We start from the raw sequence: 144,179 nt of genomic DNA, 5'->3' as shown, positions 1-144,179 counted from the left end.
TATAGATGTTCCTAACTCTTAACTTATACTCTTGGATCAAACTTTAATATATGTTGATGATGTTTTTCAGGATACTCTGTGTGTTTGTACCCATGTGCTTTTGTAAGCTTTTAGGGTTATTGTTTTATGCATAGTTTGTAGGCTTTATGGTATGTACCTTACTTAAGTGCAGCCTTTATGCTATGTTGAAATCAGTACTTTAATCTAAATGTTCTGCATTTTGGTTTTTGTACTGTCACTCTTGTGCCCTTGTAGGATTGTTCCTAGATGCATATGCCTTGTATGCTATGCATTGGTTGAGTGTTGAGCATACAAGTGTCTTGCCTTGTGCTTGTTAACTTGTATGTCCTTGTGATCATTCCAAGTGTGAATGAGCACTGTGATCACTACCTTGTGGTGTTCACTTGGTTGATCAAGCCATGGTTTGTTTATTAACTCCATTTTTGCTTGATCACATTTTGCCTGTTTCATATGCATTTATAATTTTCTGCTTACAATGATCATGGTGTATTGTTGTGTTTCAGGAGTATTATGTTCATATGATTCAAGTACTTCATAGCTTCTAGAGTTAGGTGTGAGTGAGTTTTGTTCAACTGTTCCCAACTCACATGTTAAGTCTAGAGTCTGTTTTAGGGTTTTGTCACGGAATAGCCAAAGGGGGAGATTGTAAGGTTGAATTTATTCAACCATCTAATTGGTTTTATTCCGTGCCAAATTTGCTTGTAATTCAGCATTTAGTAACCCTGTACTTAGGTGGGTTTGTTGTAAGGGTAGTGAGTGAGATAGAGTGAAGTTTGCTCAAGAGTGTGCAAGAAAACAGAGACTCGCGGCTGGGACTCGCAGGTGGACTCGCGGGTGCAAGCCGCCAGAAGCAGCACATGTGTCAAGCATGCTGGAAGATGAACAGTCATGCTAGCTGGAGCACTACAGGACAAAACAGGACAATTGGTCATACGGTTAACTCGCGACTGGATCTCGCGACTTGGTCAAGCTGCGAGGTTAAGCCGCGAGCCACCCCTGTTTTGCTAAAACCTAACGTTTCACATTCCTCTCCCACTCCAGTATAAATACCCCTTTAACCCACGATTGAAAGAGAGCTTCCAGAGAGAATTTTGAGAGAGAAACCCTAAAGAAAAACCAGATTGCTTCACCCACAATCTATACCTTAGAGTCTCTTCAAATTCCCTTACTCTCTTCCTCTCCATTGTCAAATCCTTGAGAGGCATTATACCAAACCTGGTTCTCACCATTATCATCTCTGTGAGACAGTCGTTTGGAGTTCTGGGAAGCAGTTAGGAAGGAGCCAATCTTCATTGGTTGATGCTACGGTCTAGTAGCGGAATCCGGGAAGCTAGAAAAGAAAAAGGTTCGGCGCAACCTCGTTGGAGCAAGAAGCTTGGAGGGCTTAGGTGCACTGGGTAGATTAGGCTTGGAGGGTCTATTGCTGTCCTTGTATCCCAACTGTATTTTCTAGTGGATTGATTACCGCTTGGAGGGCGGCGGAGAGGTTTTTCGCCGAGGACTTCGGTTTCCTCTTCGATAACACATCGCGTGTTGTTTGTGTGTTTGCATCTTCCTTCCTCTCTATCTCTGCCTTTATTTTATCTGCTGTGATTTTATTTTGTTATGGCTTAGATAGTTGTTTAACCAATTTCATATTATAGCATGTGTTAAGTTTCCGCACACTAGTTGTTTGACATATTGCTTGAGTTGGTTAAGTTGTTTTTGGGGGTCTAAACGTTCAAAGGTGTTTTGTACACGTTTTTGAACTTTCAGTCTACCCTTTTTCTAAACTTTTATGAATGAATGTTTATTTCCATCACTTTTTATTTACTATTGAACATGCTATTGTATGGATGAATTTCTCTTTATTTACATCATCCATGTCATACTGGTTTTTAAGAGTGGTCCGTCCACCCACGAAGGAATTTAGCTCGTCCATGTTTAGATAATTTCCTCATGTTATACCTTTTTACCATCCTTTAAACTTTACAAGTATAACTCGTCTTATGAATGACATTGCTTTCGCCAGCTTTACTCATCCAGAGATTTGAATTAGCTAGTTCTACTTTTCGTCATGAGCTAGACAATTTATACTCGTCTTTATGCAAGACGTTTCCAGGTTTTACTTGTCCAAAGGTTGGATTGTTTTGGCTGTTTATATTTATCCATGGATTTGAATATTCTTGTGCACGTATTTTCTCATCCATTGGTTGGACGAATAAGCTTTTGGCTTTTTCCTCGCCCATTAGTTAGATGAATATGCCTTAAGCTTATTTTTCTTTGCTTTATCCTTAGTTTAAGGAAAGCTTATAGACGTTACATCTTTGCATCCAGAGATTTTATTCGTCTTGGGCCTTTAGTTTTCTTGTGGATGAAGTTATGTAAATTAGAAATTCATACATCATATACATTGGGAATCCAAATCGTATATACATAACATAAGCATCGTCCACAAGCATGGCACATGCTTAGAAACTAGTTCCTTTTAGGGAATTAAAAATACTCACATACAAACAGATCTCTAAGTCCATGACTTCGTCCATAATCTGTAAATAATGCACGGTTTAGAAATTGATGCACCTTTAGGGAATTGAAACACAACATATATCACTTATTACAAACACAAGTAAACACAAGTAAATGCAAGTAATAGAAAGCAACATAACTTTGGCTTGCCTAGTGTGACAATGTCTAGGACGATCTTGTCCAGTACGATGCTCATCCAAGTTGATATCTTATTGATAATATCTTTTTAAGTGCTTAACATTCTAGGGGTGCTCTAGCTTTCTCTTGTCTAGGGCTTCTAAGTAATATGATCCTTGTCTCTTGCAATTAATAACCCTATAAGGTCCTTCCCAATTAGGTCCTAGTTTCCCATGGGCTGGTTTTCTGGTTGCTAAAGAGACCCTTTTTAGGATGAGGTCCCCAATGTTAAAGTGCCTGGGTTTCACCATTGTGTCATATTGTCTGGCCATAAGGTTTTTATACCTTGCTATCTTTTTCTCCACGTCCATCATTACCTTGTCTATTAGATCAAGGTTAAGACGATGTTGCTCCTTGTTATCCTCGTCCCTTTACTTCATCACCCTGTGGTTTGCCATATGCACTTCTGTAGGTATCACTGCTTCACTTCCATAGGCCAATTTGAAAGGATTTTCCCTTGTGGGGGTCCTCACAGTCGTCCTGTAAGCCCACAGAACACATGGTAGCTTGTCTGGCCATACTCCCTTTGCCCCCTTAAGCCGAGTCTTGATGATAAGCCTTAGCATCTGCTTGAATAGTTGGCCAGTAGTAACCTGGACGGACGACTTTATGGACTAGTGCTCCTGCTCCTGAGTGGTTTCCGCATGCTTCTTCATGAACTTCCCTCAACACATAGTTTGACTTATCCAGAGCTAAGAACCTTAAGTAAGGCTGAGAGAAGCCTCTTTTGTATAATACCTTATCTATGAGGACATACTTGGCAGTTTTGATCCTCAACTTTCTAGCCTCGTTCTTGTCCTATAGAAGCCTTTCTTCTTTGAGGTAAACTACTATTGGAGTCATCCAATTTTCTTGTCCTTCAATTTGTTGTACCTCTGATAAATCTATACTCAGCATGTACTGGACTTTGTCATATTCAACCATAGCCCCCTTTGCTGAAGCTGCTTTTGCCAAAGCATCTGCGTCCATGTTTTCCTCCCTTGGTACTTGAACAAAATTGGCTTCTTTAAACTTTTTGACAAGCTGCTTCACCTTATCAAGATACCTTTTCATACGGTCTTCCTTAGCTTCACATACTCCATTCACTTGATTTATAATCAACTTAGAATCTCCTTGGACGACTATTGACTCTACCTTTAAGGACTTAGCCAATTCCAGCTCTTTAAGGAGAGCTTCATATTTAGCTTCATTGTTTGTTGTTTGATATTGTAGACGAGACGCATATTTCAACTTGTCTCCTTTAGGGGATTTTAGCACAACTCCAATTCCTCCTGTATGTAACATGGAAGAACCATCCACATGGACGATCCACTTTTAAGCTCCATCGACCTCGTCTAACTCACCTTGGTTAGGAGTGAACTCTGCAATAAAATTTGCCAATGCATGAGCTTTTATCGCGCTTCTTGGTTGGTACCTGACATCAAACTCCCTAAGTTCTATGACCCATTGGATTAGTTGTCCCACGGCTTCCAACTTGTTCATTGCCTTCTTAAGTGGATGATCTGTCAAGCCGTTAATGACATGAGCCTGAAAATAATGTCGTAACTTCCTAGAAGTTGTGATCAAAGCAAAGGCTAAGCTCTCCATCATGGGATATCATCCTTCTGCTCCTCTTAGCGCTTAGCTTGTATAATAAACCAGCTTCTGTATCTTCCCTTCTTCTCTAGTTAATGCTAAGCTCATTGCGTATGGAGATACTGCCAAATACAAGTATAATTCTTCATATGGTATTGATGGGCTTAGCAGAGGAGCTGTTGTGAGGTAGGTCTTGAGGTCTTGGAAGGTCTTTTGACACTTGTCTGTCCATTCAAATGCCTTTTTAAGAACCTTGAAAAGTGGTAAATACTTGTCAATAGCTTTATAGACGAACTTGTTAAGGGCAGCAACTCGCCTAGTGAGAGATTAGACTTCTTTGATATTCCTTGATTTCTCCATTTCCAGTATTGCTTGAATCTTATCAAGATTTTCTTCAATTCCCCTATGTGAAACCATGAACCCAAGGAATTTTCCTGACGAACTCCAAAAGCACACAGTCCAGATGCTTTTCCTCTTTCGGGCTCTTAACCAACATATCATCTACATAAACTTCCACATTCCATCCAATCTATGGACGAAAGATATGGTTAATCAGCCTTTGATAAGTTGCCTCCACATTTTTCAAACCGAAAGGCATCACCTTGTAGCAAAACAGGCCTTGACTGGTAATGAAGGATGTCTTCTCTTGATCCACCTCATCCATCTTTATTTGATTGTAACCTAAGAAGGTGTCCATGAAACTTGGCAATTTATGACCAATAGTTGAGTCCACCAGCTGGTCAATGCGTGGTAATGGATAGCTATCCTTGGGGCAAGTCTTGTTCAAATTGGTGAAGTCCATGCACATCCTCAATTTGCCATTAGCCTCTTGACCACCACCATATTAGCCAACCAGTCTGGGTAATAAAGTTCTCGGATAAATTTTGCTATGGTCAACTTTTGAACTTCTTCTTTAATGGCATTATCTCGCTTAGGAGCAAACACTCTTTTCTTCTGGCGTACAAGCTTGGAGGAAGGATACACGTTCAAATGATGGGTAATGACACTTGGGTCAATACCTGGCATGTCCTCATGACTCCATGCGAACACATCAATGCTCTTCTTTAAGAATTGAACAAGGCCTTGCTTTGTCTTCTTTTCCATGCTTGCTCCAATCCTTGTAAACATTTCAGGGTTATTCTTGTCCAAAGGAACATCTTCCAGCACTTTCATGGGTTCTACGGTAACCCTTCTCTCATCTATACTCATTGTCTGCACATGAACGCCCATAGCCAACATGGCTAGATAGCATTCTTTGGTGGCTAACTGATCCCCTTGCACTTGACCTACTCCATAATCTATTGGGAACTTGACAAATAAATGGTAGGTAGATGTTACCACCTTCCAACTATTTAAAGTCGATTTTCCAATGATGGCGTTGTATGAAGACGAATAGTCCACAACGAGGAAATTCACTTCTTTAGTTATCTGTTGTGGATACGCTCCTACCACCACAGGTAATGTAATGGTACCCACAGGCTGCACTTTTATCCCTTCAAATCCTACCAAGGGCAAATTTGCTAGAAGAAGTTGATCTCGCCTAAGCCTCATTTGTTGGAAGGCAGGGTAGTATAAGATGTCCACTAAACTCCCATTGTTTGTTAGCACCCTTCCAGTTGTATAATCAGCAATGAGCAAGGAGGTGACGATCGCATCGTCATGTGGGTGGTGAACACTTTCAGCGTCCTTGTCCGTGAATGTAATGGCTAGCTCATCTACCCCCCTGGTCCTTGGGGATCGTCCAGAGAGTTGAACGTTTTGTACCACCTTCAAGTACGTCTTCCTTGACTTGGAAGATTGCCTTGCTGAGGTTCCTCCTACAATAACTCTTATTTCTCCAAGTGGGGGCCATGACAACTCTTCTACCTTTGCCTTCAACTTCTCATCCTTGTGATATTGTCCAAGAAAATTTCTTAATTTTCTTTGCTTGATGAGATTCTCTACCTACTGCTTCAAGTCAAAGCACTCGTCTATGTCTTGCCCGTGATCTCTATGGAAGTAGCAATACTTGTTTCTATTGCACTTATTGGGATCTCCCTTCATTTTTCCCGGCCATTTCAAGGACGGGTCATCCTCGATTTGCATAAGTACTTGTTCAAGTGGAGTGTTCAAAGGTGTATAGTGTTGACTCCTTGCTGAAGATGAACTAGCTTTCCTGTTGTCCCGATCTTTCTTTTCTCCTATCCAGGCCTTCTTTGGACAAGAACCCTGTTCAGTATGGCGTAGGAGATCTACTTCCATTTGTTCAGCTCTTTTCCTTTTGCTTAGCAATGAATGCATCCCCTACATTCATGAAGCTTTGGGTTGAATGGACGAGTTCAGCCATGGTCTGTGGCTCTTGATCATAGAGTTTGTGAATGAACAAATTGGAACTAACTCCAATGTGGAAGATTGCTAATAGCAACTTGTCGTCCATCTTGTCTACCATCAGGGCTTCTTTGTTAAAGCGAGTAATGAAGGACCGTAAGTTTCATTTTCCCCTTGCTCTATGGTCAACAGGCTAAATGAGGAGTGCTTATGCCTTTGTCCTCCAATGAAGTTGTTAACAAACAACTTACTCAATTCTTTGAAAGAACCCATAGTGTTTGAAGGTATCCTGCTGAACTACACTCGCGCTGGCCCCTTAAGGGTGGTAAGGCAAGCCCTACACATAATCTCGTTTAGAACCCCTTAAAAATGCATTATAGTCTTGAAGGTTGCGATATGATCACACGAGTCGCACGTTCCATCATATGAGTCCAAGGGAGGCATCTTGAACTTAAAAGGCAGGGGATGGCTGTTGATGGAAGCTGTAAAGTTTTGATTTACAACTATGTTTTATGTTGGCTTTATTCTATGACAAAAAATATTGTAATTGCTTTAATTTATTTCCTTGTATTTAGTGGGATTTTATTGTATTGGTTTTAGTATTACGTTGGTGAAGATTCAAGCTAAAATGAAAAATCAGTGGATTTCCCGAGAAGTTCGCGAGAAGCTAACCCGCGAAAGAGCAACATGAGAAGCACATGCTAAAAGCTAAAGAGTCATGCCAGCTTGAAGGATTTTGTGAGTGTCTCGCGAGTAAGGCCTTCCCGCAAGATAGTCGCGAAACATTCTGCCTGGAGGATTTTTAAGTGTGACTTCCCTACCCTTCACCCATACAATATATACCCTCACTACCCACAAATGTAGAGAGGCCATTTAGAGAGAAAAACCCTAGATAGGTTTTCTACAACACACACACCCATCTTTTAGAGAGAGAGAGCTACTTATCCTTAGTGAGAAATCATTGTAGCCTCTTTTCCTTCCCTCTCCCATTGTCATACCTTGAGAGAAGATTTGTATCCAAACACAACCCATACCTATTCAAAGTGTAGAGAGTGTTTTGGAGCGTGAAAAGCTTTGGGGAATTGCCAAAAGAAGCCGATGAGGCTTGGTGGATGCAATCAGGCGTATTGCGGGATCCGAAAAGCTAGACAAGACACGGTTCCAAGAAGCCTTGTTGGAGTAGGAGCTTGGAAGGCTTAGGTGCATCGGGTAGATTAGGCTTGGAGGGTCTCTTGCTAACCCATGTATCCCAACTAATTGTCTAGTGGATCGATTACCGCTTGGAGAGCAGTAGAGAGGTTTTTCGCCGAGTTCTTCGATTTCATCTTTGATAACACATCGGCGTGTTATCTTGTGTTCGCATTCTCTCTTCCCTTACTCTTGTGCTTTACTTTTATTGTTTGTTGTTCATGTTTATGCATTAGAGTAGTATCGGTTTATTGCACTTCATTTACTCTTGTTTCCGCACTTAGATAAGTTAGAGTAAAAGCAATCTAACTGTAATTTTTAATTAGGGGTCTAAACAGCTCTTGTGTTTTTAACACATTTTTGAGCTTTCAGAAGCAATGAAAGGGGAATCAATTCGATGAACTAGATCATCTACAAGGTTCATCCTTCTGATGTTCTCCCTCATCTCGTCCATAGCCTTTCTCATTTGATCCATCTCCCTTTCCAAATGTGGCATTGAATGCTCGAAAATGTGTGAAAACACAAGAGCTATTTAGGCCCCCAAATTAAAGTTACGACTCGATTGATTTTACTCTAACTTAATACTAAGTGCGGAATACAGCAAATGCGAGCGGATAAACAAACAAGCTACTTTAACCTATAAACATTATAACACAGCAGTAAAATGAAAGGTAAAAGAGCGGGTAAGAAGAATGCAAACACAAGATAACACGTCGATGTGTTATCGAAGAGGAAACTGAAGAACTCAGCAAAAAACCTCTCCGCCACCCTCCAAGTGGTAATTGATCCACTAGACAATTAGTTGGGATACATGGATTAGTAAGAGACCCTCCAAGCCTAATCTACCCGATGTACCTATGCACTCCAAGCTCCTCCTCCAACAAGGCTTCTCGGAACCATGTTGCATCTGCCATCCTTGGCTTCTTCCAATGCTTCCTAGTAGCACCAAAACCTCTTTGAACACTCTGAAAGGGTGTGGTAAGTGTTTGGGCTACCAACCTTTCAATGGTATGGAAATGGAGAGGTAGGAGTTGAGGAAATCCACAAGCAATTGTGTAGAGAAATGTGGATATAACAATCTCTAACTCTCAAGTTTGTGGCTAGGGTTTTCTCTCTGAAGCACTCCTTATCTTTTGTGGGTAATGTGGGTATATATAGTGTGGGTATAGAAAGTGTGAATCAGATAACACAATCTGGCAAAACAGAATGTTTCGCGAGTGTCTCGCGGGAAGGCATACCTGCGAAATACTCGCGAAACACAGCTGTCTCCATCTGTCCTGACTCTTCGTATTCTAGTCATGTGCAAGGCATATGCATCATTTCGCGGGATGCTTAGTCGTGAGCTATTGGTGAAAAATCTTCTGTTTTCAATTGCTTAAGTCTTCACACACACTCTCTCTCTCTATCACATAATCCTTACAATTAAATCCCACAATAAATACAGGGTACAAAAGATTGAATAAAATTACAATAAAATTTGGCACGGAATTAAAGCCAACAAAACATATAGTTGTAAATTACAACTTTACAATCTCCCCTTTTGGCTATTTCGTGACAAAACCCCTAAAATAGACTCTAGACTTAAACGTGAGTTTGGGAACAGTGGCAAAACTCACTCACACCTAATATAGAAGCTGTGAAGCACTTGCACGTATATACCTATAACCTGAAACACTTGCACACAAACAAAACTTTCATTAAACTTATGACAAGTTGAATACATGGTACGTACATAAGCAAGTAAAATGCGATCAAGTTTGTAAACATTATAAAACATGTAAGCATATCTTGATCATACAAGAACAGTCATTAAAGAATAACTACAAGCTCATCCGAACATGCAATGCAATGAAGACCAACCACAATGATCAATTGCATGTCCAACACACAACTAATGCAAAATACGCAAAGTATATGCATTTAGGATACAAGATCCTACTAGGGTACAAGTGTGAGGTACTTAAGACATATTAGCAATATCTTAAAAGCATAAAAAATTGCTACAAAGCATTGAGATAAACACAACTACTGAATATAAACTGAAATTAAAAGTAGATTAATAAAGCTTTAAATGAAAGCTAAAAAAACAATAAACAAAACAATAGTTACTAGCTTCTCCTCCCCTTATCACTACACTCCCCCTATCAACGACACCATCTTCCCCTTTTTGTCATGGAATAGCTAGTCTTCACGTTCCTCTAGCTTCCTCTAAATTTGGTCCATTTGAGTCTGGAGAGATGTGAACTTGGTGTCGAAATGAATGTGTTGGGAGTGCATGATGGTAGCTAGTCCAGATATTTTGGTAATGATCTCTTGGAGAGTAGCCATGATGTTGTCTAGTTGTTCATCATAAACATGGGAGGTAGAGCTTAAGCTTCCCTGAGTAGCATGACTTTCTTGCTTGGTATTCTTCTTGGTGTGACTTATGCTTGCATGGAGAGTGCAGATATTAATTGGACTTGGCCTTGGATATGGGGGCTCATCTTCCGAGGGATGCACACCTTTGAGCTTCAAAATCCTTGAGATAAGGCGACAGAAAGGAATACAATTCCTTGAAGCAATCCGATCAACCGTTTTTGCCATAATATGGAAAATATGAGAGCACACATCAATCTCCATGTTAGTGATCAGATCATGCAAGAATAATGCTCGACCGAGATTCATGTACTTGGTACTAGACAGAGGATAGAGGTTGCTAAACATGATCATTTTGAGCAGTCTTAATTCGGGAGAAAGAGGTGCCACACTTGTTGACTTCCTATTGGAGGAGAATTCCAAATTAGCTTCTGAAGCTTCCCGAAGAACCTCCTCATCTAGATTCAGTTCATCATATACCGGTGGAATAGGTAATATTGGCCTATTGATGTGTAGAATATCGGACAAGTAGACGGGTGTAACTGAGAACCACTTTCCTCTCACCCAGCACTTGATTTCCTCTCCTTCAACAATGGCATGGCATAAAATTCTTTCACCAAGTTTTCGTATGCATCCTCAAGATTTGAGAGAAGAAAGTTCCAATCCTTGGTGGCAAACCATATGGGAATATTGGTGTCTAGGAGAGATGGCTGTTCAACAGCCCTTTCAACCAGCAATGCAGCATAAGATCTGAACAAGTCAGGGTCATACACTCCTATTGAAAAACGTGTCCTCTTTGACCTCGATGAAGGGTCATCAACATCAATCACCGGCTCTTTCCCTTTGCTGCTGCCTCCTTTCACAGTTGAGCTTTTAAACGGAGACATCTGCACATTTACACAGAAAATAAAGAAAAGAAACAAGTGTATAAACACAAAACAAAACACAAGTGCACCTCGGTGAAGGGTCATCAACATCAATCACTGGCTCTTTCCCTTTGCTGCTGCCTCCTTTCACAACTGAGAAACGGAGACATCTGCACATTTACATAGAAAACAAAGAAAAGAAACAAGTGCACAAACACAAAAACAGAACACAAGACTTGATTAGATTCAAGTTAGTTCTAAAACAGAGCAAATAGACTTAAAGCAGCATGCTATAAGTGTTAAAACATGTAAACAAAAACACAATGCATGAATTTAAGTGACTGTGCATGTGTGTGCATGTTCTAGGAGGTGCATGGGGTGTGCCTAGAGGATGCCTAGTGTGTGCATGGCATGGCATTGAGGCACAACTTGGGCAAAGTGTGTAGAACACACATTCATTGACCAAAACATGTTAAACATGGGAAAACAGGAGTAAACCCAAGCAAAGGGACTCACTTAAGTCCAATTCAACCCAAGAATGTCTCTAGGACATTCTATCAAACACCTAACATGCAACAGTACACAACACTTATGAAAAATGCATGAACATGATGAAATTTTCCTCAATATATGATTAGAATGCCTCTTGGGGCCAACATAGATACAAACACATCAAATGGGACTCAGCCTAATCAAAATTTTGAAAAAACAAAATTCACAATAATAAGAACCCCAACCCCTTTTTTGAAAATCCCTAAGCTAAAATCTACATAATCTAAGACAAAAATGAAAACAATGTTTAGGAAAACATACCTTGAAGTGATTTTGCAGAGATTTTTGCTTGATGATGGGGTTTGAGTGAAAATTGATTTTGAGTTGAGAGGGTTTCGAGAGAGGCAGTGCGAGGGAAAAACAAAGTGTTTGAAAAACTGTCACATCTGCTACATAAAAACTGAAAACACGCATTTTTCGCAGGTTAGGCAGTCATGATATTAGTCGCGAGACACATTGAAGCTTTCACAAGAAGCTTTTAGACGCGAAATAGTCACAAGACAGTTGCAATAGCCTCAGTATGAAATTGAAAAAATTCCAGTTTTTGCCTAAAAACATTTCATGAGAAGAGTGTAGTCACGAAATACTCGCGAGGCAGTAGCGAGACTTTCTTATGAAAATGTGACTTTTTAATTTCCCTTAAACACATTTTGCGGGAAGCTCTAAGTCGTGAGCTTCTTGCGAAACAGCCTCTAAACCAATTTTTGAAGAAAAATACAAAAATGCATTTTGAAACAAAAACTAAAAGCATGAAAGTATAAAATCACTTTTGAAAATATATAAAACACTTAAAAATATTTTTGGGTTTGATCGACATGTGATTGAGCATACACATCACATTTGAACATGTACAATCACACAAATGAGACAAGCATTAATTGAATCAAAGTCTTATGTGTTGTGGTTGAGTATCAAATGTGGAATAGTCCTTAGACCAGAGTGAAGTTTCAATGATCAATTCAATCAAGTCATACACAACTAGTACTCAGTCAAGTGGACTATCTCAATAATAGAAATGAGCATATATGACCTCCCACAAGAGAATAATTACAAAACTTAGAAGCTTTTCATTTGGCTTATGCATAAAAAAAAACAAGTGATCAAACTTTTTGAAGAAAACAACATGTGATATACACAACACAAGTGATCAAACTTTTTGAAGATTTTTCAATTTTTATGGGTTTCTGAATTTTTAAACACACTCAAAACAGAACAAGTAAAGTAAGATCAACAAAAACAAGTATAAAACAAAACTTGTAAAAGAAACATGCTATAAACCGACAGCAATGCATGACATGATGCATGAACCTATGACCCTAAACATTGGAAGTATTAATGTATGGACATAGGAAGAGATTATGCATAAGTACCCTTTTGCACCCACACTTTACAAGTGTATTGAGTGAGAGCCTTAGGTGGCGGGGTACGACCAACATAACTTTCAAATCTCGGAGTGAAGTTAGCAAGGCATAGGGATATATATTTTCAGCATTTCCATCACATTACCAATGAGATGTTGATAGGCCAAAAAAAACCCCTTGTGATAAATTAACCAATTAATTTAGCCAAGTAAATTTATTAAGTTAATTAACATGTAAACACGTGGTAGCACAAACAAATCACCAATAAACTAAGGATATAGCGGAAAATAAATTGACACGGTGATTTGTTTATGAATGGGGAAAACCAATACGGCAAAAATCCCATCGGGTAATTTTCAGGTCACCACTCCCAAAATTCCACTATTATCACAACAAGCGGTTACAAGTAAAGGAATCCCAGTACCTTATACCAACTTATAGTTGAACCCTTATCCCAATACCCAATTGGACTTGTTTTGTAGTGACAATTTCTCCTTTCGATGCACGGCTCCCAAGTACGTGACTAACCAATTGCGCAGATTCCAGTACGCGACTTCAATCACCAACTAGAGAAGGTTGTTGGCTAAAATGTTCTTCAGTTCATCCCAACGATGAAGATCAAGAAGATGCTTGGTCAAAAAACCTTACAGTGCACGTACACAGCAACTTCTTCAAGAATGATGAACTAGGGTAAATTTCGTCTCCGGTCACAATTTGCTTGAATAAACTTTGCTCAACACTTGTGCAACTTGTGAACTCTTTGACGGCCTTTAAAATAATCCTTTTATATGTCTAGGGTTAGGAGAAAAGAAGGCCCAAAGACACATTCACGGATTCCAAGGAAACAGATTAGAATTTCTGTTTCTTTCTTAAACCTCGACAAATAGGAGGTGTCGAGCAGCTGTCGAGCTTTAATGAATTTACATTTCTCAGCTTGTTTCTTGGATAGACTTGATGACTTCAACACTTGATCTTCTAACCCAGTTTCTTGAAGTATTAAAAACACCCAGATCTACCCAATTATAAGTAAAGTGTGTTTTGTCAAAGGATTAGTCAATTACATAAAATAGTGACATATGTTCCTAGCAAGTGAACCACATATGTCCTAACAATCTCCCCCTTTGGCAATCTGTGACAAAATCACAACAAACAAATGAATATATGAGAGAAGTCATAAATCACTCAACTCATAGTCACTTGTTGAATACAATAAAATCTATCCTAACACAAACTATTGAAAAACTTTGCAAGAAGAGAGTTTATGGCAAGTAGACTTTGACAACCTGTATTTCTGAAATACTTTAAACAAAACTCATCAAGGCATATTTTTGTGAAACAGAAATAATAGATTGCATGCAAGTAATAAGAAGCATGTGCATAAAGAGAGAAAATAAAAAATACATGTAAGGGGTAGGTGAAAGAAAAAACATACATCCACATATAGAGAAGAATAAGTACAATGTATGTCAATAAATGGTCACAAGACCTAAGGTACAAGAACAATGTATCTATAAAAGAAAGAAAAGAAAAGATACATAAAATCCTCACTACATCCCTCAAGATATCAACACTCCTCCTAACAAAAATGTCCTATACTAACTCTCCCCTTAAGTATGACTACTCTTATATACCAAAACTACTTCCCCTTTTTGTCACAAGTGACAAAGGGTAAGAGTGTCATGTAGACATCTCACCGATAGAGCTAGCATCTCCATCATCATCGTCAGAAGCATCATTGTCATCACCATCATCCTCATCCTCATCCTCAGAATCAGAATCAGAAGCCATTGGAGGTGGAGTAAAAGCCTCAGGAGCAAAACAACCCATGATCACTTGCCATCTAGCAATGCGGCCAACACGGACATTCACTTGATACAACTTCGTAGAGAGTGTATCTAGGCGAGCATCCATGCACTGAAGCTGTGCCATGATGTCTCCTAGTGACACATCACTCATGGAAGAGGAGGGAGCGGATGTGGATTGAGCAGATCGAGATGGAGCCGGACAGGTGAAAGCTGCTGAATCCATCTGTCGCGACCTGAACTGCGCCTCGCTACGTTTAACGGTAGCATAGTCTATGGCACAAATATGAGTAAAGTGGTTGGACACAGGAAAAAGGATAGAAAAATGGCATAATATCCTCGTGATAGCAGAAGGAAAGATGAGCTTATCACGGGACGCCGAATCTAGATGAACATCTATAATGGAAAGAATAAAATGAGAAGGGAAATCAATAGTAAGATGCTCAAGGAGGGATAACAAAAACTGAGTACAAGGCTCTGTAAGGGAGTTATAATGAGAGAGAGGATGGAGTACAAAGGTCATCACCAAGTTCAAAAACCGAGGGCCTTTTGCAAAGCCCGAACAGTAAGTGAACTGGCGCTCACCCCACTCGGAAGGACACTCACAAAAAGTAGATTTGAGCTCATCCTTGGACACAGTTCGCAGACACTCACAACGAGGGTAGTCAGGGAACTTTACCCTAGGAACTTGAAGCACATCTACAACAAGCTGCGGTGTGACAGGAATGCACGTACCTCGAATATCAGTGAAGAAAAGAGGTACTGAACGATCAATCCTGTGCATGTTGGAGTAAAACTCCTGGATAAGCACGAGAGAACAAGTGGCCAGGACGTCACACAGTGACTCCCATCCCCGACTGTGAATAACATCGGGAAGGTCGGTGTTAGCGAAGTCTGCCAGAATGACTTGGCATTTCGAATGAATGCCGCATCTAGAAAAGTTCTCTGAGAATGCCTTGTGGGCATCATCATCATGGAACCGAAGAGAGATAGGAGCAGAATCAGAAGATGAAGAGGCTTCGGAACGAAGAGGGTTCCGAGTTGGAGTAGATTTACACTTAGGTGCCATAGACACGACTAACGTAAATAGAAAGAGAGGGAGAGAAAAAGAGACAATCAAAAAAGCTCCAAAACAATTCAAATATAGCAAGTATATTGAAATGAAGTATGTATGCGTGGGAAATGCATGAACATGTGACATGCAAAGTAAATTACATCATGGGCTTAGCCCAATCCAATTCTACCAGCACACAATCAATTGCACACATCTAAAATGCATGATAATACTGTTATTATGCTAATATGATGCAATACATGAGATTTTAAACTTATTTAAGTAAAACCCATCCCAAAATTTCAACAAACACTTATCAATTTTGAAAAACCCCAAAATTTTTCAAAATCCCCAAAACCTAGGTTTCAAAACATGAAATGCATGAAGAATGAGAGATTAGAAGCTTACCAAGTGAAGAAACTCTTGAAAAAGCTTGAAGAAACCTTAAGGAGAAGATTGGGAGTAAGATTAGAGTGTTTGGGAGAGAAGAGATAGAGTTATCGAGAGAGAGATCGAGAGAAATGAGGTTTGTATCGCATGAGGAGAATATATAGAACCTCAGTACTCGATAGATGAAGGTGTTGAGAGGTGTCGAGTAAGGTGTCGAGCCAAGTGTCGAGGATTTGGCCGTCGACAGCTACAGGTGTCGAGGTACAAAACATCAGACATAAGAGATGAGGCTCGATCGATCCACCAGGTGTCGAAAAGCTATCGAGGGGACAGGAAATTTCTCGATCGACCCACCAGGTGTCGAGATTACGATTAGAAAAAGCTGGAAGCTCGACAGATAGCTAGGTGTCGAGAAGGTGTCAAGCAAGCTTTTAAAAACAGTTTTTCGAGAAGAGAAAAACACAGACATGAATGCAATCAAGCATGCAACTCAACCAAAGATCCAAACACCATATTAACCTCTCAAAATCATCTCTCAACATCAATTTTAAGCACATGGATCCCAAAAACACACACACACACACATACTAAACAGGTCTAACCAATTTTATATTTCAAAAATAAGTCAATACAATTTAGTGAGTATACATTAACACATGTAAAAACTTGTGATGACTAAATCACATTGTACCTGCACATGTATTAAGAGTAGCAAAGAATATTGCGTGTTGTGTGTGAAAAACATCACAAGATTGTATAAGTGTATACATGTTATGACAATTTGAGATATGAGAAAATCATTTTAACTCACACACAATCATAACTGTTTGATGGGGACTATCACCTTCGAGGTACATCCTATAACTCCCACACCTCCTAGAATACACACTTGCAATCATATTTAAAAGCATTTATGATCTTTTTTCTTTTTATTTTTCTCCGCATATTTTTTCTTTTAAGCAAATCATGCATGGGCATATAAGAGATAGAAAAGAAATACCCAATTATGTTAAGCTTTTGACATTCCAATTTTGCTATGCCAAAACACACAAATGTCATTGACATTACACTTTTACTATGCTGAAGCATACAAATGTCATTTCATGATTGGCGGGCATTAGTGGTGAGATGGTTATTTATGCCTTTCTCTTAGGATTTTCTAGTCCTTCCTGTCAAAAAGAGTGATATGAGTGTTAAGTACAAGAGATAACTTAATCTTACTCATCACAAACAAGAGCTACAATGCTCACTTGCTTAGTTGTGCATAGAGATGCTCATCTAAGCTACAAGAGATACAAAGTTTAGAAAATTTTGTTTCAATGGCCATCCAAAGTACACAAGTACCAATGTACACAAAACACACATTGTTTTTGTATTTTTCTGATTTTTCATTTTTTTTAAAAAAAATTATATGAAAAACAAAACAAAGCAAAACTAAAAAATAACCAAACAAAAACATGTTAAACAAAGCAAAACGTAAAACTAGACTGACTCAAAACTTGAAAGCAAAACACACAAGTAATGCACACACAAAAACAAGAAGAGAGAAAGAGAAAAGTGATAGAATCACTTGGAGTCCTTTTTCTTCCACACCTTGGAAGAACCTTTCCTTTGATTAAACCCTTGAATCGGCGATGAGGGGGAAGAATTGAAACCGTTCAAGTTCAAAGGGAACATGAGGGTTTTGAGAAGATCTCCAAGGGAAGCAAGAGAGGATTGAAGCTATCATGCTATTAGAGAGGATTAAACCAGATGCTATCATGTCGTTGCTCTGTTGAGTGGCTAGCCATTTATAGCAATTTGGTCGAGTATGACCGGCAACTCCACAATGATGACAGAGATGCTGCTTCTTCTGTTTAGGCTTTTGAGAGTTAGCCTTCTTAGCTCTAGGGTTTTTAGCTTCCTTCTTATCTTGCTTAGGGGGTACTCTTAAGATAGATTTACCTTTGTCTAAGTTCTCACTAGCTAAATCAGTTTTAACATCATTGTTCTCAATTTTAACATTATTGCTAGGAGGAACAAAAATAGTAATACTAGTTGAAGCAATATTAGAGAAAGAGAAACCATACCCTAAACTTGTTCGATCAGAAGCAGTTTTTTGAAGATCGAGCATCACATTAAGCTTTACACTTGGAGTCCTCTCCAATTGAGCTCTAACTTGAAACAGCTCCGCTTCAAGCTTCTTAGTCTTTTCAGCCAAGAAATTGTTCTCAAACCTCAGTGCTCTAATAGTCTAATTAGCCTCATCAAACTTTGTGGAAAGCTTTTCATGATCAAGTTCCACATCATTGAGCTTCTTGGTGGTCAGCCTATAAAGTTTCTCATGTTTCTCAGAAATCTTGTATAATTTCTCATAGCCTGTATGGATATCATCTTGATCATCCATCTTCTCAAACTAGGACTCCACCAATTCCTCTTCTTTATCCATATCTTCAACAATCCCATCAGTAGGATTGACAATGACAGTGAAGGCATTCAAGATTTCGTCATCCTCATTGTCAGAATCATCCTCAGGCTCGATGTTGCTCAAAGTAGTAGCAAGTGTCTTGCTCTTCCTAATGCTCTTAAGATATGTAGGACACTCCTATTTCATGTGACCGAAACCTTGACACCCAAAGCACTTAGGTCCTACAGGAACAGTGTACTGACCGCTATCCCTAGCATCCTTCTTCCCTTTGTCTTGGCTCTTGAACTAAGAAGAATTGGATTGCCTACGGTCTTTGTTAAAGCCCTTCCCATTGGCATTCTTCATGAACTTGTTGAATTGCCTGGTGATGTAAGACTTCATCTTAGAATCTTCATCATCTGAAGACTCATCTGTGTCATTGCTCTTGGCCTTCAGTGCCATGCTCTTACCTTTACCCATTTTGCCAATTCTAGTTAACCCAAGCTCGTAGGTCTGTAGATTACCAACCAGCTCTATCAAAGGAATCTTGTCAATATCCTTTGATTCCTCGATTGCCGTGATCTATGCATGGAATGCCTCGGGTAGAGATCTGAGCACTTTCCTCACAATCTTGGGTTCAGGAAAGGTTTCCCCAAGATTGAAGGCTGAGTTCACTATGTCCTTGAGCTTGGCATAGAACTCATCTAACGACTCATCCTCCTCCATCTTGATTTCTTCAAAGATTGTAATGAGCCTCTGAAGCTTTGAATCTTCGACAGCCTTGGTTTCCTCATAGGTTGTCTGAAGAATGGTCCATGTCTCCTTAGCAGTTTCAATAGAGGATATCTTCTTGAACTCCTCATTAGTGACTGCACTGAATAAAGCATTCAATGCCTTGCTGTTGAAGTTTACCGCCTTGATCTTGGCATCATCCCAATCAACTAGTGCTTCCTTTAGCTTGGTCCAACCAATCTCTATAGCTTGCCACACCTTCTCATCTAAAGACTACAAGAAAGCTCTCATGCGTACTTTCTAGTATGCATGGTTAGTGCCATCAAATAAATGAGGTATAATTAATGACTGTCCTCTATCCATGACAAACAGGGGTTAATTGATCAACACAACAAAGATAACTCTAATCAGAGTGTGCCTGCTTTGATATCACTTGATAGGCCAAAAACGAATTGACCCTTTGTGATAAATTAACCAATTAATTTAGCCAAGTGAATTAATTAAGTTAATTAACATGCAAACACGTGGTAGCACAAACAAATCACCAATAAACTAAGTATGTAGCGGAAAATAAATTGACACGGTAATTTGTTTATGAATGGGAAAAACCAATACGACAAAAACCTCATCGGGTGATTTTCAGGTCACTACTCCCGAAATTCTGCTATTATCACAACAAACAGTTACAAGTAAAGGAATCCTAGTACCTTATACCAACCTATAGTTGAACACCCTTACCCCAATACCCAATTGGACTTGTTCTGTAGTGACAATTTCTCATTTCGATGCATGACTCCCAAGTACGTGACTAACCAATTGCACGAATCCCAGTACACGACTTCAATCACCAACTAGACAAGGTTGTTGGCTAAAAAATTCTTCAGTTTATCCCAACAATGAAGATCAAGAAGAAGCTTGGTCACAAAACCCTCCGGTGTACATACACAACAACTTCTTCAAGAATGATGAACTAGGGTAAATTCTGTCTCCGGTCACAATTTGCTTGAACAAACTTTGCTCAACACTTGTGCAACTTATGAACTCTTTGACGGCCCTTAAAATAATCCTTTTATATGTCTAGGGTTAGAAGAAAAGAAGGCCCAAATACACATTCATGGATTCCAAGGAAACAGATCAGAATTTCTGTTTCTTTCTTAAACCTAAACAGATAGAAGGTGTCGAGCACATGGGCTGAACAACTTTCTTAAGCTTGATAGATGCAGCTGTCGAGCTTTAATGAATTTGTACTTCTCAGCTTGTTTCTTGGACAGACTTGATGGCTTCAACACTTGATCTTGAAACCTAGTTTCTTGAAGTATTAAAAACACCTAGATCTACCCAATTATAAGTAAAGTGCGTTTTGTTAAAGAATTAGCCAATTACATAAAATAGTGACATATGTTCCTAACAAGTAAATCACATGTGTCCTAATAGATGTCCTTCACTATTTCCCTTAGTTTGTGCTCCCCTTGGTCTTCTCCTTGAAGTTTCAGCCTTTTCGAGTGCATGAAGCTTGAAAAAATTCAGCCTTGTGTGTCCTTGTGCGCCACAATGATGACACAAATGCTTTACTTGAGGCCCTCTTTGATTTTTGGGTAATGACTTCCCTTTTTCCTTTGGTTTTGCACCAACGGTCCTCTTAACTACAGCAGAGGTCTTAGTCTCAAGCTTCACTTCTTTAAGTTTCTCATCATTCTTGGCTGATACGAATCGTATTTCCTTCTTGGGTTCGCTGCTAGAACTTCCTTCTCTGGTATAACCCAAACCGGTCTTATCATGTGAGGATTTCTGAGAAGATAGCACATTGTCAAGTTTCTTGGTGGAAATGCGCTCAACCTTGACATTTGCTTGAATGATTTCAAGTTCAAGAAACTTGATCTTAGAATAAGGTGCAACCAACTCTCCTTTGAGTCTTTCTTCTTCACACTTTGATTCCTTAAGTTGCACAAGTATACCCTTATGTTCTTCTTCAACCTTTTTCATCTTTTTCACATCAAGGTTAGCAACTTTGGCGTATTTGCCACAATCTTCTAGCAGAGAATCATAGGCTTCTTGAAGGTTGTTCTCCCCTTCATTTTGGCATATATCTTCATCTTCGAATTCTCCTCATCCCCAGAAATATTACCAAGTTCATCAACTAAATTGCTCAAATCATCTTTTGACTCAAATGAGGCAATAGCCATAAAAGCCCTATAATTCCCTTCACTGTCACATTCTCCTTTAGTGGCTTAGTCTTAGCTATCAGAATCACTAAGGGTAGTGGCAAACACTTTACTCTTCCCTCTCAGGTAGTTAGGACACTCCTTCTTGAGATGCCCATGACCATTGCATTCGTAACACACAATTCCTTGAGGGGATTGAAACTCCTTCCCATCTTTCTTTTTAAACTCCTTCCTATCACCCTTGGATGATGAAAACTTTCCCTTGCTGAAAGGCTTCCCACTGTTTTTTTATTTTCAGAAATTTTCGGAATTTCTTTGCAAGGAATGCTACTTCCCTCTCCACATTATCCTCTTCGAAGGAGTCATCCATTCTCTTGGTGATGGTTTTAAGAGCAAGAGATTTGCTCGATTTATGAGAAGGCAGTCCCAGCTCATATGTTTGGAGAGATCCAATTAGCTCTTGGATTTTGATCTCATCCAAGTCTTTATTCCCTTCTATAGCTGTGACTTTTGTTTGGAAACTCTCCGGTAAAAACCTCAAAATCTTTCTCACCTACTTAGAATCTTCAATCTTCTCTTCGAGATTGAGCTTAGCAATTACAATTTCATTGAGCTTTCCATAGAAAGAATCGAAAGCCTCATCATCTCCCATTTTAAGCTCTTCAAATCTGGTGGTAAGCATTTAGAGCTTCGTGTCCTTGACTTTCTTGGTACCCTCATAGGTACTCTCAAGAATCGTCCAAGCTTCCTTGGCTGTCTCCACATGCGAGATCCTGTGAAACTCATCAGGGGACACACCACAGAATATAGCATTAATGGCATTACTATTCACATTAGCTAAAGCAAGAGCTACCTTGTCCCATTCGGACTTGGCTGTTGTGGGTTTAACATACCTATTCTCAACAGAATCCCATATGGACTCATCTATAGCACACAAGAAAGCCCTCATTCGAACCTTCCAAAAGGCATAATTGCCCCAATCAAAGAATGGTGGGGCATTGAGAGATTGTGAACAATCCATCACAAAGTGTCAAGGATCACACTCAAGTAATTAAACCATAGCGAGTGTACCTGCTCTGATACCAATTGAATGCTTGAAAATGTGTGAAAACACGATAGCTATTTAGACCCCCAAATTAAAGTTACAGCTCGATTGATTTTACTCTAACTTAATACTAAGTGTGGAATAAAGTAAATGCGAGTGGATAAACAAACAAGCTACTCTAACCTGTAAACATTATAACACAACAATAAAATGAAAGGTAAAAGAGTAGGGAAGAAGAATGTAAATACAAGATAACACGCCGATGTGTTTTCGAAGAGGAAACCGAAGAACTCGGCAAAAAACCTCTCTGCTGCCCTCTAAGTGGTAATCGATCCACTAGACAATCAGTTGGGATACATGGGTTAGCAAGAGACCCTCCAAGCTCCTACTCCAACAAGGCTTCTTGGAACCGTGTCTTGTCTAGCTCTCCGGATCCCTCAACAAGCTCCATGTTGCATCTGCCATCCTTGGCTTCTTCTAATACTTCCCAGCAACACCAAAACCTCATTGAACACTCTGAAATGGTGTGGTAAGTGTTTGGGCTATCAACCTCCCAATGGTATGGAAATGGAGAGGTAGGAGTTGAGGAAAATCCACAAGCAATTGTGTAGAGAAATGTGGGTATAACAATCTCTAACTCTCAAGATTTGTGGCTAGAGTTTTCTTTCTGAAGCACTCCTCAACCTTTTTGGGTAATGTGGATATATATAGTATGGGTACAAAAAATGTGTATCAGATAGCATAGTCTGGCAAAATAGAATATTTCGCGAGTGTCTCACCGGAAGGCGCAAGATACTCGCGAAACACAACTGTCTCCATCTGTCCTGACTTTTCGCATTCCAATCATATGCACATGCATAATTTTACGGGATGCTTAGTCGTGAGCTACCTGCGAAAACTCTTCTATCTTCAATTGCTTTAGTCTTTACACACACTCTCTCTCTATCACACAACTCTTAGAATTAAATCCCACAATAAATACAAGCTACAAAAAGATTGAATAAAATTATAATCAAATTTGGCATAGAATTAAAGCCAACAAAACATATAATTGTAAATTACAACTTTACAGGCACTTTTCGTGAAGCGGTACCCCTTGACTGGTTTTCTTGATCAGCGTTTTCTCCTTCTCTAACTTCTTGACTCTGGGCTAGTCCTTCCACATATCTTTCATGACGCTGTCTCCTTTAAGTAATCTCCCTGGTCAACTCTTGGTTCTGACAAGTTAATTCTGCCACGGCGGCTGCCATGGATTGCCCTTATTGTATGGAAGGCAGTTGCATGACAGGTGTTGACTGGTGATCACGGTTAGGATGACTAAAAGCATTCCCACTCTTCTGGTGGCCTAGATTAGTGGCCATCGATCTTGTCCGAACCATGCAGCCTTTTGTCAAAGAAAGATAAATTGCAATATGCAAGTTTAATCTTCCCACAGACGGTACTAACTAATGATGCAAAGAAAGTCAGTTGGCTGAATGCTTCGGGCTTAAATGGACTAGTGATTGTTTGGGAGGTTTGAAGAGAAAAAGACACAAGATCAAAGGTGACCGGCATGAACCGGCCAAGAACCCTTAAATGCTTAAGTTAGTTTTTTCTCTAGAATGTTAGAATTCTAACTTTGAGAGTAGTGAGAACTTACCTCCATTTAATGTGTATGAGTCCTTATATAGTGAGTTTTGGGTGGTTACTTGTTTTGTAACTTCCCCAATATTTGTGGAAGTTAGAAGGTTCGGACTAACCTCCACAACCGCTATAGAAGTTAGAATGTTAAATCTTATCTTCTACAACTACCATTGGAAGTTAAGTACTTAGTAGGAAGTTATAGTGATCAACAAGAATCTTGCTCATGTTTCAAAGTAGCAACACGTGGTCCGATTCACAAGCTCTTGTAGATAAACCTTTCTGGAAAGTTCCTAAGTGCTGGGGGTCATCCAGATGCTTTCCTGATGGATGACCTTCCTATGTTAAGATAACCTTTTTGATCTGGACGACTCTTGTGGACGAATTAGAGTTGATTCAATTTTTAGTTCACCATCACTATTCATGGTTCTTGAGAATCATGAAAAATATATGGAAAAATTGAAATAGTTTAATTAAATAGTTTTGGGAATAATTACTATTTTAATCAATAATCAATTAGTGTTAACTGTCTTACATTTTGATTTCTTTACAAGTTTAAATGATAGATTAAATGTCAATAGGCCTTTTTTTTTTTTAATGTCAAAATTTTCATTCACCCCAATTTGATATTTATGTAATTATTTGATTACATTTATGCTTTGATACTCATTGATTTGTGTTGACACCCGATTTTGCAACTTACATTTAACCTCGCATGGAGGGTAAAAGGGTAATTTCACCTTGAAAATAGGCATCTTGATTGTGACCATTAGATCCTTAATTTCATTTCATCAAAATGATCTTAATGTTGTAACGATCAAATTGATTGGTCATAAGCTCTAATCAGACTATTAGATTGAAAGTTATAATTAAATCAAGTATTAATGGCTGAGATACACCATCACAAATTGAGTCCGACTATATGTGATTATAAACAATTGATTCCAATTGGTTATAATTATAATTAATTTGAGATTAATGACATGTCATAATTTGATTGGCTAGGACTGCATGTTGCACACACTTAATTAATTAGATAGTCAAACATTAATTATTCAACGAGTAATTTATGCAATTATCTTTTTAATTATGATAAATTTGGAACTAATTAAGTCTGAAATGGGAGTGATTGGAGCCTATTAATGTTAATTGGAAACTAATTTGAGACCTATTAATGTTAATAATGCTGAAATTATTTTCTAACAAATGACTTCTGCTTACCATTTCGTTGATATCTCTCAGAATATTTTGAATTTGTGAATGAGGCTATTTTTCCCAAAAACTAGACATCTGAGCCTTCAATTTGAACACAAGAACGAGATACTTCCAATCGGAATTAAGTAAGATATGATTTTTTGAATTAGGCTCTTCAGGCTGTTACAATAGCTATGGGATTTTGCTTGCTCATCACTCCCACCAATCTCTACATGTAATGCACTAGCTTTCCCCAAAGTCTAAAATAGGATCTAGGTTCAAGATTCCTTTTGATCCTTTTTCAACCATCATTAAATGACCTTCCATTAATATTTTCTCCATCACTACTATATAAACCCCCCTTCTCCTCCATTCCAAGACACAAAAACATCCTCTCTTCTCTTGTTTTGAGTTCTAGTGAAGTAGAGTAGTCTTGTCATATCTTGGTCTTCTTGAGACTCAAGGTATTGAGTGAGACTCACTCTCCCTCTCCTAGTCCTTCTTTTTATTCCACCCTTAGGACTTTCACTAAGAGTCTCCTCCACCAACGTGTGGATCTTGCATAAAGGTATAATCCATTTTCCTAACTTTTTTTTTTCTTAATATTACTATGATGAGATTAAGATTAGAGCATGCTAGTGTCTATTTAAATTCCTTGAATATGTTTGAATGTTCTTAAATGTTCGAATGTTCTTAAATGTTTATATGTGTTCTTCACATGTTTTTGGTTGTTCATTACATGTTCATGCATAACACTAGCTTTGATCTTAAATCCACATAAAAAAAATATGAAAAACATGTTTGTTTCATAATTCTCTCAAATCATTGAATCTAAGATATCACCATCCACACACATTCACTATAATTTATTTTCAAATCCAAATGCGATGCTTAATAAATTGAATTAGGGTTTATCACATGCGCACAAATTAAATTTAACATGCAAATTGATTGATAACATATTGGATAATATGATATGAATGTTGGCCACCATAGTCTAGAAGACCGATTTCACCGGGCAAGGTGGGTGCCTAACACCTTTCCACCTTGTAACATAGCCTCCGAGCTTAGACCAAGGGTTGATAGATCAATGCTTATCCTTGTAATTTTCAATTTCTAGATTGTAACTAGAAAACAAAACCATATACTTTATCTTAGATTGTATCTAGGACCAAAGCCATGTAATTTCTTATGATCAAAGTAAATTCGTTTGCAAATCAATAAAATAATGAATTTTTCAATTTTGGTCTTCGTATTTATTCCAATAATTAAATAAGTGGCAACTCCATTATAAAACATTTAATTTAAAGGGGAAAATAGAATTTGTACGTTTTTAGACCCCTGTAAACTAGATTGTTTAACCTAATTAATTAACCAAGTGAATACTTAGGTTTATTATTCAGATCTAGGTTAAAACAAAACAATCATATCACGTAAAGTAGTGGAAATATAGAGAACACAATGATATAATGACCCAGGAAAACCAAATCGGTAAAAAACCTGGGGAGGATTTAACCTAGCTACCCTTAAGGTAAAAAGCAAATCCACTATGAAAGAATTGAAGTTTGTACAATAGAACTTAGACCACTAACATTCTATTCTTACCTCGAATAGAAAACTTTCTATCACGACCCCATGATAGCTCCAAGTCCATGACCTACTTCTTTCATTGGCCTTTGCAACAACACAAGCTCACCTGCTTGTGACTTTGAGACTCCACTCAAAGGTTTTAGATCTCCTTAAACGTTGATCTTGTATGCAGCAACTTCTACAACACCTAATTTTGAGATTCTTCAAGGAATAACACTGGTAGAAGACATTAGAAAGCTTTTGGGTACAAAACCCTAGATCTACAAAAGAGCATAAGATGCACTCTAATCTCTCTAAAAAACTTTGAAAACCCCCTTCTAGGGTTTGCTTATAATGTCCTTTAAATACTGGAAAAAATGGCTTGCGATTTAGGCTTCAAACGGTCAAGTTATGGGCTTTTTACATTTGCTAATTTTTTGCTGATATTCGACTTTTGATCGATCGAGTACCAATCAAATGGTTTTCGATTGATCGAGTACCAATCGAATGAAACATCTTGTAATTCATTTTTTTCATCCCGAACTTGAGATTTTTGTCTTGGACTTCAATGTAGACCATTCTAAACCAATGAACTTAGTTTTTGTCATGGTTTGCCAACATTACAAACTTAAAACCTAAAAATCTCCCCATTGGCAATCCGTGACAAAACACACATACAACATAATGCCCATATACAATAAAATTCCCAAATACATCACAAATCCCAATCTAAGACTCCTAACCTAGAAGTTGCAAGAAAAGGTAGAAGGTCTTGATCAAAATGTACCTGTCTTTCCTGAAAACACTGAAAAGAAAACATCACCGCATGTGTGGAAAGAAAGACATATAAACAATAATATGAAACACAATATAAAAACAAAAGTAAACTAACTCTCCCCCTAAGTTAGATACAACAAAAAATTTTATATTCTCCCCCTTTCAAAACAATTTTATTTCCCCCTAAACAAAACATTTTAAAAACCTTTTTAGCCAAGATTCCCACATTTCATCTATTTCTCCCCCTTTTTGTCACGTATTGACAAAGACAACTCAAACAAAAAGTAAACAGAAAACATATGCAACAAAAGTCAAGAGAAAATAGAGAATCAAGAAAACAAATGAAGAGCAACAACTCCCTCTAAGAACAACAAAGGTAAAAAAAAAAAAAAAAAAAAAAAAAAAAAAAAACTTTTCTCCCCCTATAAAAATAGGAAAAACAAAACACGCTTTGGGAAAAACAGTTTTGGGGAAAATTTAGGAGGTGGGGAAAATAAAGACACACAAACCAAACTTAAAAACAAAGTTGAGGATACACATGAACACAAATATTCTCTTTTTTAATAAATGCAAACTTGACACTATGTGACCTATAAACAGATGGTGTTTGAACTCAAATCAAGTAGAGAAAATATTTGCACATTGATTATCCATCATATCTCTTAAGAAAAATATTTTCTGCAGTTTACATATAAAAATAGCATATACTAAAAAATACATAACTTAAAAATTAATCAATCAATTTTTGAATAAAGTTGAGTACCCAATTTAGCAAAGTGTGTGCATGTTATGTGTGAAAACAATAAAAGATATGACTGCAAAACTACAAGATGGATACTAAAAACAATGCAATATATGTGAACCCTAATTACAAATGATGCATGAAAAAAAATTTGGTCAAAAACTGAGAAACTGAAAATTTTCCAATTTCGATCGGTCGAGCATAGATTGAATACCAATCGAGCCAGGTAGAAAGTCATGATTAAAAATTAAGGGATTTTCGATCGGTCGAGAAACACATTTGATTGATCAAAATTCTGGAAATCTGAATTTTTTGAAAAACTGTAGAAGTTTATGTAGAAAACACTCAACCTAAATAATTTCATGAATGAAATACATGAGAATGAGTTTAAAAGTTTTTCAAAAACATTTGTTTTCAATCCAAAACTTCAAAAACAAGATTTTCAATCATCAAAAACACAATTTTCGCCAACCCTTAAACATATTTTGCATCAAACACCATAGAAAACATAATCTTGGATGGCCAAACTAGATTCACACACAATTCCATGTACAAAGCTTAGCAAATAATAACTTGTGAAGTGTGTGCAACTAGTAAAAGCATGAGATACATGTGAGGTGATTTGTAGATAGTAATCAAGCACAATTTCTACATTATTCATCACACAAATTTGAAAGTGATTGTCACCTAAAGAGTTACATCATATAACTCCCACATTTCCTAGAAAACAAGTTTGCAATCATGTAATTTCTTTTTGTTTTGCCTTATAATGTACACACCAATTTTATTTGATTTGGAATAAATTATAGCCCAATAATGTACACACCAATTTTATTATTTGAACCAAGGCTACACCTTATGTTCTTTTTCTGCATATGCTACACTTTCTTGAGCACAAAATCTTATGATATGCACTAAGGTGTTCATGATTGGCTAGTAAACAATGGTGAGATAGTTATTTATGCCTTTCTCTTAGGATTTTTTTAGTACTTACAATCAAAAGCATGTGACTTCAAAATCAAGATCATGTGATCAAAAACTATGAGCAACTCCCACACAACATGCACTACATGGCTAAAACAAGCAAAATTCAGTAAAAAAAAAAAGCCCCTCCAAGCTAAACAAGATACACAACATGTTATGTAAAGATAATAGGTCAACCTTAATTACTAATCCATGATATGTAATACAAAACACAAAAATCTTTTTGGTTTAAAAAAAAAAAATTATGACCAAAACTAAAAGCACATATTATGCTATATGATTAAAAATGTAATGTATGACAGTGCTTAACTAAGCTATAAAGAGTACACAAACATGAAATATCAATTTCTTAATTAATTCTTGAGTACATGTACAAACTAGTACATACTCACACAAAATCAGAAATAGCTTAATACTTATGATAGTTTTTAGACCCCTTAAAAACACAATTGAATTAACCTAGGTAATTAGCCAAGTTATTACTTAGTCCAAATTTCAAATCTAGGTTATCACAATCAAACAATCATATCATGCATAGTAGCGGAAAGATAAATAACACAATGATATGATCACCCAGGAAACCAAACCAGTAAAAACCTGGGGAGGATTTAACCTAGCTATTCTCAAGGTAAACCTGAATCCACTATGAAAGAATCGAAGTTTTACAATAGGACTTAGACCACTAACATCCTATTGCTACCCACCAGTAGAAACTTACTGACACGACCACGTGCAAGCTCCGAGACCACGAACTCCTTCTTTCTTGGATTCTCTAGCAAGTACACACCCGCTTGTGTTTCTTTAAGTTCTTATGGCAGCAACTAAATGATCATCAAGCTTTTGAAAAATTCTCCTTCTTGATAATCCTAAGCTTGTGTAAAGGAAAGCTCCTCACAGATTTCACAAGAGATTTACACAAACAACAATATGAGCAACACTAAAATATGACTAGGGTACCTTATATACCTAAGGCAAAAACACAAAACCCTAAATGTTTTAAATAAACTAGGGCTGAGTTGGAATTCTATAGAAAAACGCATTCTGCCTGAATTTCGATTGATCGAGCCTAAGCTTCGATTAATTGAACCAGGCCGAAATGCACTTTTAATTCTGCATCAACTTAAATCCAACTTTACATAAATGATACAACTTTGAGCAAGTCTAGACACGACTAAACATCTTGTTTTGATCATAGTTTGCCAACAATACACATTAGAGTTCTAAATACATAAGTTCCTAAGTCTTTAGAACCTAACAAACTCCCCTTTTGGCAATCCGTGACAAAACACAACTAAAAGCTCAAAGTTTACCAAGAAAAGCCCTTTACAAAAAAATGCTCATAAAAACAAATCCAATCCTAACTACTATCCATCAGTTGCAAATGTAGACAGCAGCTTAATTGAATCAACCTGTATATTTCCTAAAACACTTAAACAAAATGCATAACCGCATGTGTGGAAAAGACAAGTAAACAAAATAAATTCTTGATTTCACTCAACACAAAATAAAGACATATATCAATGAATAACTCATAAATATAAATCAATAAGTAGTTGAAGCAAGAAACATATAAAACAATAAATGTATCTCCCCCTATCATGAATAGCCAAAAAAAAAAAAAAAAACAAGAGCTAAAAAGGTAAATACAAAGTGAAGCACCTAGATACAATCTAATCTCCATAAGCTCCAACAAACAAAAATGCTCTCCCCTTAAAAACAAAAACTCTACAAGTGCTCAAATCCAAAATGTACTCCCCCTTTTTGTGACGGAATGCCAAAGGGCAATCAAAATCCATCATCAAAAGGAGGTGGCGGTGAGGATCGTTGAAACTGTGCCAACTCTGCTCATAAAGCACAGATCTCATCGAGCATGTCCACCAAAATCTGTCCATGAGCCGCCTGAACGGTCAAGACATGATCCAACGTACGTCGAATGTCTGAATCATCCGAAGTAGTCGGTGGAGGAACATCAGCATTAGCAGCAGTAGCACCAGACGCCTCAGCCGTATCAGCACCTGTAGAAGACGGAGGAAGAGGAACAGCACCAGATGTCGCACCTTTAGGACGTGTAGAGCCAACTCTCAAATGAGCAGCCCTCTGCCTAAGGAAGGTGGCACCTATGGGAGCTATGACATGAACGGGCTCACTGATGTGCATGAAATATATAAAATAAAGTACTCATATATCTACATATTTAGCCTTACTTTTATGTTATTTTGTGACTGATTATATAATATCTTTGTTTTGTAGGTAACAAGGGCTTTACATGCAAAGTGGGGCTAGGCCAATTGAATCAAGCCAACTTACATCCAGCCATGCATGAATTCAAGAAAAGACCAACCCAATTAAATTTAAGTCCAATTAGAGCAAGGAATCAAAGGAAATTTGCTCCAAACCCAAGTCCAATTCGGATTAGGATTCCAGACTACACATCAGTTAGTATTTTTGGCATAACTTTTGGCTCAGATGTCCAATCGAGATGATTCAAGTTGTCTGGAACGTTAACTTAAAGGGCTACAACTTTGTAGTTTACCAAAAGTCCAAATTATGACATTAAATGGGCGAAAACTGTCGGTTAAATGAAGCCTAAAAATCTGAGATTTTCTCCAAACGGGAATTCAACTTGTAGTAGGATTCCTTGACCTATTTAAGGGCTCTTTAGGGCAAAATTCAGGGAGGCTAGTGCTAGGGCTGAGAGCTGAATGTATAGAGAGTGCGGCTACTTCTTTGGTTTTCTTCTATGACAGTTAGTTTTATTTTATTTGTCTAGTTTAATGTTTAGTATTTTATTTTTGTGTTTTCTTTCAATTACTATGAGTAGCTAAATTTATAATTAGGGTTGAGGATGAAACCTTGTTAAGGATTATCAATAATATTTATGTGATTTGATTTTTCCCACAATAGTTGTTATTTAATGATTTAAATTGTTCTTGCTTCATATCAATTGACTAATATGAGATTCTAGATATGAGTTCAATCATGTTTTTCTCATGATTTAGGATTTGTCTTAATTAATTGAATGCTTGGTTTATTAATTCTTGATTATAAAATTGGATATCACTTGTGATTTGTTTGTCAATGGATACAATTTATGATTTGATTTTTAGAATTGGATATATCTTGTGATTTGTTTGGCTACGGATACAATTGATTATTTGATTTTATACTTAAGAAGCGAAAAAGAACATGCTTTTGATTTTTAAAATAAGGATTTTAATGATGATATTTTCCATGATAGCAAGATTGATTTCTAGATTATCACGCAGTGGTTGGGAAAAATTAATGATCATAAATATATGCTGATATGATTTACAAGGCGGATTCCAAAACCTTAATTCCTTTCTCTTGATTGTTTACATCTTTTTATTGCTTTATATCTTTTGCTTAGTTTAACTATTTGCTTAATTTTATTATTTGTTTAGTATATTTAATTGCAAAAAACAACCAGTTTTTATTAAACAAGATTATGATTAGTTTGGTTAAGGTTTAATCAATTTTCCTACGTTTATTCAAGTCCCTGTGGGTTAGACCTCGTTCTTGTCCAACTATACTTCGGTACGGTTCGTACACTTGCGAGTACTTTAAAATTTCACAACACTCATCGGCAGGGAAATTAGCTAAATCGAGAAACAACAAAATCCTATGAATGAAAATAGGATGGATAAGAGCATGAGCTACGAAAGAACTCCTATGAACTTCGTTCAAAGAACGAAGAAACAAATGAGGAAAGCTGATAGACACATCTAAGGGTGTGCAGAAAACCCACCGACCCGCCAAACCCAACCCAACCCAACCCGACCCACCGGGTTGGGTCGGTTTTTAAGGCTTGGTGGGTTGGGTTGGGTTACCAAAAAATTTTTTATAGCGGGTCGGATTGGGTTTGGGTCATAAAATTACAAACTTGCCAAACCCGACCCGACCCACCCATATTTAATATATATTTAAAATATATTTTATATTTAATAATTTTTTTTTTATAAAAAAAATCAATTGTAGGGCACTTATATATATATATATATATATATATTTAAATATATATTATATATTTAATAATTAAAAAAAAAAAAAACCAGCAATAGAGCAGCATTTCCTTAATTTTTCCTACTAATACTAATTTAATATATATATATATATATAAAATATATTATATAATTAATAAATTTTTTTAAATAACCAATTCTTCCTATCTTATATAAAAGCCAATTAGTTCACACAAATCCTAATAAATTACTATTGTTGTTTAGTCATTAGTGTTGAGCCTTTAAGGAGTTACATTGATACTAATCTTTAGGTTTTTTTAATATATTACTATTTATATTTTTTTTCTACTCAATTTAATGATAAAAAAAAAAAAATTTGTCAAACCCATGGGTTCAACCCAACCCAACCTGACCCATGTGGGTTGGGTTGGACTTATGTGATGGGTTGGGTTAGGTTGAATTTTTTTTGACCTACCATGGTGGGTTGGGTCAAAACACCCCCTCAACCCGACCCATGCACACCCCTAGACGCATCGGAAACAAAGGCGTACAAAAACACACATCGCTCAAGAGGGATGGTGTGGAGATGAGAAATAGGCCACAAAGAATGACATGCTATCCTAAAGAAAAGATAGGCAGTCTCAGTAAGCTCAGCAGACATGATCTGAGGATCAGAACCCACTGGATAGAAGACCCAGTGATGTAAGACATAATGTCATCTAGGGGTAGAGACTCCTCATAAGGATAGACAGGCTCCCAAACAACCGAAACCCCAAGAGCTTTAGCCACTATCCGAGGGGTAATGGTGAACTCAACACCTCGTATCCAACTCCTAATCAGGGTGTTGGAATCATAGACGTGTCAAGAGAGATTCGAAAAGAACTCTCTAATTAGGGCAATAGGGAGTGGATGATCTACCTCTAACAAAGGCAACCAACCTCTACTCTCATGGTTTACCCTAATGGCAGGATCAACCTCATCTAACACAACAGAATGCTCAGCCCAAATCTTTCTCTTACAGTTCAGTTTCTCATAGACCTCTTTGCTTTTGTCATTCTTGAACAACTCACTCCTAGAGGGAGACTCAGAGGAAGTGGAAGGGGTCTTATGGGCTCTAGTCTTCCTAGGCATGGTGCTAGGATAAGGACAAAGACACAAAGCAGTAAAAAGAACAAAAACCAAGGGCAGACTACAAGTTAGCACCAAAAAAAAAAAAAAAAAAACAATATATAACAAAAATCTATATGATGCATGAACAATTTAAATGTCATGATGCATGCTCTAATGTAGTGAAATTAAGTTCAAATGAAGTTCAAGTTCACAAAATTGGCTTGAGCATAGAGTTTCTTACAAAAACCCCAAAAATTTGAAAACCACTTGTTCAATTTGTAAAATATTGACCAATTGATCATCACACAAGATTGAATACATAAAATAATGATCAATTACATCAATTCGACAAGCCAATTTCATCAATTGAAACCAATTTGAACAAAATCCCCAAATTCGGATAAATACAAGCCCTAGAATTTTCAATTTCTCATAAAACACCAAATTGATCAAATTAAACATCATAGACCATGATTATAACATTATAGGAACAAAACTCAATGATCAATTTCAGAAAAAGTGGCTTGAATCATCAAAAATCCCAATTTGAAAAGTTCTGAAAATACCCAATGAAATGTATGAAAAAATGCATGAAACCATGAAATAAAATGCAAAAGGAAGGGCATAAAGGACTTACCGGCTTAGAGAGAGGAAAACCTTGCAAAAATTTCGGAGGAAAATGAAAAAAAAATTTGTTGGTGAGCCTTGTCCAATTCGGAGAAAGAGAAAAGTTTGAAAAACTTTCTGAAAAGTGAGTTTGAACAAGTCAAACTTTGATTCTAAAAAAACCTGATTCATGATTTTCAATTGATCGAAAATTAGTTTCGATTAATCGAAACAGATAGAGGCTTCTTCAAAAAATTTTAAAACAATTTCGATTGATCGAAAAACAGATTGGATTAATCAAAGCAGACAGAGGCTCACAAAACTTTTGAGAAAAAATACAGTTTTTGAAAATAACAAAGACACATTTTAGAAACATCTCAAGGCATTGAAATTGATGAACAAAATGCATGAGTATGTGATGAAATGTATTTCAAAACACCTGTTTTAAACCCAGTTTTCCCAAAATTAAGATCATCAAACATTCTCTATAAATTCTCAAGCGTCAAATCTGTTTTGCATAAAAACTCAAAATATTTGCAAACTTGGTTGGTCAGACCAAAGACACACACAATAACATGTACAATGTTTAGCAAAGAGTAACTTGTATTGTGTGTGTAACTAGCAAAACCTTGAGATACATGTGAGGTGATATGTGTATAGCAATTAAACACAAAGTCTACAAAATTCATTACATAGAATTTGAAAGAGACTATTACCAAAAGAGTTACATCATATAACTCCCACATCTCCTAGACCATAAGCTTGCAATCATGTAAGTTTCTTGATTTTGCCTCATATTGTATACATAAATTTTAATTATACAAAAACTTATTAAAATAGCCGGGATAATGTACACACCAATTTTAGCATTTAAATCGAGGCTACACCTTATGATCTTGTTGTGCATGTGCTACACTTTCTCGAGCACAAAATCTTACGATATACACTAAGGTGTTCATGATTGACTAGTGAACAGTGGTGAGATGATTATTTATGCCTTTCTCTAAAGGTTCAAGTCTGACAGTCAAAGACATGTGACTTCAAGATCAAGACAAAGTGATTAAAACCATAAACATCTTTCCGACACAACATGCACTACAAAGCTTTAACTAGTAAAGTGTAATAAGTAAGCTCATCAAAGCTAAACACAGTACAAAAGACATGTTATGTGAAAATAAATTGACCAACCTTTTTTTTTTCTTTTTTTATTTATTTTATTAAAAAAAATAAACAAAAACAACCTAGAATGAAATGCATGAATGTTATGTAATGCAAATCCTAGAAACCAAGAAAACAAAACCAAAGAACAATGGTCATAAAAAATAGCAATGAAGCACAAGGACCATGTCAGAAGGACTCAATTAGATTGAGCCTTTTGCATCCAAAACATTTTAGATGCACCACGAGCATTGGATTTCTTATTCACATGGGAATGATTTCCAACTGTAGGATTGGAATAAAGGTTTAGAGCCTTTACCAATTCACCAAAAAGTACCATGAGATCTTGTGCTTGAGGCATAGATACTTTTGGTTTGTTTGCTCTTTTAGCAGCTTGCAGCTTGTAATAGTTTGGATGAATGTGTCCAGACTTTCCATAAAAATGACAAACCCATGCAGGCTTATCAAGCAAAAGCATGTTCTCAGTCTTCACATTATTCAAAAGTTCAATAGCATCAAACAATTTAACAAGCAAATTTTTCTTATCAAGCTCAAGAGATGCAATTTTCTTCAAGCCTAATACAACATTCATAGCATCCTTTGCAGCAAATTTGTACAATTTATTGTAGGCTTCTTGAAGATTTGCATCCTCAGAGAGTTCCCCATCAAAAGGGTTCTCTTCAGCAGATACATTTTCATTGACTACAGCAGTAGCAGTGAAAGTAATGAAATTTCCATCCTCGTCATAACTAGACTCATCATCAAAAACTTCACCATCACTAAGGGTTACAGCCATAGCCTTACCCTTAGACTTCAAGTAAGTAGGACATTCAGATTTCATGTGATCATACCCTTGACATCCAAAACACTGAGGACCGATAGAATTATTAGAAGATTGACCTACTTTTTCTCTAGGTTTATCAGTGTTGTTAACCTTAGTGGGATCATTATTCCTAAAGTTTCTAGGTTCAGCAGTGTTCTTATCTCTTGCCCTTCTGTTGTTGTTTCTAAGGAAATTCCTAAACTTCTTAGCAAGGTAAACAATCTCTATAGCAGAGAGCTCATCATCAAATCCACCAATATCAACATCATCAACTGACTTAAGAGCCATTGATTTGGATTTGCCAGTCTTAGGTGGGTCCAACTCATAGAATTGAAGAGATTTTACAAGTTCATCAACAGGGATGGAGTCCACATCCTTGCTCTCAGTGATGACAGTTACCTTAGGTCTAAAATCTTCAGTCAAAGATCTAAGAATCTTTCTAACAAGTTTGGGTTGATCATAGATTTCATCCAAGTTATATGCAAAATTAACAATATCATTAAGTTTAGCTTAGAATTCATCAAAAGATTCATCATCAGACATCCTAATGCTTTCAAATTTAGAAGTTAATTACTGCAATTTATTGATTTTGATAGCCTTTGTGCCTTCATGCACAATCAGGAGGATATTCCACGCAGTATGAGCAACCTCAACATTAGAGATTCTCTTAAATTCCTCCATAGAAACAACGTTAAAGATAGCATTCATAGCTTTGCTATTAAACGCGCCTACTTCTTTTTGAGAAGTTTGACACACACTAACAGGAGTAGTGGGCTTCTCCCATCCGTATTTGATAGAGTTCCAGACTCTCTCATCAATTAATTTCAGGAATGCTTTCATCCTTACTTTCCAATAAGCATAATTATTCCCATCAAAGTGAGGAGGAATAATAAGAGAATGTCCGTGTTCCATGACAACAGGGGTCAAGGATCAGCTCAAAGATCAAAAGATCAACAACAAGAGAGCAACCTGCTCTGATACCACTTGATAGTTTTTAGACCCCTTAAAAACACAATTGGATTAACCTAGGTAATTAGCCAAGTTATTACTTAGTCCAAATTCCAAATCTAGGTTATTACAATCAAACAATCATATCATGCATAGCAGCGGAAAGATAAATAACACAATGATATGATCACCCAGGAAACCAAACCGGTAAAAACTTGGGGAGGATTTAACCTAGCTATCCTCAAGGTAAACCTGAATCCACTACGAAAGAATTGAAGTTTTACAATAGGACTTAGACCACTAACATCCTATTGCTACCCACCAGTAGAAACTTACTGACACGACCACGTGCAAGCTCTGAGACCACAAACTCCTTCTTTCTTGGATTCTCCAGCAAGTACAAGCACACCCATTTGTGTTTCTTTAAGTTCTTATGGCAGCAACTGAATGATCATCAAGCTTTTGAAAAATTCTTCTTCTTGATAATCCTAAGCTTGTGTAAAGGAAAGCTCCTCACAGATCTCACTAGGGTTTTCCTTATATACCTCGGGTAAAAACACAAAACCCTAAACGTTTTAAATGAACTAGGGCTGAGTTGGAATTCTGCAGAAAAATGCATTCTGCCTGAATTTTGATTGATCGAGCCTAAGCTTCGATCGATCGAACCAGGTCGAAATGCACTTTTAATTCTGCATCAACTTAAATCAAACTTTACATAAATGACACAACTTTGAGCAAGTCTAAACACAACTAAACATCTTGTTTTGATCATGGTTTACCAACAATACACATTAGAGTTCTAAATACATAAGTTTCTAAGTCTTTAGAACCTAACAACTTATATAACACATATTATTCAAGTTTCTCCACAATGAGCACGTTCTAAATCAAGAGAGAGATATCATAATTCATGTAATCCTCAAAACAAATAAAGCAAGACACAAAATAAAATATTTTTGTCTTTTTGAAAATTTTCAATGTTTTTGGTTTTTTTTTTTTTAAACAAAACAACCTAAGAAAATAAAACAACCAAAAATTAAAAGAAAACTTGTCCACAATTAATTGAAAGAATTAAATCAGGGACAAGTCAGCAACACTCACCTTAGCAAGTTTTTTCTCACCCATATAGCACGAGTCTTCGGCTTTGTAGACGAAAATCCATGAGAAGCAGAGTGTATTTGAGGGATTACACCAATCTTCTAAGAAAGATTGAAATCCTGTAAATTCCTTTCACAAGCCTCAAAAAGATCAACTGAAACAATAGTGCCCTTTTTATTTAAATTATCACGATAAAAAACATTATGACACTTAAAATTATCCATGACAACAGGGATCAAGGATAAATTTTTAGATCAAAAGATCTAACACAAGAGCTAACCTGCTTTGATACCACTTATACGTTTTTAGACCCCTTAAAACACAACCAGATTAACCTAGTTAATTAGCCAAGTGATTACTTAGTCAAATTATTCAAATCTAGGTTAATACAAATAGATCATATCATTATAAAGTGTGGAAAATAAATAACACATCGATATGAGAACTCAGGAAAATCAAACTGGTAAAAACCCTGGGGAGAATTTAACCTAGCTATCCTCAAGGTAAAATAGATCCACTATGAAAGAATTGAAGTTTACATAATAGCGACTTAGACCACTAACATCCTATTGCTACCTCGAGTAGGAAACTTACTACCACGACCACGTGACAGCTCCGAGTCCACGGACTACTTCTTTCTTGGATTCACAGCAAGCACAAGTACTCCCATTTGTGTATCTTTAAGCTCTTTATGTAGCAACTGAACCGATCATCAAGCTCTTGACATAATCTTGATTCTTGATAACCCTAAGTATATGTGAAGGCAAACACCTCTAGATCTCACAAGAGATTCACATACACAGCATAAACAATCACAACAAAACGTGGCTAGGGTTTTTCTTTTTATACTTAAGACAAAACATAAAACCCTACATGTCAAACAGGCTTGGGCTAAGTTAGAAAATTCTATAGAAAAGCAATCTGCACGAGCTCCGATCGATCAAGCCTTGCAGATTTACACAGTAAATCCTACAGTACACTCGATTCCAACTTTACATAAAAACATACTTTGAGAAAGTCTAAAACAAGACTAAACGTTTTGATCATGGTTTGCCAACATTACAAAATGAAGTTCTAATACATTTAAACCTAAAGTCTTAGAACCTAACAGAATCAGTTGAACCTCAATTTTGAGAGGCAATAACATGACTCCCCTATTCACGTGGGTTTGGCCCAACACAAAAAAAATGGGCCGGGGGCACAGTCTATAATAGTGGCGACTCCATTGGAAATATTGAGGGCTAGACTTCAATTAGGTTGTGGTGGTTAACCATATCATTGTTTGTTATTGCTTTTTTGTGTATAATATGTCTAATATGTCATTATATTGCATGTCATGCATCATTTGCTTGAATAAAATTTATTTTATTTGTGTGCAAGCCCGGAAGCTCAGTAGTATTAGCCGTGGATTGTGGTCTTCCTGAGACTCACATTCCCAACGGTGAACCTACCACCCACCACGACAAGGATCATCATGGTTATGCCATTGTGGTTCATAGGAACAAACTGTATCGTTCGGACAACGTGGCACTCCTGGCATCACAAGTTGGGAGGCACGATGTCCTAGCTTGTGAGGGCCTTTAACCTACCTTCTACCCATGTTGTAATGACCCATAGAACTTACCTTTAGGTTGGTCCAAGTAAGTTACATTGCATTATGCATGTGTTTGGCTATTGTTTGAACCATGATAAGCTCAAGTCCAAAGCTTGAGCCTATCATAATTGTTTGAACCATATATGCTATAAAAATACTAAAGAACAAAACCCTATGATTGAAATCTACTCAACATGGAGGCCCAAATTTTTTTTTCTAGAGAAAATATAACATGTGTGCATGCAGTTTTCCAAGTGTGAGCCCAATCAAGTGAAGGTTCAAGCTTTTAAAGTTCAAGCTCAAGTCAACCAAGCTCATCGTCAAATTCATTTTCCAACCTAAACTCATTCCTTGTAGCCATGGTTGAAGAGAATACATCGAATGAGCCCTTGACTAACTTCCATGAATTGTTCAATACTTTGGTGGCGAGCCAAGGTCAACTTCATGAAGAGTTCAACACTTTGAATAAAAAACTCAGGGAAAAGATACTACCACTTTCCAAAACAATGAGAATGAAGCTCAAGGCCCACAATTGATTGAAAGTGAGAAAAAGTTGAAGGAGCGCTTAGATTAAATGGAACAACCATTTCAAAAGTTTCAGTGGAAGGAAGATGCCATGAACTTCCATTCTCTTTCTCTCTTCCCACAAGTAAGAGCTCCATCAAAATTCAAGATGCCAAGCTTGGACAAATTTGATGGGATAGGCTACCCCAAAGCCCATTTAAAGATGTACAAAAGGGCCCTCCAATCCTTGGGAGCTATTAAAGAAATTTTGGCTCAAATGTTCCAAAACACACTTATTGGTGCTGCACTCCGTTGGTTTTTGAATCTTGAAGACTCTTTAATCTGTACTTAGGAGGACATTGGTAATGAGTTCTATAAGCAATATAAATACAATACCGAAGTGGACATTACTAGGTGTGATTTGGAGCAACCAAGCAAAAGCCCAAGGAAACTTTCTCAGTCTTTATCATAAGATGGAGGGCAAAAGCAGCTGAAATGACAAATAGGCCCAACAAAGAAGAGCAAATCCAAATGGTGGTGAAAAATTTGTTGCCCATATACCAAACATCTCTTTGCCCAATACTTTCCCAAATTCAAAGCCTTGATTATAGCTGGTACTTAAGTGGAAGATGCTGTCAATGAAGGAAGCTACACTTCTAAGAAAGTGGCAGCCAACACCACCAATAAGGAAGCAATCAATGTTGTAGATTCTCAAGCATCATCGATTGCCAATCCTAGGCCTCGAAGGAAGTTCAATGAACTCCATATACCCATGAGCCAATTGTTTGAAAGGCTCAAAATTGAGGGATATCTCAACCTACTTGTCCCTTGCCCTCACCCAAGTCCGCTACCAAAAGGGTACACGCCACATAAGTTTTGCAAATATCATCAAGAACTTGGCCATCAAACAAACAAGTGCATCAACCTGAGACATGCCATTCAAAATCTAATTGATGAAAAAGTTATCACTCCACCTTCATCCACTGGTCAATTAGACTTTGCCTAAGTTCAATTCCACAAGTTGTTGAGCAAATTTTTTTTTTTTTTGGGTGCATATTTAGAGTTTGTTGTTGGTCAATAAATTTCATGATTGGTGCATTTTCATGCTTGTTTTTGTTTCATTTTGTTCATTACCAAAATAAAATAAACAAAAGAAAAAGAAAATCAAGATTTCCAAAAAAAAAAAAGAGAAAAATTTTCAAAAAAAAAAAAATCTTTGGACTAGGGGCATTGAACTTTCTAGTGACTTTTTCAAAAAGGTCCAATTTTTTTTTTCTTTCAAGGATTTCAAAATTAAAAAAAAAAAAAAAAAAAAAAAAAAAAAGTCTCCTTTTCAAACTAGTACATAAGGATCCCTTGGACAAAACCCTTTCTAAATCAAGATGTTTAAAGGCTTGAACAATCAACTTGTACCAAGGAATGATTAATTTTATTTGATCCATGTAAAGACTTTTTCTACTTGACTTAGAATATAAGAAGAAATGGTCTAAAAAGGCAATCAAAGAAAATCTATCCAGTAGAAAATTCAAAAAGCTTATGCATTCAATCCAAATCTCTGAAGTCTTTTGTTTCACAACATTAGAGCATTCATACTTTTTCTTTTAATTTCTAGATTGTAACTAGGAAACAAAGCCATGTACTTTATCTGAGATTGTATTTAGGACCAAAGCCATATAATTTCTTATGATCAAAGTAAATTCATTTGCAAATCAATAAAATGAGGAATTTTTCAATTTTGGTTTTCTTATTTATTCTAATAATTAAATAAGTGGCGACTCTATTGTAAAACCCTTAGTCTAAAGGGAAAAATATAATCAGTCGAACCTTCATTTTAAGAGGTAATAACACGACTCTACCCATTCACGTGGGTTTGGCCCAACACCAAAAAAAGGGGCAGGGGGTGCTGTCTCTCACAATTTGTGATGCAACCTAACACAAAAATAAATAGACCAACCACACAAAATAATGACTTCTTTGTATTTTTTTATTTTTTATTTTTTTGTTGTTGATAATTTAATAGGTACATCAGGGAGGGGATTAGAAGGGGGTTAGAATGCGAGATGTTTCATTTAGAAATACTAATTGAGCTAAGAAAAATGCATCACTAAACCAAAAAAATAATTATTGCCCGCTGTGGACACAACGGGTTTTGGAGTTACCACCTAGTTTTTGCAATAGCCTAGGAACCATATACATAGCATTCTCTCGAGGAATGACCTTTTGATCTTACTACTAGAGATATGAGTTCGAAGTTAACGTATGGTCCTGGGAAGGTGTTAGGCACCCAAAACTGCCCAACCCTAAGGTTGGCTTCCCACCATTGTGTCTTATTTCTTAACCCTATTAAGGGCATACTCAATGTCTGCATCTACCTTACACACACACTAGCATACGTCTAACAATCAACGTGACATCAAGGCATTCATCACACCACAAACCCTAATCATACATCTAATCATGCTTCCTCACATCACAAACCCTGGCATACATCTAATCTAGGCATCATATCATATTACATCATCTAGGGTAGCAACATAGGTATTAAGAGATCCAAACAAACACGTGATAAAGCACAACCCATCAAACAAGCATATTCACATCTATCATTAAACAAAACCCTACTCAAAGATGCATGTTCATGTGAATGCATGACTTACCTTTTTTTACCTTGCAGCAACTCAACACCTATGGCAATATGCAAGAACATGTGAATGCGTGTTCATAGTATTGAAATAAGGACAACACAAAACAGACCTTAATCTAAGCATATGAAGGCAAACATCTAATTAATTTTGTGAAACAAAAGCTTTAAAAGCATAGAAGCATGGAAAAGAACCTAAGCAAAAGTATACATGTGAAAGCAGAAGCAAAACGAAAGAAAGTAAAAACTAGGGTTTCTAGGCTGGTTCATGCATATGCATGAACAACCCTGCATGTGCATAATCAAGCTTGCATACATAGCCTTGCTCATGCGTACGTAGGTTTCTGCCCAGAAACCCTAAAAACATAGCGAACCGAGCAACACTGAAAAAATAAATTCTAGCAACCTAACATGCTTAAAACATAAAGAAACATAAACCTAGTCTAAGCAAACATGTTATAAGAATAAACAAGAGAAAATAAATAGATTAAAATATAAACTAAAAGTAGAAATGAAAGAAAGTTTTTTAAAGAAAATACCTCAAAGCAAAAGCTCCTAGGCTTGATTTTTGACCGTTTCCCTTAGTCAAATCTATCATAAACCAATAAGAATGCGATTAATAATATTAAAATTCAAAGATCAAGGCCAGAAAAAGGCCCTAATAAAATAAAATTGACTTGAGAACGTTTTGTGAAAAACTCCCTCTTTGATTCACTATTTCTAGTGAATCTTAGTGTTTTCCCATAGGATTTCTATGTTTTTGAAAGGTACCATGTATGGCTATTATATTGTAAAAATGGGGTTTGCAATGACTCCCAAATGATGTGGGATTCGTTCCAAACCTCAGTTTTTAATGTAGAAAACTTGTCTTTCTGGTGCTTCTAAAACCCTATTTGCGAGTGCAGGCACGCAGCATTGCAGGCACGCAGGCTCATATGCTGCGTGCCTGCATATGTAGGCTTAGGGTTTCTTTTAGCCTTTATTTTCCAAAAATAAATTTTTAGCTCATTAAAAAGTTATATTTTCCATTTTAACATCTCTCAAGTCAATTTGTAATCTGATTGGTCCCTAAACCAACCTTAGGCCTTAGAATTTTAGCAAATCATTAGGGAACGATGGCCCGAGTCGTAAGGGGTACAAAATGAGGTGCCTACAGATGCACCTCTTTTGATTTGTGAACTTTGTTCACGGAATCAAAAGAATAAGAGACAAAACATTTTGTTTTGAAATGCGGCTCGGGCCTAACCCACGCACATGACACACATCACACATACATAGGGTGGGGTGCGACTTCGCAAAGTCGCATTGGATTCATATATTGGGGAAGATTTTCTTTCTTTCTTCGTGGCTCATTGCGAAACATGTGTTGACTCTACCTACGAGGGGGCTTTATCAACTCCTTAGGGATTATCTTCTTCACAACTCACGTGGGGGTTTCCATTGTGCCTTGGAATCACGAGGAAGTTCTTTCATGATGCTTGTACTTTACTGGGGATTTGCTTGAAAGTTCGACTCGCGAGGGAGTTCTATTGGTGGCTTATGGTTCACTAAAGGGTGCTCTTGATGCTCTAATCTACTATGGATGTTTGTGCGGTCTTTTTTTCTCTTACTTGATTGACGGTATTTTGGTCATGTCAAAGTTTTCTTGGATTTTTCTTCTACCTTTCTGGAATCCGTTGGAGATTCTGAGGACTTCTTTTTGCTAGGGGCATTCCTATCACTTTTGGGTGTATTCTTGAATTTTCCTTTGCCCTTCTAGCCTCTTGGGGACTCCTTGGGGATATATGAATTTTTTTTTACTAAACTACATGTGTAGTTTAGTCACCAAGTGCGTTGTCACCTCTTCATATTTCATCACCTCTTCATATTATCTCTAACTCTTCAACTTCTTTTTTCTTTCTACAAAAAGCTACTGCCTCTCTCTCTCTCTCTCTCTCTCTCTCTCTCATAATCTGAATTTTCTCCTTCACATTCTCTTTGAAACTCTATCCCTCCCAGAATTTCCTCATCTTCTCCATGGCACCCAAGTCCAAGAAAACCTCCTACGTGCTCTCAAGTGACGCCTTCAACCTCACCTATTGGAGTGGGGCAGTGAGGCTGCTAGAGCCTCCTTCACTGGCAAATGCCTGGGCCAAATTGGTGAGTTTTTCATTTTTTCCTCATTTTCAAGTTTTCCTTTGATCTTCTATTTTAATTTGTTTTTGGACATGCAAATGCTTGGGTTTTGTTGTGGGATGGGCTTAGATGAAAACCTGACACCTTAGGAGGGGTAGGAACATGTTTACGGTGTATTTTGGTTGAGATATGCTTGAAACTGTCAAAGAACACCTCTCTGTGTTGGTTCCTGCGCACAAGAACTCGAGCCCATGTACGCGGCTTATATTCATGTGTACACAGCCTCTCTTCTTGCGTACGCAATCTTGTTCTTGAGAGTCTATGTACTTGGGCTTCAACTTGCATACGCATGCTTAGTGTTTGCATACGCAAGCTTTGGCTTACGTACGCACACCGCTAGGCAAAAACCCTGTTTTGAAAATTTTGAACTCCTTTTTCATCTATTTCTTATCCAATTGCAAATTTAACACTTCTTTCCACTATTTATGCATCTAAAATGTGATTCTAACACCATTTTGCACCTCATTAGGAATCTCAAACTTTCTTTTAATTGTTCCTTGACCCAAATTGTGAATCTAATATCACCATACTTTTTTTCTTTTTTGCAGGATATATCCCCGTATTCTGGTAGGGGAAGTACTAACAAGGTGGCCAAGTGGTATGGTAAGCTTGCTGATGCGATGAAGGCTCACATTCATGTTGCGAGCTTTGAGCCTATTATTCATCTTCTACTGGAGAGGTCGGCGAGTACCATCTTGGTGCAGTGCCTTGCCGAGAGGTGGTGGGACACTACCCACACCTTCCATATTGTTGAGAGGGAGATGACGGTGACTTTCGGAGACTTTCACCACATGACTGGCCTCAGATGTGATGGTGCTATCATAAACTTGGAGGTCGAGTCGGGCACTTGGCTGGTGATTGATTTGCTCAAGAGGAGGTACTCTTTAGACACGATCCGCTACTTTGATATTGAGGCTAATTACCGACCCCTTCCCCAAGAGACAACTATGGATTGTGCCCGGATGGCTATGACATTCCTGCTATACATTCTAGGGGCATATCTCTTTGCCAATGGTGGGTAGATTGTATCCTTGAGGTGGCTAGCCCTCTTTCGTGACTTCTAGGCTGTTGGGGGAGCTAACTGGGGGCAAGCGTGTCTTGCCTATCTATACTCGTGCCTGGACACACTCAGCCAAGGGAATTTGTACTAGTTGGTGGGGCCTTGGAAGCTTCTGGAGGTTAGTTTATTTCTCTCTTTTCTTATAGCTCTTGTACATGCTAAAGAAAACTATAATCCATGTTCTTGCAAACTGTTTTCATACTCTCTTTGTGCCTTGCAAACTATCATCTTGCAAACTGTATTCACTTGTACACTGTATTCTTGCAAATTGTATTCATTTGTACACTATAATTCTTGCAAACTATATTCACTTTTACACTATATTCTTGCAAATTGTCTCCCCTCTTTTTTCTTTTTAACACTGGGCTGTTCGATATGGTCTTATTGTTCTAAGGCTAAACCTAAGCCTTAGAAAGTCTCTTACAGTGAGGGCCCACTTGGAGGGGTTATCTTCTGATGATTTGATTTTGAGATTCAATGCCTTTCATTATGTTTTTTAACATGCCCCTTATGCTTTCTTTCTAAATTCATGCATTTTACAGATCAATTGGAACTTTTGGGCTAGCGTTCCTCCTGCTGCGACCCCTGATTTAGAGGCATCTGCTGTCATTGCCGTTGAGATCACCCAGCCTTTAGAGGGTGTGGGTTTAAGGGTGATTTATTTGGCAGAGCGAGTGCGCTGCCAACTAGTGGGTGAAGATGCCCCACAGGTGTTTATGGACCCGTCGGAGTTCATGCTTGCCTCACTTTCCATGACTGACGCTGAGTACGCCCTATGGAGTCTTGGTGTGGCCTATGTCAACCAGCTTAAGGAGGAGTTGGACTATGATGAGTTCAACCGTACTCGCCTCATGCCCTTTCTTACCATCGAGGTAGTGTCCTTTCTTCCCATTCTTTCCATTCCCACTCTCTTCTTTTGCATTCTTGTACATGGTGATATTGAACTAAAATGCTTGTACCAGGATGCCCCTACTCCTAGTGTTCCTATTGACCTTCCTTATCTGCCTTAGACGTCTATGCTTATGACCCTGATGGCTTTGCTAGGGAGCGTCCCGTGCCTCGCAACACAAATGTCATGGGCCATCCTTTTTCGGATAGCATATGCAAATCCAATATAAATTTACCTGCATGACTCTACTGCCTGATTTGCGTTTACCTGCTCTCTTCTAGTGCTTGAGATTGAAATTCGGATAGCAACTGAAGCCCCTGAAGCACTTCAAATTGCCCCTCCAGAAGTTTATTTTGCTTATCTAAGGAGATTCTAGATACATTCCCAATATCATCAGCTTTGCTTTGTAGCTTAGTCATCTTCATATACATTGCGTCTCCCACTTTGTTTATTGTCTTCTCAATTTCACCAATCTCATTTTGTTGATTATGTATTCCCATACCAAGGTTATTGTGATACTCATGAATCATTGTTGTTTGTTCATTTAGATCCCTTAAAGCAGATTGTTTAACTTAATATATTAGCCAAGTAGTTACTTAGGTTAATTATTCATATCATGCAAAGTAGCAGAAAGTAAATAACACCACGATATGATGACCCAAGAAAACCAATGAAACGAACTGTTTCAAGGTAAGAACCTGGAAATGATTTAACCTAACTATCCTCAAGGTAAACACATCCACTATAAGAGAATTGAAGTTTTTACAATTAGATTTAATCTTAAATCTATTGCTACCTCCAGTAGTAACTTACTAACACCGCCACATGCAAGCTTAGAATCCACGGATTCCTTCTCTTCTTGGATTTACACCAACACAAGCCGCCTTGCTTGTGACTTTGAGTTCCCACTTAAAGGTTTCAAATCACCATCAGTAATGATCTTGATGCAGCAACTATGTTCTACCAAACGCTTGATTGTAGTTTTTGCACTGGTAGATTCTTGTGTAGTTAGAAGGTACAAAACCTCTTAGATCTCACAAGAGTAACACACAAGATTTTTCAGCACCTTCAAAATGTGGCTAAGGTTTCCCTTTTATATGAGGAGAGGTTTAGATGAAACCCTAAACATTTTCGCGAGCTTGGCCTGTTTAAAAATTCTGTAGAAAAACTGTGCCTATGATTTTCGATCGGTCGAGTTTAATTCTCGATTAGTCGAGCTTGGCAGAAAATTTCTTCCTTTTTTGCAATCAGCTGAATTTGAACCTTGAAACAACCACTTTTAAGCATTGCCTAATACATGGACTAAACATCTTTTGTTCTCGGTTTGCCAACATTAAAAACATGATTCTAATCATTTAAACCTAAATCTTTAGAACCTAAAAATTGTCATCCCTTCTTCCAAATTTATCTTCATTGTTTCTTGCCCTTTTTGCAGTTGGATTGAGAAGTTGCAATCTTTACAGATTGCTCAAAAACTAACTCCGATTGCTTCAATACACCATTGATCTAATTACTGACATTCTTACAAGTTTGAGCCACTTGTTGGGTTTCTCGATCAATTTTAGTCCAAGAATCATGTATATCTTTTGAGTCCTGCAACAGATGCTTCAAATTCTCTTCAATGGTGTCTAATTTTTCTTTGGCATAGTTAGCTGATATTACTAATTGATTTACCAATTTCTCTGTTTGATGCCTGATATAATTAGATCTGTTGATAAAAACAAAATAAAAATTCAAAACAGATTGTATTCAGATGGATTCAAGAAAAGGGGAAGCCAATAAAAATAAAAATGAGAAAAGATCAAATATACTCAACTGTAACCGATGGCAAATAGAATTGGTTTCGAGGAAGAATTGTTGGTAATTCTTCGTGGGAGATTTAGTATGGCATGCAGGAAAAGGGTGTCTTCCAGACTCTTTCTGAAAGCAATTGCTAAGATCCCAACCAAATGTCTTCCGCCTTTCATTGTCATCAGCAGTAGTGATTTCAGAGCACTTGGGAAAATGTCCTTGATAAGCATCATACCAACATGATTTTAAGCCAGTTAGTTTTCTTCTAGCATTGTTCACTCTTTCAATTCCCTCATCTTTGTCCTTTCTTGCACTCTTCAAGGTGACTTCATTTTGCATTTTTCTTTTGACAGAAAATGGCACTCCCTAATACATTATAGATATATTACCTGTGCCTTCTATTTGCAAAATGGGCCTTCAGATTATTTTCGCCTCAGAAGAGATTGACTAGATCATTCATCTTTTTTTGCACCGAGTTAAGTTGGTTGAAAGGTAAGGCAGGGGAGAAAATGACACCTGGTTTTGTTTTATTACTTATTGATATTGACAATATTACAATTCACTGACTTTGCCTGTACAAATGTTCAGTTGTACTGTGTTCTCTATATGAAGTTATGAACACAATCACTTTACAAAGAAAATAATTACATTTACTCTAAATTTAACTGCCTTCTTAAACCGTGTTCTACATATGAACACAAGCACTAATATTTACTCAAAAGCTTAAACTAGATTAAGCTTTGACAGTACAAGCAGGAGGATTCTGTTTGCCAGAAATTGTGGGCTTGACATTAATACAGTGGTATGTGGAAGAGCCGTCATGTCCGTTGTATTTGAGGTCTATGTCACGAAGCTCCACTTTTTCACATGGCACGCCCTTACTACAAACAAGCTTGACAGCCTCCTGAAACTTAGATGTGCCTCGAATGTTTATGAAGCTAACATTGCTGATCTTAATTCTAGAGGGTATCTAAAACCAATAAAAAAAAAATGGTATTAATTAGTATTAAGTAATTCTCTACTTTGAACATTAATTCTATCAACATCAAACTTCCAAGTCTGAATGTTATCACCTTTGTTTGGCACTGATTCCATGGGTAGTAAACTTTGAAAGTTCAAAAACGTGTACAAAACACCTTTGAACGTTTAGACCCCCAAATTACAACTTAACCAATACAAGCAATATGTCAAACAACTAGTGTGCGGAAACTTAACACATGCTATAATACGAAATTGGTTAAAGACTATCTAAGCCATAACAAAATAAAACCACAGCAGATAATAAAAAGGCAAAGATAGAGAGGAAGGAAGATGCAAACACAAAGACAACACGCGATGTGTTATCGAAGAGGAAACCGAAGTCCTCGGCAAAAAACCTCTCCGCCGCCCTCCAAGCGGTAAACAATCCACTAGAAAATACAGTTGGGATACAAGGACAGCAATAGACCCTCCAAGCCTAATCTACCTAGTGCACCTAAGCCCTCCAAGCTTCTTGCTCCAATGAGGTTGCGCCGAACCTTTTTCTTTTCTAGCTTCCCGGATTCCGCTACTAGACCGTAGCATCAACCAATGAAGATTGGTTCCTTCCTAACTGCTTCCCAGAAACCCAAACAGCTGTCTCACAATGATGATGATGGTGAGAACCAGGTTTGGTATAATGCCTCTCAAGGATTTGACAATGGAGAGGAAGAGAGTTGAGGAATTTGAAGAGACTCTAAGGTATAGATTGTGGGTGAAACAATCTACTAATTCTTTAGGGTTTCTCTCTCAAAATTCTCTCGGGAAGCTCCCTTTTGAAAGTTCAAAAACGTGTACAAAAACACTTTTGAACGTTTAGACCCCCAAAAACCAATTTAATCAACACACGCAATATGTTAAACAACTAGTGTGCGGAAACTTAACATATGCTATAACATGGAATTGATTAAACAACTATCTAAGCCACAACAAAATAAACCACAGCAGATAATGTAAAGGCAGAGATAGAGAGGAAGGAAGATGCAAACACAGCGATAACACCAGATATGTTATCAAAGAGGAAACCGAAGACCTCGGCGAAAAACCTCTCCGCCGCCCTCCAAGCGGTAATCAATCCACTAGAAAATACAGTTGGGATACAAGGACAGCAATAGACCCTCCAAGCCTAATCTACCCAGTGCACCTAAGCCCTCCAAGCTTCTTGCTCCAACGAGGTTGCGCCGAACCTTTTTCTTTTCTAGCTTTCCGGATTCCGCTACTTCACCGTAGCATCAACCAATGAAGATTGGCTCCTTCCTAACTGCTTCCCAGAACTCCAAACGACTGTCTCACAGGGATGATAATGGTGAGAACCAGGTTTGGTATAAAGGCCTCTCAAGGATTTGACAATGGAGAGGAAGAGAGTGAGGGAATTTGATGAGACTCTAAGGTAGAGATTGTGGGTGAAACAATCTGGTTTTTCTTTAGGGTTTCTCTCTCAAAATTCTCTCTGGAAGCTCTCTTTCAATCGTGGGTTAAAAGGGTATTTATACTGAAGAGGAGTGGAATGCGAAACGTCAGGTTTTTCCAAAACAGGGGTGGCTCGCGGCTTGACCTCGCGGCTTGACTGAGTCGCGAGTTCCAGTCGCGAGTTAACCGTATGGCCAGTTGTCCTGTTTTGTCCTGTAGTGCTCCAGCTAGCATGACTGTTCATCTTCCAGCATGCTTGGCACGTGTGCATCTTCTGGCGGGTTGAAGCCGCGAGTCCAGTCGCGAGTACCAGCCGCGACACTCTGTTTTCTTGCACACTCTTGAGCAATCTTCACACTATCTCACTCACTACCCTTACAACAATCCCACCTAAATACAGGGTTACTAAATGCTGAATTACAAGCAAATTTGGCACGGAATAAAGCCAATTAGATGGTTGAATAAATTCAACCTTACAATCTCCCCCTTTGGCTATTCCGTGACAAAACCCTAAAACAGACTCTAGACTTAACATGTGAGTTGGGAACAGTTGATCAAAACTCACTCACACCTAATTCTAGAAGCTGTGAAGCACTTGAATCATATGAACATAAACTCCTGAAACACAACAATACACCATGATCATTGTAAGCAGAAAATTATAAATGCATATGAAACAGGCAATATGTGATCAAGCAAAGATGGAGTTAATAAACAAACCATGGCTTGATCAACCAAGTGAACACCACAAGGTAGTGATCACAGTGTTCATTCACACTTGGAATGAACACAAGGACATACAAGTTAACAAGCACAAGGCAAGACACTTGTATGTACAACACTCAACCAATGCATAGCACACAAGGCATATGCATCTAGGAACAATCCTACAAGGGCACAAGAGTGACAGTACAACAATCACAATGCATAACATTTAGATTTAAAGTACTGATTTCAACATAGCATAAAGGCTGCACTTAAGCATGGTACATACCACAAGGCCTACAAACTATGCATAAAACATAAACCCTCAAAGCTTACAAAAGCATATGGGTACAAACCAACAAATACCTGAATAACAGTTTTACAAAACATAATATATCAACTTAAAGAGAAGAAGGAAACAAAAAAAATAAAGACACTCCCCCTTAGATAGTGACACTCCCCCTTAGGGTAATATCCTCCCCCTCTGATTATGCTTATCACTCCCCCTTTTTGTCATGGAATAGGCTAGTCATCCTCTTCTAGTTTTCTCTGAATTTGATCCAACTGAGTCTGAAGAGAAGTAAACTTCATGTCCCATCGGTTGCTTTGATGGTGTAGAGAAGCAGTGAGTCCAGACATCTTTGTATTCACCTCGTGGACAGAGGAAACAATGCGATCAAGTTTCTCATCGAGGGAGAGATTGCTGAACTGAGAGTCACTGTGAGATGCAGAAGTTTCTGGTTTGGCTCTCTTCCGACTGTGTCCAACACTTGCATTATATGTACGCATGTTGATCGGACTCGGTTTGGGGATAGGAGACTCATCAGCCGTTGGATAGATCCCCTTGAGCTTCAAAATCCGTGAAATGAGACTGCAGAAAGGAATGCAAATCCGAGACTCACTGCGAAGAACCGTTTTGCGCAGAACATGAAAGATGTGAGCACAAATGTCGATTTCTTCATCAGAGACCAGATCATGAAGAAACAAAGCTCGTCCGAGATTCATATACCCAGTACTTGATAAAGGGTACAAATTGTGAAACATCACAATTGTGAGCACTCGCAGTTTCGGAGAAAGGGAGGAAACACTGATGGATTTGCCATTGGGTGAGAACTCCAAGTCTTGACCAAGACTTTGTTTGAGAAGCTCCTCATCAGGACATAGATCATCATAGACTGGTGAATGACGAAAAATGGGTCTGTTGATGTGAAGAATTTCTGCCAGGTATGTAGGAGAAACAGAAAAGCTCTTTTGCCGAACCCAGCACTTAAGTTCATCTCCCTCCACAATTGCATTAGCATAAAATTCTTTAACCAACTCTTCATACACGATATCCGGATCCGAGAGAAGGTAATTCCAATCCTTGTGAGCAAAGCATATCGGAATGTCAGTGTTATGAAGTGAAGGCAGATCCACCGCTCTCTCTAGTAGTGGTGTGGCATGAAGAAAGAAGTTCTCATATGACTGATATGCTGAATAGGATCTGCACTTATTGGGATCGAATCGCTGTAATGAAGAGCGAGTCACTTTCGGGAGAGGTGTGTCTTCATCAACATCAATTACGGGTTCCTTCCCTTTGGAAGAACCTCCTTTCACAGCAGCCTTTTTGAAAGGAGACATGACCAGTCTGTATTATAAACAAGGGAAATGACAAAAACACAAACCAACAGCAGAGGGGTAGTGAAAATGTAGGAACAATGAAGAAACCCTAACAGCTGGATGAGTATGGTCAGAAAGTAACAATGAGGGACACCAAAGGCCCAAATTAGAACTACACAGTAGAGAGATCAAATATGCCCACAAAAACAGCTGTAAAGGGACCAAAATCAACACCACATCAACAAGATACCACACAAGATCAAAGTGAAATATGATAGCAACAACAGATCAGACAAAAATTAGCTAACCCTAGCTAAGCACATGATGAAGAACACAGCCAACAAAATAACTTAGCTCAAAACCAGAAACACAGGTTACCATAAGCTAAGAAAGGACAACTATGACAGCAAAAACCATCACAAAACCCACACTCAAAAGAGAATAATCCAGAGGGAAGACCATAACAACAGGAAAATTAGAGTGCAAGACAAGGAACCATACCTGTGAGTCGACGATTTTTAGCTGAGAAGAAGCAAACAATGGAGATCGACAATGGAGGCACGGTGAGAAAGGGAAAGTGCAGAAGAAAAAAAACAATGAACAGTCACAAAAAGATCGAGGGAAAAACAGAAAATTTTAAAAAACTGCCCCTGTATGACCAAAACAGGCGATTTTTGCGACTGAGACAAGTCGCCACACAGTCGCCAGATTAAGCCGCCAAAGAACACAAAAACAAAATTTTGAAAAATTTTTCTAAGTGTTTTTCGCGACTGGAAGGTCTACCCGCGAGTGAGTCGCGAGCTGAGCCGCGAAAATCTCTGAGTGAATCTCGCGACTGGACCTTCCACTCGCGAACAAGTCGCCAAAACTGACCAGCGAAGATGCGACTGTGTCTCGCGACTTGACATACCCGCGACTGAGCCGCCAAAACAGGGCAAAAACTGGATTTTTGAAATTTTCAGATTTTTCAACAAAATACTTTCCAAACCCACCTAAAACACTCAAAAATCTTTTTGTGCTTGAATTAACAAAGATTGAGCATGTGGAATCACATTTTATCAAGTACAATTACACAAATGAATATGGCATTTATTGAACATAAACTTGTGTGTTGTGTGTGGATATCAACAATGAGATAGTCCTTTGTCTAATGTGAAGCTTCAATGATCAATTCAACCAAGACATACACAATTAGCACTAGATCATGTGACCAATCTCAATTATAGAAATATGAATATATGACCTCCCACACAACTTGATAACATAACTTGGAGCTTTTCATTTGACTCCACTTTCAGCCTTAACATTTGATCTTTTGAGGCAATCATCTCTCATTGTGAGAGGAATATATAACATTTCTCTTTTGAAGAACAGGCCTTTGGCCTTTTTGAAAAAAATTTCACTTTTAATATAAGGTCGCTTACCCTTTTTCCTAGTCAAATACTAGAATGTGCGACAGGCTTTTGCAGCTCAATATCTCTTTTCATTTGGAGATTTACATTTGGTGAGCTCTTTTTAGCAAAAAAAATAAAAAGTGGGAAGAGATATAGACACACATCTATGCATGTTTCAAGATCGACATAACCATTCACTAATCATTCATGACAAGCTTGAAGATCTATTTACAACAATCACATAGATTTCCAGATTTTTCCCACAGGGATATGAGTGCATGAAAACAAGCAATGCTCGACAATGTACAAAGCCATTAGCACAAAGGTACAAGGCAAAACGAGTTTTAAGACAAAACTCAACAAAGTCAATCAAGTGTTTTGATTTTCAAATTCTTTATGTGATTTTTGGATTTTTGACTCAAGAAACAAAAAGAATGAATCAAACACAAACAAAACCAGCAGCAAACACAAAAGAACAAGCAAGCAAGAAACAAGTTGCAAAAAGAAGTGTGTGCTCCAACACAGACAGATATATAAACAGTGAAGCACACAACACACAAGAGAGTCAAGGAATTGTACCGACACCAATGGTCTTACGGAGGGATTCAAACCGTGGACCATCGAGAGGCTTGGTGAAGATATCCGCCTTTTGATTGTCAGTGTGTATGAACTCAAGACACACAACTCTTTCCTCTACCAAATCCCGAATGAAATGGTAACGTATCTCTATGTGTTTGGATTTTGAATGCTGAACAGGATTTTTGGAAAGATTGATGGCACTGGTGTTGTCACAGAAGACACACATCGTTTCTTGAGGAATTCCATAGTCATGAAGTAATTTCTTCATCCAAAGAAGCTGAGTGCAGCAACTTCCAGCAGCTATGTACTCTGCTTCTGCAGTAGATAGAGACACTGAATTCTGCTTCTTGCTCATCCACGAAACAAGATTGTTACCAAGATAAAAACAGCCACCTGAAGTGCTTTTCCGATCGTCTACACTTCCAGCCCAGTCAGCATCCGAATACCCAGCAAGACACGCATTTGAGTCTTTTGAATACCACAGACCATAGTTTGCAGTACCACTCACATATCGAATGATTCGCTTAGCAGCAGTCAGATGAGATTCCTTCGGATTAGCTTGGTACCTGGCACAAACGCCCACACTGAAAGCAATGTCCGGTCTACTTGCTGTAAGGTAGAGCAAACTTCCAATGATGCTCCTATACAATGTGGGACTTACTTCAACTCCTGATGAATCCACATTCAGTTTAGTGGCAGAGCTCATGGGAGTGGAAGCATGTTTTTTGGATTCTAGGCCAAACTTCTTGACAATATTTCTGGCATACTTCTCTTGAGATACAAATATACCCTCCTTCTGTTGTTTGACTTGAAGACCCAAAAAGAATGTGAGCTCCCCCACCATGCTCATCTCAAACTCCTTCTTCATCTCCTCAGAAAATTCAGTAGCACGATCTTCGATAGTTACTCCAAACACTATGTCATCAACATAGACTTGTGCCACAAGGAGATAATCTTCATCATTTTTGACAAATAGAGTTCGATCAGCATACCCTCTCTTGAAGCCTCTATCTAGAAGATAATGTGTAAGACGATCGTACCAGGCTCTAGGCGCTTGTTTTAAACCATACAGTGCTTTCTTCAGTCTTAATACATGATCTGGAAAATGAGGATCCTCAAATCCTCTTGGTTGCTCAACAAAAACCTCTTCATTTAGATATCCATTCAGAAAAGCACACTTAACATCCATTTGATAAAGTTTGAACTTCAAAGTGCACGCAATGGACATGAGGATTCGAATTGATTCGAGTCTTGCCACCGGAGCAAATGATTCATCAAAATCCACCCCTTCGACTTGTGTGTAGCCTTGAGCCACCAACCGAGACTTGTTTCGAATTATCTCTCCATCTTCATCAGTTTTGTTTTTGAAAATCCACTTTGTGCCTATAACATGAACGTTCTCAGGCCGTGGAGCAAGTTCCCACACGTCATTCCTCACAAACTGATTCAGCTCGTCATGCATTGATTCAACCCAATTCTCATCTAGAAGAGCCTCTTCAACCCTCTTTGGTTCAAACTGTGCAAGATAACAGTGATATGTTACATGATTGGCTAGCAGAATATTTCCTTTCCTGAGGCGAAGACCGTCATCAAGTGATCCTATGATATTACTTTCCGGATGATTCTTGAGAATTCTTGAGGAAGGCCTTTTTGAAGTGGAAACTTCATCACTACGAGAGATAGGAGGATGAACTTCTGGAGGAGTAAGAGGACTTGAAGTTCTAGACATCGATCTCGTTTCCCTTCTTGGGTTGATGGGAGTCAATTCTACTTCTGGTATAGGTTCTTCACCTTCTATATCCAAAGCTTCTACCTCAACATCAGGCTCTTCGGTGCTCGGCCCTTCTACATCATCAATCATTTCCACCTTAGGTAAGGCATCATCAATCTTGACATTTATGGATTCCATCACAGTCTTTGTTCTCTTGTTGAACACTCTATATGCTCGACTTGTAGTAGAGTAGCCAAGAAAAATACCCTCATCACTTCTTGCATCAAACTTCCCAAGATTCTCTCGATCATTTAAGATATAACATTTACTTCCAAATACCCGGAAATACTTCACTTTAGGCTTCTTCTCATTCCATATCTCATATGCAGTCTTCATTGTACCAGCTCGAAAGAAAATCCTATTGCCAATATGACACGAGGTGTTGACAGCTTCTCCCCAAAAACTTTGAGGTATTTGCTTATTAAGCAACATGACTCTTGCCATCTCCTGAATCACACGATTTTTTCTCTCTACCACTCCATTTTGTTGTGGAGTTTTAGGAGCTGAAAACTCTCTTTTAATACCATTCTTCTCACAGAAGGACTCGAATCTTGCATTCTCAAATTCTCTCCCATGATCACTTCTAACTTTGGCTATCGGAATCCCCTTTTCATTTTGTAGTTTCTTGCACAGAATCTCCAGCCTCTCACAAGCTTCTGATTTTTCTCTAAGGAATTCAACCCAAGTGTATCTTGAGTAGTCGTCCACAATGACCATAATATATCTTTTTCCCCCTAGGCTTTCAGTTCTGGTGGGCCCCATCAGATCAACATGAAGTAACTCCAAACAACGAGAGGTGGCTATCACATTTACCTTGTGATGACTTGCCTTAGTTTGCTTCCCCATTTGACATGCACCACAAATGGTCTTCTTTACTTTTCCAAACTTAGGAAGTCCCTCGACTGCTTCAAGTTTGGAGACTTTGGCTACTTGTTTGAAGTTGACATGCCCAAATCTGTGATGCCACAACTCCAACATATCCACCCGAGCACTTCTACATGATATTGGTGCCGTGGGAACTATTCCATAACAGTTATCCGTAGTCCGATTTCCTTCCAAAACCTGAATCCCCTCTTTATTGATGATCAAACATCCTTTCTTGGAGAATTGTACCAGGAAGTCGTCATCACAAATTTGAGTGATGCTTAGCAAATTCGCCTTCAGCCCTTTTATGAACAGCACATCTTTCAACAGAGGCAAACCGGGTATCTCGATGGTTCCTTTGCCTAGGACTTGAGCATGGCTTCCATCCCCAAAGGTCACATAGTCACCCACCTTTTCTTTGAGTGACTTAAACAATGACTTATCCCCTGTCATATGGCGAGAACACCCACTATCAAGATACCACAAACATGCATTAAACACCTTTAATGAGGTATGCACAAATAGGTTCACATGTGACAGACAATCTTGACCTTCAAACACAAACTCATCATCAGGTTTCATGCTAATTTTAGATTGATTTTTCATTTTCAGATTCTCAATCATCTTACACAACATTCTATTCTTTCTTTTATATTTCTTAATCAATGATTTTGATTCAGATATGCTACTGTGTAAGACAAGATTCTGATTCTCAAGAACTTTCAGCATGTGGACAAAAACTCTAGCATGTTTCTTAGTTTTTAATAACTCTACAAGGTCATCAGTAAGACACCTTTCAGTCGTATGCATAGAGACATTTTCACAAACACTTGAGCTACAATTCAGCATGGTATAAACCAAAAATAACAACCACAACTCAGGGGTCTAGGATCACACAAATGGTAATGAAACCAAACAGATGTGTACCCGCTCTGATACCAATTGAAAGTTCAAAAACGTGTACAAAAACACTTTTGAACGTTTAGACCCCCAAAAACCAATTTAATCAACACACGCAATATGTTAAACAACTAGTGTGCGGAAACTTAACATATGCTATAACATGGAATTGATTAAACAACTATCTAAGCCACAACAAAATAAACCACAGCAGATAATGTAAAGGCAGAGATAGAGAGGAAGGAAGATGCAAACACAGCGATAACACCAGATATGTTATCGAAGAGGAAACCGAAGACCTCGGCGAAAAACCTCTCCGCCGCCCTCCAAGCGGCAATCAATCCACTAGAAAATACAGTTGGGATACAAGGACAGCAATAGACCCTCCAAGCCTAATCTACCCAGTGCACCTAAGCCCTCCAAGCTTCTTGCTCCAACGAGGTTGCGCCGAACCTTTTTCTTTTCTAGCTTTCCGGATTCCGCTACTTCACCGTAGCATCAACCAATGAAGATTGGCTCCTTCCTAACTGCTTCCCAGAACTCCAAATGACTGTCTCACAGGGATGATAATGGTGAGAACCAGGTTTGGTATAAAGGCCTCTCAAGGATTTGACAATGGAGAGGAAGAGAGTGAGGGAATTTGATGAGACTCTAAGGTAGAGATTGTGGGTGAAACAATCTGGTTTTTCTTTAGGGTTTCTCTCTCAAAATTCTCTCTGGAAGCTCTCTTTCAATCGTGGGTTAAAAGGGTATTTATACTGAAGAGGAGTGGAATGCGAAACGTCAGGTTTTTCCAAAACAGGGGTGGCTCGCGACTTGACCTCGCGGCTTGACTGAGTCGCGAGTTCCAGTCGCGAGTTAACCGTATGGCCAGTTGTCCTGTTTTGTCCTGTAGTGCTCCAACTAGCATGACTGTTCATCTTCCAGCATGCTTGGCACGTGTGCATCTTCTGGCGGGTTGAAGCCGCGAGTCCAGTCGCGAGTACCAGCCGCGACACTCTGTTTTCTTGCACACTCTTGAGCAATCTTCACACTATCTCACTCACTACCCTTACAACAATCCCACCTAAATACAGGGTTACTAAATGCTGAATTACAAGCAAATTTGGCACGGAATAAAGCCAATTAGATGGTTGAATAAATTCAACCTTACACCTTTCAATCGTGGGAAAAAGGGGTATTTATACTGGAGTGGGAGAGGAATGTGAAACGTCAGGTTTTACAAAACAGGGGTGGCTTGCGGCTTGACCTCGCGGCTTGACTAAGTCACGAGATCCAGTCGCGAGTTAACAGTATGGCCAGTTGTCCTGTTTTGTCCTGTAGTGCTCCAGCTAGCATGACTGTTCATCTTCCAGCATGCTTGGCACGTGTGCTGCTTCTAGCGGCTTGCAGCCGCGAGTCACCCGCGAGTCCCAGCCGCGAGTCTCTGTTTTCTTGCACACTCTTGAGCAAACTTCACTCTATCTCACTCACTACCCTTACAACAAACCCACCTAAAAACAGGGTTACTAAATGCTGAATTACAAGCAAATTTGGCACGGAATAAAGCCAATTAGATGGTTGAATAAATTCAACCTTACAAACTTGATCAATGATGATAGGATTGCCAACATTATTCATGATAATGTCCTCAAAATGCATATCAGAGGCAGAGCCAGTCGGGGAAGCAGGCCATGTTTTGATTCTCACACCAGTCACTGTATTGGTAAGAGTGCAACCAATGACTTTGACACCACTCACAGGTTCTTCATTTGGGAACTTTCCAAGACTTCCTATGCTTATTCCATGGCCAGGTCCACAATTTACTTTCTCAACAGTTATATCCCGACTTCCATCACCAAGCGAGACACAATCATCTCCGGTTCCAATATTTGTATCAATTATGTGGATCCCTGTTGAACGCCCTATGTGGATTCCATCAGTGTTGACACTAGTTTCAGGTGCTTTTATGGTAACATGCTGGAATGTAACATTTTTGCACCCCAAAACATTAATGTGGAACTCTTTGCTGTCCAATGATGTTATGTCCCGGATGATTGCATTGGTGATGAAGTTGAACCTTATATTCTGATCAATTTTTGAAAAAGAAAAACCCACAAAATTAATTAGTGTCATTCCTTGTTAGGTAATATATATATATATATATATATGTTATTTTTTATACGAATAGAAATATTTTGTATCCTTTTTGTGCTTTCAAAAATAACCTATCACATAAGTGAAAGTTATTTATCCATAAGACAAATTTAGGGGAAAAAAAAGTAAATTAAGAAATTTAAGACATTCTACTCTATCAAAATAGATGGAGTGTGCACCCAGATTGGTTAGGAGGAAAATTCCCTCAATCCATTATGTGGTGACTCAAATAACAACTTGTACATACATATCTATCTATCAATCAATCTATCTATATATATAGCGAGAGAGATCAATCTATCTATCTATCTATATATATATATATATATAGAGAGAGAGAGAGAGAGAGAGGTTGATTTACGAATAACCACGTAATGGATTGGGAGAAATTCTTTCAAGCCAGTTTGGAGGAAATTTCAGTGCAAAGAAGCGTGTGATAAAGTTGATATTTATTAAAATTGGTGGGAATTGTACAGGGTAAGATTGAAATAAACTCACAATAGGAAGTTGCTTGCAGTACTTATTTTTGGAACATTCACTTTGACCCCAAGCGATTTTCCCTTGGCCGTCAAAAGTTCCACTGCCCGACAAAGTAAAAAAGTCGACATGGTTAAAACTGACCCAACTATCCCCAGATTGTTGTTCTGGGGCCTGTAAAGTGCCTATAACCTGAAGCTCTATAGGACCCTTGCAAGGACCTTCCAAAGGCACTGCGCCCAACTTGTATGTCCCTCCTGGAACCACAACTTTACTCTGACCCGTTGATGCGCATGCAGCTTTCCAAGCTTTTGTCAAAGCCTAAAGACAAAATGAATAACAAAAGTTATTTTAGCTAACAATTCTGGTAAGCATATTTTATATCTTCAGTTGAATCACATTGTGCATTTATACCTGGGTGATATCCGCATTAACTTTTGCTCCATACTGTTTCACATTCAAGATACTGGCTTGGACGTTGCCAGTGGATTTTAGCAAGAATAGCATTAATATCATTGCAATGTCCAGTCTCAAACCCATATTTTCTTTTTGACTTCTTTAATTATTTTGTTCTTTGTTTCGTTATAATTGAAATGAGAGAATGCAACACAGAAGCTCAACACCAACAAAAATTTTAACTAATAGTTAGCTAAATTTATCTTTATCTCTAAGGAATTGTACGGTTCTAGTTTAACTTTTGTCCTATTATTGGCCGTCATGCTTCCTATTATAAATAACACTAATTTATAACCACATGCATACAAATGGATGCATTTAAAAAGACATAAATAAATGTATATTTAAATTATAACCTAAGTTTAATATTAGTATAGATAGTCTTTTTTATAGTTTTTTGTACGCTTGAAAAAGTTTTGTATGGATATTAATTATTTGGTAAAGTATGAAACTGATTTATTCATGAGTGTATATATAGTTTGTTATTTCTTAACTTAAGTTTTGTTATTATGATGTGATAAGTTTTTTTTTATGTTTACAATTATTTTATAATTTATAATTAAAAAAAAAGAGTTATTTGCATAAATTTTTGAAAATGAATAATCTATTTTTTAGAACACGATAAAATTATTATTCACATTTATATTTGAACTAAAAAAAGTTTTTTTTAAATAAAATTTAGATTAATTTTAAATGAATTGGGAGTGGTTTTAAATTGAATTTTAATAAATGGTTTATAACTAATAATCAATTTTCGATAGAGTTAAAATAATTTTAAATAAGTTAGAAGTATTAGATAAAAGCATAATATATTTTAATTGAGTTTCTTTGATCTTTATGTCTTTTAAGTTTAAATTCATGAATCGTCTTCCAACCCTACTTCCTTAATATCTTTAACACACATTGAGTGGCACAACATTCCTTTTTAGTTTTCAAACAAAGAAGCCACACAATTTGCTTGCTTTGCTTTAAGTTCTAACTTTTGAGCCATGCAAATATGGGTGTGTGAAGCCCTACCATTTATTTGGAATATGTTGTAACTTAGATTGTATTGATAGTTAGGGTTGGGGGATTTAAAATCTGGATGTCTCTATTAGAAACACTAATAGGTACTGATGAAGCCAAATTCATCAATTGATAGGTTCGTCTAGACGGAGTGTGGAGGATTAATTTGATATCCCTGCACAAGATTGACAGTGGGTCATGAAGGTCACTAGCGTGGTGCCAGCCAATGAGCCTCTGATGGCAAAGTCAAATGTATTAGAGAGAAAATGTTGAGGACTAGGAATATTATGGTGTGTTTGTACCTTTGTTTTAGGTTTGATGTAGTTTATATAGGCCTTTGCCTTTCTAGTCGTTGGAGGCCTTCAATGGTGGCTTAAATGCCACCCTTGTAACAACTTTGGTGATTAATGGAGTGTTATGAAGATCCTCCAACGGTCATGTCTCCAAGTTCATCTATGTGTAACGGCTCATGCATTAAATGCTCCCTTTATGGCACTTTGGTCGTCCAATGTCCTCCTTGGACGATGGGAATTTCTTGGTTCATTATTTGCCCCTGTTTCGTAATCGTCATTACACATGTAATGACGATCTTAGGAGTATGAAGGGTCGCCTTGCGCTAAGCGTGGCTCCTAGGATTCTATTTCTTTCGCAATTAATATGACGTGATGGTGTTGCACGCATTGTGGCCACGTGTCACACATTGATAGGTTGGATGTGGGCATGTTTCTCGACGAGGCTCTTGGTTTTCCCATGCCTTAATTTTCTGGAGGCATTTATAAGCCTTTCTCTTTCTTCTTTCCTCTTCATTTTTCCTATTTCCTCCATTTCTGCGTTTCTTCCCTCCTTTGAGCTCAGGCCGATTTACTCATTTTTCTCTAGTACGATCCTCTCTTCTTTTGCCTGAATTTTTTTTTTTTTCCTTTTCCTGTGTTTTGATGTTTGATTATTCTGAGGTTAGGTGCCTTTCTCCCTCTATCTCTTTTTTCTTTGCTCGTTTAAGGGCTTCCTTTGAGTCTTTTGGTGGTGGTTGTCCCTAAGTTGAGCTTTTCATCTCCAGGATTAGTACTTTAGGATTGGTTTTGGCTGACCTGTACCCCTTGTTATGTCATTCCTTGGATTGGTTCCAATCCCTTCAAGAAATGTCGGTGGAATTAGGAGTGGGGTTTGAAGTGAGGTCTAGTGAGTAAGAAATGGGTTTGTAGTCTAGCAATAACCCTATGGAGGTGGAGGTTGATACTACTGTTTCGGTTCCTTCGTCCTCAAAACCTTCTTTTTCAAAAACGAAATCTAGGGCTTTTCATGCTTTCAAGGAAGAGTGCTTCTTAGACGAGGATGCCCTTTTTAGGTTTAGAGATAGATTTCAATTTCCTAATGAGACTAGGATTCACCTCCCTTGTTTTGGTGAAAAAGCCAGTGCCTTGTTCCTGGCGAGGTGTGTTTCTACGAGGTTGCATTCTTAAGTGGCCTTAGGTTCCCCGTTCATCCTTTTATAAGGGAGCTCATTCACCATCTAGGTATTGCTCCTGGGCACTTATGCCAAACTCATGACGAATCGTCATTAGTTGTATGGAGATATGGATGATCGTTACTGACAGGGATATGATTTAGATAGACGAGTTTGTTTACCTGTACCATTTAAAAGGGTCGAAAGAATTTAGGTATTATGAGCTTGTACCTTGGGATAGGAAAGCTAGGCTTATTGTTGATCTCCCCTCATTGTTCCATTATTGGAAGTCCAGATATTTCTTTGTGCCTGGTAATGGTTAGGAGACCCTTTCTAACAACCTTTAGGGTGATGTTCCCAGGCTGTAGCATAGATGGGGGACCCCAAAACTTGGTGCGTCATCTTTTGCAAGTAACCTTTTAGTAAAGATCTTTTTATCATCCAACCCTAGTTCTAACCTTTTTTTTTTTTCTTTTTTCTTTTTTTACAACTAAAGCTCGTCCAAAGTTGAAAAGTAGGTATAAGGGGCATGTCAAGGTCACTTCTAATTACGTAAGGACCATTGAGGATTTTGATGAGCTCCTTGATCCTCGAACCTTGTCTCGCCATTTCTTGGGTCTTGAACCTTCCCTCTTCATTCTCCGAGCCATAAATAAAGAAGAGAAAAGTAAGCTTTGTAATGGAAATTTTTATGCTCATGTTAGCTTATCCTGATATTTTACTTATGATGCTTGCTTCAAAGATGACTGTTAGGACATATGTGATTCAATATTAGGAACATATATCACTATTTTATGTAATTGGATAATCCTTTGACAGATACTTGTAATTGGGTAGATCTAGGATGTGTTTAATACTTCAAGAAACAAGTTTTCAAGTTCAAATGTTAAAGTCATGGAAGTCTGTCCAAGAATCAAGTGAGAAAATGCTATTCATTAAAACTCGACAGCTACCATCTATCGAGGTTTAAAAGGCTGTGAAGCCCAAAGCTCGAAAGCGATCTCAATAGATACCCTATCTGTCGAGATTTATGAAGTTCAGTTTTTCAAGCTGATTTTCATCCAATTCGTAAATGTATGTTTGGGCTTTCTTTTCTCAAAACCTTAAACATATATAAGGATTATTTTAAGGACTGTAAAAGGTGATACAAGTTGCACAAGAGCACAATTCCACAAGTGTGAAGAATAGTGTGATCAGAAACCTAGTTTGCCTTAGTTCTTGAAGAAGTTGCTGTGTTTGTGCCCCTTAGGGTTTTGTGACCAAGCAACTTCATGATCTTCATCGTGTTATGAACTGAAGAACTTTGCAGCCAACATCCTTCTCAAATTGGTGATCAAGTCGCGTACTGGAATCTGTGCAATTGGTTAGTCACGTACTAGGAGTCGTGCATTGAAAAGGAGAGATTGTCATTGCAGAACAAGTCCAATTGGGGTATTGGGGTAAGGGTTCAACTATAGGTTGGAATAAGGTACTGGGATTCCTTTACTTGTAATCGTTTGTTTTGATAATAATGGATTCTCGGGAGTGGTGACCTTAAAACCACCCGATGGGGTTTTTGCCATGTAAGTTTTCCCCATTCGTAAACAAATTACCATGTCAATTTATTTTCCGCTGCATACTTTAGTTAATTGGTGATTTGTTTATGTTGCCACGTACAATTGCATGTTAATTTGATTAATCAATAAACTTGGCTAATTAATCAAGTAATTCATTACAAGGGGTCAATACATTTTTGGCATATCAATGAAATCCAAGTTCAACCAGGGGATGTATGTGAAGATGAGGGCTAGGAAGAACGAACCTTTATCTAGTATTAGTTAGAAAAGGCTAAGGGTGACGAAGGAGGTCGTCGAGATGACCTTGTCCATACTGGTTGCTTCCCTTGTCATTTCTTTCAAGGAAATTACCCCTTGTCCAAAGAGGACACAAGGTAGTGAAAAGGGAAAAAGGATGAATCGTCATATCCACAAGCTTGTTCAGGTATTCTTCATCTAGATACACTTTTGTAAGAATTTACATGTGTTTCTTTTCTTCCCTTCATTAGTTGTTTATGAAAATGGTTTTCCCTTTCCTTGTCAGGTGTTGGGGGAAACAATTCACATTAGCACTAAATACCTAACTAATAAGGTAAAGGTTGTCATGGCTGGTTCCAAAGTTGAGGCGTTGGAGGCCAATAGTTCTAGGCTGAGGAAGGATCTGATAGCAATCATGGATAGGGGGGAACAAGATAAGATAGTAGATTAAGGCCTTGTTAGACGATCTATGGGCAGAGAAGCTGTTAACAGTGCAAAAAGATAAGCAACTCCAAGCTGCTAATTAGGAGAACAATTCTGCAGGAGCTAAGGCCCTGCAAGCCTTCCAGCTCATTGACGAGTATAATGGCATCCTATTTAGTTGGTGCTTGAAGGGTTTTAAACTTCTAAGGAGGTATTTGATGAGGCATAACCCTGGAGTTGACTTGGAAGGTTTGGACTTTGAGATGGTGGATAAGGAAATGGAAGCTGACGAGGTTGCTGTTGTTGAAGGTGATGCGCCTGAAGTTGCAGGTGACAACTCTAGACTTGTTGTTAGACAAGACAACCCAGTTGTTTAAACTCTTCTTTTTATTTTTTATTTTTTTTTTGGGTGCCCTATTTATTTTTAAGCTTTTTTCAGATACTCTATTTGCCCTATTTTTGGGAGTTTGCTTTGAACAATATTTTCATATGCTTTGAACAATATCTTCATATGCTTTGAACACTATTTCATTTATATGTAGAAATTTAATTTTCCTTTTTTTCCTTTGCCTTGTTTGCCTGCTGCGTGTTTGTTTTCCTGAGTAATATTTTAGGATCGTCTTTTGATTTGCATGAGTCATATTTGGTCATCATGTGACATGAGTTCTTCTCTAAAATAACTTATACTCTTCGTTGGTGATTTTGTACCCTTTTGTTTCAAAGTTTTGCTTCATCCTAAGACTTGCATTGCTATTGAGTATTGTTTCGTTATGCGAGTTGCATGCTCCTTAAGAGAATTTATGTCATTTTGGTTAAGGACTTTCATCACTGGCCTCATCATGTGATTTATATCCTTTTTGGTTAAGGATTGTCATCACTAGCCTTGTCATGTGATTTATATCCTTTTTTGGTTAAGAATTTTTATCACTAGCCTCGTCATGTGATTTACATCCTTTCTGGTTAAGGATTTTCATCATTGACCTCGTCATGTGATTTATATCCTTTTTGGTTAAGGATTTTTATCACTGACTTGATGGTTCATCATTTGAATACGTTTTATGAAGAGTTTGATAGAATAATTATTTTATTGAGCTGCTTTAAAGCAAAAGAAAAAATTGTCAATGATTACAAAATTTGACGCCTACTGATGATACCTTTTGAGGTGTTTGACATTCCATGGACAAGGCAATTTGATACTATCCATAGACTTAAGATGGTAGCTTCCTTGTCTTGAGTAGTGGATGATTTTGTAAGGGCCTTCCCGTGTTGGTTCTAGTTTGCCATGTGTTGGGTCCTTTGTCGCTAGTGTGACCTTCTGTAGGACGAGGTCTCCTATGCTAAATCTTCTAAGCTTCCTTATCCATTGGCTTGAGGGTGTCTTGGTGAAGAGAATTGGTTCTTGATTCTGAGGCCCAAGCAAAATGACTTGAAGCCTTGGCTGTCAAATTGGTGGCCATTGTTTGAGATGATCGCCCTCAGTATACCGAACCTGTAAACTATGTTTTTCCACACAAAAGTTTTATATTTTGACCTCCGTGATTGTTGCTAGGGCCTCTGCTTCTACCCATTTAATGAAATAGTCAATTGCTACAAGTAAGAACTTTACTTGTTTTTTACCTTAGGGCAAGGGACCCACTATGTCAATTCCCCATTGTGCATATGGCCATGGTGAAGCTATGGTTGTCATCTTCTCCCCTAGCATTCATTGGACGTTCCTATACCTATGGCATCTATCACATTTCCTAATGAATTCCTTCACTTCTTTCTACATCTTAGGCCAGAAATAACCAACCCTGATGATCTTTCCTACTAGAGATCTTACTCCCAAGTGATCTCCACATATACCTTTGTGAACTTCTTCCAAGATATATCTAGTTTCGTCCTATTCAATGCACCTTAGGTAGGGGAGTGAGAAGCCCCTTTGTAGAGTACATCATTTGGGAGTGTGAATCTAGTAGATCGCTTCTTAATTTTTCTTGCCTCGTTTGAGTCCAAAGGCATTTGTCCATCCTTAAGGTATGACAGGATTGGGGTTGTCCAGCTGGCATTTCCTTGTATTGAAGACGTGTAGAGTTCCTCGATTCTAGGGAACTTTTGTACTTCCAACTTTAAATCTGGTAAGCTTGTTCCATCCTCTGACGATGCATACCTAGCCACTTCATCTGCTTTAAAGTTTTGGCTCCATAGGACTTGCATGGGATTCAGCCGCTCCAATTCTTCGATTACTATCTTTGCATCCTATTTTCTTTTGCTTCATATTCATCATTGATTTGCCCTATCACCAACTTTAAGTCACTTTTTTAAAAGTACATTCCTGGCTCCTAGGGATTTTGCCACTTTGAGCCCTGTTAGTATTGCCTCATACTTGGCTTCATTATTGGTGGTGGGGAATTGGAGCTGTACCCCATACTTGAGGATATCCCCCTCTGGGGAAGTAATAACAACTCCAACTCCGCCTCTATTTTTTACTGTTGATGTATCCTGCGTATTTTCATCCTCTGGCAAGGTAAACTCAGTAATAAAATCAGCTAATACCTGAGCTTTTATCTCTGTCTGGGGTTTGTATTCTATGTCAAACTGACTTAATTCAATCACCCACTACACCATTCATCCTACTACTTCTAGTTTGTTCATCGTCTTTTTGATTGGTTACTCAGTTATCACGAGAATAGGGTTTGCCTGGAAGTATGGACGTAACTTCTGAGAAGCGATGATTAGGACAAAGGTGATCTTCTCCATGCATGGGTATTTTGCCTCAACTCCTTGAAAGGCTTGACTGATGTAGTATACTGGATGTTGAATTTTAGATTCCTTCCAAATCAATGCAGCGCTTACGACAGTGGCTGATACCGTCAAATATAAGAATAGGTCCTCACCCTCTATAGATGGACTTAGAAGTGGCAGGTTACTTAGATAACATTCAACTCCTAGAATGCTGCTTCACAGTCGTCCGTCTAAGCAAAAGCCTGCTTGTGAGTCTTGAAGAAGGGTAGACACTTGTCCGTTACCTTAGAGACAAACATGTTAAGAGTCGCGACTCTCCTTGTCAGTTTCTATACCTTCTTGCAAGTCTTGGGTGATGACATCTCTAGTATGGCCTTCACCTTTTCGGGGTTAGCTTCAATTCCTCGTTAGGACACCATGAATCTGGGGAATTTCCTAAAAGAGACTCCAAATGCACATTTCATCAGATTCAACTTCATCTTGTATTGTCTTAGTGTTTCAAAGGTTTCCCTAAGGTCATCGAGATGACTTCTTTCTTCCTTACTCTTGATGAGAAGATCAGCAACATAAACCTCCATGTTCCTTCCAATTTTTGCTTATTGAGCATTTGGTTTACCAATCTCTAGTATATAACTCCTGCGTTCTTCAGTCTAAATGGCATGACCTTGTAATAGTACAATCCTTGACTGGTGATGAATGTCATTTTATCCTAATCTTGTACTAACATCTGGATTTGGTTATATCTTGTGAAAGCATCCATGAACGTTAGGAGTTTATGTCCTGCCATTAAGTCGATGAGCTAGACAATCCTTGGCAATGGGAAACTGTCTTTTGGACAGGCACTATTCAGGTCAGTGAAATCTACACACATTCTGTATTTTCCATTCCCCTTTTTTACCATGATGACCTTGGCCAACCATTTCGGGTAGTAAACTTCCCAAATAAACTTGGCTGTGAGCAGCTTGTCTACTTCATCCATTATGGCTTTGTGTTCGCTTAGGTCCAAAATCATTCTCCTTTGTTGGACTAGTTTTCTTTCGAGGTTCACATTTAGGTGATGCTTAATAACATCTTTGGATATGTTAGGCATGTCTTTGTGACTTCAGGCAAAGATGTATAAGTTTTCCTTCAGGAACTTGACTATTTCTTCCTTCATCGAGGGGTCAAGGCTTGTCCCTACATTTGTTACCTTCATCGGCTCCCTTCCACTAGCTCAATTGTTTCTAGTGCCTTCACTGCTTCTGAACTCTTCTCCTCAATCATCCATGTGTGATTCTCCTTTGAGGCTAGTACTGCCTGATAGCATTCGTGAGCTAGAACTTGGTCTCCCTTTTTTACCATGATGACCTTGGCCAACCACTCTGGGTAGTAAACTTCTCGAATAAACTTGGCTGAGAGCAGCTTGTCTACTTCATCCATTATGGCTCTATGTTCGCTCCGGTGCAAAATCATTCTCCTCTGTTGGACTAGTTTTCTTTCGAGGTTCACATTTAGGTGATGCTTAATAACATCTTTGGATATGCCAAGCATATCTTCATGACTCCAGGCAAAGATGTATAAGTTTTCCTTTAGGAACTTGACTATTTCTTCCTTCATCGAGGGGTCAAGGCTTGTCCCCACATTTGTTACCTTCATCGACTCCCCCTCTACTAGCTTAATTGTTTCTAGTGCCTCCACTGCTTTTGAACTCTTCTCCTCAATCATCCATGTGTGGTTCTCCTTTGAGGCTAGTACTGCTTGATAGCATTCGTAAGCTAGAACTTGGTCTCCCTTGATTACTCCTACCTCATATTCTATTGGGAATTTCACCTTCAGGCAGTATGTCGATGTTGCTACTTTCCAATTGTTGAGTTGGTCATCCTATGATTACGTTATAGGATGAGGGACAATCAAACACCAGAAAATTACGTTGCTTGTTCACCTGGAGAGGGTATGAACCAGTCATGACCAATAGGGTTACTATTCCCTTCAGGTACACTATCTCTGCTGAAACTGATAAGGGGAGATTTGAATGGATAGTTTCCATAGACCTACCTTCAGCTACTAAAAAGCTAAAAGGTAAATGATGTCAGCAGAACTCCCATTATCCACAAGGACTCGCCTAGTGTTGAATCCTTCTATCATAAGCATGATGATTAGTGGGTCGTCATGTGGTTGTTTCACCCCTATAACGTCTTCCTCCGAGAAAACCATGTCCATGGTTTCTCTTTTTCTATGCTTTGATGGCAGTATCATGTGAACGTTGTTGACCTGTCTCTATTGTGACTTCTTGAGGGACTTGAAGATGTCCTTGCTGTTAGACCCTCATTAATCATTCTTATTTCTCCTATTGCATTCTTTGGATGATTTTGCTATTTTTCTTTGTCCTTGGGCTTATCTTTTGATTTTGCTCAATGTTCTTGCTTATATCGTCCTGATGTATCTTTCTTCATGAATTTCTGTAACTTTCCTTTTTGGATTAGTTCTTCTATTTGTTCTTCCAAGTCTTTACATTCGTCTGTGTAATGTCCGTGATCTCAGTGGAAATGGCAATACTTCTTCTTGCTACGAGCATTGGGTAAAGAATTCAATGGCTTTGGCCATTTAAGTGGGTGGTTGTCCTTAATCTACATCAAAATTTTGTCAACATGAATTACTAGGGGTGTGAAATTTACCATTCTTCGGGCCTTATCGTCTCTCTACTTAACGCGATCGTGGTTGGATGAGTGATCTTTTCTTTCCCTCTTTTTCCCTTTGGGAACATCTTGAGCACCTATCCTGCCCTTCCAGGGTTCTTTTACTTTAATTGCAGCAAGAGCGTCCTCTGCATTCATGTACTTCTGGGCTTTTAATAGTAACTCTATCATCGACTCCAAAGGGCTTTTTATAAGCGCCACTACAAACTCTTTGGACTTCAACCCGACTTTGAATGTAGTTAGTTGTACTTTATTGTCGGCCTTGTCCACTTCTAGCACTTCCTTGTTAAATCACTTCAAATATGATCTCAATGATTCCCCTTCCTCTTGCCTAACCATGAGCAGATGATCCACTGGCCTTTTTTGGGATTGCCCACCAACAAAGTGGCACAAAAACAGGTTACTCAGCTGTTCGGATTCGTTCATGGAAGATTGTTCCAATTTGCTGAACCATACTCCTACTGTGTAGACACTCAATTTTTCACCCATGATTTAATCAAGGAGAATGACTTGGATGAAAGAGACTTCATTGCTATAGCATCACAACCCCATCATTGACCTCCAAGATAGTTCAAGCCATAAGAAGTTTAAATCTCCTAACAATATGGCAGAAGAGGGAGAACACCTAAATACAAAGGAACCCATGAACACCCAAGAGCTACTTGACACCATGGTAGCTAGTTAGATTCAGCTCAGGGAAGACATGAACCGTATAATGCAACAATTTCAGAATTCGAAAAGTAATCAAGAGGGGGACAAGACTGATCATGATCCACCAGCCCTAGAAAGTGAGAAGAAGATCAATGAAAGGATGAATAGAATGGAGGAGATGATTAGAAGAGCCTATAAGACGGAGGAACTTATGGACTACGATTCTCTCTCCCTGTTCCCCAATGCAAGTTTGCCACCTAAGTTCAAGATGACAACCCTAGACAAGTTTGATGGGACCGGTTGCCCAAAGTCCCATCTAAAGATGTATATAAGGGCTACGTAGCCCTTAGGCAAGGAAGTACTTGCTCAGATGTTCCAAAACACACTAACTAGAGTCTCTCTAAGGTGGTTCCTCAACCTAGATAATGCATGAGCAAGAAGTTAGGAGGAAATCTGCCGAAAGTTTCACAAGCAATACAAGTACAATATGGAAGTGGATATCACAAGAAGAGACCTTGAGACTACCAAGCAAGGGCCGAAAGAGTCCTTCTCTACTTTCATTACCAAGTGTAGAGCTAAGGCCGCACAGATGATGAGTAGGTCGAGTGAGGAAGAACAATTAGCCATGGTTGTAAAGAATTTATTACCTGTATACCACAGGTATTTGTTTGCATAGTATTTTCCCAGTTTTAAAGTTTTAATTGCTGCTGGAACCCAAATTGAGGATGCTATAAACAATGGCACTATAAAGATTAATGACCTTCCAAGGTTTAGAAAGAATGTAGGGTCTAATTCTAAGCTGCCAAAATCTCCAACATCTATAAAAGTGATCCTTATCAATTGATTGCACCCATTGCACCTGTGCAAGTACCCCAAGGGCCTAGACCCAAGAGAGAATTTCATGAGTTGTACATGTCCATAAGCCAAGTGTTTGATAAGAAAAAATCAAAAGGGTTATTGAAACCCTTAGACCTAAGACCCTAGTCATGACACTGACCATTGTTTCACCCTTCGTCATGCAATTCAAGACTTAATAGACAACAAAGTGATTGCGCTGCTTACAAAGCCTAACATCACTAACAATCCTTTGCCCAATCACAACTTTGGGAAAGGACCGAGGATTAATTTCCTGATGATCGAAGAAGGAAATAAGAAAGACCCGTTTGACTTGATCTATGACGTACCCGAGTGCTTCACGATGACATAGGAAGAACTAGTGATAAAGATGAGGAAAGGGGAGCAGCCCTTAGTGATGATGAAGATGGAAGTAAAGACAAGAGTGATAGTAATAGTGATGGTAGTAGCAATGATAGTGGACATGATGATGATGATAGCTGCACCAATAGTGATGACAACTGTAGTAGAAGTTATGATAGCCCGTACATCGGTGATGATTGGGTGAACCCACTAATGATAGAGAAGATGAAGATGCAGACCTATTCTATGAGGAATATGATAGTGATATGGATTATTATGATCATGATATAGAAGATGATGCTGAAGTTAATAGGTGGAGTGACACTGATAGTGATCAATACAAATTGATAAATGTGTTAAAGAATGTAATAAAGAAGAATACACAAGCCAACCAAATGTATCATGATAAATATCCCTATGGGCACCTTTCAAATTGGAGCGATATCACTAATGTTAGTTCAAGGTCTGGCCCTAGGTATGACAAGCATGGAAGAGAGGTTCCAGAATTGGGGTCGTATTATGATTCCGAACCGAGTTCACCAACCCCACATACTGGAGAGGAGGATGACATAGATGCCAAGCTAGTCGCTCTAGATCAAAAACTGATGGTCCACGGTCTTAGAATTATGACACTTGAGAATGATGAATGTAATGAGGAAAGAATGGAAGAAAGTGAGTCAAAGCATCTCCCTCAACCCATTGATGAATGGATGAATAGCATAGAGTGCCAGGATGCTTTTATGATGACAATCCTATAGACATGGAGGTTGAAGAAGAAGTTACAGATTATACGGATGTAGATCCCATAGTACTGATGCTGAGGAAAGAAAGAGCTTACTAGAAGCCACCTGCCATTGTGGAAGCCATGACCGAGTTGAAGAACTGGGTGTGGGAGGAAGCCACCCACCCTATGGAGGACTCTGTAAGGAAGATCAAGACCATCAAGTTAGTCACTTTTGCCAAGAAGATCAAGACCGCCGAGCCAATCACTCCTGCCAAGAACATTGTTTTCGTTCCTATTGAGTCTATTTCTGCTAGTGTTTCTATTCTTCTTAAATTTGTTTGTGATAGTTTTCCAGTTGAGTCTGTTGAGTTGGTAGATTTTGCTAAAAACTCTTTCCCTTTTAATATGATTTCTAATTCTGCTTATTTGCTGGCTTTGAATGTTTTTATTTCTAAAATTGGTAAAGAAACTCTTAATAATAAGGAATTAAAACATGGATACCTAGAACCTATGAAAGAAAAAACCCAACCCATTAACCTGGGAACTGATGATGACCCCAAAATGATCCAAGTGGGCAATACCCTAACCACTTCAGAGAAAGATGCATTAGTAGCATTGTTGACAGAGTTCAAAGAGATCTTTGCTTGGTCATATGAGGACATGCCTGGGATTGATACCGATATAGTACGACACTGCATCCCAACAAATCCAACCATGAAGCTAGTCAAGATGAAATTGAGAAGAATGAAGCCAGAGTGGACTCTCAATATCAAAGAAGAAGTAGAAAAATAGTACAATACAAGATTCCTGAGAGTAGTCAACTATCCAGAGTGGTTAGTTAATGTGGTTTCAGTACTGAAGAAAGATGGGGAAGGTGAATGGTATTCAGACATCCTACAATACCTCAAGGATGGATCATACCTATTATCTACAGATAAGAATGACTAATTGACCATCCGGAGGTTGTCTACTAATTACATTATTTGTGGCGAAAGGTTTTACAGAAGATCATACGATGGAATTCATCTCCTTTGTGTAACTACTAAGGAAGCACAGCAGATAATTGAAGAGGTTCACAAGTCAAGTTATGGGCCACACATGAATGCACACATATTGCCTAGGAAGATAATGAGATAGGATTACTACTGGATTACCATGGAAGTCGATTATGCGTCTCATGTTTGAAAGAGCCATTAATGCCAAGTCCATAGAGATCTGAAATATATGCCACCCATGCCACTGCATACTATGACATCACCTTGACCATTCTCTACATTGGGAATAGACATTATTGGGAAGATTTACCCAACAACATCCAATGGCCATGAATTCATACTCATAGCCATTGACTTCTTTACTAAATGGGTAGAAGCTGCCTCATACAAGGTTCTAAATTCAAAGAAAGTTACTCAATTCATCCAAACTAATATCATTAGCAGATATGGTGTACCATATGAAATCATCTCAAACAATGGGTTGCATTTTAAGGGAGAAACAGAGAAGTTGTTACAATAGTTCAACATTCAGCACCAAAGTTTTCACCTTACTATTCTAAAACCAATAATGTAGTTGAGGCTGCTAATAAAAATATAGGGTGAATCTTGAAGAAGAGCACAAAGAATTACAAGTACTAGCACCTACAGTTACCCTATGCACTCTAGGGGCATAGAACATCAATTCGATCTTCCACAGGAGCCACTCCTTATTCATTGGTGTATGGGATGGAAGCAGTCCTACCCATTGAGATGAGTGTCCATTTGCTAAGGAAAATATTGGAAAGTGAAATCCCTAAAGCAGCTTGGTGCAAAGCAGCCATGATCAGTTATGCATGTTAGATGAAAAGAGACTCAAAGCCTTGTATCATATTCAAGGTTACAAAAGAATGCTTATGAAAGCTTTTGATAAGAAAGTGAGAACCGGAGATTTGAAGTTGGAGGATTTAGTGTTGAGGGAAATCCGAGCCTCGGTTCAAGATGCAAATGGGAAGTTCAAGCAAAACTGGGCAGGCCCATACATTATCAAGCAAATATACTTTGGGGGAGTAGTAAGATTGATGGATTTGGATGCAAACCCTTTTATTGAGCCAACCAACATGGATCAATTGAAGAAATACCACGTCTGAGTTGGTTGTAAATTATATTATTTCCCTTCCTAGGTTTGACAAAAAAAAAAAAAAAAAAAAAAAAAAAAAAAAAAAAAAAGAAGAAGAAGAAGAAGAAGAAGATAGGTTGAAAACCTGAAAGGCCAATCTATGCAAAAGGAGAGTAAAAAAAAAAAGAGTGAGAGAACCTATTAGGTTGAAAACCCAAAAGGGCGACCTAGGCAAAAGTTAAGGCAAATAAAAAAAATCATCATTATCAATGAACTATGTGATGACATAATCATTCCATCAAGGGGGTACATAGGCAACCATGCATTGGCTTGGTCACAATTCCCCACAACCCACCATTGGCCCATTAATCAAAATTACCAAAAATTCAACCATTCCATTAAACCATGACATTAAAAAATCCAAAAGCCCAAACTCTAGACCAAACCATAAAAAATTCCAAACCCTAAAAGCGTACACTTTAAACAAAATCTCTAACCTACAAGTCCTTAATAATTCCTAAACATAAGAGTTTTTACATCAACTTCTAAAATAAACATGTTAAAAGCCAAAAAATAAGAAGGTCACTTTGTCTTAAGTTTTTTCCTTTTCTGTTGATCATTGATAGGTACTTTGTCATCATTGTCCCTTCTTTTGAATTTATTGTTGTCTTTATCAGGATTTTCCCGGTTGTCTTTGAGGAATTGTTTTCTCATAGCAATCATCTCAGCTTCCTTGTCAACTATCTTGATCACCAACTAGTTAGAGTACTCTGTAGCCATCTTATGAAAATGAACCTTGACAAAAGATTGGTCCACCCAGTCAGCCATCTCTAAACCCAATAGCATGTTTTGTACAGAAGTAAGATTTGTGTCCACAGGAGAGAAAGGTCTTCTTCTTTTGCCTCCAGGCATTCCTTGCTCATATTTGAATTGCCTCAAGAGTCTATCTCCCTTGTAAAAAGTTGCCCTCCACAACCCAACGAGGAAGATGTGGTCCAATCCTAGAGACCTCGGTAGAGGGGGTGGACACTTCCACCAATAATAGTCCCATTGAATTAAGGTACTGGATTTCATGTCTAAGAATTTCACCCAATCACTCTCAGTTTGGCATTCAATCTTGATTACAGCCCAGCTAAGAAAACGGCCAGGCCCATAATTACCAGTTATAGGCTTCGCAATCATGTCTAGTCGCTCCAGCAACCATACTTGCAAAGTCAAAGGACTCCCTGAGAAGTTTTAAGATTCTCCACCACAAAATACAGCATCTAGTCCTTGAAGAATTTCTGCCAAGACCAAAAAAACAAGATTATCACCATTCTTAATTTGATTCACAACACTTATAGCTTGAGCATCCACAAAGCCGCGTCTTCTAGGGTAAAGCAAAAGTTCTCCCATGAAGCATAAAGCCAAACCGAACTTTTTTCTGCATATTGTCGGTCACTCCATAGGTGCGTTTGTCTATCAACCGAGAGATAATGGCATGAAGATTCACCATATGACCTTCAATCATACTATCAATAATGGAAGTAGGAAGACCAAAAGCATCAGATAAGATTCCTTATGCCTGGGATCACAAGAAACCGCTACAGATTTTTTGCTTGGATCATAGCCCAAGATAGCAAAAAATTCTTCAATTGTTAGATAGAGTTTAGCAATGTTAAACTGAAACACATGATATTTGGGATCCCAGAATTTCACATCAGCACGAAGGAAGTCCCACTTGATCTTCACATTCCTCAGAGCCTTGATTCCCTCTAGTTTGTAGGCCATAAAATTGGTTTTGGTATTGAAGTCAAAGCTACGAACCCTTTGGGAACACAAAGATCGCCTACGTACCTTTCCAGGGACACAAAGATCGCCTCAATCCGAGTTTGGGAACACCTCCAAATGCACGTCCAAAGTTGGAACCAAAAAGTGCAATAGGACAAATTTGTCGATGTCACGATGACATCAGCCCCGCGCAACTTGCTAGGCCGCCGGGTCAACCCGGTGCACCCTGAAGGTGCACTGTGCCTCAGAAAGTGTGCCAAGGGCTATAAATAGCCCCTGGCACCCCAGATTGGACCAGAACCGAAAATTTGGGTTTTTGGGATCTGTTTGGGTTTTTTTGGGCATTTTTCCTCTCTTCCCAACACATCTCTCCACCAAAAACACACAAAAAAATACACCAAAGATTCTTGATTCTTTTCTCTTCACCAAAAACACAAGGTATCGTTCTTACCCTTAATCTTCCTCTCCTTGGTTCCATACCTTGGACTTAAGGTTTAGGGGTGTGGATATAGCTTTTTAGCTACAATCCACACCCCTTTCTTTCCAAAGCTTTTTCCAAGCTTTTTCTAACTTATGTTTTCTTTAATAACATGATTTATTACTTTCCTTAGCATGTTTCTTGGTTTATCTTGCTCCTAGCATGTTCTTAGTTTAGATCCATGTTTTTCCATGCTTGTTTATATGTTATTTGTCTTGATCTACATGCTTTATGCTTTATGCCATGCTTTCTATGCTTAGATCTTCTCTTTCTTATGTTTTTTATGTTAGATCCACATGCTTCTGTGTCTCATACCATGTGTTTGCGCCTAGATCTGTCTTTCCCACGTGTTGTATGGCTAGATCCACATGGGAGCATTGAGAGGGGCCTCCAATGGGACCTGTGCGCATGGGAGCATCACCACGGTGGGTGGTCAACGAAGGCCCTAGTGGTTCTCTGTTTTGTGTTGGGCGTTGACAACTTCCTTTATGGCACTTTGGTTGTCCAATGTCCTTTTTGGATGATGGGAATTTCTTGGTTCATTGAGTACCAATGTGTTTAATACTTCAAGAAACATGTTGTTCAAGTCTAGTATTAAACCCATGAAGATTGGACCAAGAAATAAGTAAAGAAAAGCTGTTCAATAAAGCTGGTCGACACCTCTCGACAGCTAGGCTATCTATCAAGCTCTTCAGTTGAGAGATATCGCAATCTCGACACCTCTTAATAGCTAGGTGGATCGATCGAGAAAGCTCTTGTCTCCTCAACAGCTTCTCGATAGATGTATCTATCGAAATTTAAAGCTTGACACCTCCCGATCGATCGAGATTACGGGAATTCAGATTTTCAGATCTAATTTTCAGCCCAAGTTTTTGTATTTGTTTAGGGTTTCTTTTCTCACAACCCTAGACCTATATAAGGCTTATTTTAGAGGCCATCACATAAGAGAATACAAGTAGAACATATGCAAAAGGTGACCGATGCCTTATTCTCTCTGAAAGAAGCTAATGCGTCTTTGCGCCTTAGGGTTTTGTAACCAAGTGCTTCTTGATCTTCATTGTGTTGATGTAGTGAAGAACTTTGCAGCCAACATCCTTCTTCAAGTTGGTGAGTAAGTCATGTACTGGGATTCGTACAAAGGAGTTAATCACGTATTGGGATCCGTGCAACAAATAGGGTGGCGTTCATATATTGAAGAGTTCAGAGGTTCTGAAGTGGTAAAATGTTTCTGCGTGAGTTCATCTATGGGGATTGTAGAGTCTAAGGACAAAGGTTTTGTACTAGATCTGAAACTTCTCTTTACTATAGTGGATTGCTTTTCAGGAACGTTTCCCCCCAGGTTTTTTACTATGAAATTAGTTTGTTTCATTGGTTTTCCTGGATCATCATATCTTGTCTTATTTATTTTTCCGCTGCATGATTTTGAGATGATAATGATGTTTGTTTGTTTTAACAAGTTTTATTCATAATAAATCTAATTAATAACTTGAGTTTAAAACTTGTTAATTTTATCAATCGGGGTCTAAATTTCCCAACAAGTGGTATCAGAGCGGGTACACTCTGATTGGATTAATTTCCTGAGTGTGATCCTTGACCCTCGTTGTCATGGATCATGGGCAATCTTTTTTGATTCCTCCTTTATTTGATGGAACTAATTATGTGTACTGGAAAGTTCGTATGAAAGTTTTTTGCAGGCTCTAGGTGAATAGGTATGGCAAGCTATTGAAGTTGGCTAGATTATGCCAAAGGAAGCATCGGTAGATTGGGATGATGCAACAATCATAGCGGAAACTTTCAATAGTAAGGCCTTGAATGCTTTTTTTTGTAGGGTGACCAATGAGGAATTCTAGAAAATATCATCCACAGAAGTTACTAAGGAAGCATGGACCATTCTTGAGATCACCTATGAAGGTACCAAAGCAGTAAAGATTGTGAAGCTTCAAAGACTCACTAGTAGTTTTGAAGAAATAAGGATGGAGGAGAATGAGACCTTTGATGAGTTCTATGCTAAACTTAAGGATATTGTGAATTTTGCTTTCAATCTTGGAGAATCTATTGGGGAATCCAAAACTGTTAGGAAAATCCTTAGGTCCTTACCTGAAAGATTCCATGCCAAGATCACTGCCAATAAGGAAGCTTCAAGGACTTTGAAGATGAAGATGAAAGTGAAGATGAAGATAAAGATGATGATGAGGACGAGGATCTAACCTTCATAACTAATGAGATTATCAAGCTTCTTTAGTTCAGGAAAATGGATAAGGGTAAACCTCCTAGGAAATCTAAATCTTTTAGGAAGGGCAAGAATGAGAAACCCCTCATCCAATGCCATGAGTGCAAAGGTTTTGGTCATATAAGGATAGAGTGCCCAAACTATCTCATGAAGGAAAAGACCAAGGAGTCAAAAGATAAAGGGTTGGTTGCTACCTGGAGTGATACTGAGAATGACTCTTATGATGACTATATGGGTGAATGTAGTCACGTTATGGCCTATGCTGCCTCAACCGATAAGGTGATTGTGGAGAGTGCTAGTGATAGTGAGGATTCTTTTGATAATGAAGTACCCAAAAAGATGACCCTTCAAGAAGCCTATAATAAGCTATGCACTTAATTTATAAAATATGAGAAGACTTTTCATCTTTGTAGAAAAGAGCTTAATGAGGTAAAGACTGAAAAAGCTGATTTGTTAGTCAAACTAGATGAGACTACAAGGTTAGTTGAGACTTTTATTATGGAGAACACCTCATTAGAAGAGAAGGTTAAGAATCTCAAGGTTGAGCTCAATCAAGCTAGAACTCAAATAAAGAGGAGGTCTAGTGCAAAGCTTAATGAGGTCTTGAGTGCTTACAAGCCTAGTTCTGATAAGACTGGATTAGGATATGCTGTTTCCTCTAGCCCCTCCTCTTCCACGGCTTCTGGATCAAGGACTATCTTTGTGCCCCAATATGAGAAAGGTGATAAAGGTATGAAATCCAAAACTATTTTGGCTAATTCTAAATCCTTTGTTAGACCTCATGTTTGTCACCATTGTGGTGTTTCTAGACACATTCATCCTAATTGCTTTAAGTTGTATCCTCATAAGCAAGTGTCCAAACGATCACAGGTTTCCTCTCAAGGACCTACACCTTTGTTTGGAGAGTTATTAAAAGCTTTGAGCTTTTTAACTCAATTTCGGGAGAATTCTAATTCTTCTATGTCCTTTAGTAGACATACTAGGACATGTGCATTTTCATCTTCACGGCCAAAGACTCGTGCTGTGTGGGTGAGAAAGGAGCCTAAGACTTAATTGTCTTTTATGTTTGTCCTCTGCTTTAATTTTTTCTATCTAAAGTAGGACGCTCTGTGCTTGATTTCTTATTTGCTTTTGGAATCATGCTGTCATGCATTTACACCCTTCTATCATGCCTTCATGCATATGCATATTTCTTTCATGCTTTCATGTTGTTTTTCTGTTTTTGTTTGGTTGTTTAGTCTTTATTTTGTTTGGTTTTCAAAATAAAAAGAGAAAAAAGAGAAAAATACAAAAAAAGTGTGTGTTTTGTGTACATTGGTACTTGTGTACCTTGGATGGCCATTGAAACAAAGTCTTCTAAACTTTGTATCTTTTGTAGCTTAGATGTGAACTCTATGCACAACTAAGCAAGTGAGTTTTGTGGCTCTTGTTTGTGATGAGTAAGATTAAGTTATCTCCTGTACTTAACACTCGTATCACTCTTTTTGACGAGAATGACTAAAAAATCCTAAGAGAAAGGCATAAATAACCATCTCACCACTGTTGCCCGCCAATCATATTATGATACTTGTATGCTTCAGCATAGTAAAAGTGCAGTGTCAATGACATTTGTGTGCTTCGGCATAGCAAAATTGGAATGTCAAATGCTTACCATCATTAGATATTTTCTTTTCTATCTCTTATATGCCCATGCATGATTTGCTTAAATAAATATATGCAAAGAAAATAAAAAGCAAAAATATAAAAAATGCTTTAAATATGATTGCAAGTGTGTATTCTAGAAGATGTGGGAGTTATAGGATGTACCTCGAAGGTGATAGTCTCCATTAAGCAGTTATGATTGTGTGTGAGTTAAAGTGATTTTCTTATTTATCAAATCGTCATAACATGTATACACTTATGCAATCTTGCGATGTTTTTTACACACAAAACGCAATATTCTTTGCTACTCTTGATACATGTGTAGGTACAATGTGATGGTTTTTAGACCCCTTAAAAACACAATTGGATTAACTTAGGTAATTAGCCAAGTTGTTACTTAGTCCAATTTAACAAATCTAGGTTATCACAATCACAACAATCATATCATGCAAAGCAGCGGAAAGATAAATAACACAAAGATATGATCACCCAAGAAACAAAACCGGTATAAACCTGGGGAGGATTTAACCTAGCTATCCTCAAGGTAAACCTGAATCCACTATCTTGAAAGAATCGAAGTTCATACAATAAAACTTATAAGCCCCCACGCTCGACTTCTTATTGATACCCACCAGTAGAACTTACTGACATGACCACGTGGAAGCTCCGAATCCACAGATTCCTTCTTTCTTGGATTCACCACCAGATACAAGCACACCCGCTTGTGTTTCTTTAAGTTTCAATGGTAGCAACTGAGTTGATCGTCAAGGTGTAGATAAAATCTCCTCTTTGAAAACCCTAAGTTTGTGTAAAGGAAAGCTCCTCTAGATCTCACAAGAGATTTACACAAATAGCAATATGAGCAACAATACAACTCTCTAGCAACCAAGACTTTAGAGAGGTTTGGGTACAAAACCATAAAACCAAAAGAGGCACAAGAGACACTCTAATCTCTCTCTCTTTAGTCTCAAAAACGTGGCTTAGGGTTTCCTTTATATAGTGGTTCTCAAAAACCTAAAGAGTTACATCATATAGCTCCCACATCTCCTAGAAAACAAGCTTGCAATCATGTAAGTTTCTTGATTTGCCTCATATTGTACACACCAATTTTTATTTGATCAAAAACTTATTAAAATAGCCAGGATAATGTACACACCAATTTTATTTGTTTAAACCGAGGCTACACCTTATGTTCATTTTGTGCATATGCTACACTTTCTCGAGCACAAAATTTTACGATATGCAGTAAGGTGTTCATGATTGGCTAGTAAACAGTGATGAGATGGTTATTTATGCTTTTCTCAAAAGGTTCAAGTCCAACAGTCAAAGACATGTGACTTCAAGATCAAGACAAAGTGATCAAAAACTATAAACATCTCCCACACAACATGCACTACAAAGCTCAAACTAGTAAAGTGCAATAAAAGAAGCCCATCCAAGCTAAACAAAGTACATAAACATGTTATGTAAAGATAATATGGCCAATCCTTGATTATAAATCCAAGATGTGAAATACAAAAGACAAGAATCTTTTTGGTAAAAAAAATTATGACCAAAAACAAAAAGTACACATTATGCTAAATGAATAATACAAATGCAATGCATGACAGTGCTTAACTAAGCTATAGAGGGTACACAAACAAGAAATATCAATTTCTTAATTAATCCATGAGTACATGTACAGACTAGTACATACTCATACAAAATCAAAAATAGATTAGCACATATATAACACATACTATCCAAGTTTCTCCACAATGTCAAGCATGTTCTAAATCAAGAGAGAGATATCATAATTCATATAATCCTCAAGAAAAAATAAAACAAGACACAAAATAAAATATTTTTGTCTTTTTGAAAATTTTCAATGTTTTTGGATTTAAAAAAAAAAAAAAAAAAAACAACCAAAAACAAAAACAAGACATGTCCACAAACAATTGAAAGAATTAAATCAGGGACAAGTCAGCAACACTCACCTTAAAGAATTTTTTCTCACTCATATAGCACGAGTCTTCGGCTTTGTAGGTGAAAATCCATGAGAAGCAGAATGTATTTGAGGGATTACACCAATCTTCTGAGAAAGACTAAAATCCTGCAAATTCCTTTCACAAGCCAACAAGCTCAAATTTTTCAAAAACATATGAAACAATTTATATGGACTTATGGCAGGAGAAATATCCTCACATATCCTAGATTGATATACAGAATGCTTAAATTTCAATTTATGACAATTAGGACGAATGTGACCATGGATACCACAAAAGTGGCAGACAGGAACAAATTTAGGAACATTAGTATTCCTAGTGGGGTTTCTTGTCACAGGCTTTGGTTCTTGCCTCAACAAAGAACAATTTGGTCTAATATGACCAACAACACCACAAAGGTGGTAGGTAGGCACAAAAACAGATTTATTATGCTCTTTAACAGTAGGTTTAGACATAAGTTTAGAAACTTCAGCGTCTACATCAGAACTTTTAACTTTGTCTAACCTAGCAAAATAAGCCTTTTCTTTATTATTCCTCTTGAAAGGAGGGATATAAACTTTCTTAATTTTAGGCTTAAAGGAATCAGAAACACTTTTGTTAACAACAGCAGGCTTGGTACTAGCCAAATTTTCAATTTTAGCTTTAGATTCAACTAACTCTTGTTCCAAACTTTTCATCTTCTCATCTTGAGAGGAAATTTGATTTCCCAAAAATTCATTCTTTTTATTAGATTCATCTAATCTAACAATCAATTCCTCTTTTTCAAGATTAGCTAATTTTAACTCTTCCTTGAATTTCTTAGCAATTTTCATAGATTCTAATAATTCCATACGAAGAGTTTCACAGACATCAATAAAATCAACAGAAGCATGAGCAGAAACATGATCAGAAAGAAATTTCAAATTATCCATGACAACAAGGGTCAAGGATCAGCTCTTAGATCAAAATATCTAAAACAAAAGAGCAACCTACTTTGATACCACTTGTTAGTTTTTAGACCCCTTAAAAACACAATTGGATTATCCTAGGTAATTAGCCAAGTTGTTACTTAGTCCAATTTAACAAATCTAGGGTATCACAATCACAACAATCATATCATGCAAAACAGCGGAAAGATAAATAACACAAAGATATGATCACCTAGGAAACCAAATCGGTAAAAACTTGGGGAGGATTTAACCTAGTTATCCTCAAGGTAAACCTGAATCCACTATCTTGAAAGAATCAAAGTTCATACAATAAGACTTACAAGTCCCCACGCTCGACTTCTTATTGCTACCCACCAGTAGAACTTACTGATACGACCACGTGCAAGCTCCGAATCCACGGACTCCTTCTTTCTTGGATTCACCACCAAATACAAGCACACCCGCTTGTGTTTCTTTAAGCTTCAATGGCAGCAACTGAGTTGATCATCAAGGTGTAGATAAAATCTCCTCCTTAAAAACCCTAAGTTTGTGTAAAGGAAAGCTCCTCTAGATCTCACAAGAGATTTACACAAACAGCAATATGAGAAACAATACAACTCTCTAGCAACCAAGACTTTCAAGAATGAAGTTACGGCTTGATTGATTTTACTCTAACTTAAAACTAAGTGAGAATGAAGCCAGAGTGGACTTTCAAGATCAAAGAAGAAGTAGAAAAATAGTACAATACAGGATTCCTAAGAGTAGTCAACTATCCATAGTGGTTAGCTAATGTGGTTTCGGTACCAAAGAAAGATGGGGAAGGTGAATGGTATTTAGACATCCTACAATACCTCAAGGATGGATCATACCCACTATCTACAAATAAGAATGACCAATTGACCATCCGGAGGTTGTCTACTAATTACATTATTTGTGGCGAGAGGCTTTACAGAAGATCATATGATGGAATTCATCTCCTTTGTGTAACTACTAAGGAAGCACAGATTGAAGAGGTTCACAAGTCAAGCTATGGGCCACACATGAATGCACACATGTTGCCCAGGATGATAATGAGACAGGGTTATTACTAGATTACCATGGAAGCGACTGTGCATCTCATGTTCGAAACCTTGTATCATATTAGATGAAAAGAGACTCAAAACCTTGTATCATATTCAAGGTTACAAGAGTAGGCTTAGGAAAGCTTTTGACAAGAAAGTGAGAACCAGAGATTTGAAGTTGGAGGATTTAGTGTTGAAGGAAATCCAAGCCTTGGTTCAAGTTGAAAACGGTAAGTTCAAGCAAAATTGGGCAGGCCCATACATTTATCAAGTAGATATACTCTAGGGGAGCAGTAAGATTAATGGATTTGGATGCAAACCCTTTTACTTAGCCAACCAACATGGATCAATTGAAGAAATACCACGTCTGAGTTGGTTGTAAATTATGTTATTTCCTTTCCTAGGTTTGACCAAAAAAAGAAGAAGAAGAAGAAGAAGAAGAAGATAGGTTGAAAACCTAAAAGGGCAATCTATGCAAAAGGAGAGTAAAAAAGAAAAAGAAAAAGTGAGAGAGCCTGCTAGGTTGAAAACCCGAAAGGGCGACCTAGGCAAAAGTTAAGGCAAATAAAAAAAAATCATCATTATCAATGAACTATGTGATGACCTGATCTTTCCATCAATGGGGTACGTAGGCAACCATGCATTGGCTCAGTCACAATTCCCCACAACCCACCATTGGCCCATTAACCAAAATTACCAAAAATTCAACCATTTCGTTAAACCAAGACATTACAAAAAATCCAAAAGCCCAAACTCTAAACCAAAGCTTAAAATATTCCAAACCCCAAAAACCTACACTTTAAACAAAATCCCTAACCTGCAAGTCCTAAATAATTCCTAAACATAAGAGTTTTTACATCAACATCTAAAATAAACATGTTCAAAGCCAAAAAATAAGGTCACTTTGTCTTAAGTTTATTCCTTTTCTGTTGATCATTGATAGGTACTTTGTCATCATTGTCCCTTCTTTTGAATTTATATTTGTCTTCATCAGGATTTTCCTGGTTGTCTTTGAGCAATCTCAAACTAAAAAGATTTTTCCTTTTCAGTTGATCATTGATAGGTACTTTGTCATCATTGTCCCTTCTTTTGTGCAATGATCATCCCGATTGTCTTTGTCATCATTGTCCCTTTTTTTGAATTTATAGTAGCAATCTCAAACTAAAAAGATTTTTGTTCTTTTTGTTTGCTTTTGGAAGTGATTTGTATCACCTATGTTTTTCAAAGTTTTTCAAGTTGTTTTTGTGTGAAAAACATGTTTTCTGGGTGTTTTCGTGACCCATTTCATATGTAAGTTCAACTAGGAGTTAAATGGTCCAAATTTCATGTTTTTAAACTTTGTACAGAGAGTTTCGCGACTATTTCCCTAACCTGCACACTAGATGCACTTTGTTGCACACACTCTAACACTTGACATGTTTTTACATTCACTTATGCTAGTTAAGTCCTTTTAGACATTTTAGCACACATAACATGTTCTTGTGCCTTTTTCATGCCTAGGTCTATATCATGTTCCATCATCCTTCGCATGTCATGTTTACTCTATGCTTTGTAGCATTTTTTTGTTTTGTCTTTCATTTGAGCTTCATTTTCTCATTTATCTTGCACCCCTCATGCATCATCTTTACCCTTGTTCATATCTTCTTTTCTTTCCCTCTTTCCTCTTGATTGTTTTGTCTATTTGTGACAAAAAGGGGGAGAGTATACCGAAGAGTATACAGGTTTGTGTCATCATTTCTATATGGCTCATGTGCACACTCTTAGGGGGAGTAATTCTACCTCGTGCACATTTGTAGGGGGAGAAAATCATAGGGGAGATGCATATACCAAGGGGGAGAAGACATTCTTTTATGAGAAAACCTTGTTTTACTTTATGCTTGTTTTATCATTTCTTTATGGTGCTTTGAGTTTTATTTAGTATCATCTATGCTTTGCTACTCAGCTCGTGCAGATTATTTTTCTGCAGAATTTTCCAACTCATCCCAAGCCCGTTTGATGTGTAGGGTTTTATGTTTTGTCTTAAGTATAAAAGGAAAAACCTAGCCATATTTTGTTGTGGTTTGTTTATGCTGTGTATGTGAATCACTTATGAGATCTAGAGGTGTTCGCCTTCACATATACTTAGGGTTATCAAGAATCAAGATTATGTCAAGAGCTTGATGATTGATTCGGTTGTTGCATAATGAGCTTAAGATACACAAGTGGGAGTACTTGTGCTTACTATGAATCCAAGAAAGAAGTAGTCCCTGAACACAGGTCTGTCACGTGGTTGTGGTAGTAAGTTTCCTACTCGAGGTAACAATAGGATGTTAATGGTCTAAGTCACTATTGTGTAAACTTCAATTCTTTCATAGTGGATCTATTTTACCTTGAGGATAGCAAGGTTAAATCCTCCCCAGGTTTTTTACCAGTTTGGTTTTCTTGGGTTATCATATCTTTGTGTTATTTATTTTCCATACTTTACAATGATATGATCTATTTGTATTAACCTAGATTTGAATAATTTGACTAAGTAATCACTTGGCTAATTAACTAAGTTAATCTGGTTGTGTTTTAAGGGATCTAAAAACGTACAAGTGGTATCAGAGTAGGTTAGCTCTTGTGTTAGATCTTTTGATCTAAGAGTTGATCCTTGATTCCTATTATCATGGATAATTTTAAGTGTCTTACTACTTTTTATTGTCATGATTTGAATAAAATGGACACTATTGTTTCAGTTGATCTTTTTGAGGCTTGTGAAAGGAATTTGTAGGATTTCAATCTTTCTCAGAGGATTGGTGTAATCCCTCAAATACACTCTGCTTCTCATGGATTTTCACCTAAAAAGCCGAAGACTCGTGCTATATGGGTGAGAAAAAAGTTGCTAAGGTGAGTATTGCTGACTTGTCCCTGATTTAATTCTTTCAATTAATTGTGGACATGTTTTCTTTTAATTTTTGGTTGTTTTATTTTCTTAGGTTGCTTTATATTTTTTTTATAAAAAAATCCAAAAACATTGAAAAATTTCAAAAAGACAAAAATATTTTATTTTGTGTCTTGTTTTATTTGTTTTGAGGATTACATGAATTATGATATCTCTTTCTTGATTTATAACATGCTTGACATTGTGGAGAAACTTAAATAATATGTGTTATATAAGTACTAAACTATTTCTGATTTTGTATGAGTATGTACTAGTTTGTACATGTACTCAATGATTAATTAAGAAATTGATATTTCTTGTTTATGTACCCTTTATAGCTTAGTTAAGCACTATCATACATTGCATTTTTAATCATATACATAATGTGTGCTTTTAGTTTTGGTCATAATTTTTTTTTTAAAACCAAAAAGATTTTTGTGTTTTGTATTACATATCATGGATTTGTAATCAAGGTTGGCCTATTATCTTTACATAACATGTTGTGTACCTTGTTAAAAACCATGGGAACTACTTGATTTTTTTTTTAGAAAGTTTTAACCTATGGCGTCCATTTCTAATAATAGCTCTTTTATCATCAGACCAAGACACCAATTGGTTTTTGGTGTCAGCGGGGATTCAACCCCAGATTTCTTATTCAACCATCAGAGACTTTACCAGTTGAGCTAACTGAAACCCACAGGTCCCACTTGATTAGAAAACACTTAAACAGTCTTCTCTCTCTGTCACGTCTCTAGCACTTTTTTCTCTCACTATCTCCTTCAATTCACACTTGCTTCCCTTAATGTCTCAAGTCAATGATTTCTTCCATCGATCTAAACAAACAGAATCCAAGAAAATTTCCACATCTCATAGCTCTTCTTAAAATTCTAACGATTTTTTCTTCTTGTATTAGTGAAGATCTTTTTATTTAAAAAAAATTTAAGAGGAAAGGGCATGTCAACAAGGAGAACAAAAGAACAAACTGAACAAGTAAGGATATTTTCCACTCAATCAGAACCCATGAAAAAGTTCCACATCTCACAGCTCGTTTTGAAATTTCACATGGTTTCGTTTCCTGTATCAGTGAAGAGATATTATGTGAAAAATCAATGAGAAAATGGCATGTCAATAGTGAAAACAAAACCCATGAAATTTCTCACCTTTGAAATTTCACCTGGGTTTTATTTTCTAGAACCATCGAGAGAGAGGGTCGAGCAATGGGTTTTGAGGACACAAAAAAGAAAAGAAAAGAAAGATGGAGCAATAGAGGAGAAAAGAAAAGAGAGAAGGAAAGGGTGTGCATTGGTAATGAGGGAGTTTCCCTCTCTTCCAATAAAATAAATATGCTTTTACTGTGCTTGTAAGATTTTTTTAAAAAGCAAACACATACCAAACATAATTATCATTTTTTATATTTTAAAATATGTTATTTGAAACAGGGTACCAAACACCTTTTTTGCATTATGAATACTTTAAACACCTGTTTTAACAACACTTTTTAAACTATAGTTTTCTCGTTATTTTGAACAACGATACTTGAACTTGATGATTCAATTTCATATATCTACCACTTTGGAGGGGGGAGGTGTTGTTAGAGAAATTAGCTTGATTGTTCTCTAGAACATGCATGACCCTAGAATAGATAAAAACTTATATTGTATAAATCAACAAATTTCATCATATTATGTCAATGATTTAAAGTAAAAGAGTATGGAAGAAAATGTGCAAATATAGAGTTTAATGCTAATTTTTTAGCTTTTTGAATAATTGAAGATTTACTAATCTTTAATTGTGCCCTTATTACATTTATTAACAGGATCCTTGATTTATTTTTCTTGTATAATAGGATATCCTGAGAATTACAATTTATTCCGAAATACAACTTAAAGGGTTGAAGTTAATGCAACAAGTTTTCATTTTGTCCTTCCAAGTGATTATTGAAGACTTTATCTACAAATTCTTGTTTAGCGGGGGGATCACAAAAACACAACTTCAAAACCTGGTGGCAATAACAATATCGTGGATCACTGCACTCTTTAACAGTATTGCATTTAACTTGTTTAAGTCCTTCAACATCCCACTTAGAACCAGCAATTATTGTATTTGTTAATGATTGCATTATATAAATTTTATTTAACTAGGAAACATTTAAAATCATTAAAATTATAAAATGGTGCCACTATACTAGTTATATATATATATATATATATATAAAACAAGGTATCGTTGTGCATAAAAAAAAAATGAATAAATAAAATCGAAAAAATTAATCACTTATGTGAATGATAACTAATGTTAATTTTTTTAATCCAAATATTATGCATTTTTCTAATCTTTGTTAGAAACACTAATGTTCATTTACTCTCTTAAATGAGTAAAGATTAAATAATTGTATACAAAATTGTTTATTTAAATGTAGAATAATGTGAGTAAGAGGGAATCTCAATTTACTTGAGTGAATGAATTAAAACTTTTTATCCTATGACACAGACTTGAATACTGAATAATTTTGCATATATATATATATATATATATATATAACATTAAAATTACCATTCATTTTTTGCGATGAATAGAAGTATATATTTCTTAATTTTTACAAAAATTTATATCATACTAGAGGTACCAAACCTATTTAAAATACTGAATTATTTCAAAGTTTATAATTATTTGCAAGGACAATAAGGTCATATAGTACTATATACATATAAGAAAAAAAAAAATTAAGTAAAAATATAGGATGAGATTCATACAGGAGCCAAGAAATAAGAGGGCAATTATAAAAGCCAACTTGAAGGAATATTTCTCCATCTCTTATGTCTTTGTGTATACAATTGCTAAGCTCTTTTTTTTTTCTTTTTTTCTTTTGTGTGTGTGTGTGTGTGTGTGTGTGTGTGTTTACTTTTGCACCCTTACTGTTGATGTTCTTCTGCATACACGTATATATAGGAGAGATCTTTGGCCAAACAAAATTAGAAATCTATAAATTTTGAATTTCAAGGAAAGATCTTTATACGAAAAAATTTAGAAATCTATGAATTTCAGATTTTTCTTGATTTCTAAAAATTAATGACACATTTAGAGCGTATGTATTCTTGATTAATAGGAAGTTGTTATTAATTATATATATTCTTAATAAATGGTATATGACTTCCTCTATACAAAATAGGAAGTGCTATTATAATACATATTTTTTTTAATAATTGCATAGCATGTAGTCCAGTAGTATACTAGTATGTGTTGTCCATGACTTCCTCTATCTGATTATGTATTCTCCAGCTTCAGATTTGTTTTGTGTTATTTTATTTTGTTTTTGTTTTTGTTTTTGTGTTTTTGTGTTTTTTTGGATAAAATCCAACTTGATTACGTTATACTCATTAAAAATTAAATAAATAATATCGGCGAAAACTTTTGGGTTGGGTAGGGTCGGATACCCATTACCCAACGGGTTTGGTCATCCCTAATTGGAGCCCATTTTTTTGAAGCTTACCATTGACCGCAATAATTGCTCAACTGAATCATTAAACAATTATTGCACAATTATTACCTAAAAATTCACCTTTCTTCACCTTTCACCTATCAATATTCGTTTACAGCAGAATCAAAAACATTATAGGGTGATATAGAGGTTTTGAAGGAGCAGAAGAACGGGTTGGACCCTAACTTAGTAAGTCCAGGCTCATGCATTAATTGTGCGTTTAGGATTGCTTAAAAGCCATATTTTTTAAGTATTCAACTTATTTTTGCTACTATTCATAGGTCTCATTTGTTGGGTTAAGATAGTTTGACCCCGGTTAATTAATTCAATTACCCAAGTTGATTAATTAGGTTCAATTTTATGCAAATCGTGAAAGCACCAACAAATCACCAAAAATACTAAGTGCAGCGGAAAATAAATTAGACACAGTGATTTGTTAACAAATGGGAAAAACCTCGCAAGGCAAAAACCCCACCAGGTGATTTTAAGGTCACCACTCCCAAGAATCCACTAATTAACAATCAAGCGGTTACAAGTATAAGGAATTTTACCAACTGATAGTTTTTAGACCCCTTAAACAATTGATTTTAACCTAGGTAATTAACCAAGTTGTTACTTAGTCCAATTTGACAGTTTTTAGACCCCTTAAACAATTGATTAAACAAAAGAACAAACAGAACAAGTAAGGATATTTTCCACTCAATCAGAACCAATGAAAAAGTTCCACATCTCACAGCTAGTTTTGAAATTTCACATGGTTTCTTTTCCTGTATCAGTGAAGAGATTTTATTTGAAAAATCAATGAGAAAATGGCATGTCAATAGTGAAAACAAAACCCAAGAAATTTCTCGCCTTTGAAATTTCAACCGGGTTTTAATTTCTAGAACCATCGAAAGAGAGGGTCGAGCAATGGGTTTTGAGGACACAAAAAAGAAAAGAAAAGAAAGATGGAGCAATAGAGGAGAAAAGAAAAGAGAGAAGGAAAGGGTGTGCATTGGTAACGAGGGAGTTTCTCTCTCTTCCAATAAAATAAATATGCTTTTACTTTGCTTGTAAGATTTTTTTAAAAAAAGCAGACACATACCAAACATAATTATCCTTTTTTATATTTTAAAATATGTTATTTGAAACAGGGTTCCAAACACCTTTTTTGCATTATGAATACTTGAAACACGAGTTTTAACAACACTTTTTAAACTATAGTTTTCTCGTTATTTTGAACAACGATACTTGAACTTGATGATTCAATTTCATATATCTACCACTTTGGAGGGGGGAGGTGTTGTTAGAGAAATTAGCTTGATCGTTCTCTAGAACATGCATGACCCTAGAATAGATAAAAACTTATATTGTATAAATCAACAAATTTCATCATATTATGTCAATGATTTAAAGTAAAAGAGTATGGAAGAAAATGTGCAAATATAGATGTAAGGTTGAATTTATTCAACCATCTAATTGGCTTTATTCCGTGCCAAATTTGCTTGTAATTCAGCATTTAGTAACCCTGTATTTAGGTGGGATTGTTGTAAGGGTAGTGAGTGAGATAGAGTAAAGTTTGCTCAAGAGTGTGCAAGAAAACAGAGTGTCGCGGCTGGGACTCGCGGGTGGACTCGCGGCTTCAACCCGCCAGAAGATGCACACGTGCCAAGCATGCTGGAAGATGAACAATCATGCTAGCTGGAGCACTACAGGACAAAACAGGACAACTGGCCATACGGTTAACTCGCGACTGGAACTCGTGACTTAGTCAAGCCGCGAGGTCAAGCCGCGAGCCACCCCTGTTTTGGAAAAACCTGACGTTTCGCATTCCTCTTCACTCCAGTATAAATACCCTTTTAACCCACGATTGAAAGAGAGCTTCCAGAGAGAATTTTGAGAGAGAAACCCTAAAGAAAAACCAGATTGTTTCACCCACAATCTCTACCTTAGAGTCTCATCAAATTCCCTCACTCTCTTCCTCTCCATTGTCAAATCCTTGAGAGGCATTATACCAAACCTGGTTCTCACCATTATCATCTCTGTGAGACAGTCGTTTGGAGTTCTGGGAAGCAGTTAGGAAGGAGCCAATCTTCATTGGTTGATGCTACGGTGTAGTAGCGGAATCCGGAAAGCTAGAAAAGAAAAAGGTTCGGCGCAACCTCGTTGGAGCAAGAAGCTTGGAGGGCTTAGGTGCATTGGGTAGATTAGGCTTGGAGGGTCTATTGTTGTCCTTGTATCCCAACTGTATTTTCTAGTGGATTGATTACCGCTTGGAGGGCGGCGGAGAGGTTTTTCGCCGAGGTCTTCGGTTTCCTCTTCGATAACATATCTGGTGTTATCTCTGTGTTTGCATCTTCCTTCCTCTCTATCTCTGCCTTTACATTATCTGCTGTGGTTTATTTTGTTGTGGCTTAGATAGTTGTTTAACCAATTCCATATTATAGCATATGTTAAGTTTCCGCACACTAGTTGTTTGACATATTGCTTGTGTTGGTTAAGTTGGTTTTTGGGGGTCCAAACGTTCAAAAGTGTTTTCGTACACGTTTTTGAACTTTCAATTGGTATCAGAGCGGGTACACAGCTGTTTGGTTTCATTACCATTGTGTGATCCTTGACTCCCTTTTTGAGATGGATAGGTCTCAATCCCTTAATGCACCTCCATATTTTGATGGAAGTAATTATGCATTTTGGAAGGTTCGTATGAGAGCTTTTTTATGCTCTATTGATGAATCCGTGTGGGATGCTGTTGAGATTGGTTGGACCAAACCTGAGGCAGCCAAATCCACATGGGATAAGGCAGCACTTGCTGCATCTAATGCTAACAGTAAAGCACTAAATGCTATTTTCTGTGGTGTGTCTCCAGATGAATTTCACAGGATTTCTCACATTACCATTGCCAAAGATGCATGGGAGATTCTGGAAACAACTTATGAAGGCACGAAGAAAGTGAAAGATACCAAGTTACAAATGCTGACCACTCGGTTTGAGGAGCTCAAGATGAGTGAGGATGAGTCTTTCGACTCTTTCTATGGGAAGCTAAACGAAGTGGTTGTCAGTAAGTTTAACTTGGGGGAGAAAATGGAGGACTCAAAGATTGTAAGGAAGATCCTTCGATCATTGCCGGAAAGTTTCCGTGCTAAGGTGACAGCCATTGAAGAGAGCAAGGATCTTGACGACATCAGAGTACAGGAGCTGGTTGGTTCTCTGCAGACCTATGAGATGTCGCTGCCAAATCAACGGAAGAGCAAATCCCTTGCTCTAAAGACCACTAATGAGAAGGTGGAAGATCAAGGCTCATCGGGAGAAGATATGGTGGACAAAGATGTAGCCTATCTTGTTAAAAATTTCAGAAAGTTTTTGAAATTCAAAAACAATGGAAAATTTGATGATAAGAGAAAATTCCAAAATTCTGGAAGGGAGAAGAGGGATTTCAATAGGAAAGATGGAAAAGAATCCCAATCCACACAAAGTGTCACTTGTTTTGAATGCAACGGGCATGGACACTTTAAGAAGGAATGTCCGAACTATTTGAAATCGAAAGGCAAAGTGTATGCCACAACCTTGAGTGACTCAGATTCGTCTGATTCAGAATCTGAAGAGAGTTGTGATGGAGAAGGAAACTATTCAGCTTTCATGACTATTGCTCATGTCGAGTCTTCGGATGAGTTGAGTTTGCTTGTTCAAGACCTTGGAGAACATAGTGATGATGAATCACTAGGAATTGTTGAAGAATCTGAAGCTGAAGAAGAAGAAAGCACAGCAACTCTTCAAGAAAATTACAACTCACTCTTGGAGAAGTCAGGTGAATACACAAGGGTAGCCAAGGTTGCTGTAAGAAAAATGAAGAAGGCTGAGGAGGACTACAAAAGTCTCCTAATCCGGTATAGGGAGGCCAAATGCGAGATTGAAACTCTGAATGGTGAGCTGTCTGAAGCTTACACTAAAGTGAGATTTCTTGAGAACGAGGTTGTGCAAGCAAATGCAAAAATAGAGAGGGTCACCACCAAGAAGCTAGATGATGTTATATCATCTCAAAAGAGCTTTTCAGACAAATCCGGACTGGGATATACCGGAGGAAGTAGCTCAACTGGAAATGTCACTAAAGAAGTGAAGTTTGTGAAGGCCAAAGATCCAGTTGTAGCTGACCCTACTGGTGTGAAGCTCGAGGTGGAGGAGAAGAAGAATGTGGTGGACCAACGGATGCTGAATCATCGTAATCAGTCTGTGGGCAGGTCTGAATCTCGTGCCAAGTCACGTCCACGACCACAAAGAGGTCCTAGAGGAATGTATGTGTGCCATTATTGTGGACTTCAAGGGCACACTCGACCAAATTGCCAAAAGCTGAGAGCAAAGAACAGTGCAACTCCTCAAAGGTCAGGAGGACCAAGAATTGATAGGAGAACTTGGGCAGGTGATCAATCTAGAGAGCAACATGGAGATCCCGGAATGATGAACGTGATGAAGATGATTGGTGCATTCACCAACTGCTTGGAAAGCTTCTCACGAAGGTTTGAAAGCCCTAACTCCCGTACCCAATCCTTTAAGGAAATCACCCCAAACGCAAGTGACGTGTGGGTGAAAAGGGGTACTCATGCATAAGCATTACAACATGTCCATGCATTAATACTTCCTATGCTTTGTAACTATGGTTGTTTTGGTATGCTTGTTGTTTTTGTTTTTGGTTGTTTGCTTGTCTTCTTGTGAATATGTCTTAATTGTGTTTTATCAATCTTTTTGTTTCTTGAGTCAAAAATCCAAAAATTACATAAAAAGTTTGAAAATCAAAAAGCTTGATTGACTTTGTTGAGTTTTGTCTTAAAACTCGTTTTGCCGTGTACCTTTGTGCTAATGGCTTTGTGCATTTCCGAGCATTGCTTGTCTTCATGCACCTATATCACTATGGGAAAAATCTTGAAATCTTTGTGATTGTTGTAAATAGATCTTCAAACTTGTCATGAATGATTAGTGAATGGTTATGTTGATCTTGAAACATGCATAGACTTGTGTCTATATATCTTCCCACTTTTTATTTTTTTTGCTAAAAAGAGCTCACCAAATGTAAATCTCCAAATGAAAAGAGATATTGAGCTGCAAAAGCCTGTCGCACATTCTAGTATTTGACTAGGAAAAAGGGTAAGCGACCTTATATTAAAAGTGAAATTTCATTCAAAAAGGCCAAAGGCCTGTTCTTCAAAGAGAAATGTTACATATCCCTCTCACAATGAGAGTTGATTGTCTCAAAAAGATCAAAAAGATCAAATGTTATGATTGTTAGTGGAGTCAAATGAAAAGCTCCAAGTTATGTTATCAAGATGTGTGGGAGGTCATATATTCATATTTCTATAATTGAGATTGGTCACATGATCTAGTGCTAATTGTGTATGTCTTGGTTGAATTGATCATTGAAGCTTCACATTAGACAAAGGACTATCTCATTGTTGATATCCACACACAACACACAAGTTTATGTTCAATAAATGCCATATTCATTTGTGTGATTGTACTTGATAAAATGTGTTTTCACATGCTCAATCTTTGTTAATTCAAGCACAAAATGATTTTTGAGTGTTTTAGGTGTTTTTGGAAAGTATTTTGTTGGAAAAATCTGAAAATTTCAAAAATACAGTTTTGCTCTGTTTTGGCGGCTCAGTCGCGGGTATGTCAGGTCGCGAGCCTCAGTCGCATCTTCGCTGGTCAGTTTTGGCGACTTGTTCGCGAGTGGAAGGTCCAGTCGCGAGATTCACTCAGAGATTTTCGCGGCTCAGCTCGCGACTCACTCGCGGGTAGACCTTCCAGTCACGAAAAACACTTAGAAAAATTTTTCAAAATTTTGCTTTTGTGTCCTTTGGCGGCTTGAGCTGGCGACTGTGTGGCGACTTAATTCAGTCGCGAAAATCGCGTGTTTTGCAGAAACAGGAGCAGTTTTTAAACCTCTTTCAGTTTTTCCCTCGAACTTTTGTAAACTGTTCATCTTCTCTTTAAACTGCTTTTCCTTCCAAACACTTCGTGAACCCTTCTTTCAAACCCCTTTGGTGCTTCGTTTCTTATCCAAATCATCAAGAAAAGGTATGGTTTTTGCTTTCTCAATCTCAGTTTCTTTTTCCTGCATATTTCTGTCACTGTTTGGACTGGTATTGTATTCGTTATACTTATCTATGTGTAATGGGTATGGATTGTCTTGTTTGATATTGTTCTCATCCGTTTTCATGCTGAGCAGTCACAATGTGTTTTTCATTGTTCTGATTTGTGCTTATTATTGAATCTGAGAATCTTTTTTGAAATGGGTTTGGTGTCTATGTGACTTACTCATTACACTTGCCTGAATATTGATGTTGGTGTTTGGTTTTGGTTACTGAGTTGATATGATAACATAATGTGTGTTTCTCAACCACGTGCTCCAGTGTGGATGTTTGGTTTCTTCATGATTGAAATATTTTCCCCATGTTCATGTCTCTGATGGAGTGATTTATGTTATCTGCTCAAAATGTTCAAATGCTGTTTCTTAGTGCATATCATGGTCATGTTAACCTGTCTAAATGACAGTTGTGATGTCTTTCTTTGTCTTGGTGCACTTTTACCAAGTTTGATGCACGTATTAGTTTGTGTTTCTGTGTATTGTTGGAAGTTTTGGTTGGGTCTACACTATATTCAGTCTGGGTTTATATATTGAAATATTGTTTACACTGAATCTTGTTGACAATCTTTTGTGGGGTATTGTTGCTTGGTTCTTTTCTGTTGGCCTGTTCTCTTGCAGATGTCTCGTCGATCTTCCAGGGGTAAAGACATTGTTGCTGACGAACCAGCATCCCCAGTTGCTAAAAGGACTCGTCTATCATCTCAAGCATCTCAAGATCCCAATGAGGATAGATTCAGAGTTCCCCTTAACTCACATGCCTACTCAAATGTGTTTGACAAGTCAACAACTATAGTGGAGCGGGTAGTAGAGTTCTGAAAGTTCAAAAACGTGTACAAAAACACTTTTGAACGTTTAGACCCCCAAAAATCAATTTAATCAACACACGCAATATGTTAAACTACTAGAGTGCGGAAACTTAACATATGCTATAACATGGAATTGATTAAACAACTATCTAAGCCACAACAAAATAACCACAGCAGATAATGTAAAGGCAGAGATAGAGAGGAAGGAAGATGCAAACACAGCGATAACACCAGATATGTTATCGAAGAGGAAACCGAAGACCTCGGCGAAAAACCTCTCCGCCGCCCTCCAAGCGGTAATCAATCCACTAGAAAATACAGTTGGGATACAAGGACAGCAATAGACCCTCCAAGCCTAATCTACCCAATGCACCTAAGCCCTCCAAGCTTCTTGCTCCAACGAGGTTGCGCCGAACCTTTTTCTTTTCTAGCTTTCCGGATTCCGCTACTACACCGTAGCATCAACCAATAAAGATTGGCTCCTTCCTAACTGCTTCCCAGAACTCCAAACGTCTGTCTCACAAAGATGATAATGGTGAGAACCAGGTTTGGTATAAAGGCCTCTCAAGGATTTGACAATGGAGAGGAAGAGAGTGAGGGAATTTGATGAGACTCTAAGGTAGAGATTGTGGGTGAAACAATCTGGTTTTTCTTTAGGGTTTCTCTCTCAAAATTCTCTCTGGAAGCTCTCTTTCAATCGTGGGTTAAAAGGGTATTTATACTGAAGAGGAGTGGAATGCGAAACGTCAGGTTTTTCCAAAACAGGGGTGGCTCGCGGCTTGACCTCGCAGCTTGACCAAGTCGCGAGATCCAGTCGCGAGTTAACCGTATGGCCAGTTGTCCTGTTTTGTCCTGTAGTGCTCCAGCTAGCATGACTGTTCATCTTCCAGCATGCTCGGCACGTGTGCATCTTCTGGCGGGTTGAAGCCGCGAGTCCAGCCGCGAGTCCCAGCTGCGACACTCTGTTTTCTTGCACACTCTTGAGCAATCTTCACACTATCTCACTCACTACCCTTACAACAATCCCACCTAAATACAGGGTTACTAAATGCTGAATTACAAGCAAATTTGGCACGGAATAAAGCCAATTAGATGGTTGAATAAATTCAACCTTACAATCTCCCCCTTTGGCTATTCCGTGACAAAACCCTAAAACAGACTCTAGACTTAACATGTGAGTTGGGAACAGTTGATCAAAACTCACTCACACCTAATTCTAGAAGCTGTGAAGCACTTGAATCATATGAACATAAACTCCTGAAACACAACAATACACCATGATCATTGTAAGCAGAAAATTATAAATGCATATGAAACAGGCAATATGTGATCAAGCAAAGATGGAGTTAATAAACAAACCATGGCTTGATCAACCAAGTGAACACCACAAGGTAGTGATCACAGTGTTCATTCACACTTGGAATGAACACAAGGACATACAAGTTAACAAGCACAAGGCAAGACACTTGTATGTACAACACTCAACCAATGCATAGCACACAAGGCATATGCATCTAGGAACAATCCTACAAGGGCACAAGAGTGACAGTACATAAACCACAATGCAGAACATTTAGATTTAAAATACTGATTTCACATAGCATAAAGGCTGCACTTAAGCATGGTACAAACCACAAGGCCTACAAACTATGCATAAAACATAAACCCTGAAAGCTTACAGAAGCATATGGGTACAAACCCATTATATTGAATAAAAACTGAAACAATATAAACTAAAAGTGCTTAAAATTTCTCCCCTTCAAAGTGATGAGAAGCTGTGATGCACTTGGAACATATATATACTTGTACCCTGAAACACTTGCACAAAACACATTAGACCCTCAAGGTAAAGCAAGTAATAAATGACAAGTATAATATAACAAGTATAGAAATAACTACAATGATCACATAACAAAGCAAATGATCATCTGAACATGCATTCAATGAAGCATAATAACATAGGGATATATGCATGTCCAAAGCACAAACATGATGCAATGAGAACACCAAAGCAAAACACAAAGCACCATAAAGCCAACAAGAAAACAAACAGAACAAGGTTTTCTAGTTAACACAATGTCTTCTCCCCCTTGGTATATGCATCTCCCCTATGGAATATCTCTCCCCCTACAAATGTGCATGAGAAATAGAATTTCTCCCCCTAAGGATGTGCACAAGAGTCATATAGAAATGACAAAATACTCCGAAACATTCTCTAGAGTATACTCTCCCCCTTTTTGTCAGGAATAGACAAAGGGTCAAGAAGAAACGAGGGCAAGAGATGAAGGAATGAACAATGCTAATGATGCATGAGGGGTGCAAGATGAATGAGAAAATGAAGCTCAAACCTAAGACAAAGTAACATGCTACAAAGCATAAGGTAAGCATGACATGCTAGGATGAAGAAATAAGGTAAAGACCAAGGCAAAACAAGGGTAACAAAAGTGTGTGCAAGAGGTGGCTAAGTGCAATGCATGACCAATGCATGAAAAATGCACATGTGGGGTAAAGTGTGCAAAATACACAACTAATGAACCAAACATGTTCCTAATGAGGAAACATGAGAAACCCCAAAGTTTGGTACTCATCGGAGTCCAAACAAGTGAGAAAATGTCTAAGAGGCATTTTATCAAACACCTAGCATGCACACTATGAAAAATATTGTGAAACAATGCATGAACATCATGAAATCCACCCTTAATACATGTTCTTTCTGCCACAAGGGGCCAACATCCAATGCATATCAACAAAAGAAACCAATCCCATAAAGAAATTTGACAAAAATTAAGTTTTCCCAACCCCAATGATAAAAAACCCAACCAAGAGCACAAAACTCTCCAAAACATAATCCAAGGATCAAAAATAATGAAAAGAATTTATAATTACCTTAAAAATGTTAATGGAATGAAAAACCATTCAAATTGGTTGGATTTTGATGTAAAAATATTGAAAGAGGGGTTTTAGAGAGGATGGGAGAGGTTTAAAACAAGTTTCCCACAAAAAGCCCTTTAAAAAGCTGTTTCTGGGCATTTCGCGACTGGGCGAGTCGCGAGGTTCAGTCGCGAGCAAGCCGCGAGCCGCGAGTTTCAGCCGTGAGCCGCGAGTTTCAGCCGCGAAAATTTTCGCGAGTCGCTTGTGAGCCGCGAGAAAGCCGCAAGTGAGTCGCCAAAAGCTTCTGGATGAGCTCGCGACTGGGGTTTCGCGACTGGCGAGTCGCCAGCTGAGCCGCGAAAAACTCTGACACCTGTTTTTCGAAACAAAACATGTTTAAACAATGAAAAACAAAGTAAATACTAAACATGAACTCAAAGAGTGATAAAAATCACTTCCAAAAACATATAAAATGATCAAAAATCCTTTTTGATTGAGCACACACACATCACATTTAGACAAGTACAATCTAACAAATGAATAAGACATTCATTGAACATTAGGCATGTGTGTTGTGTGTGTGTATCAAATGTGGAATAGTCCTTAGTCTAGAGTGAAGCTTCAATGATCAATTCAATCAAGTCATACACAGCTAGTACTAAGTCAAGTGGTCTATCTCAATTATAGAAATGAACATATATGACCTCCCACAAGAAAATGATTACATAAAATTGAAGCTTTTCATTTGGCTTCTTACAATTCATATCATTTGATCATTTTGAATCAATACAACTCATTTTGAGCAATACATCTCATTTTTGAGATTGATGCCTGAAATTTTTGATATTTCAATTTGATGAACAAGCCTTTAGCTTTTGGGCATCACACATTTTCAATACAAGTCGCTTTCCCTTTTTCCTAGTCAAATACTAGTATATGCGACGGCTTTTGCAGCTCATTATCTCTTTTCATTTTGAGATTTACATTTATTGAGCTCTTTAAGCAATAAAAATAAAAGAGTGGGAAGAGATATAAGCACAAGTCTACGCAAGTATCAAAACCAACATGACTATTGACTAATCATTCATGACAAGCTTGAAGATCAATTTACAACAATCACACAAGGATGTCAAGATTTTTCCCACAAAGATATAAGTGCAAAAATAACAAGCTAAGCTCGAAAATGCACAAAGCCATTTGTACAAAGGTACAAGGCCAAACTCACATGTGATATGTGCTCAAACAAATACGATCAAACTTTTTGAATTTTTCACTTTTTATGTGGTTTTGGATTTTTACTCACACAAAAAAGAAACATAAAAGTAAGATCAAAAACGAAACAATGCATACAAATAAATGCAAGATGCACAAAATGCATGAAGATATGACATTTAATGCATGAAGGGTCCTACAAAGATCGAAAGAATTAGATCAAGGACCAAAAGAGCAAAAGCTCAACCATAGGAACCCTTCCTCATCCAAACGGAATGATTGTTTGGAATGAGTGTCTCATGAGAAATGAGACGAGGGTTGGAAGAATGAGAACCGGAGATGCACATAGTCAAGGAGTTAAGAGCATTAAACATTTTCTTTAACAACATGCTATTTTTACTTAAAACCGGTTTACTCTTTTTAGCACAACTTCCAAAAAGCTCAAGTTTTTCTTTTCTTTTGATTCTTTTAAAAGCATGAAACTTAGAGTATTGAGGTCTTACATGACCAAAGGCACCACAATGGTGACACACAATGTGTTTAGGTCTACTAGGCTTTTTGGGAAGGGATCTAGCAACATGGTTTTGTTCCCTCTTCAACTTATGACATTGAGGTCTTATATGACCAATCACACCGCAATGGTGGCAAGTTGGAACAAACTTAGATCCATTCAAAACCTTAGGTTGAGACCTAAACGAAGGCTTTGACTTAACAGCCTTTCTCTCCACCTTTTGATTTCTTTTATGTGGAGGAATGTACACCGATTTGTCCTTTAAGGTAGAACACACACTAGGCACAAAATCGGGTACCACAACATGATTGCAACAAATATTTTCATCCTTTTTAACAATAGGTTCAGCAATCAAACACTTGGCATGCATCTTAAGAGATTCATTTTCACATTTAAGATCATCAACAAGTTTGTTAGACAAAACAAGTTTAGCATCCAAGTCTATATTCAAACGTTCAAACTCTTTCAGCTTTTCAAGAGAAATTTCAGCAAGTTTTTTATATTTCTCAACCAATTTGTTGGATTCATTGAGCTTAGCAATCAAATCATCCTTTTCACAAAACAACTTGCTTAAATTCTTTTGAAACTTCTTAGCATTTTTCTTCAAGAGTTTGTCAACAACACCCATAGATTCAAATAACATGTCATCACACTTATGAGGATTAACACTCATAGAGGCATTTTCACAAACATGTGGCATGTTACATTCATCACCAACCAAATCATGCAAAGAGGCATACAAAGCACAATCCATGGCAAATAAACACAAGGGGTCAAGGATCACACTTAGGTATTTAAACCACAACAAGTGTACCCGCTCTGATACCAATTGAAAGTTCAAAAACGTGTACAAAAACACTTTTGAACGTTTAGACCCCCAAAAATCAATTTAATCAACACACGCAATATGTTAAACTACTAGAGTGCGGAAACTTAACATATGCTATAACATGGAATTGATTAAACAACTATCTAAGCCACAACAAAATAACCACAGCAGATAATGTAAAGGTAGAGATAGAGAGGAAGGAAGATGCAAACACAGCGATAACACCAGATATGTTATCGAAGAGGAAACCGAAGACCTCGGCGAAAAACCTCTCCGCCGCCCTCCAAGCGGTAATCAATCCACTAGAAAATACAGTTGGGATACAAGGACAGCAATAGACCCTCCAAGCCTAATCTACCCAATGCACCTAAGCCCTCCAAGCTTCTTGCTCCAACGAGGTTGCGCCGAACCTTTTTCTTTTCTAGCTTTCCGGATTCCGCTACTACACCGTAGCATCAACCAATAAAGATTGGCTCCTTCCTAACTGCTTCCCAGAACTCCAAACGTCTGTCTCACAGAGATGATAATGGTGAGAACCAGGTTTGGTATAAAGGCCTCTCAAGGATTTGACAATGGAGAGGAAGAGAGTGAGGGAATTTGATGAGACTCTAAGGTAGAGATTGTGGGTGAAACAATCCGGTTTTTCTTTAGGGTTTCTCTCTCAAAATTCTCTCTGGAAGCTCTCTTTCAATCGTGGGTTAAAAGGGTATTTATACTGAAGAGGAGTGGAATGCGAAACGTCAGGTTTTTCCAAAACAGGGGTGGCTCGCGGCTTGACCTCGCAGCTTGACCAAGTCGCGAGATCCAGTCGCGAGTTAACCGTATGGCCAGTTGTCCTGTTTTGTCCTGTAGTGCTCCAGCTAGCATGACTGTTCATCTTCCAGCATGCTCGGCACGTGTGCATCTTCTGGCGGGTTGAAGCCGCGAGTCCAGCCGCGAGTCCCAGCCGCGACACTCTGTTTTCTTGCACACTCTTGAGCAATCTTCACACTATCTCACTCACTACCCTTACAACAATCCCACCTAAATACAGGGTTACTAAATGCTGAATTACAAGCAAATTTGGCACGGAATAAAGCCAATTAGATGGTTGAATAAATTCAACCTTACAAGTTCAACACCTTGGGGACTACTTTCATCCCTCGAATCTTTGAGAAACGAGACTGGGCAAACTTGTTCGGAAACTTTGATGATCCAATGGATGAGCTGGTCAAAGAATGCTTCTCCAATGCATCTGATCTTGGACCTATCCTCGTTTTCTGGGTCAGAGGAACAGAGTTTAGTGTTACCCCAGACTCCATCGCAAATCTTCTCGGCATCACCAGACCTCAGAATGTGAATTTAACTCCCTATGATGAACGAAATCCAGAGGTTGGAGAAATTTTACAAATCCTAGGACACGATCATGAGGTATCAAGTGCAGGAACTTCCATCAGCACCGCAAAGTTTGCACCTGAGCTGACCACACTGAAGTTGATCATGTTCACCAATCTCTATCCACTGTCCAACACTACATTCATCAATCTTGGGAGAGTTATATTTCTGTGTGATCTCATTACCGGAGCCCCCATTGATATATGTGCTCACATCTACTACAACTTGAGGAAGACCGCGTGTCGATCTACAGCTCGAGGAATCATTCCATTTTGCAGTCTCGTCATGAAACTTATTCTTAGTGCAGGCATTACTCCTCCTGCAGATGGTAAAATGTTGACTCGTCAACGTCCCATTTCTTTGTTCACTCTTCAAGCGAGCAGAAGTCACTCCTCCAAATCACCAAGAAGTGCTCACATCTCTCCGGTTACTTCATTTGACCTTGACTCAGAGACACCTGCACATACCACATCTGCATCTCATGATGTTCCTGAAGCTTCACCGGCTGGTATTCCACAAGCACAAACTGCTTCTCATACTGACAGAGTCGGCGGTGTACTTGAGCACATTCAGAAACGCGTTGATGAGCTTGTGGCACTTCTCTACTCCACAAACAACCATGTCCAAATGCGCCTCGAAACTATGGAGAATCAACTAGATGAGATTCAACGAAAGTTGGACGAGAGTCTTTAGCTATTCGTGACAAAAAGGGGGAGAGCATTCAGTAAAGGGGAGAAAAGTTCAAAGGGAAGTGTGCATAGTGATAGGGGGAGTACACGCATACTTTTGTTTTTCGTCTTATCTTCTATACTTATGGTTCTTATGGTTTTGATACACTGTGTTTTGGTGTATAACTGTTTCTAACTCTTTTCATATACTCTTGGTTTAAACTTTAATATATGTTTGATGATGTTATTCAGGTATTGGTTGTTTTGTACCCATATGCTTTTGTAAGCTTTTAGGGTTTATGTTTTATGCATAGTTTGTAGGCTTTATGGTATGTACCATGCTTAAGTGCAGCCTTTATGCTATGTTGAAATCAGTACTTAATCTAAATGTTCTGCATTTTGGTTTATGTACTGTCACTCTTGTGCCCTTGTAGGATTGTTCCTAGATGCATATGCCTTGTGTGCTATGCATTGGTTGAGTGTTGAGCATACAAGTGTCTTGCCTTGTGCTTGTTAACTTGTATGTCCTTGTGTTCATTCCAAGTGTGAATGAGCACTGTGATCACTACCTTGTGGTGTTCACTTGGTTGATCAAGCCATGGTTTGTGTATTAACTCCATCTTTGCTTGATCTCATTCTGCCTGTTTCATATGTATTTATAATTTTTTGCTTACAATGATCATGGTGTATTGTTGTGTTTCAGGAGTTTATGTTCATATGATTCAAGTGCTTCACAGCTTCTAGAGTTAGGTGTGAGTGAGTTTTGTTCAACTGTTCCCAACTCACATGTTAAGTCTAGAGTCTGTTTTAGGGTTTTGTCACGGAATAGCCAAAGGGGGAGATTGTAAGGTTGAATTTATTCAACCATCTAATTGGCTTTATTCCGTGCCAAATTTGCTTGTAATTCAGCATTTAGTAACCCTGTATTTAGGTGGGATTGTTGTAAGGGTAGTGAGTGAGATAGAGTGAAGTTTCCTCAAGAGTGTGCAAGAAAACAGAGTGTCGCGGCTGGGACTCGCGGGTGGACTCGCGGCTTCAACCCGCCAGAAGATGCACACGTGCCAAGCATGCTGGAAGATGAACAGTCATGCTAGCTGGAGCACTACAGGACAAAACAGGACAACTGGCCATACGGTTAACTCGCGACTGGAACTCGCGACTTAGTCAAGCCGCGAGGTCAAGCCGCGAGCCACCCCTGTTTTGGAAAAACCTGACGTTTCGCATTCCTCTTCACTCCAGTATAAATACCCTTTTAACCCACGATTGAAAGAGAGCTTCCAGAGAGAATTTTGAGAGAGAAACCCTAAAGAAAAACCAGATTGTTTCACCCACAATCTCTACCTTAGAGTCTCATCAAATTCCCTCACTCTCTTCCTCTCCATTGTCAAATCCTTGAGAGGCATTATACCAAACCTGGTTCTCACCATTATCATCTCTGTGAGACAGTCGTTTGGAGTTCTGGGAAGCAGTTAGGAAGGAGCCAATCTTCATTGGTTGATGCTACGGTGTAGTAGCGGAATCCGGAAAGCTAGAAAAGAAAAAGGTTCGACGCAACCTCGTTGGAGCAAGAAGCTTGGAGGGCTTAGGTGCATTGGGTAGATTAGGCTTGGAGGGTCTATTGCTGTCCTTGTATCCCAACTGTATTTTCTAGTGGATTGATTACCGCTTGGAGGGCGGCGGAGAGGTTTTTCGCCGAGGTCTTCGGTTTCCTCTTCGATAACATATCTGGTGTTATCTCTGTGTTTGCATCTTCCTTCCTCTCTATCTCTGCCTTTACATTATCTGCTGTGGTTTATTTTGTTGTGGCTTAGATAGTTGTTTAACCAATTCCATATTATAGCATATGTTAAGTTTCCGCACACTAGTTGTTTGACATATTGCTTGTGTTGGTTAAGTTGGTTTTTGGGGGTCCAAACGTTCAAAAGTGTTTTCGTACACGTTTTTGAACTTTCAATAGAGTTTAATGCTAATTTTTTAGCTTTTTGAATAATTGAAGATTTACTAATCTTTAATTGTGCCCTTATTACATTTATTAACAGGATCCTTGATTTATTTTTCTTGTATAATAGGATATCCTGAGAATTACAATTTATTCCGAAATACAACTTAAAGGGTTGAAGTTAATGCAACAAGTTTTCATTTTGTCCTTCCAAGTGATTATTGAAGACTTTATCTACAAATTCTTGTTTAGCGTGGGGATCACAGAAACACAACTTCAAAACATGGTGGCAATAACAATATCGTGGATCACTGCACTCTTTAACAGTATTGCATTTAACTTGTTTAAGTCCTTCAACATCCCACTTAGAACCAGCAATTATTGTATTTGTTAATGATTGCATTATATAAATTTTATTTAACTAGGAAACATTTAAAATCATTAAAATTATAAAATGGTGCCACTATACTAGTTATATATATATATATATATATATATATAAAACAAGGTATCGTTGTACATAAAAAAAAATAAATGAATAAATAAAATCGAAAAAATTAATCACTTATGTGAATGATAACTAATGTTAATTTTTTTAATCCAAATATTATGCATTTTTCTAATCTTTGTTAGAAACACTAATGTTCATTTACTCTCTTAAATGAGTAAAGATTAAATAATTGTATACAAAATTGTTTATTTAAATGTAGAATAATGTGAGTAAGAGGGAATCTCAATTTTACTTGAGTGAATGAATTAAAATTTTTTATCCTATGACACAGACTTGAATACTGAATAATTTTGCATATATATATATATAAAACATTAAAATTACCATTCATTTTTTGTGATGAATAGAAGTATATATTTCTTAATTTTTACAAAAATTTATATCATACTAGAGGTACCAAACCTATTTAAAATACTGAATTATTTCAAAGTTTATAATTATTTGCAAGGACAATAAGGTCATATAGTACTATATACATATAAGAAAAAAAAAATTAAGTAAAAATATAGGATGAGATTCATACAGGAGCCAAGAAATAAGAGGGCAATTATAAAAGCCAACTTGAAGGAATATTTCTCCATCTCTTATGTCTTTGTGTATACAATTGCTAAGCTATTTTTTTATTTTTTTTCTTTTGTGTGTGTGTGTGTGTGTGTGTTTACTTTTGCACCCTTACTGTTGATGTTCTTCTGCATACATGTATATATAGGAGAGATCTTTGGCCAAACAAAATTAGAAATCTATAAATTTTGAATTTCAAGGAAAGATCTTTATACGAACAAATTTAGAAATCTATGAATTTCAGATTTTTCTTGATTTCTAAAAATTAATGACACATTTAGAGGGTATGTATTCTTGATTAATAGGAAGTTGTTATTAATTATATATATTCTTAATAAATGGTATATGACTTCCTCTATACAAAATAGGAAGTGCTATTATAATACATATTTTTTTTAATAATTGCATAGCATGTAGGCCAGTAGTATACTAGTATGTGTTGTCCATGACTTCCTCTATCTGATTATGTATTCTCCAGCTTCAGATTTGTTTTGTGTTATTTTGTTTTGTTTTTGTTTTTGTTTTTGTGTGTTTTTTTTTTTTTTTTGGATAAAATCCAACCTGATTATGTTATACTCATTAAAAATTAAATAAATAATATCGGTGAAAACTTTTGGGTTGGGTAGGGTCGGATACCCATTACCCAACGGGTTTGGTCATCCCTAATTGGAGCCCATTTTTTTGAAGCTTACCATTGACCGCAATAATTGCTCAACTGAATCATTAAACAATTATTGCACAATTATTACCTAAACCTTTCACCTATCAATATTCATTTACAGTAGAATCAAAAACATTATAGGGTGATATAGAGGTTTTGAAGGAGCTGAAGAACGGGTTGGACCCTAACTTAGTGAGTCCAGGCTCATGCATTAATTGTGCGTTTAGGATTGCTTAAAAGCCATATTTTTTAAGTATTTAGCTTATTTTTGCTACTATTCATAGGTCTAATTTGTTGGGTTAAGATAGTTTGACCCCGGTTAATTAATTCAATTACCCAAGTTGATTAATTAGGTTCAATTTTATGCAAATCGTGAAAGCACCAACAAATCACCAAAAATACTAAGTGCAGCGGAAAATTAATTAGACACAGTGATTTGTTAACAAATGGGAAAAACAACGCAAGGCAGAAACCCCACCAGGTGATTTTAAGGTCACCACTCCCAAGAATCCACTAATTAACAATCAAGCGGTTACAAGTATAATGAATTTTACCAACTGATAGTTTTTAGACCCCTTAAACAATTGATTTTAACCTAGGTAATTAACCAAGTTTTTACTTTGTCCAATTTGACAGTTTTTAGACTCCTTAAACAATTGATTAAACAAAAGAACAAACTGAACAAGTAAGGATATTTTCCACTCAATCAGAACCAATGAAAAAGCTCCACATCTCACAGCTAGTTTTGAAATTTCACATGGTTTCTTTTCCTGTATCAGTGAAGAGATTTTATTTGAAAAATCAATGAGAAAATGGCATGTCAATAGTGAAAACAAAACCCAAGAAATTTCTCGCCTTTGAAATTTCAACCGGGTTTTAATTTCTAGAAGCATCGAGAGAGAGGGTCGAGCAATGGGTTTTGAGGACACAAAAAAGAAAAGAAAAGAAAGATGGAGCAATAGAGGAGAAAAGAAAAGAGAGAAGGAAAGGGTGTGCATTGGTAACGAGGGAGTTTCTCTCTCTTCCAATAAAATAAATATGCTTTTACTTTGCTTGTAAGATTTTTTTTAAAAAAAGCAGACACATACCAAACATAATTATCCTTTTTTATATTTTAAAATATGTTATTTGAAACAGGGTACCAAACTCCTTTTTTGCATTATGAATTCTTTAAACACGTGTTTTAACAACACTTTTTAAACTATAGTTTTCTCGTTATTTTGAACAACGATACTTGAACTTGATGATTCAATTTCATATATCTACCACTTTGGAGGGGGGAGGTGTTGTTAGAGAAATTAGCTTGATCGTTCTCTAGAACATGCATGACCCTAGAATAGATAAAAACTTATATTGTATAAATCAACAAATTTCATCATATTATGTCAATGATTTAAAGTAAAAGAGTATGGAAGAAAATGTGCAAATATAGAGTTTAATGCTAATTTTTTAGCTTTTTGAATAATTGAAGATTTACTAATCTTTAATTGTGCCCTTATTACATTTATTAATAGGATCCTTGATTTATTTTTCTGGTATAATAGGATATCCTGAGAATTACAATTTATTCCGAAATACAACTTAAAGGGTTGAAGTTAATGCAACAAGTTTTCATTTTGTCATTCCAAGTGATTATTGAAGACTTTATCTACAAATTCTTGTTTAGCGGGGGGATCACAGAAACACAACTTCAAAACCTGGTGGCAATAACAATATCGTGGATCACATCACTCTTTAACAGTATTGCATTTAACTTGTTTAAGTCCTTCAACATCCCACTTAGAACCTGCAATTATTGTATTTGTTAATGATTGCATTATATAAATTTTATTTAACTAGGAAACATTTAAAATCATTAAAATTATAAAGTGGTGCCACTATACTAGTTATATATATATATATATATAAAACAAGGTATCGTTGTACATAAAAAAAAATAAATGAATAAATAAAATCGAAAAAATTAATCACTTATGTGAATGATAACTAATGTTAATTTTTTAAATCCAAATATTATGTATTTTTCTAATCTTTGTTAGAAACACTAATGTTCATTTACTCTCTTAAATGAGTAAAGATTAAATAATTGTATACAAAATTGTTTATTTAAATGTAGAATAATGTGAGTAAGAGGGAATCTCAATTTTACTTGAGTGAATGAATTAAAATTTTTTATCCTATGACACAGACTTGAATACTGAATAATTTTGCATATATATATATATATAAAACATTAAAATTACCATTCATTTTTTGCGATGAATAGAAGTATATATTTCTTAATTTTTACAAAAATTTATATCATACTAGAGGTACCAAACCTATTTAAAATACTGAATTATTTCAAAGTTTATAATTATTTGCAAGGACAATAAGGTCATATAGTGCTATATACATATAAAAAAAAAAAATTAAGTAAAATATAGGATGAGATTCATACAGGAGCCAAGAAATAAGAGGGCAATTATAAAAGCCAACTTGAAGGAATATTTCTCCATCTCTTATGTCTTTGTGTATACAATTGCTAAGCTCTTTTTTTTTTTTTTTTCTTTTTTGTGTGTGTGTGTGTGTGTGTTTACTTTTGCACCCTTAATGTTGATGTTCTTCTGCATACATGTATATATAGGAGAGATCTTTGGCCAAACAAAATTAGAAATCTATAAATTTTGAATTTCAAGGAAAGATCTTTATACGAACAAATTTAGAAATCTATGAATTTCAGATTTTTCTTGATTTCTAAAAATTAATGACACATTTAGAGGGTATGTATTCTTGATTAATAGGAAGTTGTTATTAATTGTATATAATCTTAATAAATGGTATATGACTTCCTCTATACAAAATAGGAAGTGCTATTATAATACATATTTTTTTTAATAATTGCATAGCATGTAGTCCAGTAGTATACTAGTATGTGTTGTGCATGACTTCCTCTATCTGATTATGTATTCTCCAGCTTCAGATTTGTTTTGTGTTATTTTGTTTTGTTTTTGTTTTTTGTTTTTTTTTTTGGATAAAATCCAACCTGATTATGTTATACTCATTAAAAATTAAATAAATAATATCGGTGAAAACTTTTGGGTTGGGTAGGGTCGGATACCCATTACCCAACGGGTTTGGTCATCCCTAATTGGAGCCCATTTTTTTGAAGCTTACCATTGACCGCAATAATTGCTCAACTGAATCATTAAACAATTATTGCACAATTATTACCTAAAAATTCCCCTTTCTTCACCTTTCACCTATCAATATTCGTTTACAGCAGAATCAAAAACATTATAGGGTGATATAGAGGTTTTCAAGGAGCTGAAGAATGGGTTGGACCCTTACTTAGTGAGTCCAGGCTCATGCATTAATTGTGCGTTTAGGATTGCTTAAAAGCCATATTTTTTAAGTATTCAGCTTATTTTTGCTACTATTCATAGGTCTCATTTGTTGGGTTAAGATAGTTTGACCCCGGTTAATTAATTCAATTACCCAAGTTGATTAATTAGGTTCAATTTTATGCAAATCGTGAAAGCACCAACAAATCACCAAAAATACTAAGTGCAGCGGAAAATAAATTAGACACAGTGATTTGTTAACAAATGGGAAAAACCTCGCAAGGCAAAAACTCCACCAGGTGATTTTAAGGTCACCACTCCCAAGAATCCACTAATTAACAATCAAGCGGTGACAAGTGTAAGGAATTTTACCAACTGATAGTTTTTAGACCCCTTAAACAATTGATTTTAACCTAGGTAATTAACCAAGTTGTTACTTAGTCCAATTTGACAGTTTTTGGACCCCTTAAACAATTGATTAAACAAAAGAACAAACTGAACAAGTAAGGATATTTTCCACTCAATCAGAACCAATGAAAAAGTTCCACATCTCACAGCTCGTTTTGAAATTTCACATGGTTTCTTTTCTTGTATCAGTGAAGAGATTTTATTTGAAAAATCAATGAGAAAATGGCATGTCAATAGTGAAAACAAAACCCAAGAAATTTCTCGCCTTTGAAATTTCAACCGGGTTTTAATTTCTAGAAGCATCGAGAGAGAGGGTCGAGCAATGGGTTTTGAGGACACAAAAAAGAAAAGAAAAGAAAGATGGAGCAATAGAGGAGAAAAGAAAAGAGAGAAGGAAAGGGTGTGCATTGGTAACGAGGGAGTTTCTCTCTCTTCCAATAAAATAAATATGCTTTTACTTTGCTTGTAAGATTTTTTTTAAAAAAAGCAGACACATACCAAACATAATTATCCTTTTTTTATATTTTAAAATATGTTATTTAAAACAAGGTGCCAAGCACATTTTTTGCATTATGAATACTTTAAACACGTGTGTGAATAACACTTTTTAAACTATAGTTTTCTCGTTATTTTGAACAACGATACTTGAAATTGATGATTCAATTTCATATATCTACCATTTTGGAGGGGGGAGGGGTTGTTAGGGAAATTAACTTGATCGTTCTCTAGAACATGCATAATCCTGGTATAGATAAAAACTTATATCGTATAAATCAACAAATTTCATCATATTATGTCAATGATTTAAAGTAAAAGAGTATGGAAGAAAATGTGCAAATATATAGAGTTTAATGCTAATTTTTTAGCTTTTTGAATAATTGAAGATTTACTAATCTTTAATTGTGCCCTTATTACATTTATTAACAGGATCCTTGATTTATTTTTCTTGTATAATAGGATATCCTGAGAATTACAATTTATTCCGAAATACAACTTAAAGGGTTGAAGTTAATGCAACAAGTTTTCATTTTGTCCTTCCAAGTGATTATTGAAGACTTTATCTACAAATTCTTGTTTAGCGGGGGGATCACAGAAACACAACTTCAAAACCTGGTGGCAATAACAATATCGTGGATCACTGCACTGTTTAACAGTATTGCATTTAACTTGTTTAAGTCCTTCAACATCCAACTTAAAACCTGCAATTATTGTATTTGTTAATGATTGCATTATAAAAATTTTATTTAACTAGGAAACATTTAAAATCTTTAAAATTATAAAATGGTGCCACTATACTAGTTATATATATATAAAACAAGGTATCGTTGTACATAAAAAAAAAAATGAATAAATAAAATCCAAAAAATTAATCACTTATGTGGATGATAACTAATGTTAATTTTTTTAATCCAAATATTATGCATTTTTCAAATCTTTGTTAGAAACACTAATGTTTATTTTCTCTCTTAAATGAATAAAGATTAGATAATTGTATACAAAATTGTTTACCTAAATGTAGAATAATGTGAGTAAGAGGGAATCTAAATTTTACTTGAGTGAATGAATTAAAATTTTTTATCCTATGACACAGACTTGAATAATGAATAAATTTGCATATATATATATATATATATATAAAACATTAAAATTACCATTCATTTTTTGTGATGAATAGAAGTATATATTTCTTAATTTTTACATAAATTTATATCATATTAGAGGTACCAAACCTATTTAAAATACTGAATTATTTCAAAGTTTATAATTATTTGCATGAACAATAAGGCCATATAGTACTATATACATATAAGAAAAAAAAAATTAAGTAAAAATATAGGATGAGATTCTTACAAGAGCCAAGAACTAAGAGGGCAATTAAAAAAGCCAACTTGATGGAATATTTCTCCATCTCTTATGTCTTTGTGTATACAATTGCTAAGCTTTTTTTTTTTTTTTTGGTTTACTTCTGCACCCTTACTGTTGATGTTCTTCTACATACATGTATATATAGGAGAGATCTTTGGCCAAACAAAATTAGAAATCTATAAATTTTGAATTTCAAGGAAAGATCTTTATACGAACAAATTTAGAAATCTATAAATTTCAGATTTTTCTTGATTTCTAAAAATTAATGACACATTTAGAGGGTATGTATTCTTGATTAATAGGAAGTTGCTATTAATTATATATATTCTTAATGAATGGTATATGACTTCCTCTATACAAAATAGGAAGTGGTATTATAATACATATTTTTTTTAATAATTGCATAGCATGTAGACCAGTAGTATACTAGTATGTGTTGTCCATGACTTCCTCTATCTGATTATGTATTCTCCAGCTTCAAATTCGTTTTGTGTTATTTTGTTTTGTTTTTGTTTTTGTTTTTGTGTTTTTGTGTGTGTGTGTGTGTGTGTGTGTGTTTTTTTTTTTTTTTTTTTTTTTTTTTTTTTTTTTTTTTTTTTTTTTTTTTTTTTTTTTTTCGAGTTTGGATAAAATCCAACCTGATTATGTTATACTCATTAAAAACTAAATAAATAATATCGGCTGAAACTTTCGGGTTGGGTAGGGTCGGATACCCATTACCCAATGGGTTTGATCATCCTTAGTTGGAGCCCTTTTTTTGAAGCTTACCATTGACCCCAATAATTGCTCAACTAAATCTTTAAACAATTATTGCACAATTATTACCTAAAAATTCCCCTTTCTTCTCCTTTCACCTACCGATATTCGTTTACAGCAGAATCAAAAACATTTTTGGGGGATATAGAGGTTTTGAAGGAGCTGAAGAATCGGTTGGACCCTAACTTAGTGAGTCCAGGCTCATGCATTAATTGTGCGTTTAGGATTGCTTAAAAGCCAGATTTTTTAAGTATTCAACTTATTTTTGCTACTATTCATAGGTCTCATTTATTGGGTTAAGATAGTTTGACCTTGGTTAATTAATTCAATTATCCAAGTTGATTAATTAGGTTCAATTTTATGCAAATCGTGAAAGCACCAACAAATGACCAAAAATACTGAGTGTAGTGGAAAATAAATTAGACACGGTGATTTGTTAACAAATGAGAAAAACCTCGCAAGGCAAAAACCCCATCAGGTGATTTTAAGGTCACCACTTCCAAGAATCCACTAATTAACAATCAAGCGGTTACAAGTATAATGAATTTTACCAACTGATAGTTTTTAGACCCCTTAAACAATTGATTTTAACCTAGGTAATTAATCAAGTTGTTACTTAGTCCAATTTGACAGTTTTTAGACCCCTTAAACAATTGATTAAACCTAGGTAATTAGCCAAGTTGTTACTTAGTCCAATTAAACAAGTCTAGGTTATCACAATAATAAAGATCAAATCATGCAAAGCAGCGGAAAATAAATAACACACGATATGATCACCCAGGAAACCAAACTGGTAAAAACCTGGGGAGGATTTGACCTAGCTATCCTCACGGTAAACTTGAATCCACTATCTTGAAAGAATCGAAGTTCATACAAAAGGACTTACAAGCACCCCCGCTTGACTTTCTAATGCTACCAACTAGTAGAACTTACTGACACGACCACGTGCAAGCTCCGAATCCACGGACTCCTTCTTTCTTGGATTCCCACCAGCTACAAGCACCCCCGCTTGTGTATTCTTTAAGCTTTAATGGCAGCAACTGTTTTGATCATCAAGGTGTAGAAAATATCTTCTCCTTGAAAACCCTAAGTTTGTGTAAAGGAAAGCTCATCTAGATCTCACCAGAGATTTACACAAATCGCAATATAAGCAACACTAAAACGTGGCTAGGGTTTGCCTTTTATACTTAGGAAAAATAAGAAACCCTAAAAACGTTTTAAAACAACTAGGGTTGAGTTGGAAAAATCTGCAGAAAAGCGATCTGCCCAAACTTCGATCGGCGAGCCTAAGCTTCGATCGATCGAGCCTGGCCGAAAGCAACAGTGCTTTCTGCCTTACACTCGATTCCAACTTTACATTGACATACAACTTTGAGCTAGCTTTAAACACTTCTAAACACATTGTTTTGATCATGGTTTACCAACAATACAAATTAGAGTTCTTAATACACAAAGTCCTAAACTTTAGAACCTAACAAACTCCCCCTTTGGCAATCCGTGACAAAACACAACATAGAAGCTCAAAGTTTACAAAATGAAAAGCCCTTTACAAAATAATGCTCATAAACCAAATTCAATCCTAACTACTATCCATCAGTTGCAAGTGTAGACAGCAGCTCAATTGAATCAACCTGTATATTTCCTGAAACACTAAACAAAATGCATAACTGCATGTGTGGAAATAATACAAGTAAACAAAATAACTTCTTGATTTCAAACAACACACAAATAAAGACATATATCAATGAATAACTCATAAATATAAATCAATAAGCAGTTTGAAACAAGAAACAAATAAAGTACCAACAAAAAACATAAAACTCCTCCTAACATGAATATCCCATCAAAAACAAGGTAAGAGCTAAAAATGTTGTAAGGTTGAATTTAATCAACCATTTTTATTGGCTTTATTCCGTGCCAAATTTGTTTGTATTTCAGCATTTAGTAACCCTGTATTTAGGTGGGTTTGTTGTAAGGGTAGTGAGTGAGATAGAGTGAAGTTTGCTTAAGAGTGTGCAAGAAAACAAAGACTCGCGGCTTGGCCTCGCGGGTGACATGCGGCTGCAAGCCGCCAGACGCAGCACACGTGCCAAGCATGCCAGAAGGTGAACAGTCATGCTAGCTGGAGCACTACAGGACAAAACAGGACAACTGGCCATACGGTTATCTCACGACTGGATCTCGCTACTCAGTCAAGTCGCGAGGTCAAGCCGCGAGCCACCCCTGTTTTGTAAATCCTAACGTTTCACATTCCTCTCTCACTTCAGTATAAATACCTCTTTTACCCACAAATGTAAGAGAGCTTCCAGAGAGAATTTTAAGAGAGAAACCCTAAAGAAAAACAAGATTGATTCACCCACAATCTATATATTAGAGTCTCTTCAAATTCCTCAACTCTCTTCCTCTCCATTGTCAGATCCTTGAGAGGCATTTTACCAAACCTTGTTCTCACCAAATTCATCCCTGTGAGAGTGCTGTTTGGATTTCTGGGAAGCAGTTAGGAAGGAAACAATCTACATTGGTTGATGCTACGGTCTAGTAGCGGAATCCGGGAAGCTAGAAAAGAAAAAGGTTCGGCGCAACCTCGTTGGAGCAAGAAGTTTGGAGGGCTTAGGTGCACTGGGTAGATTAGGCTTAAAGGGTCTATTGCTGTCCATGTATCCCAACTATATTTTTTAGTGGATTGTTTACCGCTTGGAGGGCGGCGGAGAGGTTTTACGTCGAGGGCTTCGGTTTCCTCTTCGATAACACATCGCATGTTGTCTTTGTGTTTGCATCTTCCTTCCCTTTTATCTTTGCCTTTTTATCTGCTGTGGATTGTGATTTTAATTTGGCTTAGATAGTTTTTTTTTTTTTTTTTTTAATTCCATATTATAGCTTATGTTAATTTTCCGCACACTAGTTGTTTGACATAATGCTTGAATTGGTTAAGTTGTAATTTGGGGGTCTAAACGTTCAAGGGTGTTTATACACATATTTGAACTTTCAATTGGTATCAGAGCGGATACACTTTTATTGGTTTCAATACCATTGTGTGATCCTTGACTCTCTTTTGAGATGGATTGGTCTCAATCCCTAAATGCACCTCCATATTTTGATGGTAGTAATTATGCTTTTTGGAAGGTTTGCATGAGAGCTTTTCTTTGCTCAATTGATGAATCTGTTTGGGATGCTGTTGAGATTGGTTGGACCAGACCTGAGGTAGCCAAATCCACATGGGATAAGGCACCACTCGCTGCATCTAATGCTAACAGTAAAGCACTCAATGCTATTTTCTGTGGTGTGTCTCGAGATGAATTTCACAAGATCTCTCACATTACCATTGCTAAAGAAGCATAGGAGATATTGGAGACCACGTACGAAGGCACGAAGAAGGTAAAAGACACCAAGCTGCGGATGCTAACCACTCAGTTTGAGGAGTTAAAAATGAGTGAGGATGAGTCCTTTGACTCTTTCTATAGCAAGCTGAATGAAGTAATTGTCAGCAAGTTCAATTTGGGAGAGAAAACGGAGGACTCTAAAATTGTAAGGAAAATCCTTCGATCTTTGCCGGAAAGTTTTCGTGCTAAAGTGACAGCGATTGAAGAGAGCAAGGACCTTGATGACATCAAAGTCCAGGAGCTGGTTGGTTCTCTTCAAACTTATGAGATGTCGCTGCCCAATCAACGGAAGAGTAAATCTCTTGCTCTTAAGACGATTAATGAGAAGGTGGAAGATCATAACTCATCGGGAGAAGATATGGTTGACAAAGATGTTGCATACCTTGTTAAAAATTTCAGAAAATTCTTGAAATTCAAAAATAATGGCAAATTTGGTGATAAAGGAAAATTCCAAAGTTCAGGAAGGGAGAAAAGGGAATTCAAAAAGAAAGATGGAAAAGAATCCCAACCTACACAAGGTGTCACTTGTTTCGAATGTAATGGGCATGAACACTTTAAGAAAGAATGTCCGAATTACTTGAAATCGAAAGGCAAAGTGTATGCCACAACATTGAGTGACTCGGATTCATCTGACTCAGAATCTGAGGAAAGCTGTGATGGAGAGGGGAACTACTCAGTTTTTATGACTATTGCTCATGTTGAGTTTTCAGATGAGTTGAATCTGCTTGTACGAGACCTTGGAGAACATATTGACGAAGAATCACTGGGAATTGTTGAAGAATCAGATGCTGAAGAAGATGAAAGTACAGCCAATCTTCAAGAGAATTATAACTCACTCCTGGAGAAGTCGGGTGAGTACACAAGGGTGGCCAAGGCTGCTATGAGAAAAATGAAGAAGGCATAGGAGGATATAGGGAGGCCAAATGTGAGATAGAAACACTGAATGGTGAGCTATCAGAAGCTTACAAAAAAGTGAGATTTCTTGAGCAAGAAGTTGTGTAAGCAAATGCTAAAATAAAGAGGGTCACCACCAAGAAGCTAGATGATGTTATTTCATCTCAAAAGAGTTTTTCAGACAAATTCGGATTGGGATATACCGGAGGAAGTAGCTCATCTGGAACTGTCACTAAAGAAGTGAAGTTTGTAAAGGCTAAAGATCCAGTTGAAGTTGACCTTACTGTTGAGAAGCTCAAGATGGAGGAGAAGAAGAATGTGGAGAACCAACGGTTGTTGAATCCCCGCAATCAGTATGTGGGCAGGTCTGAATCTCGTGCCAAGTCTCGTCCACGACCACAAAGAGGTCCTAGATCAACTTATGTGTGTCATCATTGCGGACTTCAAGAGCATACTCGACCAAATTGCCAAAAGCTGAGAGTAAAGAATAGTGCAACTCCTCAAAGGTCACAAGGACCTAGAAATGATAGAAGAAATTGGGCAGGTGAACAATCTATAGATCAAAATGGTGATCCAGGAATGATGAACGTGATGAAGATGATTGGTGCATTCACAAACTGCTTGGAAAGCTTCTCACGAAGGTTTGAAAGCCCTAACTCCCGTACCCAATCCTATAAGGAAATCACCCCAAACGCAAGTGACGTGTGGGTGAAAAAGGGTACTTATGCATAAACATTACAACATGTCCATGCATTAATACTTCCTATGTTTGGTGACGATGTTTGATTGATTGCTTGTTGTTTATGTTGATGGTTGTTTGTTTGCCTTCTTGTGCATATTTTTGTTTTTCTTTTTATTTTTGATCAATCTTTTTCTTCTTTTATGTCAAAAATCCAAAAATCACATAAAAAATTAGAAAATCAAAAAGTTTGATTGACATTGTTGAGCTTTTGTCTCAAAACTTGTTTTGCCTTATACCTTTGTGCTAATGGCTTTGTGCATTTTCGAGCATTGCTTGTTTCTTTGCACTTATATCACTGTGGGAGAAATCTTGAAATCTATGTGATTGTTGTAAATAGATCTTCAAACTTGTCATGAATGATTAGTGAATGGTTATGATGATCTTGAGACATGCATAGACTTGTGTCTATATATCTTCCCACTCTTTATTTTTGTTTTTGCTAAAAAGAACTCACCAAATGTAAATCTCCAAATGAAAAGAGATATTGAGCTGCAAAAACCTGTCGCACACTCTAGTATTCGACTAGGAAAAAGGGTAAGCGACCTAAAATTAAAGTGATTGTTTATTCAAAAAGCCAAAGGCTAGTTCATTAAAGTGAAATATCAAATATCACTCTCACAATGAGAGGTGATTGTCTCAAAAGATCAAAATGATCAAATGTTATGATTGAAAGTGGAGTCAAATGTAAAACTCCAAAATATGTTATCAAGTTTTGTGGGAGGTCATATATACATATTTCTATAATTGAGATGGATCACATGATCTAGTGCTAATTGTGTATGTCTTGGTTGAATTGATCATTGAAACTTCACATTAGACTAAGGACTATCTCATTGTTAATATCCACACACAACACACAAGTTTATGTTCAATAAATGCCATAATCATTTGTGTAATTGTACTTGATGAAATGTGTTTTCACATGCTCAATCTTTGTTAATTCAAGCACAAAAAGATTTTTGAGTGTTTTAGGTGTTTTTGGAAAGTATTTTGTTTAAAAAATCTGAAAATTTCAAAAATCCTTTTTTTTTGCCCTGTTTTGGCGACTCAGTCGCAGGTAAGTCAAGTCACGAGCCTCAGTCGCGTCTTCGCGGGTCATTTTTGGCGACTTGTTCGGGAGTGGAAGGTCTAGTCACGAGGGTTACTCAGAGATTTTGGCGGCTCAGCTCACGACTCTCTCGCGGGTAGACCTTCCAGTCGCGAAAAACACTTAGAAATTTTTTTTCAAACTTTTGTCTTTGAGTGTTTTGGGGGCTTGAACTGGCGACTTTGTGGCGACTCACTTCAGTCGCGAAAAACGCGTGTTTGGCAAAAATAGGGGCAGTTTTTAAATCTTTTTCAGTTTTCCCTCGAACTTTTGTGACTGTTCATCTTCTCTCTCAACTGTCTCCTTCCCAAACACTCCGTGCTCCCATTTCCAAACTCCATTGTTGCGTATTTTCTGCTCAAAATCTTCAAGTAACAGGTATGGGTTTTCATTCTTGAACTCCTTTCTACTTGATTTTGTGTTTTTCCCCTTTGATTATTCGCATTTGTTTGTGATTTTGAGATGGGTTTTTAGTTCGGCAGTTACTCTTTGTCCATGCTTAGCCTGTGGAAGCTATTGTTTCAGTTTTTAGCTTTATTAAGTTGTTGGTTTTGTTCTTCATCATGTGATTAGCTAGGGTTTGTTATTTGTTGGTTTCTCATCTTGTCTGATTTGTTGTTGATGTGTTGATTCAAAATATTCCTGTGTTGACTGTGTGTCTTTCTAAGCTGATTGTGTGGTTTTAATCTGACCCACTCTACTGTGTAGCTACATTTGGGCCATTTTTGTCCCTCATTGCTATTTTCTGGTCATTTTCATCTAGCTATTAGGGTTTCTTCATTATCCCTAAATTACCACTAACCCACTGCTAATAATGTCTGTTGGATTGTGTTCTGTCATTTCCTCTATTCATGATTCAGACTAGACATGTCACCATTCAAGAAAGCAACTGTGAAAGGAGGCAGTTCCAAAGGGAAGGAACACGTCATTGATGTTGATGACTATCCACCTCAAACAAAAGAGACTCGTTCTTCATCAAAGAGATTCGATCCCAACAAGTTCAGATCCTATGAAGCCTATCAGTCTAATGAGAATTATTTCCAAAATGCTACACCATTACTAGAAAGAACTGTGGATCAATCATCACTTTATGACACCGACATTCCGAAATGGTTTGCTCACAATGACTGGAATTACCTTTTCTCTAATCTGGATGACGCGTATGAAGATTTGGTAAACGAATTTTATGCCAACGCGATTGTGGAAGAAGATGAACTTAAGTGCTGGGTTAGGAAAAAGAGCTTTTCAGTCTCTCCTGCATATTTGGCAGAAATCCTTCACATCAACAGACCAATATTCCGACACTCATCGGCTTATGATGATCTTTGTCCTGATGAGGAGCTTCTCAAGGAAAGTCTTGGACAAGACTTGGAGTTCTCACCCAATGGAAAATCCATCAGTGTTTCCTCTCTTCCTCCAAAACTGAGTGTGCTTACAATTGTGATGTTTCATAATTTGTACCCTTTATCAAGCACTGGGTATATGAACCTCGGACGTGCTTTGTTTCTTTATGATCTAATCTCTGATGTAGAAATTGACATCTGTGCTCATATCTTTCATGTTTTGCGCAAAACGGTTCTACGAACTGAGTCCCGAACATGCATTCCTTTCTGCTGTCTCATTTCAAGGATCTTGAAGCTCAAGGGAATTTATCCAACGGCAGATGAATCTCCTCTCTCGAAACCGAGTCCAATCAACATGCGTACATTCAATGCAAGCATTGGACATAGTCGGAAGAGAGCCAAACCAGAAACTTCCGCATCTCACAGTGGCTCTCATTTCAGCACTCTCTCCCTTGATGAAAAACTTGATCACATTGTATCCTCTATACACGAGTTGAATACAAAGATGTCTGGTCTCACATCTACTCTACACCATCACAGCACTCGATGGGATATGAAGCTTACTTCACTTCAAACTCAATTGGATCAAATTCAGAGAAGGCTAGAAGAGGATGTATAGCCTATTCCATGACAAAAAGGGGGAGTGATAGGCCTGATCAGAAGGGGAGGATATTACCTAAGGGGGAGTGTTTTTTGCATTCTTCTTCAGTTTAAGTTGTTATATTTTATTCAGTTTAAGTTGATATATTGTGTTTTGTACCTGTTTTTACCCATGTGCTTATGTAAGCTTTTAGGATTAATGTTTTTATGCATAGTCTGCAGGCTTTATGGTTTGTACCTTGCTTAATGCAGCCTTTTATGCTATGTTGAAATCAGTACTTCTATCTAAATATCTTGCATTTTGATTTATGTACTGTCAGTCTTGTGCCCTTGTAGGATTGTTCCTAGATGCATATACTTAGTGTATTATGCATTGGTTAAGTGTTGAGCATACAAGTATCTTGCCTTGTTCTTGTTAAGTTGTATGTTCAAGTGTTCATTCCAAGTGTGAATGAGTACTGTGATCACTACCTTGTGGTGATTACTTGGTTGATCAAGCCTTGATTTGAATCTTCACTTCATCTTTGCTTGATCACCTTAAGCTTGTTTCATATGCATTTCATGTTTTTTCTGCATACAATGATCATGGTGTATTGTCATGTTTTTTCTGCATACCTGTTTTCTTGCACACTCTTGAGCAAACTTCACTCTATCTCACTCACTACCCTTACAACAAACCCACCTAAATACAAGGTTACTAAATGCTGAATTACAAGCAAATTTGGCATGGAATAAAGCCAATTAGATGGTTGAATAAATTCAACCTTACACAAATTATCAATACAACCTTATAAGCAAACAATATATGTGCGGAATATGAATATAAGCTAAACCAAAACGTGTAAAACACTTTAAACCATAATTAATCACAATCACAGTAGTAATTAAAAGGTAAAGAGAAAGGGAAGAGAGATGCAAACACAAATATAACACGGCAATGTTTTATCGAAGAGGAAACCAATGTACTTGGCGTAAAACCTCTCCGCCGCCCTCCAAGCGGTCAATAATCCACTAGAGAATGAAGTTGGGATACATGAATAGTAGAAGACCCTCTAAGCCTAATCTACTCAATGCACCTAAGCCCTCTGAGCTTCTTGCTCCAACAGGGTTACGCCGAACCTTGTCTTCCCTATCTTACCAGATCCCGCAATAGCCCATTGCATCAACCAAATTGAATTGCTTCCTTCTAAACTACTTCCCAAGCACCAAAATAGCTTCTCACAGATATGGGTATGGTGAGATAAGGATTTGGCTAATGTACCTCTCAAGGATATATCAATAGAGAGGGTGAGAGTAGACGAATTTAGAGAATCAAAAGATGAAGATTGTGGATGAGTCAATCTTGTTTTTCACTAAGGTTTCTCATCCAAAATTCTCTTTGGAAGCTCTCTACATTTCATGGGTATAAGGGTATTATAGCAAGGTGTATGAAGAATACGAAGAGTCAATTACAACCAAACAGGGCATTCTGGCAACTCGAGCTCGTGACTGGAATGAGTCGCGAGTTTGAGTCATGAACTAACTGCCTAGCCAGACCAGAAGTTTTGTCCTGTAGTGCAACAGCTAGTGTGACCCTTCAGCTCCCCCTGCATGCTTCTCACGTGTGCCATTCTGGCGACTTGCTAGTCGCGAGATCCAGTTTCGAGACTCCCAAATAGACACTAACTCCTGGGACGTCAATGTTTACCCATGCAACAACCTCTTCAGCAACTGGTTCATTTGTGGGTTTCGTTTCGACCTCAATGTCTCAGAAACGAGCTGATTCGCCGAACACGGTCAAGACCAGGCGGGTTACAACAGTTCACTCTCTTCCGTTTTGTTAAGACATATGTGATTTAATGTTAGGACCATATGTCACTATTTTATGTAATTGGCTAATCCTTTGACAAAATGCACTTTACTTGTAATTGGATAGATCTAGGATGTGATTAATACTTCAAGGAACAAGGTTTCAAATTCAAGTGTTAAAACTATGCAAGTCTGTCCAAGAATCAAGTAACAAAGTGCTGGAATTTAAAACTCGACAGCTAGCATCTATCAAGGTTTAAAAGCTGTTGAAGCCCGTGGCTCGACAGCTAGCTCGATTGATGGCTATCTATCGAGGTTTATGAGACTCAGTTTTTCAGAGCTATTTTACATCCAATCCATGAATATGTATTTAGACTTTCTTTTTTCACAACCCTAAAGATATATAAGGATTATTTTAAAGGCCATCAAAGATTATACAAGTTGCACAAGTGTGAAGCAAAGTCTTATTTATGCAAATTGTGAACAGAGACAAAACTTTTCCCAAGTTCATCTTTCTCTTGAAGAAGCTACTGTGTTTGTGCACTGTAGGGTTTTGTGACCAAGGAGCTTCATGATCTTCATCGTGTGATGAAGTAAAGAACTTTGCAGCCAACATTCTTCTGAAGTTGGTGATTAAGTCGCGTACTGGGATCCGCTCATTAAAAGGAGAGATTGTCACTACCGAATAAGTCCAATTGGGTATTGGGGTAAAGGTTCAACTGTAGGTTGGAATAAGGTACTGTGATTCACTTACTTGTAACCATATGTTTTGATAATAGTGGATTCTCGGGAATGGTGACTTTAAAATTACCTGGTGGGGTTTTTGTCGTGTAGGTTTTCCCCATTCGTAAAGAAATCACCATGTCAATTTAATTTCCGCTGTATTTAGTTATTTGGTGATTTGTTTGTGCTACCACGCATTTTGCATGTTAATTAACTTAATTAATTCACTTGGCTAAATTAATTGGTTAATTCATCACAAGGGACCAATACATTCTTGGCCTATCACATTTCTTGGAACCTCCCTTACTTACACCCTTGACAGCTCCAACAACTTCTTCTTTAATCCATTTCCTGACTCACTCCCTAACCTGACTCGTCTGCAGTGACTCGGTCTCTCAATGAACTCGTTCTCCGACAAAATACCCATCTTGATTAGCTCACTCACTGAGCTTGTGGAGCTTTACCTCGATAACAACAAGCTGGAGGGAGAAATTCCAACGAGTTTCAACAACCTTGTGAGCTTAAAAAGACTCGAACTCCAATCAAACAAGCTCACATGCAAGTTTCCTAAATTGGGTTCTTTGAAAAAGTTTTCCTTTTTAGATGCTAGCAACAATGCCATCTCTGGCAAAATCCCGTGGGTTTTTCCATCTTCGTTGGTTCAAATCTCCATGAGAAACAATAGCTTAGAAGGAACAATAATCCCAGAGAATTTCAGAACTTTGGGTTATTTACAAGTAATCAATATAAGTCACAATCGACTCAGTGGCTCAGTACCATCCCTTCTCTACGACCTCCTATCACTGCAACAACTCACTCTCTCATTCAACCAGTTCTCCTCCATACAAGCCCCAGCTTCTTTAGGCACACAAAGCGAGCTCATAGCTATCAATCTAAGCAAAAACAAGCTCTGAGGCTTTTTACCTTCATTCATGGCGTTAATGCCAAGGCTCTCCGCTTTGTCCTGGGAGAACAACAAGTTCACGGGTATGATACCGACCCAGTACACCTTCAAAGCGATAATGCCGGGACCCGAAATTTCACCATTAAGGAGGCTGTTGCTTGGAGGGAACTACTTATTCGGACCCAAACCGGATCCTCTAATGGGGCTCCAACCCGGTTCTGTAAACGTGAGGTTGGTTGATAACTACTTGTAATAGTGTCCGGTAACTTTCTTTTTCTGTCAAGGTGGTCAGCAAAAATCATTGACAGAATGTAGGAGCTTTGTTCCTGTAATTCCTTAAACAAATAATATGACATGTAATTGATCTTCTTGTGTTTTTTATGACTCTTATTTTTGCTCCTAGATTCGTTTATATTTTAGAAGAATATATTAATGCTTATATCTTTTTTTACCATATTTTACAATACATCTAATATTAATGGTAATAAAGGGAAATTATCCCCAGACGATTCCCGTGAAGTTCTAGTGGTGACCTTATAGTAGGCAAAGGAAGGATCCCGAGGAACTAATCCCTCTTTTAGCCGAGATACCACTCTTACCAGATATCCCTTGGGAAACTCCCTGAAGGAATAAGGATCGCAGAGACTATCAACTTTGCATTAATGAGAGGTTCTTTACCCACTCCCTTCTACATTAAATACATATAAGACAACTTGAACAGTACAGACACCCCCTCCCCCCCCCCCCCCGCCCCAAAGTCTTGTTTTAGGATAAGAAGGGGGGAAACCAATGAAAGGAGGGACATGTATCCGTAAAAAATCCGACTAGGAGTAGGCTAGCTGGAGAGATAAGGGAAGGGAAAATACCTATAAAAGGAGATGAGGTTGTAACAAAGAGGGTGTTGAGAAATATTAGGTAAAAAGCCTAGAGAAGAGAGAGAGTGTGAGATATATTATATTCTTCTTTTTTTGCTAACTCCCTAAACCTAAAAAAAATGAGTTGTGCTACTCAGCTTCTCATTTTGTAATCTTTCTTTGTTAAGTCAGTTGTTTGAGCTTCCCACTGTGAAATTTTCTCATGTTCTTATGATAAATAAATTGTGCTAGTCAATTACCTAGGGATTTAACCATTTTAAAATCAACCTGTGTTTCTTTTATTGAGTTTTTGACAGCCACAAGTTTGAATATGATCCTCTGAACAATATCTTGGCCTTTTTAATAATGAAAAAAAAAAACTTAATAACAAACTAATTTAATCTAAAATTTGGAAAATAAAAATTAAAAAGCCTAACAACAAAAGTAGAAATTTGTTAATCTTAATTTTAAAAAAATAATAATAATAACTCATTCAAATCTTAACAAATTTGAAATAAATCAATCAAATGGGAGATCAATGGATGAATGATTGTTTGGCCATGTACACTGAAAGAGATGTAGCTTGTAGGAATGATAATGCAAAATATAAAACATCATAGAAACCAAATCTAAAAAATTTATGTATTTCAATTTATGTATTTGTTTTTTTGTTGTGATGTCAATATATTCAAGTTCTCTTTTGTTTTAAATTTTGTATAATTTATGTTTCTTATTGATCACCCTAAATAATAATCCTAGAACACCACTGTGCTACAATCAATAGAAACATCACCTCTCGAAGGGTCCATTTGGTTAGGCGTTTTGGGAGCTTAAAAGAACATTTTTAAAATCCAAAACTCTGTTTTACAACCACAACTCCTCATAATTCTTTTTTTTTTTTACAAACACTAATTTTGAATTTAAAACACCGTTTTCCATGAACTTATACAAACACACTTGAAATTTCCAGCAGCTTAGAGACAATGTTACATGATTTGGCTTCTTCATTCCAAGTTCTTTCTTTTGGATATGTTTCTAGGTCAATAAGGAGGCCCAACTTTTGGTGTCCTAATAGTTTTTAGTATTTAAACACTGAACTGTAGGCCTAAAAAAAAAAAAAAAAAAAGCATCTGGTAAGGGTGTTTTTTACTGAAATGTTTGAGTTACACTTCTTATATTAGGGTGTTTAAACACAGAATTCAAAAAACTACTCTTATAAGTTTTCAATTTTCAAATCACATTACTTATTGGCACTTTTGTAAATATGTTAAAAACCATGGGAACTACTTGATATATATATATATTTTTTTAGATAGTCTTAACCTATGGCGTCCATTTCTAATAATAGCTCTTTTATCATCAAACCAAGACACCAATTGGTTTTTGGTGTCGGCGGGGATTGAACCCTAGATTTCTTATTCAACCATCAGAAACTTTACCAGTTGAGCTAATTGGAACCCACAGGTCCCACTTGATTAGAAAACACTTAAACAGTCTTCTCTCTCTGCCACGTCTCTAGCACTCTTTTCTCTCACTATCTCCTTCAATTCACACTTGCTTCCCTTAACGTCTCAAGTCAATGATTTCTTCCATCGATCTAAACAAACAGAATCCAAGAAAATTTCCACATCTCATAGCTTTTCTATAAAATTCTAACGATTTTTTCTTCTTGTATTAGTGAAGATCTTTTTATTTAAAAAAATTTAAGAGGAAAGGGCATGTCAACAAGTAGAACAAAAGAACAAACTGAACAAGTAAGGATATTTTCCACTCAATCAGAACCCATGAAAAAGTTCCACATCTCACAACTCGTTTTGAAATTTCACATGGTTTCTTTTCCTATATCAGTGAAGAGATATTATTTGAAAAATCAATGAGAAAATGGCATGTCAATAGTGAAAACAAAACCCATGAAATTTCTCAACTTTGAAATTTCACCTGGGTTTTATTTTCTAGAACCATCGAGAGAGAGGGTCGAGCAATGGGTTTTGAGGACACAAAAAAGAAAAGAAAAGAAAGATGGGGCAATAGAGGAGAAAAGAAAAGAGAGAAGGAAAGGGTGTGCATTGGTAACGAGGGAGTTTTTCTCTCTTCCAATAAAATAAATATGCTTTTACTGTGCTTGTAAGATTTTTTTTAAAAAGCAAACACATACCAAACATAATTATCCTTTTTTATATTTTAAAATATGTTATTTGAAACAGGGTACCAAACACCTTTTTTGCATTATGAATACTTTAAACACGTGTTTTAATAACACTTTTTAAACTATAGTTTTCTCGTTATTTTGAACAACGATACTTGAAATTGATGATTCAATTTCATATATCTACCATTTTGGAGGGGGGAGGGGTTGTTAGGGAAATTAGCTTGATCGTTCTCTAGAACATGCATGATCCTAGTATAGATAAAAACTTATATTGTATAAATCAACAAATTTCATCATATTATATCAATGATTTAAAGTAAAAGAGTATGGAAGAAAATGTGCAAATATATAGAGTTTAATGCTAATTTTTTAGCTTTTTGAATAATTGAAGATTTACTAATCTTTAATTGTGCCCTTATTACATTTATTAACAGGATCCTTGATTTATTTTTCTTGTATAATAGGATATCCTGAGAATTACAATTTATTCCGAAATACAACTTAAAGGGTTGAAGTTAATGCAACAAGTTTTCATTTTGTCCTTCCAAGTGATTATTGAAGACTTTATCTACAAATTCTTGTTTAGCGGGGGGATCACAGAAACACAACTTCAAAACCTGGTGGCAATAACAATATCGTGGATCACTGCACTCTTTAACAGTATTGCATTTAACTTGTTTAAGTCCGTCAACATCCAACTTAGAACCTGCAATTTGAAGTATTTGAAGTATTCTTCATCATTAAGTTGCTCCATGACTTCCACAAGGGAGACAGGTGCCCTAAATGAGGAAGAAGGGGCAAATGATGAAGAGGATTGAGAGGAAAGGGCTGCAGGGTTTGTAGGGGCTACATCTCAAGGCTCCACACAAGGCCGTTTCACAGCAAGCTGCGCTGCACTCCTTCGAATAGACTCCTTGCTCATGGCACCCATGACATAGAAGAGAGGAGAAAAAGGAATGGCGACGTGCAAATGAGTGAGAATGTGCGTGATAGTTGAAGGAAGGATGAGCTTATCACATGTGGTAGTGTTTCGATAGCAATCTATAATAGATTCTATCATATGTGATGGAAAGTCTATAGAAAGAGATGTTTTTGAAGAATAGTCCATGCTTCTTTTGTATTGTCAGTGGAAGAGATCTACTTGAATTCTTCATTGGTCATAACACTAAACCAAACATTCAGAGCTTTACTTTTAAAATTTGCAACTTTGATCTTTGCATCATCCCAAATGGCTGGTGGCTCTTCAGGCTACGTCCAACCTACGTCAACTGCAAGCCATACTTGATTTCAAGCTGTGTTTCTTTTATTGAGTTTTTGACAGCCACAAGTTTGAATATGATCCTCTGAACAATATCTTGGCCTTTTTAATAATGAAAAAAAAAAAACTTAATAATAAACTAATTTAATCTAAAATTTGGAAAATAAAAATTAAAAAGCCTAACAACAAAAGTAGAAATTTGTTAATCTTAAATTTTTTTTTTTTAAAAAAAGAACTCATTCAAATCTTAACAAATTTGAAATAAATCAATCAAATGGGAGATCAATGGATGAATGATTGTTTGGCCATGTACACTAAAAGAGATGTAGCTTATAAGATTGATAATGCAAAATATAAAACATCATAGAAAGCAAATGTAAAGAATTTATGTATTTCAATTTTTGTTTTTGTTTTTTTGTTGTGATGTCAATATATTCAAGTTCTCTTTTGTTTTAAATTTTGTATAATTTATGTTTCTTGTTGATCACCCTAAATAATAATCCTAGAACGCCACTGTGCTACAATCAATAGAAACATCACCTTTCGAAGGGTCCGTTTGGTTAGGCGTTTTGGGAGCTTAAATGAACATTTTTAAAATCCAAAACTCTGTTTTACAACCAAAACTCCTCATAATTCTTTTTTTTTTTTACAAACACTAATTTTAAATTTAAAACACCGTTTTCCATGAACTTATACAAACACACTTGAAATTTCCAGCAGCTTAGAGACAATGTTACATGATTTGGCTTCTTCATTTCAAGTTCTTTCTTTTGGATATGTTTCTAGGTCAATAAGGAGGCCCAACTTTTGGTTTCCTAATAGTTTTTAGTATTTAAACACTGAACTGTAGGCCTAAAAAAAAAAAAAAAGCGTTTGGTAAGGGTGTTTTTTACTGAAATGTTTGAGTTACACTTCTCATATTAGGGTGTTTAAACACTGAATTCAAAAAACTACTCTTACTAGTTTTCAATTTTCAAATCACATTACTTATTGGCACTTTTGTAAATATGTTAAAAACCAAGGGAACTACTTGATTTTTTTATTTTTATTTAGATAGTCTTAACCTATGGCGTTCGTTTCTAATAATAGTTCTTTTATCATCAGACCAAGACACCAATTGGTTTTTGGTGTCGGCGGGGATTGAACCCCAGATTTCTTATTCAACCATCAGAGACTTTACCAGTTGAGCTAACTGGAACCCACAGGTCCCACTTGATTAGAAAACACTTGAACAGTCTTCTCTCTCTGTCACGTCTCTAGCACTCTTTTCTCTCACTATCTCCTTCAATTCACACTTGCTTCCCTTAACGTCTCAAGTCAATGATTTCTTCCATCGATCTAAACAAACAGAATCCAAGAAAATTTCCACATCTCATAGCTCTTCTATAAAATTCTAACGATTTTTTCTTCTTGTATTAGTGAAGATCTTTTTATTTAAAAAAATTTAAGAGGAAAGGGCATGTCAACAAGTAGAACAAAAGAACAAACTGAACAAGTAAGGATATTTTCCACTCAATTAGAACCCATGAAAAAGTTCCACATCTCACAGCTCGTTTTGAAATTTCACATGGTTTCTTTTCCTATATCAGTGAAGAGATATTATTTGAAAAATCAATAAGAAAATGCCATGTCAATAGTGAAAACACAACCCATGAAATTTCTCACCTTTGAAATTTCACCTGGGTTTTATTTTCTAGAACCATCGAGAGAGAGGGTCGAGCAATGGGTTTTGAGGACACAAAAAAGAAAAGAAAAGAAAGATGGAGCAATAGAGGAGAAAAGAAAAGAGAGAAGGAAAGGGTGTGCATTGGTAATGAGGGAGTTTCTCTCTCTTCCAATAAAATAAATATGCTTTTATTGTGCTTGTAAGATTTTTTTAAAAAAGCAAACACATACCAAACATAATTATCCTTTTTTATATTTTAAAATATGTTATTTGAAACAGGGTACCAAACACCTTTTTTGCATTATGAATACTTTAAACACATGTTTTAACAACACTTTTTAAACTATAGTTTTCTCGTTATTTTGAACAACGATACTTGAAATTGATGATTCAATTTTATATATCTACCATTTTGGAGGGGGGAGGGGTTGTTAGGGAAATTAGTTTGATCGTTCTCTAGAACATGCATGATCCTAGTATAGATAAAAACTTATATCGTATAAATCAACAAATTTCATCATATTATATCAATGATTTAAAGTAAAAGAGTATGGAAGAAAATGTGCAAATATATAGAGTTTAATGCTAATTTTTTAGCTTTTTGAATAATTGAAGATTTACTAATCTTTAATTGTGCCCTTATTACATTTATTAACAGGATCCTTGATTTATTTTTCTTGTATAATAGGATATCCTGAGAATTACAATTTATTCCGAAATACAACTTAAAGGGTTGAAGTTAATGCAACAAGTTTTCATTTTGTCCTTCCAAGTGATTATTGAAGACTTTATCTACAAATTCTTGTTTAGCGGGGGGATCACAGAAACACAACTTCAAAACCTGGTGGCAATAGCAATATCGTGGATCACTGCACTCTTTAACAGTATTGCATTTAACTTGTTTAAGTCCTTACACATCCAACTTAGAACCTGCAATTATTGTATTTGTTAATGATTGCATTATATAAATTTTATTTAACTAGGAAACATTTAAAATCATTAAAATTATAAAATGGTGGCACTATACTAGTTATATATATATATATAAAACAAGGTATCGTTGTACATAAAAAAAAATGAATAAATAAAATCCAAAAAATTGATCACTTATGTGAATGATAACTGATGTTAATTTTTTGTAATCCAAATATTATGCATTTTTCAAATCATTGTTAGAAACACTAATGTTCATTTACTCTCTTAAATGAGTAAAGATTAAATAATTGTATACAAAATTGTTTATTTAAATGTAGAATAATGTGAGTAAGAGGGAATCTAAATTTTACTTGAGTGAATGAATTAAAATTTTTTATCCTATGACACAAACTTGAATACTGAATAATTTTGCATATATATATATATATATAAAACATTAAAATTACCATTCATTTTTTGCGATGAATAGAAGTATATATTTCTTAATTTTTACAAAAATTTATATCATACTAGAGGTACCAAACCTATTTAAAATACTGAATTATTTCAAAGTTTATAATTATTTGCAAGAACAATAAGGTCATATTGTACTATATACATATAAGAGAAAAAAAATTAAGTAAAAATATAGGATGAGATTCATACAGGAGCCAAGAAATAAGAGGGCAATTATAAAAGCCAACTTAAAGGAATATTTCTCCATCTCTTATGTCTTTGTGTATACAATTGCTAAGCTCTTTTTTTTTTTTTTTTTCTTTTTTCTTTTTACTGTGTGTGTGTGTGTGTGTGTGTTTACTTTTGCACTCTTACTGTTGATGTTCTTCTGCATACATGTATATATAGGAGAGATCTTTGGCCAAACAAAATTAGAAATCTATAAATTTTGAATTTCAAGGAAAGATCTTTATACGAACAAATTTAGAAATCTATGAATTTCAGATTTTTCTTGATTTCTAAAAATTAATGACACATTTAGAGGGTATGTATTCTTGATTAATAGGAAGTTGTTATTAATTATATATATTCTTAATAAATGGTATATGACTTCCTCTATACAAAATAGGAAGTGCTATTATAATACATATTTTTTTTAATAACTGCATAGCATGTAGTCCAGTAGTATACTAGTATGTGTTGTCCATGACTTCCTCTATCTGATTATGTATTCTCCAGCTTCAGATTTGTTATGTGTTATTTTGTTTTGTTTTTGTGTGTTTTTTTTTTTTTTTTTGATAAAATCCAACCTGATTATGTTATACTCAATAAAAACTAAATAAATAATATCGGCGAAAACTTTTGGGTTGGGTTGGGTCGGATACCCATTACCCAACGGGTTTGGTCATCCCTAATTGGAGCCCATTTTTTTGAAGCTTACCATTGACCGCAATAATTGCTCAACTGAATCATTAAACAATTATTGCACAATTATTACCTAAAAATTCCCCTTTCTTCACCTTTCGCCTACCAATATTCTTTTACAGCAGAATCAAAAACATTATAGGGTGATATAGAGGTTTTGAAGGAGCTGAAGAATGGGTTGGACCCTAACTTAGTGAGTCCAGGCTCATGCATTAATTGTGCGTTTAGGATTGCTTAAAAGCCAGATTTTTTAAGTATTCAACTTATTTTTGCTACTATTCATAGGTTTCATTTGTTGGGTTAAGATAGTTTGACCCCGGTTAATTAATTCAATTACCCAAGTTGATTAATTAGGTTCAATTTTATGCAAATCGTGAAAGCACCAACAAATCACCAAAAATACTAAGTGCAGCGGAAAATAAATTAGACATAGTGATTTGTTAACAAATGGGAAAAACCTCGCAAGGCAAAAACCCCACCAGGTGATTTTAAGGTCACCACTCCCAAGAATCCACTAATTAACAATCAAGCGGTTACAAGTATAAGGAATTTTACCAACTACCGTAGCCTATCCCGAAATACCAACCTACAGTTGAACCATCGCTCCAATACCCAATTGGACTTGATCTTGTAGTAGCCTTCTTTCCCTTTGAAGCACAAACCTCCAATTTGTGACTAACCCTTTGCATGGATCCTAGTGCGTGACAAACTCCAGCAATTTGAAAAGATGTTATTGACTGCGAAGTTCTTCACTTCGTCAATAATGAAGATCGGGAAGCACTTGGTTACAAAATCCTATGGCGCACAAATGCAATAGCTTCACACAGAGAAAATAAGTATCTTGGTCTTTATATTCGTGTGTGACAACTCTTAAAATAAGCCTTAAATATGTCTAGGGTTATCAGAAAAGAAACCCTAAACAACCGCACAAGATTGGGCCGAATTTCAGATTTGGAAATTCTAAAATCGTAGTTCTCGATAGATCGAGCTGCTGTCTAGCTATTTATCGAGCTTCACATTAAGTCTTGATAGCAGGCTTCTATCGAGCTATCTGTCGTGACTTAGTGAATAGCTTTTCTTCACTTGATTCTTGGATCAATCTTCATGTCTTTAATACTTGACTTGAACAACATGTTTCTTGAAGTACTAAACCCATCTTAGATCTACCCAATTACAAGTAAAGTGCATTTTGTCATAGGATTAGCCAATTACAATAAAATATGACTCTAACAATCTCCCCCTTTGGAAATCCATGATAAAACCACAAAAAGCTATTATGAGAGAAGTCTAACACAACTATCCCATAATTTACAAAAGTACATATATCTAGCCCTACAACGAACTCTTGAAAACTTTGCAAAAAGAGAGATCATGTCTTGATAAACTTGCAACCTGTCTTATCTGAAATGATTAAACAAGATCAAGTGTGAAACATAGACAAGTTGTACACAATAAGAAACAACACATGTGAGACAAAGGTAAAGAAAACATACATCAACTCATATATATATATATATATATATCAAAGAATACAATGAATGTAACAAAAGTGGTCTCAAGACCATGGTACATGTAATGAGAAAAGAAAGACACCAAAACCTTACTACATCCCCCAAAACACTATCCCACTATCTAGTATATCCTATGCGAGCTCTCCCCCTAACAACAAGACTACTCTCATTTATAAAACTACTTCCCATTTTTGTCACAAGTGACAAAGGGTGTATCACTGAGAGTTCGTCATCTCATCATCATACTCAGAGCCAAAAGCATCATCACCATCATCATCTCCACCATCCAAAGAAGAGGACTCCTCAACATGCTCAGGTGAAGTTGAGGGTGCGAAACCACCATGGCGAGACTAGCGGGCAAGTGATGCGACCGATTTTGATGTTCATTTGACACATCTTATTGGATAGATGGTCAAGATGACTACCAAAATCAGCATGCATATGATGAAGTTGCTCCATGACTTCCACAAGGGAGACAGGTGCCCTAAATGAGGAAGAGGATTGAGAGGAAGGGGCTGCAAGGTTTGTAGGGGCTACATTTGAAGGCTCCACACAAGGCTGCTTCACAGCAAGCTGCGCTGCACTCCTCCGAATAGACTTCTTGCTCATGGCACCTATGACATAGAAGAGGGGAGAAAAAGGAATGGTGACGTGCAAGTGAGTAAGAATGTGCGTGATAGTTGATGGAAAGATGAGCTTATCACATGTGGTAGTGTCTCGATAGCAATCTATAATAGATTCTGTCATATGTGATGCGAAGTCTACAGAAAGAGATCATTTTGAAGAATAGTCCATGCTTCTTTCGTATTGTAAGTGGAAGAGATCTTCTTCAATTCTTCATTGGTCATAGCACTAAACAGAACATTCAGTGCTTTACTGTTAAAATTTGCAGCTTTGATCTTTGCATCATCCCAGATGGCTGGTGGCTTTTCAGGCTACGTCCAACCTACGTCAACTGCAAGCCATACTTTCTTATCTAAAGATAGTAAAAACGCTCTCATGCATACTTTCCAATATGCATAGTTACTACCATCAAATAAAGGAGGAACAATTAGGGATTGCCTGCGATCCATAACAACAGGAGTCAATAGATCACACAGCAAAGTGTGTGCATGCTCTGATACCACTTGTTGGGTTAAGATAGCTTGATCCCGTTAATTAATTCAATTACCTAAGTTGATTAATTAGGTTCAATTGTATGCAAATTATGAATGCACCAATAAATCACCAAAAATACTAAGCGCAACGGAAAATAAATTAGACATGGTGATTTGTTGATAAATGGGGAAAACCTCACAAGGCAAAAACCCTAGCAGGTGATTTTAAGGTCATTACTCCCAAGAATCCACTAATCAACAATCAAGTGGCTACAAGTATAAGGAATCTTACCAGCTACCTTGGCCTATCCCGAAATATCAACCTACAGTTGAACCTTCGCTCCTGAATGTTCAAATAGTGTAGAAAACACCAATGAACATTTAGACTCCCAATTTACAAATTACCAATACAACCTTATAATCAAACAGTATATGTGCGGAATATGAATATAAGCTAAACCCAACATGTAACACACTCTAAACCATAATTAATCACAATCACAGTAGTAATTAAAAGGTAAAGAGAAAGGGAAGAATGATGCAAACACAAATATAACACGACGATGTTTTATCGAAGAGGAAACCGAAGTACTCGGCGTAAAACCTCTCCGCCGCCCTCCAAGCGGTCAATAATCCACTAGAGAATGAAGTTGGGATATATGAATAGTAGAAGACCCTCTAAGCCTAATCCACTCAATGCACCTAAGCCCTCTAAGCTTCTTGCTCCAACAGGGTTACGCCGAACTTTGTCTTCCCTATCTTAGCAGATCCCACAATATCCCATTGCATCAACCAAATTGAATTGGTCCCTTCTGAACTACTTCCCTAGCACCACAATAGCTTCTCACAGATATGGGTATGATGAGATAAGGATTTCGCTAATGTACCTCTCAAGGATATATCAATGGAGAGGGTGAGAGTTGAGGAATTTAGAGAATCAAAAGATGAAGAATGTGGATGAGTCAATCTTGTTTTTCTCTAAGGTTTCCCATCCAAAATTCTCTTTGGAAGCTCTCTGCCTTTCATGGGTATAAGGGTATTTATAGTAGGGTGTATGAGGATTACGAAGAGTCAATTACAACCAAACAGGGCATTCTGGCAACTCGTGCTCGCGACTAGAACGAGTCGCGAGTTTGAGTCATGAACTAACTGCCTGGCCAGACTAGAAGTTTTGTCCTGTAGTGCAACAAATAGTGTGACCCTTCAGCTCCCCCTGCATGCTTTACACGTGTGCCATTCTAGCGACTTGCTAGTCGCGAGATCCAGTTTCAAGACTCCCAAATAGACACTAACTCCTGGGACTTCAATGTTGACCCATGCAACAACCTCTTCAGCAACTGGTTCATGTGTGGGTTTCGTTTCGACCTCAATGTCTCATAAATGAGCTGAGTCACCGAAATCAGTCATGACCAGGCAGGTTACAATGGTTCACTCTCTTCCATTTTGTTAGGACATATGTGATTCAATGTTAGGAACATATGTCACTATTTTATGTAATTGGCTAATCTTTTGACAAAATGCACTTTACTTGTAATTGTATAGATCTAGGATTTGTTTAATAATTCAAGGACCAAGGTTTCAAATTCAAGTGTTAAAGCCATGCAAGTCTGTCCAAGAATCAAGTAAGAAAGTGCTGTAATTTAAAACTCGACAACTAGCATCTATCGAGGTTTAAAAGCTGTTGAAGCCCGTGGCTCGACAGCTAGCTCGATAGATGGCTATCTATCGAGGCTTATGAGACTCAGTTTCTCAAAGTTGTTTTACATCCAATCCATGAGTATTTGTTTAGGCTTTCTTTTCTCACAACCCTAAACATATATAAGGATTATTTTAAGGGCCATCAAAGGTTATACAAGTTGCACAAGTGTGAAGCAAAGTCTTGCTTATGCATATTGTGAACAGAGACAAAGCTTTTCCCAAATTCATCTTTCTCTTGAAGAAGCTGCTGTGTTTGTGCACTGTAGGGTTTTGTGACCAAGGAGCTTCGCGATCTTCATCGTGTGATGAACGAAAGAACTTTACAGCCAACATTCTTTTGTAGTTGGTAATTAAGTCGCGTACTGGAATCCGCGCATTAAAAGGAGAGATTGTCACTACAGAACGAGTCCAATTGGGTATTGGGGTAAAGGTTCAACTGTAGGTTGCTATAAGTTACTGTGATTCCCTTACTTGTAACTGTTTGTTTTGATAATAGTGGATTCTCGGGAATGGTGACTTTAAAATTACCTGGTGAGGTTTTTGTCGTGTAGGTTTTCCCCATTTGTAAAGAAATCACCATGTCAATTTAATTTCCGCTGCATTTAGGTATTTGGTGATTTGTTTGTGCTACCACGCGCTTTGCATGTTAATTAACTTAATTAATTCACTTAGCTAAATTAATTGGTTAATTCATCACAAGGGACCAATACATTCTTAGCCTATCACATTTCTTGGAACATCCCTTGCTTAGACACCCTTGACCGCTCCAACAACTTCTTCTCTAATCCATTTCCTGACTCACTCCCTAACCTGACTCGTCTGTGGTGACTCGGTCTCTCAATGAACTTGTTCTTCGACAAAATACCTACCTTGATTAGCTCACTCACTGAGCCTGAGGAGCTTTACCTCGTTAACAACAAGCTGGAGGGAGAAATTCCAGCAAATTTCAACAACCTTGTGGGCTTAAAAAGACTCGAACTCCAATCAAACAAGATCACATACAAGTTTCCTGAATTGGGTTCTTTGAAAAAGTTTTCCTTTTTAGATGCTAGCAGCTATGCCATCTCTAGCAAAATCCCATGGGTTTTTCCATCTTCGCTGGTTCAAATCTCCATGAGAAACAATAGGTTAGAAGGAACAATAATCCCAGAGAGATGTAGCTTGTAAGATTGATAATGCAAAATATAAAACATCATAGAAAGCAAATGTAAAAACTTTATGTATTTTAGTTTTTGTTTTTGTTTTTTTGTTGTGATGTCAATATATTCAAGTTCTCTTTTGTTTTAAATTTTGTATAATTTATGTTTCGTATTGATCACCCTAAATAATAATCCTAGAACGCCACTGTGCTACAATCAATAGAAACATCATCTCTTGAAGGGTTCGTTTGGTTAGGCGTTTTGAGAGCTTAAAAGAACATTTTTAAAATCCAAGACTCTGTTTTACAACCACAACTCCTTATAATTCTTTTTTTTTTACAAACACTAATTTTAAATTTAAAACACCGTTTTCCATGAACTTATACAAACACACTTGAAATTTCC

The 144,179-nt window shown here is 37.1% G+C and overlaps 2 protein-coding genes and 1 pseudogene across 2 annotated transcripts; 1 reads left to right on the top strand and 2 right to left on the bottom strand.

Annotated features, from left to right (window-relative positions):
- Positions 1-20,690: 20,690 nt before the first annotated feature.
- LOC126696167 (uncharacterized) lies at positions 20,691-22,088 on the bottom strand. Its single transcript, XM_050392942.1, has 3 exons — positions 21,994-22,088; positions 21,550-21,716; positions 20,691-21,376 (listed from the first exon to the last, which is right to left on the bottom strand). Exons 1-3 carry the CDS (start codon positions 22,086-22,088, stop codon positions 20,691-20,693), a joined length of 948 nt encoding a protein of 315 aa, XP_050248899.1.
- Positions 22,089-50,477: 28,389 nt separating this feature from the next.
- LOC126695221 (exopolygalacturonase-like) lies at positions 50,478-63,136 on the bottom strand. Its single transcript, XM_050391890.1, has 5 exons — positions 63,011-63,136; positions 62,618-62,917; positions 61,564-62,050; positions 50,818-50,849; positions 50,478-50,714 (listed from the first exon to the last, which is right to left on the bottom strand). Exons 1-5 carry the CDS (start codon positions 63,134-63,136, stop codon positions 50,478-50,480), a joined length of 1,182 nt encoding a protein of 393 aa, XP_050247847.1.
- Positions 63,137-82,404: 19,268 nt separating this feature from the next.
- LOC126696166 (receptor-like protein 34) lies at positions 82,405-130,447 on the top strand (annotated as a pseudogene).
- Positions 130,448-144,179: the final 13,732 nt, after the last annotated feature.

The sequence above is a fragment of the Quercus robur genome, chromosome 8 (genome assembly GCF_932294415.1).
Source record: "Quercus robur chromosome 8, dhQueRobu3.1, whole genome shotgun sequence".
Lineage (NCBI taxonomy): Eukaryota > Viridiplantae > Streptophyta > Magnoliopsida > Fagales > Fagaceae > Quercus > Quercus robur.
Note: the sequence above shows the minus strand (reverse complement) of the source record. Positions and strands in the feature narration are given on the sequence as shown.

Bases quoted from the DNA above. Each gene is read 5' to 3' on its own strand.
- LOC126695221 (XM_050391890.1), bottom strand. From the start codon at position 63,136: ATGGGTTTGAGACTGGACATTGCAATGATATTAATGCTATTCTTGCTA. The intron at 50,850-61,563 runs GTAAGGTTGAAT...GAACTTTCAAAG, and splicing joins TATCATCATTGATCAAGTTT to TTTACTACCCATGGAATCAG. The intron at 50,715-50,817 runs GTGATAACATTC...TATTGGTTTTAG, and splicing joins GGAATCAGTGCCAAACAAAG to ATACCCTCTAGAATTAAGAT.
- LOC126696167 (XM_050392942.1), bottom strand. From the start codon at position 22,088: ATGGGAGATGATGAGGCTTTCGATTCTTTCTATGGAAAGCTCAATGAA. The intron at 21,717-21,993 runs GTAGGTGAGAAA...ATAAAAAAACAG, and splicing joins GAGAAGATTGAAGATTCTAA to TGGGAAGCCTTTCAGCAAGG. The intron at 21,377-21,549 runs GTAAAGTGTTTG...GGGGATGAGGAG, and splicing joins TAACTACCTGAGAGGGAAGA to AATTCGAAGATGAAGATATA.